This window comes from Gavia stellata, chromosome 4 (assembly GCF_030936135.1).
Source record: "Gavia stellata isolate bGavSte3 chromosome 4, bGavSte3.hap2, whole genome shotgun sequence".
NCBI lineage: Eukaryota > Metazoa > Chordata > Aves > Gaviiformes > Gaviidae > Gavia > Gavia stellata.
In genome coordinates, this window is record NC_082597.1 from 79,250,786 (window position 1) to 79,394,964 (window position 144,179).

The 144,179-nt window shown below is 43.5% G+C and overlaps 1 protein-coding gene across 2 annotated transcripts; it reads right to left on the reverse strand.

Annotated features, from left to right (window-relative positions):
* Positions 1 to 16,722: 16,722 nt before the first annotated feature.
* On the reverse strand, positions 16,723 to 111,230 carry WNT7B (Wnt family member 7B). Of its 2 annotated transcripts, none has more exons than XM_059816362.1 (4): positions 111,160 to 111,230; positions 56,528 to 56,754; positions 28,696 to 28,967; positions 16,723 to 17,202 (listed from the first exon to the last, which is right to left on the reverse strand). In XM_059816362.1, the coding sequence occupies exons 1-4, from the start codon at positions 111,228 to 111,230 to the stop codon at positions 16,723 to 16,725; spliced, it is 1,050 nt and encodes a 349-aa protein (XP_059672345.1). The 2 variants fall into 2 exon arrangements, with proteins under 2 accessions (XP_059672345.1, XP_059672344.1); XM_059816361.1 differs by lacking the exon at positions 111,160 to 111,230 and adding an exon at positions 103,970 to 104,052.
* Between the last annotated feature and the right edge of the window lie 32,949 nt (positions 111,231 to 144,179).

The window sequence follows — 144,179 nt, forward strand, 5'->3', positions numbered from 1 at the left end:
TAAAAATGTTAATGTCTTACCAAAGTGTGCTTCATTATTTTTGAATAAGCCAGTGATTTTACGCCGTTTAACTAAAATCAAAGATGCTGCTCCCCAATTTATTTTTAAATGCTCCGGCTTTTCAAATCTTTTGCTCTGATATATGGAAAGAAAACTAATCTGAGGTTCTCCTTGTAGAATTTAAGTTGCAATTTGTTTTTTGGCTATTCAGTCACTGTTTATATAAGGATGTATTGGGGTAGGGCTGTCTGCCACGATATGGTAAAAAAAAATAACATCTTTTCTAATAAAAATAAGATGCTATTTAAGCAAGAAGTTAAAGGAAATCTATTCTCTCCATTGACCTTTCAGACTGCGGTATGCATAGAACATATAGTGCCAATTTTATGACACAGTCGCGTCAAATAGATTGTGTATGATATATTTTAGTTGCGATTTCAAAGAAGGTTTCGATCGTGCGAGTTAGAAGGAAAAACTCATTCAAATGTGTTCTTGTTACTTTTTGTACAGTAACTTCATGGACCAGCTTCTTAACACCTAAGACATGCCATGTGCAAGAACATTCCCTTAACCACGGGGTTTTCTGGTTCATTTGCTTGAAGTACTCTAAATTTTTCCTGTCGTTTCCCCGAGAAGTTCCAAGCAAATCTGATGGCGATGTTGAAGTCTTAGAGGTGTCTGGCATTTGTTTGGATACTGGCCTGGCAATTTTGTCTTTTGTGTTTTTCCTTTCTCTCCCCCTTTTGTAGGCTTTATCTACTTAGGTGATGAGCTAGTTGCGGTGATTTCTCGTACCTATGTATATTAGGGTCCTTGCAGCAAAAGGGCTTAAATTTTGGAGGTGGCCTGTGTACATTAAAGCCCTGTAAATTTGGATTGTTACAGTGTTCAGTAAATAAGCAGTGAAGGAATCACTTCAGATTCATTAGAAGGATCTGTACCACAGTTGCAGTTGCTGACTTCTGTGGCAGAAATATTTCAAATACCTGGCTATAGACCAAGGAAATGCAAGCTTCAAAAGTGGCTCGTCACTGTGCGTGAAAACCCAGTCCTTGCAAAGCGTAAGAATCTTTAGTTGCTTTAGCCTGGAATTAACATGACTCCTTTTCTGCTAAAATTTCTTCCCTGCAGTTGCTGTGGTCTCTCTGTGCATATAGAGGAAAAGCATTGCTAGTGCCATCATTAGCGTACGGCGTCTTTCCTTTCTTTTTAACGTGGGCTTCTATTTGCTGCAGAGGTGAAAGCTGCGGAAGCCTTCTGCCTTTGAAGAACTACTTAAGATGAAATGGTTCTGAAGTGCATTTAAGGGCGTTTACTTTAGGCACTTTATTTTTTTCTTTATTTTTATTCCTATTGGAATTGGCTAATGTTATTCATTAAACTAACAATTTCTCCCCTGCCTGTTCTTAAGTGTGACTTGTGACCTTGCAATCTGTGTATTTTGTCATCACAATGTGTTACCATGGAACTGATTTTGATGTCATGAATAAGGGCATTGTGAGTTTCCACGTTCCCAAGCATATTTGAGACACAGGTTTGGAAACAAAAATGACTTCACCAGTTAAATATTATTAGATCCTATAGTATATCAAAGGTAAGAACACTTGTGCCCTATATTCCTTTACATAGAAGAATCTCAGGTTAGGAATTTCAAAGCAGGCATATACAAGAATGACACTACAAATAACATTTCACAAGATTAAATATTTTGTGAGAGCATTGAACTCTAACCCCTTTATGTTACTGTAGACAAAAATCTTTCATATTGTTCGTGGAGACGTCTCAGACTGTCTAATACGGAGCCTATATAAAGAGGAAGAAACGCAGTGTGCATAACAGCACTGGGATGCTGCTGGGACTTAACTCCTTCAAGACAAGAGCGGCCGAAGGGAATTTTCCGCCTGAGATCGCTCACAGGCAGGCAGAGGGCAATGTAACATTGCTGGTTTTGAAGCTGAGAGTAATATTTGGGCATTTTTCAGAAGAGAGCCTTACACAATGCACAAAGGAAAAATATACTTTCCTTGTGCAGCAGAGCGCGTGTATTGCGTGCCTTAAATTAAAAAGCAAGCAAGTTCCCTTGGTGATCTACCTACCAACATGAGGTTAAAAGAGTTCAATTGAATCTCTTGTCAAGCTGTTCCCCAGGGTGTTTAATTCATCACAGTTAAAGGGTTGATAGGATTCTGTAATAATGAAAAAGTTTGAAAAGCCTCAAGTGAGGTTAAAATCCCGGGCTGTGTAAAAAGTGCCAGTGTATCGGTGACCTCAGAGACATTTCTGTTTATTTGCTCTGCTATTTTTTTTTCCAGATGAGACTTACCCATCCTTTGCATTTTACACTCTAGCTCAGTACCATTTTGCTCCTGGCACCAGGCAAATATGTCCTCATTAAGTAAAATTTATGCTAATACCATTCTGATTAGCCAGCAGTCATTGATATTCACTCTCATTAACTAAATTGGTTCACTGGAAGACATCCCACTGAGGATTTTTTTTTTTCTGTTTTAAGTGGAATATAAAATGTATGGATTCGCAGAGATGACAGATGATGATAATTATACCCTGTGTTTCCTCGAGCAGTATTTTTTGTCCTAAAGGCTCCCAAAGTAGTTTGCAGCATTTACATCTGCAAGGAGAGAGAAGACTCTTTTTTTCCCCTTCTGAGAAAGAGCCTCTGTCAGAAATATAGAAGCCATTCTGGTTTCACTGTTATTAGAACAGATTGCACAAAGGAATCTTCCATTCTGAATTCAGGAGCACGTTTTAAATGAGGCAGAACGCAGGTCAGTTCATAGGAAATCTAGCTGGGGAATAAACTTAATTCATGCAGTAATGGGACTTTCTACGTACAATCTTTTTGGAGTAACCTTGCAACTCTGACTTAACATCTCTGGGAGTTTTGCCTGCAGTAATATTGCAAAATTAGCCTCGGTGTGAACCTTTCATCAACATTACAAGGATTCTGTCAGCTCACTTTTACACATCTTGGTTGAAAGGACTGATAATTTCAGCTGAGAATTTTTTTTTTCTTGTGTTAAAACATATATGATTAATGCAAGCCATGGCTTAATACAGTCTGGTGTGATGCTGTGACGAATTATCATCCATTTTCTGCCAGCTCTCTTAAAGGGCTCTTGTTATGCAGGGATGACCAAGTAGGAAGCTGTCATCGCCAAGGTGTGATAATCTTGTCATTAACACTCTTAGGGCTAAGAATGTGTTTCTTTGTATCATAGCCTCCATTTCAAGTGCCAGATGGAAAGCAGTGATCTTAATGCCTTGCATTCCTAGTTATATTTAAAAAAAAAAGTCTCAGTAGATATCTATCTCTATATGCAGGCATATCTGTCCTTTAGAAACTCTGCCCCTATATTCATCTGATAAAGCTCTTTTTACCCTTAAATATTGATACTGCATATACTCCGTTTTCTTTAACGAGGGAAAAAAATTTCTCTGGTCCATTCAATCCTTGACCTCTCTAGAAGAACTATAAACAAGGGTGTCTCTTCATACTAATTTTTTACCTTTTGTATCTGTAATCAATACTACTTCATTTAGGCTGCCAACCAACAAGCAGATGGCAGCAGCCATTGACCATTGGCAACGGCAAGATGGGAAACGCTGGCCTACAGTGACCTTCGACTGGGCTTGAAATTCCTCGGTTTGTCTTTGAATTCCCACCGCTGAATAGTTCACATTGCTCCTGTGCAATAATTGCAGTGTTTTCACATGCGCTCTTCTGTTTCAAATCGTCTCACTCTGATATTGATCTAATCTTTTCTTCAGTAATCAAAACTAATTTCACATCCAAAAGATGCTTTGGAGGGGAGATCTGTGACCACAAACAGTAATGCGAAACCACCCAGATGCAGATAAATTGCCATCCTCCCTCACTGCGCAGAGAAATTGCATCCTAATAGTATGGCAATTACGTTGTTTCCATGGTGATGTGTGTGTGAGAGAGAACGCTATAAATTACGTTTGATGTTTATAAACAATTCCGCTTATACTGAATTATACGTACTATTTGTATGCTAATATCTGAGATGCACATCCAGTTATCTCACAGCAATGGAACAGCAAACAGAAAGCTGAAAGTTTTGGGAGCACTGCAGTGAACCCTGTGATTATTTTATTTTTTTCCGCATTTACGTCCAAAGGAAAAACTACATGAGCTGAATCTATTTCCTTATCTTATGGTATACGCTTAATAACTGAAAACAAAATACTAGAAAGAAGAACTCACAGAATTAACAGATTTTTTTGCTACTCATCATCATTACTCTACCGGGGTCTTGTCCCAGAAGGTACGAAATATTTTGGTTACAATTCAGCAAACCATTTCTGTGCATGCTCATTTTTAAGCCTGTAAACTATAAAATATCTTAGTTCAATGTTTTAAAATTCCTTTTTTTCCCTGTTGTTGTGTAACAGCAAAATATTTTCTGTGTTTTCTTTTTGGCACTGAATTTTCATGAATACTGCAAAACCAACAAAGAGCCATCAGCATTTGCTCGAATGAGGTAATAAATTCACTTCAGTAGAAGCTTGTTTGCTAGTCGCAAATAATTGTCAGGGGAAAAATGGGGCTATTACTACTATTTAATATGGTCGCAAGAAGAGTTGGGGTGAAGGTAAATTTTAAGAATACGCATGTGAACATCCACCGGCAGGTAGAAAGGCGCAGACGAGGGCCCAGCTCTAAAATGAAGGAGCGCTGTCGATAGCAGCACATTAGAGGCACGAAGGGAATTCCTGCTCCTTCCTGCTCCGTGGCTGGGGAAGCACAGTTCACTTCTGCAGCTCCTTGGCCACCGGCCAGCGCGATGAAAACGCTGCACCCTACCTCGACGTGCTTTAATTGCTGCCTGCGCACTTCGCGAGTGGTGTTTGTACTTGTTTAGCTTGGGAGCTTTGATAGGCTTAGCAGCCAGGCTGGAAGAGGGAAGCAAACACAAGCGAACAAATTTATGTTAACAGACGGTAAGTGTTCGTACTGCATAACACCTGTGGGCAGACACGTAGACAGCGGTGGGTATGCCGTTTAAACAGCAAGAGAGTGCCTTTTACCCATTGTTTAGGAGTAAAAGCAATACATTGCATTAAATTTGTTCCTTGGCAGCCATCCCAGTCAAACTGCCATGCTGGTTAGCCGTGGACGCCCCTGTATTTACATTAAAATAGTTTGGAAAATTTCGCCTTTATTCATGCTCTGAGTATGCAAACACGATCTCCTCAGCGCGAGCTGCAGGCGAGGCAGTGAGGTGTTGCTGAAGGCTGAGCTTACGCCTCTCCGGCTCCTCCGTCCGCGCCGTGCCTCGTTGCTGGCGGCAGGGCAGTCTCCCAAGGGCAGCAATCCCACTCCGGTCCCCTGAGCGGATGGGGTCCCCTGTGCCTTCGATTTCCTGACACATGCCACTGCCAAAACAACACGGATGGAATATTTACTTTATCGGCTGGGGGGGGTTGTTTGTTTGTTTGCCTCGTCCACACTTGGAGCGAGTGGGCAACCTGTGCTGAAGACGTGTAACAACACGCCGCTGTGGCAGCATGTTTATTTTGCACTGATTTGTCGCTGGTCTTGAAAAGAAAGACACTTGCCGCCGGCTTTTGGGAAAGCACCGAGAAAACAAATATGACCCCAGGCTTTCCCATTAATAGAGGCCAAATATTGTGGGATTCGGTAGGGAGCTGTTAGCGTTATGACAGGGCTGCAGCGTCACTCAAGAAGAGCTCTGTGCTTGGGCACTGACTGCATCTCGCTCTTCTCTCTTAAGTATTTTCTCCATCTTCGGCCACCGAGCGTTTTCCTGAGACAGCACTGTGATAAGCAGAAATGACCGCACCGATGCCAGAGCACCGGTGTTCCGGCAGTTCGCCTGTAGCTCCCAAACCCAAGCCTTTTAGACTGGCTTTCCGCCCTCTTCTCCCCCAGAGGATGCAGAAGCAGTCACCACCCCACGGTGCGGAGAAGTTGAGCGCTTTTCATGGCTGAAAATAACTCCAGCCATGAATTGCCTATGGTGTGGCTGTTGGTATGAGTATTTTTGTGTTTCGTGAATGGCTGGGGGACGTTAAAAAAGCCGTGCTAGGCTGCGGATTGCCAGACCTGGCGTGTGCTCCATGGCTTCCCAGGTTTGATTTGGTCTCCCTGAAGTGTCCTTTGCTACACCTGACCTCAGGATCGAGTTCTACCAGGGTTTTCTGAATGAAGGAGAAGGGGAAACTATCTAGCCATTGGGCAATATTTCACAAACGGGATCTCAAGTCTGGTTAGTAAGCTCTTGTTTAGTCACTTGTGTTTATTTTGAAACTGTGAGGGAATATGACAACCTGGCTTTGTTTTAATATTAGGCTTCTACTCTTTAAACGTTGTTTTCTGTGCTTTGGGGTTTTTTTCATTATATTCCCACTACCTTTAAAAAAATACTCTTAACACCTTTTGGCTTTATATATTTATCTAAGATGAAGGTGACGGTATATTCCAGTTTTGTTTGTTTTGGGGTGTCTGCACTTGGAAGAATGACATCTTATAATATATAGTATATAACTGAGAAGGCTGAGAGAGAAGAAAAAGAAGGAGCTGTCTTCTTTTGAACTGAAATATGAAACTCCACCACTGTCACATGGTCGGTCTTTTTACCAAAGTAGGAGGGGAAGGAAGATTATGGGCTCTATTTGAACAGAAATGTTCAAAAAGATAACATACCCCTTAAGCTAGGAGTAAAATAATTTTTTACACACACAGAAAAACCACGCACACGCACAAAAAAAAGAATCCTGAAAAATACTGCCTTTCCAAGGGAGCACAAAATTTATAGTTCTGGGATTTCTTGGATCTAAGATAGGGTCTGGTTTGGACCAGCCAACTTATTTCATTCTGATAGTTGTGAAATCTTTTTGTTTCTTTCCCTTTTTTGAGCTTTTAGCTTAAATATATTAAAATATGTAATTAAAATTAAATAAAAATGAAGACATTGAGGAAGCCTACTCTAAAAAGTTTTCTCACTTACTAGTGTCCCATTTTTAGGACCAATTTGAGAGATTCATCCCAACTCTACCTTATTTTGGTCTTGATTAACCTCTCTTTTTTCACCAAAGAAAATTTTTGCAAAGCTCTCTCACAGGTTTGGGGTTTTTTCCAACGAAGGTAAGTGTGTGAACCTGTTACAGGACAGATGAACGTGTGCGACCCTGCCAGCCTCATAGCTGTTGCAATTATATACTGAGTAGGATCTGTGCTAACATTACTGTTCTGCACAGACTCCGTCTTTTTGGTGTTTTAATTTTTTAAGCTTCATGTGACTGCTTGGATGACTTTTTTTTCTTTCTGGTGCTTCCATTGAGTGTGTGAGCTACATTATCATTTTGAGACTAATCCTGAAAATCCTTTATTGAGAGGTCTTTTTTTCAATAGCTGAATTACTGAAAGGTAGTAAAACATGGGAATTATGCTAAACACAAAGCTTTTAAACAAAAATTGTTTCAAAATTTTCAAAACTGAAATGGGATATTTAGGATGAGGTGTTCCAATGTCAGAGTCAGAGGGATTTAATCACTTTTGAAGCCGGACTTAGAAAACCCTCTCATCTGGGTCATGGCATCCTCTAGTTCAGCCCCGCTTGGATGTAGAGTCGGAGCTGAATTTGATGATAACCGTCACCTTTGACCAGTCTCAGGTCAGGAGCCTGAGCAGGGCCTGATTTGATCTATTGCTTCTTATTGATGCAGCTTACCTTGCAGTCATCCACAGTTGAAGGGTAAGCTCAGTTCCCTCCCCTTTCAGCTGGAGACGATGGGAGCAGGCAAACACTTCACTGCTCTGAAGTGCCAACAGAAAGGCTTTCGGGACTGTGGCCAACACCCTCTACAAGTACTTTTTGGATCTGTCTCAGCTTGAGTAGAGACATTTGAACAGGCATCAGATTGTGAGGGAGTGTAGCTGACTAAAAAGCTGAAGTGGAGAAAGAAGCTCAAGTGAACCCATCTAGGGAAAAGAGGCGTCTCTTGAATGCAAAAGGTTTTAAACAAAAATCTGAGAGTACTGTTTTTAAAGGAAAGCAAATGGAGGTCCTCAGAAAAGCATCCATTTTGCTGCTTTTTAAAAAAATTGATTTCTGTTTGTTCTCTTTGCTGGTGGGTAGTTAGGGATGGGGAAAAAAATTCAGGAATACCTGGAAAAAAAAATTGTCAGTGCTGGTACTTTCACTAAACGTGTATTACGTATACCTGAGTTGCTCATACAGAGTTGAAGACTAGGAAAATGGTTCAAATACTAGTAGAGGGCATCGGACATTAAATCTTAATTTCCGCTTCAGGCAACTGTCACCAAAGGGGTGTATGACCTCTTACTATCTGCTTGTAAAAGTGTACTGAATGAAAATGAGTACTGCTCCTCATTTTAAAAAGTAATATGATTTGAAAAATATGCACTGATTAAAAATAAACATTTTCCATACCTACATTATCATTTTAATATTAAGGTTGCAAATACAGTCAGATCATACAGTAGCACTACCAGGGAGCGTTTATGGCTCATTGCTTCCTACTTCAGATCTTTGGAACTGAAAGTTGGCATTTACACGTACCTCTAAAATGGTGATACCTCTAGATGAGCTAATGGGAGCATTTTGTGCACTCAGGAGTTGCTGTTTAATGAACCTGAAGACTAGAGAAGCTGAGAATGAGTAAAGTCCTTGGGAACAAGGATATTTGATGTTCTGGCCTGATGCCTGTATCCTTTTGCTATTACTTTTTCCTTTTATAAAATGAATTTGATAATTTTATTGGATATCACATTCTATTTCATGGAAACTTTTCAGTACAGAATATATGGACTGTTGCAAAGGGTTTGGAGATGAAGTGTGCTGGGGGTATAATTAGTCAAAAATTAGTGTGGGTGAAAAAAATCCAGGATATTCAACTTCTGTAAAGAGACCTTCAACCAGAATAAAAGAATCTTGTTCAGAGGCTTATACTAAGAATAAAATGTATTATTAATGCTTAGGAGTGGCTCTGTTTGACTAAGAAAATACCATTAGAACCAAGTATTTATGACTAAACACACTTGAATAGAAAACATGCAGAGAAAACTCTTGGTAGCTCATTTGTCAAAAGCTGGCTGAACTGTAGCCCTGTAATAATTATGTACTGGATATCACAGGCAGAGAAGCTGGTGACCGCAAACTGACTTCCTCATTCCTTCGCCTTCCTCCAGGAGTGGTTTGGATTAGGTAGTCAGCTGAAACTTCCAAAGCACATATTTTCTTACCATGCTGCTGCGACCCATCTCCAGGTACTTCTTGCTTAGATTCCCACTGAATGCTTTTTTTTTTTCCCCCTCCCTTTTGTCCATTAAATGAAAAGTTTAGTAGAGCATTGACTTAAATGCTTCCCAAGTCCCCCTCTATGCTTGTGCACACACGCACACAAATGCACAGAGAGGAAAGCAACCTGTGCACTGAAAAAAGACAACTGGGCATTGCTGAATATAGTCCGACAACTCTCTGGTTCCTTGTCCTGAACAACAGATATTCTGTATCACCTAATATTAACAAACAAAAGACTTTTTCCCACGCCATTATATGTTTACATTAGCCTACTGTTCAAGCTTGGCATGTTGGCTTCCTAAGACTATTTGATCCCAGATGCAGCTCTGTGCCAGAATTGCTGGAACAAAATGCAGTGGGTGGACAAACCTGTCCTGCTGCATTGCTTCTAGCCTTTTAAAAACAGAAAGCATTTATCTGACTCATTACTGTAAATGTACTAACTGAGCATACCGGTGATGATTTTCTGACTGAAAGTGCCTGCATCTGCTCAAAAGGTTAACACGGGTGCAAAGTAAGTGCATATCATGACACATTTGTTGATACCAGCCAGGGGCAAATATTAAGTAGCTTATCTTTTAAAGAGAGAGATAAGGAAGAAGGGTTGTGAGGTGCTTGCCAATAAATGTATATTCATCACAACTGATGCTCCCGTGCATTGCAGTAACCACGGCGCATAGGGCTGGTAGTCGGAGCCCCGGACCGAAAACCAGGATATCTGAGTTGTAGCCCTAACTCTTGACTTCTGGTGGGGCCTTTGGCAAGTGGTTTAGAGCTAAATTAGGCTGCCTCCTCTTCCTGAGTAGGTGAAGGGGAGGGAGGTTTCACACATCTCCGCTTTCTCCAACTGCAAAATGAAAGCCTTTTTGCTTTTCTTTGAGACCTACAAACAAAAAGACCTACAAATGAAAGAAAGAAGTGTTATCAGGTGTGATTATGGTGCTGATGACACAGTACATCTGGAAGGAAACGTGGAAAATCTGTATCCCTGTATTTCAGTAAGAGGCCACAAAATCCACTCCCCTTGAAAAGGGAAAAATTGAGGAAGGATATTAGAGAAATTGCTCTGAATATCTGCAGTGTGCATTTTTCAAATATGCACACACATGTATTTATATATTTTTATATGTTTTTTTAATATATTTACATATATTTGTATGTGTGTGTATGGAATACATGTAAGGTGTGTGTGCATATTAGGCTTTTTATTTGGGATATACGATGCAATTTGAGGAGTGCCTTTTTTCTTCTCTCTGGGTAGGTTAATGTTTTTTAAGTAGTTATGTATATATTTCTTTGCCTTTAAAAGATATAATACTTACGTCAGAAAGGTGTTGAGACAAGCAAGGGTATTCTGTGTGATGGCTAGCATTACCGAGAATAGGTGACTGTTACGTTTCACTGCCTTTTTAACAAACCTAACCTGTAGGCTGAACTCGGTTTCAATGGCAGGGTGCAATCCATGCAGGTAATCGGGATGCAGCTGCTGCAAGAGCCTTTCGGTGTAGCCTGATGTGCTCAAAAATAGCAGCCTGGATGCGCTCTGATGAAATAACAAGGAGAGCATTGCAACGCATACTCACAACCAGTATCATAATACTAGTAAACATTCACCCCTTGGATTCAAGTTCTCTGCACAGCACGTATCTTAAGAGGAAGTCAAAATCGTATATAAGCTGCTTTGTAGGAAACGGCTTCATCATATCACTGGATAATAGTCCAGCGTTTAAAATTCTCTTTGAAATCATTTCTGCAGGGAAATAGTTCATGCATAAAATCAGGAGTCAGAGATAGGTTGGAAGAGACGAGAACAGGGTGGCAGTAAAAAGGAAAAGCAAAGCCAATTTCACTGACATAATAGAGTATCTATTCCACAACATGTAAAATAATGAAGCTTGCAGTTAAAAAAAAAACCTAAGGAAAATATAATTAGTGCCCAAGAGCAGCTGAGGCAAATGATAGAGGGGAAATGGGAGTTCATTCACACAACACAATTTTTGGTGCTTAATTTCAGCAGATGAATTATCTGGCGTGTCTCCCTGGGGTTTTTCTCCGATTGAGAAGGAGGAGAGGGTCTGTCTAACACTTCCCCCAGAGCAAGTTAGCAAGTTCGCTCTCCCTATTGTGGAGGGACTCCAGAGAGGCTGTCAGCTCACTTAGCCCGTCTTTTAGTCCTTTAAGTTGAGTGGTGTGAATAGTCTTCAAAATGCCTTTGGGTTTCCCTTTACCCAAAGATTGAGGGAATGCTCCTTTTCATTCTCAGCCACAGGAATTAAACAATAAGATCAAAATCTTGTAATCTCCTTGGGAATTCCTTTTAGCTCTATGGGATCTAAAATGCTGGGTTTCCCCTAAATTGCTGGGCAAATGAAGGCAGAGGTTAATCATACAGCTGCCTTTCGATGCAAACATTTCCCATGTCTGGTGCAGTGACATTTGTTTGGGATCGCCTATGAAACAAATATCTCAGTCGTTTTTAATACCTATGCACAAGTTTAAATGTCGTTAAGCTGGTTCCTCACTGGTCTTATGGTCTGTTTACAGGGAGAGTAAGAGGATCCGGAACCAAAGGAAACTTTATCATTCCTATTTTTTTGGCCTTTCATAGTACCAATTTCTGAAAAGGACCATCCTATAAAATAGAATCACACTAGGATCTCCAAACAGGTAATATTTAGTGTATTGCTTTCAGTAAAAACAGCATGACTGACGAGTTTGGATTTACAGCAGTATTATTCCCTCTGCCTCAGCACTCTGTGGAACACATTACAAACAACAAACATGTATTAACGTGAAAACCGCCGTCTTTATTCTTCACCAAACAAATCTTTTAAAGCACATATATCTGTACTGCAGGAATGTGCAGGGAAAAAAAAATCCTAGATCTTCATTTAAAAAATGAGATGCAGGTTTTAAATTTGCAACTCCATCTCCCTTCTCAGAAAATGATCCGATAGAATTTCCTAATAGCAGCTAAGACACCAAAAGGAAAATACTTGCCAGCCTTTGGGCCTGCTTGTTCTCCAAGGAAACGGTCTGAATGTGCAGAGATGCAGACAAGGACTTTAGATTCAAGGGGAAAAAAGTTTGTGGGTGAAGTTCAGCCTACAATGTGGTTTGTTTTGCATGCAGGAGGTTTCTTCAATATCAGTATCACAAAATGAAATCGCTTACAACTTCCCCTGGCTTTCCAACTTTGATGTTATTTTCCCTTAGACTTAGTTTTAGTTGTGAATATCCCACATCTCCTTGTGGCCGTCACTCGGAGAGAAGAATTTGGGGTCTTTACTGTACCGCTTACTGTACCACCTTCGCTGTGGGAACTGTCACTGCAACAAAAGGTCTGAAGGATTGGAAAGGAAATGTGCAGTCATTCTGTCCTGTTATGAAAACTGCTATGAATGCAAATTATCTCTAGCTTTATAGAAAGCATTTTCTGTTGAACACCAGTAGTGCCTTCAGTAGTGAAAGGCATATCGAGTTATTCGCGTGGGAAAGCTGGTATAAGGGATGGTCTTGATTTCTTACATTCAGTATCACTATTGGGTTTTAACCTTAAACTAAGAAAGAAATCCATGGGAATATGTTTGAAACTTTAAGTGACCTACTCGCAACATGCTTTAGATTTGTTAAAAGATGTGCAAACCTTTTGATGAGTTTCATCTACTTTCCAGATGTCATCGTAGAAATGAATGTAATATTACCATTTGCTATAAAAGCTTCCTGCAGCTCTATTAACAAGTTTCCCATGATGTAATTAGAAAGAAGGTGCAGCGTTTTCTTTGGCAGCCGTGGGTAAAATGCTGTGCATACTTATACTTCTATAAACCCAGGGCAACCCTGTTCATTTTAATGAAGTTATTTTGGACTTAGTTCATGTGGAATTTGGCTATACCTTTATCTATAGCTGGATATCTTCCCCGAGGAGCAAATACAACAAAGGTTGTGCATTTTCTTTAGATATCGTATAGGAAGAGACTATTCTCAGGATCAAGGAGGTTGCTACTATTCTGACCAAGGTAGATGCTGTAAAACCTTTTAGGTCCAGATTCAGGTAGGTTTTCAGATGTGTCCATAACTTGCTTGAATAAGCTGGAGCATGTGCAAGTGCTGAAGTCAGGGCCTTCAAGCCTTTCCTCTACGCCTTTTATTCCTCTCTCTTCGCTGCTCTGTTACGTGAGGTTCGTGGTCGAGAAGCATTTTGGAGTCTGATGCTATATTTCTATCACAAAATATTTATCTCCTCCTCATTTGAGCCACCCAAAGTCTCTGGTAGGGGCAAGGTTGATGCTAGTGCCAGTTCCTCTGTACCACTGCTGTAGGTGGATGACTTTGGACTTTGATACGGGCACATTCATTACAGTTTCTCACAAAACACAAAAACTGCTTTGGACTTGGAATTTGCCTATCATTTCTCATGCAGAGAAACCTGTGCTCAAATGGCCTTTGCATAAGGCCTTGTTGCCCTCTTTCTTTTTTCTAAATAAATAACAAACAAAAAGAAAGGGAACTAGAAGGGGAAAAAAATAAGTTTTAATGGAAAAACATTTTATCTTTTGTTTTCTGCTTGCCATAAAACATTAACATAGTAAACAAATTGATCTTTGCTCTCAAATTCTTTAATAACATACAATGTTTTGAGTTTTATCATGGGCAAGGTATGGTTAAACCACATTGTGTTGCTGGTCACATTCAAACCTCTATTGTCACAGTTCTTTGACATCAAACTACATTTTTTTAAAATCAAAGTTGTGTGTAACCCACTTCTGTTCATAGACACCTTCGTTAAAAGGTCACCATGTTTGGGGGATGTTTCGGTACATTAGTGGTAATGGTGTTTTCTGACCAAAACTGCTTTTTCTTGGGACATAGTTCGAAGTCCATGCATTTTTGTGGTCAGTCCCTGCTTTGTGCCATACAGTACCTTTCTGAATGCTGCCCCCCCACATGAGCAAAGCTTTTATAGGATGTTCTGAAACGTTACATTCTAGACAGCTAATCCAATCGTAGGACTGTTACAACGGTGTTACGGTAGCTGACAGAGCTATTTGAAATAGGGGTATGTAAAAAAAAAAAGAAAGTGTCACTTTGGTCCACTTTGCAGAGTGGTTGGTGTTATAATATATAACCTTTTTTTTCTTTTTTTAACGCAGTGTAGTTCACAATAATTTAAAATACTCTATAGACATTTAAACGATATACAATAATATAACTTAATTGGATTCCTCAATTGTACTTAACAAATACTATTCTAATATATTTACAGTATCTAGTACCATAAGACTGTGCATTACTGTGCTTGGGAGCTTTATTTGCTTCCTGTCAAGAATGTAGTGAAAGTACAGTATATCACTATTAGTCAACAACAATACCCATGGATCAAAGGGACTTTAAATTATACGGAGTGACTCTAGCATTTTTGGGGGCCCCTGTTGACTTCTGTGGAGTTGCACTCGTTCACACCAAGGCTGCTATTTAGAAACCAGCAGCAACAATTAAAAAAATGAGCTCTTCAGTTCTGGATTGCTCCGTGAGAGACTCATCAAAGGGGTTTGATTTTCAAAGAGGTCAGAAAGGCAGGTCTTCATGAGTGTTCGAACGAAGACCCCCGCGTGATGAGTTACTTTTGATAACACAGATCCATAAATTAGGGAGGTAATCCTGGCTCATTCACATATCCAGCACGGGAGCTGGCAGAGCAGTAGCTCCACCAGCCCCTTGCCCCAAGAGCACCGTGTGGTATGGCAAGTGCTCCCATGTCAGGTGGGGAGGGTTCATGGCTGTGCAGCCCCTCAGTAAAAGTAATAAAATGAAACAAAAGCTAGAAATGCAGATATGCAGATGTTAGGAAATTTTTAATCCAAGTTTTCAGAAAATCAGGTAGGGACCCTTGCTACAAGCAAACATTTTTGTGATTAAATGTGCTGCGTTATAAGTGGGCATATCTGGCTCTTGGGGTTAAAACCACTAGATTTTACAGTAGTAAAACATCTGAGCATTTTTTTTTAAATCTCTCATAGGCAAAAGGTGTGTGAATTATAATTGAGTGCTGGGGTAAAAAGTCAGCTTCTTTCTTAACATTCATCTATTTACTGGGGGTACGTTATTGCCAACTTTAGAATAACGATGACACAGACTAACCCAAATTTTAGCTTTCTTATGCTTGTGAAGCCACCACAGCTCACAGGTTGCAGCAACCTAGAGCTCAGCTACCATATTTTTATTAACTTCTCAGTTCATACTGAGCATAAATTATTGAAAATTATTGGTAATATTAACTTTCAACCGTTAAAGGCAAAACGCAATGCTTGGAAAATCCTGCCAGTGCATTTGACAGCAAAGCAAAACCTTTGATATTTGGCGAAGCATGTCTTTGTATCCTAAAACTCCCTACAAGGAGCTGAGGGCAGGTGCTCCACACCTCAAGCCTGAGTCTAAAAAGAGTCATTCTTATTCAGGAGGCAAGCGGGGAAAGTCTTTATCAAGCATTTGTAACCACAGTTTCGCGTGATCTTTTTGCTCAGTTCTGGTAATCGCTTAAGGCCTACAGTAATTGAACTCTCTAATAGTGGAGTGACAACAGATCAGTAGCATTGAAGAACTTAGGGAGAACCAAATACAAAAATCATAAAGTCAGAGTTCCAATAAGTTTACATTTAGTACAGAATTAAGACATAGCTACCCGTTAGTGCTTAGAATTTTTTGATACTATTAAAAACATAAATAATTATTTTTAATGTTCATTCAAAGAGTTCCAGTGTCACTGGCAGCTGATGTAATTTTGTGAATGTTTTTTTCCAAACCGATAGTGGAGTATTTCCGCCATAGATTTTGTCTCCCTACCAGTTGTTTTCTCTCTACCTGCTTTCTTAGAAATTTAGGTTTTTGCAGCAAGACTGCTGTGTTCTAGTCAGTGAAGATTTCGTTTCCTTAAAAAAAAGTCTTTATTTGCACAGGGCTCGGTGTTTTTGTCGTTGTAAAATAGGAGAAAGTGTCTTTTTCTTTTCAATTTCATGGGAGCTGCAATGCAATCAGCTTCTCTGATATGTATAACTTAAAACACTTACTAGGAGAACTCTACAACACCCAGATTGTAGTTTAAAAAAAAAAAAAAACCAAAAGAGAGAGAACGTATCATGTGGTTGTCAACATCACCTTAATCCTGTTGCCCTTGTTTCCAAAGCAGTTACAACAGCCAGCCAGCCAAAATGCACCATCCTTAGAAGTGTAAGTAGTGGGGAGGGATTGGTCGTTGTGGTGTTGGTTGTTGTTTTTTTCTTTTTTTTTTTTTTCCCAAAGATTAGATGTGCAAAATGATGCTGTCGTCGTTTGTTGTACTCCACTTTCTTCACTCGTGGTGATTCGTTCTGTTCATTTGCATGTGATGCCGTTATTTGCAGGTGAACACCTCTGTCCGCTCGCTACACGTGTTGCACTTCACAAAGCAGCACCAGTGGAATTTGCAATTACATTGCCACACCTTGGTGTACTGGTGTGTGTTGTACCCTCTTCCACAGCACATCATGTCGCACCCATCCGCGTTGGGAGAGGTACGGTTGCAGAGTCGTCCCTGGGTACCGACGCTCCCTGTGGAAGCATCTTCCTCACAGTAGTTGGGTGACTTTTCGATATACACTAAATCCGTTTCCATGGGTTTCTGGTAACTCTTAATCTGCTTGATCTTCAGGAAGGTTGGCTGTCTTAGTCTACTGGCTCGTACCACCTCCACCTGTACTGCAGCATTGTATTTCTCTTTCAAAATATATCCAATCTCTCTGAATTTAGGAAGCGTGGTCCAACAGGTCTTAGTTGTACAGGAACCTGAAACTCCATGGCACTTGCACTCCAATTTCATTCTCTCTTCGAGAACCTATGTGTACAGACATTTGCATATTGTTACTGCAGGAAAACGGTATTGCAACTCTGCCTAAGTCTCGGTCTGTTTAGTTCATATGACTATTCATTACTGCTGGTTGAAATTTTTCAAATGCATGCTCATAAGTCTTCTCACCACCCAGCAGAATGCTTGTAACACATTTTGTTTTGCATGGCGCTTGGTTGGAAACACAGTGTTTTGTCATTTTATTAGAAAACATTTGCATTCTGTTTCCAAATACTGGAGAATTTTTACATAAATTTCAGAAGAGATGTCTTTAGAGCCAAAGAAATTCATGAGACTCCAGTGACTTAAAAAAACTTTTTCAAACCATTTTCATTTTGAAAACAGAAAAAAAAAGGTGTTTTAAGATTCAGAATATTCTTAATTGCTTTAGGAATGGTCAAAGAATGTTTAAAAAATTTTGACCAGCTTTAATATCACAGAACAATATATACTGTGTGGCTGAATAGGCATTCATGTTCACTGCATAATTAAAAATTTTGCCTATACCGGCAGTGGTAATACCAGCATACCTATTAACTATTCCACAGAGCACACCATCCCCTTTACAAGCACTCCCTGCAGTATCTAGCCCAAACATCAAGCAAGTACAAATACATTTTTTGCACTAGGACAACAATTGCGCAATGTTAGAGGAAATAAAATCCACTGAAGGGTCCTGCTAAGCTGTGAGCCAGAGAAGTAGGAGTATTTATTATCGCTATTGCTAGAGGACGTTAACCTGGAGGAGGTTAATCCAGCATCAGATGGTCGCTAGAAGGGACCCAAACATGGATGAGTGCTTGGACTCACGCTCCGCTCCCGTCCTCCCGCTTCCCCTGCAGCTGAGCCGCACCACGGCTGGCACATCCCTCCTTCCCCGGGCAGGGGCATATGCCCGGGGGGACAGCAAGCAGATGCCTACTCGCTCCACGTGCGCGGTGGAGGGGAAGCCAGTCTCACGGAAGCGCCTCTCTGTTTTTCTACCCTCACGCTACCACTTAAGCCTGACCACAATTACACCCACAGTCATCATTAGCTTATGAAAATCAAGGCCTAAGAACAAAGCAAACTGATCTTTCCCCTGCGCAATGGGATGCTAACAAAGAAATATGAGCTACCGAGCTTGTCTTAAAGCATTACTGATGCTGCAGACCATCTCCTGTAGCGGTTTCATTGCAGATCCCAGAACATGACTGAAATGGGCAAAGGATAAAAGGGCCGAAATCTGAGTACAATGGCATAATGAAGTAGAAGGGAAGTAAAAAATGCTTACTGCTTAAGAAACTGGCCTTAAAATAAAAGCTGTACAGATCTGGTTATCCCTGCAAATAGAGGGCACCCTCCTGAGTTGTTCGAGTTTCACTTAAATTGTATGTTTTGTTTTTTCCCAAATTTCTGGGGTTTCAATATTAAAGAGAATATTTGGGTTTGATTCTCCCTTGCCAACATACAGTAGCAAGTACAAGATAGCTGAGCATCCTACTCAAAAATACCTTAGACCTTCTGGAACCCCAGGCTTTTCCCAGGTCAAGGTCAAGTTAGCCTTTCAGAGGCAAAAAAGGTGATTTCCAGGAAGGTTTACTGGATTAGGGAAGAAGCTACTATAGCAACTACTCTAAAAAGAAAAGCAGCAAGGCTATGATGAGCTGCTTTTTGTGGACACTGGAAAGGCCACTGCTCTCCAACAAACTGTATCACCTTCCTGTCTTCCCTACGGAAAAAAAGGAAGCTGGAAAACTTGATGCCTTCTGCTGTGGCAGCTGCATTTCAGTAGCAGTGAGTAGAGGGATGCCTTAGGAAATACTCCAGGGTCTTTCAGGATTTCTCTGTCTCTACTTCACGCTTGTGCAGAAGGATGTGTTTTTTCAAAAACCCCCAAAGAAGATGCTAATCCTGTTCCACAAATCTGGGTTAAAATAATCTATCGATATTTAGATGTGCATGTATATGTACATATAAATGTCTATGTAGATATACACCCATACATATATATATATAAATTGCTTATAAGTGTTGCTTGATATTGCTGAAATACTTTTTTTTTTAAACTAGCCTGTATTTACAGCGCTCATTCAAGCACTGATCAGCATACAGTTGCAGCCACAAGCAAAGCAGCAAAATCTATGACAAAAGGTGGATAGAGGCAACCTTCTTTACGCCTTCACCACAAAGCACTATAGGATCTAAGGACCTCCAGGAAAGCATTACCAATGGGATGGATCTGCTCCTCTTCTCCCTAAACGGTAAATCTTGGTGAAGAGCAGGCTTGTGGTTTAGCACGCGTTTTGTCAGGTTCTGCATGTGTTTGTGATGTCTCTTTTTTTGGTTGAAAAGGTCAAGTCAGTAACTTGCTCAGAGTGGGAGGAGGTGAAGCTTGTGAGGCTCCTTATCCTTGTGTGGGCTCAACACTCTGGACACTGTTCCAAGGAGCCTCCGTCTCAGTCATGGTAGCAGTGCTTCCCTGCTACAACAGGAAGTCTCATTTTTCCTGAAAGACAAAGATATCACCCATTCTGGTGCCCTAGGTGATACCTTTGTATATGTACATTTATATGTGGATGGGTGCGTGTCTAAGTTTGCCTCTGTGTGTGCCTTTGGTTGAGATGATGCCATTTATATCCAGCACTGCCTGGCACCCTCTGCAGTACAATATCCAGCAACTTTATCCTAAGTCTTGATTTCTTTTTTTCTTTGTTGTTGTCTTTCTGAAGACCCAGTTTTGTGAGTCATTTTGCTGTACAGAAATCTGATTTCACTGCTGTATTTTTTTCAAAGGTTCCCACTGTTTATGGTGGTGGAAGAACTTGCAAAGGCAAGCCCCGCAGGCTCAAAAAAGCAGAAGTTTCAAAAAGTATTAATTCATGATCCTGAAGCCAATCTCACAGGTTTTTTTATTTTTTTGGAGGCTTCTCTCATGAATGTGGAATGCTTGGGGTTACAACACTGAGCGCAGGCCCAATCATCAGGTAGTTAAATTCCTGAATGCTATAATTTGTGTGCCCACAGTCAGCTGTGGGTATAGAATTGTGCCCAAAAACTTGGAGGTCAGGGAATACAAGGCCCAAACTAAGCAGATTCTAAGCGAGATTTTTTTTTTTTCCCTCTTTCCACCCAGATGCTGCAGAGTGTTCCCCTTTGCTGACAAGCCAGCATGCTCCGGCTTTCCCAGAGGTATGTCTGTAGAGCCCCATGAGGTGCCGTGCAGAGGTCCCCACGTACGCCCTGGTGCTGCTGCTTCGCAGTTTACCGTGTAGACGGCAAGCCGCACCTTGCTGTGTATCTTGAGCAGCTTTCCACTTGCCAGCAAGGTGCCACTGGACCTGGCAAAGGTGGCAGGATTTGACCCTGTTCACGCAGTGCTGTGAATGAAGAGCAACTAATGTTTTTCTTCCTAAATGCCCCTCCAGCTCCATATTCCTCAGCAAAATTCCCATCAAAGCTTTGACCCTGAGCCTTAAAGGTACTTATTTACTCAAATCTAATACATTATGCCAAGCTAGGTGCCTGATTAAAGATTGAAAATCATTAGCTCATATGACCCACTCTCTCAGTAGTTTCATTTGTCATATGTCAGTGCCTCGTATCTAATCTTGAATGGTTTACAGCAAGATCTACCCCCCAAAGCAAATTCCCATCGTTGGACTGTGCTGCCTCAGACTAATCGTAGGAACATTCCTTAGGTCCCTTTTCCACATATGGGCCCACTCCCACCCCAGTGTCATCTTGCCAAGTAAAATTTTCTAACTACTGCTAGTTTGTTAAATGAATTGTGAAATATAATGTTAAAGCTTTCTTATCCCACATATTTTTATACCTATATAAATTATACACTGAAAATGCAATTTAAGGGTTGTCCACTGCCAGTTAAGTAGAAAAAGACTTGTGAAGACTAAAATAAAACAAAATGATACGCATGAAAAGAAATTCATTTTTTCAAGTTCCATATCTAGACCCAACTGCATAACATCAGATACAGTTTCTGTACATATTAAAAATCCTATCTGGATAAAATATGTAAAAACAATAGTAACATTTTGTGTGTGTTTGTTTTGGCTTGCCTTTTCTGGTTTGTGTTTTCCTTAGTGGAAATGCACATTTTTGGACCAGATGTTGAATGTAACAAAATCCATATTACTTTTCGACTGCAGTATCAAAAAGAAATAGAAGACTTTAGGAGTTTTCCCCCGTCAAATATGCAAGTGATCAACTTTTGTTTTGGGTAATACCAGTACCAAAAGAGAGGGATCCTGGTCACAAGATTCCACCACCCGCTCACCACTCGAGCAGCCGCAGGCACGCAAGCCGACGGCGTGCGGGCACTGCCTAACCTTAGTCTCAGTGCAGCCTGGGGTCCACCGCTGCCGACAAAGTGCTGATCTCATGGACCCATCTGGGAAACAAAGTTGGGGGTTTTTTGGGGTTTGGCTTTTTAACTTGGATAGCCAGGGGTGCAACTAACATTAGTAGGGTGTAATGCTACTCCTCTAATACAAATGTCCTGAAAATATTCTTCATTAATAGCAGATCATAGAGCCCAAAATTGAGCAGTTCATGTCATGCCTCCTTGGGTTGTGCCCAGCCCCGTGAAGAGAAGACATTGAGCCAGCAGGAGAGCAGTACGGGTGCTTCAGCTGCGTATTTTTCTTTCTGCTCTTCTGTGAGGCTGCTCCATCGAGCATCAAAGCAGTGGTTATACTCTGTGGGAGGGGAGATGAGGAACTGAATTACTGTGCTTACTCCCTTTCTTGTCACATCCCTATTTTACTCATTATTTAGTTTGACGGGAGCAGGGAGCCTCTGCTTTGCAGCGGGTCCCTATCCAGCCACAGCACGAGACGGCTTTACCCTGGCACCGGCCAGAGCTCAGCAGGACTGGGGACCCTGTGGCGTACCGAGAGGCATCAATTCACCTCCTCCTACCCTTCACCTGCCTCCCTAGGTAAGGCACCCACTCGCGTAGTATTCCCACTGAATGCATTAAAAAAACTGAAGGCCCACTGCTCTCTTTACCCAAGTTCTCCTCTTGGCTAGCGGGAAAATAAGCCTGGGATTTTGAGACTGCTGCCCGTCAGATAAAAGTCCCTACTGTTATGAGGATGGGCTATAGAGCCTAACCCATCTGTGCCTCTTCCCTACCTTCTACAAGATGGGAAAATAGCTTCTAAGTTTGAGCAATAAACTGCTGCAATTGGTTAAAACTTCCTGAATTTTATTTTTACAGTGAAATGTTGCAAAAAGCAAAAACCTTGAGAAGCAGCCTTTAAATCATTCCCCAACTGGTGCAATTGCAGTATTTCACTCTCATTTCTACAGAATTTGCTGTAAGGCTTGACAGTGAAATTTTACATATCCTCTTGAAGGGTTAAAAATATTTCATTGCTGGTTTTATTCTGTTAGGCACTATAGAGTTGTCAGGTTTGAGGGGGTGCAGTAATATTTTGCTAGATGGATGTTACCTGTCTTGCATACATTGCATGGTATGCATGGGCATGTACATTTCTAGAATGAAACCATTTAGCAAGTCCTAAAATATTTGGCTATTCCCCCCCTCTAATTTTAAAGCAAAATATTAAAAAGTAGGATAGTACCAGATGTAGCTTCTGGCAGTCAACGTTAAGGGTGTGTTTCTGGAAGAAAAAGATAGGCTAGTAAATCCAGCCCAACTGGAAGCAGGAGAACTATCCTCATGAGATTTTGAGCCAAAGCTTGCATATTCGGGACATATGGATAAGCATTAGTTATCCATCCAACCCACCCAAGCTGTAACACCAAACTTTTTGAAATTGGATTTATATCTGTCTGCAAATCAATTTAAGTGGGAAAGTGGAAAGTGCGCCATGAAGCACAACTATCGAAAGCTTTTCTTTCATGACTGTTCTCATGAGGGATGTGCAGTGAAATAGTTTGTCTCTTTTAGAGAAAGAAACTTTCAGCAAATGATGGACTCAGGGCTGTAAAACCTGGAAAGTCACATTCTTTACATCGCTGAAATGACTTAGGAAACAAAGTCACATTTTGAAGAATATTTTAGGCTTGTAGGAGTGTAAAATTACTTGGCTTTCAGTTTTGAAACTGGGATTCATCCTCCGCTGCGACTTTGGAGCATTTCATCCAGAGTCATCTTCTAGGGATTGCTTTTAGTTTTTATGTCCTGTTAGGTGATGGTAAGGGCAGTTTGCAACATATTAGGGCATGCTGTGCATCTTGCAGAAGTGAGCTTGTTAATTTAAATATTTCATGTGGGGTGAGGTGAGCTAATGTTTTCTTACATATTTTATGCACAAAGAGACAACACATAAATATGTATAAATATGCGTAATTATGTACACATACCCTACATATATATGTCTGTGTGCATGGATTCATAATGTGAATGGTGACCAACCAATCTCCTCATTAGCTGTTCTACCGCCAAAGCATGTCAGCAAAAAAACCCTTCCCAGTACCACAGTCCTGTGGCGCCAGGAACTGTGAGAACGAGCCATGGCTTAGACGGAAATGTTGTCCCAAGTAATTGAATAATCTCTTCTAAAGAGAGTCTGAATTTTATTTTTTTTTGTCCCCACACTCTTATTGTTTCAAATGTAAAATAAGATGTTGTCATCTTCCAGGCATTCAAAAAAAACACCAAGAAAAACCCATCGACATTACAAAGGAATAAATATTGGGATGGTACTAGGCTGAGCTGCTGGCAGTCAGTGTGATGGGTGTGTTTCTGGAAGGGAAAGAAATAGGCCAGCTCTTTCTCCACATAACCACAGTCATTGTCTATCGTAAGAGCCTAATTGATTGATAAACTGTTAGAAACGTTTCTTTTCTTCTTTTTGGTAAAAGCCGTGATCTGCTACCAATTTGTCAGCTTGTTCTTTTAGCTCCCCCCTTAAAAACAAACAAATAGAAAAACCCATTTTTATAATTGAGAGTCCCCATGAGAGCCGGTCATTGTTTTGAAGCTTTCAACAAAAAGTTAAGATTAATGGCATGCGTTCCCAGATGTTACTCTTTCTAAGTTCATTTATCCCAGAATAAAGATACTTGTTTCTAAAAATACATGGTAGAAAGCTGTCTCATAAAACAGCATCAAAGCTTACTTGGTTTTGTTGGTATTTAATTTCTCATTACTCTATCAAAGTTTTGCCCACAGATCTCTCTGTAATCATTCCGATTTGCAACAAGCCATTCTTCCAGCAACATTTGCGTTAGACTTACACTAGTCTTCCTTTGGGCGCTTGTTTTCATTTACCACACTTGTACTTTCCATCCTGAAGCATAGTGGCCATTTAAAAACTGATGGCGAAGTAAGCTACTTCGCTCTTTCACACAGCATGGCACTGTTTTGCTGCAAAGCATAGATCTTCCATCGGTAGTGCCTCATGTCACCAGGAATCGCTAAGCATTTATTTCTTCAAAATGGCACCAATGGCAAGTTTATTATTTTGTCACTGGTGCTATTCACCACAAGTTTACTAGAAACTTCACAAATTTGCCATTAGCTGAAATAATTCTTAGAAATGCAATGCAGAGCACTTAGGGGATGCAATGCAGGGCAATTAGGGGCTTCGTTCTTTCCAGAGTCGTCAGAAATTCCTTGAAAAGCCTAAATATCATCTGTTTTCAAGGAGGTACTTTATCAGAGTGTTGTGCTGAGCATCTCAGCCCCCAACTCAAGTTAAAGAGCCCTCAGAACTATTTCCCCCCATCTGTTTGCGAAGTTTGTGTAATTATTTATACAGCGTGCTGTTTTTTCCTCAAAGAGAAATTCCTCAGGACTCTATTTTTAACAACAGTGAAATACCAGCAGGCCGGCTTTTGGGAACATCCCTATGAAAGCAAAACATTATAGTCACTGCTATAGTTACAAATGCCTCTGACTCCCAGGCAAGTCTGGGACAAGTGCTGGGAGAGGTTGAGGATGGGCAAAATTCCTGCCCCAGGGCATGAAAAATTCCATGCAATGGTATAAGAGAGCATCCAAATAATTGCTCTGGGGGCAAAACTGCTGGTCAGAGTCCTGGATAATGATCCCAGCAATGATCTTCTGGGAACCTGGTAGAGGTCTAGTGAGGTCATCAAGGGCCTTCCACTGACTTCAGAGCAAGCTGGAAATAACTGTAGGTGGGGTTGGGAGCTCTTTGCATCCTTTTTTCCTCATGTTTCTGTATTAGGAGGCTCTGGGATTTAAAGAGAAGACTAAAATAAAGATAGCAGATTTATTGGCTAAATATTGTTGTTCTTATCTAACTTAAAAAGCCAATTCAGTAAGAACTAAGCCGCGACTGGATAAGAACTGTGAGCCTTACCATTAGAGATGTAAAGGCCGGGGGGGGGGAGCTTAATAGTGAAAGTGCTGTGAAATATAAGACCTTGGGAAATGGACCAACGTTCATATAATCAAGTTGTTGGAATTTTTTTCCCTGTACCAGTTTTGATAAGATTGAACGGTAACTAAGAAAAATTTTAATGGTTGGCAGAATCTCTCTGGGAAGCTACAAAAGCATATATTTCCTTTACTGTCTTGGCATTCCCACCCTATGGTTGAAAAGGTTATTTGAGAACTTCTGAAGCAACAAAGAATTAAAAAATAATCTGAGTTGCCTGTGGTCTCCTTCTTACCTTTTATTCCTAATCATAACAAGGGAAAAATATCCTTACTTTGGTGCTTAATAATAATAGGCATGAACCAGAAGCTTGGCTCCAAACTGCAAATTTTAAGACCAGTCTTATGCAGATCAACAGGAGGGTACTGACAGAGTCTTACTCAGAGAGGTACGAGCTTTTCCCAGTTGTGTGGTGAGATTTTGGAAGGGGAAAGGAGGAAGATGGAGGTTCAGTGTTGTGAGTCAGCAAGTGGCCAGACATAAATGCAGTATTTCTGACTTGAGTGTGAATAAGGACTATGTGGAGTACGTCAGAATGACATCCACACATCAGCAAAATTTCCTGGTTTCGGATTTTGTTTCAGGCTCACAATCCAAGTTTACACAGGATCCCCAGAACTGCTCAATTTCAGGTGGGTGTAGGTCAGATTTCAGGTTTGCCTGGATTCTCAGAGGGGACTTGCGATTTCACGTTGAAATTGCACAAAACTCTGGGGCTGCTTTCTTAAAGGTCCAACCCAGGGAACAAAGAACACGTATTCTTGTTTCCAGAGTTTTGTTCTAACCTTAAGTTTCAGTCAGTCTCAAATTCAGAATGTCTAATTTATACAAATAGCAGATGATCTCAGATGAACCAAAATCACTAAGTATTGCATACTGTACAACTTTGCATATTCATTTCATGGGAATGTATGTCATAACACCAACATTATTTCTAAACATGACCCCCAAACCATCTTTTATATGAGCGCATTCCTCGGGATTTGATGGATTGTACTTAAAAACAAAAACAAAAAGCTGCACCAAATCCTTTCAGTCATCCTTAGCTTTTGAAAGTGATATGATGCATTAATGAGCTCAATGAAAATATATGGGTACAAATAACTACTGAAAACTGCCAACAACAAAAAAAATGGGTAAATTCCAAAATACTATTTATAAAAAAGTGTACTTGGGGGAAAAAAACCACCCTATGTTGTCAGTATTTACAAGCCTTTTTATTCCTGTCTCAAAAACATGGAAGTGAGTGTTATCATTTGTTTTTGCAAGAACATTTGCAAAAAATTACGTTTTTAGAAATGTTAAAAGAAATGCATTTGCATGAATGCTGCTACCAGAAATATCTGTAAAAACACACATTGCTTTGGTTTGCTTATGTCCCCCTGCTTATGAAATTCTGATGAAGAGTAAAAATATAATTTGCTTAATAAGAATCAGCAGTGTGGTCTAGTGGTTACTGGACTATATTTAGAACTGGGGGACCTGGGATCAGTGCCTGGCTCAGATACTGAGCCACTTTCTGGCCTTGGGCAAGGGACTTCACTGCTCTCCATCTATGCATCCGCTTTTGCTCTTTTGTCTCTCTTTCACATCTAGACTGTAACATGTTCAAAACAGGACATGCATCAGCATCTCTGTGGGGGTGGCACAGTGCCCACCACAGTGGGTTGCCAGTTTGAGCAGGGATCATAATGCATCTAGCAGTGATAAATGTTCTGTTGCAAGTTTAGCATGTGACTTCCATCTTACTTTGCATCCAAACGCAATGCATGACGCTGAGGTGAAACGCCCAGGGTAAGAGAAGTGGTCAGACCTGGAGCTGGTCTTCCAAGCTGTAATACAGCAGTCTGAGGTGTTCTTACCCCCTAAACGGAGCAAGTCTTGGGAAAAAGGATTGTGCCCCTCTTAAGGATGCTTTTCTGTCTGGCTCTCCAGTCAGCTGTCTCCTTCACATCTGGAGACCTCAGTATTGAGCATCAATTGAGTATCGATCCTGTCTCTACACTTGAGATTATGCCCCAGAACTGGCCTCCCACCACGTTGAATTGCTGTAACACTTCCATCCCAATGGATAACTGCCCACACACCACCTTCAGTTTCAGTGCACAACCAGCTGCAATCCCCAGGAGGTTTTGTGGCATGGGCTGGGTGTTAATCAGCATTCTCCAAAATACAGGCAGTGAGATAATTGTACTGCTTCTGCCACCAACAATTCAACCACCTCAGCAGCTAGTGCTCGGTGTAGGACTGAAAGCACACACTGTTTTGGAGGAGAAAATTTCAGTCCAACTTTGGGGGCCAGGTGGGGAGGAGTGGTGTATTGGACTCTCCTACAACACTGGAGGGTAGAAGCAGCATTTTTTACCTGGGGGAAAACACTTTGAAGGGTATAGTAAAATCCCTCCTGAGGTAGGTGTATATTATGCAGAAAGATTTGTTATACTTTTTAAAGGGCAAACTCTGAGACCTATGAGGATTGTCATTTGATGGACATAAATTGGCGTAGCTCCATGATGTTTATTGTTTCCATTGCAAGCAACTCAGTCATGGTTGTAGGTGTGAAACTGTTTCTTCTTGCAAAGTGACACCCATGCAGCCGTTTGTAGCCTGCCAGTGAGAAACGGACAGTTGTGCATTTGCTATGAAGTGTGTATTTCATTGGAGCTGTAGTCAAAGAAGTGTTTTGGGTTTGGGTGGAATAAATATCTGCAAGTGCTGTGGGAGTTCAGCAATGCAGAAACTCAGTCCTGTCCCATCACAAGCCCCAACATCTCTTCCTAGATTTTTGCACAGGACATGAAAAGCAAAGATTTATCGTTACACCAAACAGCTCCAGCAAAGTCCTCTCTGTTATCAGTGGGACTGGAAAGAAGGCTTAAGAAGCAGAAACATTTAGACGAGCATCTATAAGACATGGCCAGGGCTGAATAAAAAGAAACAGCAACAAAATGTAAACATTAGGTGCCATCAGGTAACTTGATGTGGGTGTGGGATAACAGCAGAGAGAGGGGTAAGTTCTCGGGGAATGCCTCCTGCCACCAAGCCAGCCTCCCCCCGTCCGCCAGCACACACATTTCCCCATCCCTCATCCTTTCTGGAATACCTTTCTTCCAGCCTCATTGTTGTGCAAGTTCATCAGCCTCCGTGCATTCTTTTTGATTTCTCGGGCATCAACAAACCTCCGGGAGAACTCAATGCCGTATCTGATATCCGCAGAGCAGCCTCCCCACTTCCAGCCCTCCTCCTGGTTGTAGTAGCCCTGTTTCTCTCGGTCACAGCCACAATTGCTGAGGTTGCCCTGGCTGCAGGCGGCCGTGACAGCGTGTGCAACCCCGGCAGCAGTAATGGCATAGGTGAACGCAGCTTCCCTGCTTCCTGTGGAGAGAAGCCAAAAGCTGATGGGTTGGCAGAAAGGCAGCACTTACTAAAGAAAGTACACACATTATCTACAGTAACGGTGTCAGGCAGGAATGCGAGGAGGGCATTACTTCTGGTGGGTAATTCTCATTCTTACAGAATTACATACATATTTAAAATGCTCAGCTCAACTGGGGCATATTACCCCAGGTAAGCATCAGCCATATGACAGTCCCACCTAACCCCCTTCACCAGAGGGGAATTTGGCAATGAGCCTTGGCAGTGGTGAGGAGAGGCTACACGATTTGTTTTTACACTGCCTAATCAGTTTTGCAAGCTGAACTTCATCTGTATCAGATGAATAATAACTGGCAGCAATGCTCACTGGAAAACAATAGTTACCTCTAACCCTTGGCACTGCATGGAAAAAGACAAGTGTTTGGGCAATGAAGAAATACCAGACCCTTTCAGATGCACAAGAGAGCTAGGACACAAATGGGAAAGATTATTAATCCACCTTTATAAATGCTCCGGTAACAGCCATTAGTGATGCTGAATGTAAAGTATTGCAAGAGAAGCCTATAGATACAAGAGCTGGGTAGGTTTTGTTTTCTTTCAAGGTAAAGTAGAGGCTACCCCTTTCCCTTGATGACTTCTCTTGTGTATTAGTTTTGCTGTAACGACCCTTTTCCACCCCCACTCTTACTCAAACCTCTGCTCTACCTTGGCTGTTGAGCACACAGCAGCTATGAAAGTGCTGTGGCAGCATTATTTCCTCTCCAAAAGAGGTGAGATACTGTCATGGAAGCACAGTCTAGTTTAGAAAAAAGTTTTTTTAGAAATAAGTTCTTTTTTTTTCTATGATGCCTGTAGTTGACAAGGTTCCTCATTCCCAATTCCACGTTACAGCTGTTGATATTGAGTATATGAAGAGAGGCAAGTAAACCCCCTTTCTTTACTAGGCACCGGTTGGCTGAGTTGGCTGTGGGATGCACATAAGCAAGGAGATACAGAGGCAGAACTATCGAAAGGGATTCTACAGCCCATTCCTGCTCTCACGTGAGACCACACTCTGTCAGTGATTTCCTTAACGTAGGGCTGAATCATGGCCCTTGGTGTTTTGCTGTTCATATTTATAACGTTTCCCTACAAGTTCCCTTCTCAGCGCTATCACCATTTTCCTCTGTGTGTTTATCTGGTGATAAACAGACAATCTTGTAATACCGCAGTCAAAGAATAACTGTAAAGAATTTGCAGAAAGTTGCTGAAATGCTTTAATGACCACACACAGAGCTTTAACATTGTTAATGGATTTGGGAAGGAAAAAAAAGAACAAATTTTCCAGAGGAGAAATAAACCCAAAAAGCTTAGAAGCTATTTTTAATTTTTTATTTTAGGATTCACAGATATCGTAACTATTCTGGAATGACCAGTGCCCAGTGTGGGGGGTTTTATGTTTTATATTTCTTATTTTCATAGATAGCTTCCTGAAAGTTTACACCGCTGCCGGATACAAGAAAGATCCTACAAGAAACAATCATAAACTGATTTTTGGCACCATTAACTTGTTTCTCCAAAGCAATAAAAAAGAAACTTAAGGTAAGAGAAAAATAAAAGGGTGCTGTGTTCTTCAAGTACCAAGAAAGTTAAACTGACTTGTGTATTATTTGAGCACATCGTGCAATAGAAGGACTGACTTTGCTTTCAGACACAGAAGTGTTTTGTTGGGGCATACGATGTGTGTAGTCTGGTTCAGTGGTTCCCAAACCGTGGTCTGCAGAACACTGGTGGTCCAGGAGGCCACGGTAAAGGGTTCACAGCTAATCCACAGAGCCATATTAAACACTGTTTTTAATAGTGTTTTCAATTAAAAGTTTGATGATAACGATGCCTGGTGGTCCGCAAGAAATTCTGAGGGTTGATAGCAATCCAAAAAAGTTTGGGAACCTCTGTTCTAGTTCCTAGTGTGTTCTCTAAAAACGCATATCAATATTCACTCCTCTCTTCTTCACCCGCCAGCTGAAGTCAAAGCTGAGATCCGTGTTTTAAAAGGTATCCTGTTGACTTGCACGATTTATTTCTTCATCTCCTTTCCAAACAATCTATTCTTAATCTATAAATTGAAAGATTGGAAATATGCAATATAATAGAAACTATGTATATAGATATATTTTCCTTCCTCTCCAGGATAAAAGTAAAAGAGAGTGCAAAATCAGACCCAGGAAAATTTTGAGTTCAAACACCTTTGAAACACATGTAGAAATGCTTTTAAACAAGCAGAAACATATTCCTGTCAGGGAACATAGCAGCTGTGAGCTACAGTTCAGTAGATTTACTCAGAGATTAACCAGAGAGAGGTTGCTTACATTTCATGTTTAAGCTCAATGTATTCCACATGTATCCAGAGTAGAAGGTAAGCCACTGTGGCTGTGGCCTGTCCCTGAGTCTTCACACGGTGCTTCCCTTGATCAGTTTTGTAAAACTGAAGACTATCCTGCCTTTATCTGCCTTTTGCTCCCCCTCATTCCCATTATACCCCTGATTACCTTCAGGAACAGAGGGAAGTATCTTTCCTTCACCCACCTGAGAGCTATAGCAGTGACAGAATTATCCCAAGTCACAGGATAATACAAAATGGAAACCATATTGACTCTCTGAAGAGATTACTCTTCCGTTTCAATGCAGTTCTAACATAAGAAGGGCTCAGAAATGAGATCCGGCTTGAAAATTAGATTCCTTTTGCAAGTTAAGTTGTCCTGCTAAGAATTGAGCTTTTGGGGTTTTAGCTTTTTTTAACTAAAGGATGTTCCAAAACTTCTCTTGAACTTCAGTGTAAGCATTACCTCAGCAGTTCTCTAAAGTCCTAGGATCAGTAGAGTCTATCAGAAAATGCTGATGGAGGAGGGAGGGGAACCTCTGTGCTCAAATAATGATGTGTCTGCTGTACACAAAGCTTTCCATTAGCATGTCATCACTTGGAATCAGTTCTAAGCAAGTCCTTGTTAGGCAGCTAAAAATATTTAAGTAATGATTGCTGTGATACCTGAATGGAGAACAATAATCTCATTTTATGGAATTTTCTGAGATTTCAAAAATATTCTTCTTCTGCAGCGAAACAGAGACAAGTCTTTCCAGAAATGTTCATGAAATGGAGAAAGTTTATAAATAGCAGAAGATTTGGGATTTGACCCAACTTTGGAGCTAGATTTTTCTTTTTCCAGTGAATATCCCGGTCACCTAGTTATTTGGCACTATGTATGCTCCCTATCTGTGTCTCGGATGAAAAATACTTGTTTGACTTTTTAATGTTTTCTGTCATGTAGACCAGAATAATTCTGTCGAGATTTTATTTTGGTGGAAAAGACATTTTTTGTGTGACCCTTGGATTCATCCATTTCCCTCTTAGAAATGCCTGCTTTGGTGCTAAAGAAGACAGTTACGATTTAATTCCCAAAACGTAGAATGAATGTTTTCATGAGTAACGTGAATGTTACTCTGTCTAATCTGATAACTGTCTAATCTAATAACTCCAACAGGAGATCACCACCAGGACTAATTGAAATGAAGCCTTTTGTCTTTGGCGAAGGTGCTGAAGGTCACTTCTTGCAATCTGCCAGGCCGTGAGAGAAGTCTTGCCTATGGTCTGCCGGTCTGAGTTGCTGCCATTTGCTTGAGCTCATTTGCATTCTAACTGAGGGCTGTATTTTACAAGTGCTCTAATACCCAGTAATGCAGGCAGTTGCTGCTCAGACAGACAGATACTGGATCATTGCTTCCTAAAATGAGTGATTTCTGGCAGATAGGGTGAGAGGAGCCTATTTATCCGTTGTTGGAGTCGTGGAGCAGCCTATACTTTACCCCTAATTTAGATGTCATCTCTGACTAAGTTTTAGACTGCTAACTGAGCACTAAACTTAGTATGGTCTGATGTGGAAATTATTACAAATTCCATAATTGCTATAGTTTACTACATTCTAACATGCATATATTCAGCAGCGTATTTTCAGCATGTAACCACAATCAGCTGAGAATCATATACACTAAATACATATTTTGATCATTCAGCTGTGAGTGCAGCATTAAAGATTTAACTGTTTCGTAGTTATTAGCAAGGCATCTATTTTTCTGAGCAACTAGATGAGAATATTGCTATTCCACACATCATTCTGAAATGTCTTATGTCAGCAGCTAGATGAATAAGACTGCCACTGAATGTCAGCTATTATAACTGTAATTTAACTTGAAATATTAAACTGTAGAATATACACTGTTTAGCCAGTAATTTGCTAAATCTTGGATCAACAATGATAGAAAAAAATGCTACATGCTGCTGTTAAACTAAACAAATTCCTCATGTACTTACACAAGACACCAGACTGATTATATGACACAATACAATATAGGTCAGTGGTAAGAAGAAATGAACCATGGCAGAAGTTTGATTTTTTTGCCAAACCTATCCTTTTCAACAAGTCTTCTTTTGCGAGTGAAAGCTGAGGACACATTGAGTCATTTTTTTATGGGCAAAAGACAATAGATACATCTAGATGAGTAAACTAACTCAGACAACGGCACCCTAAGTAGGGTTGGATGAAGACTTTTACGGACAAGCTTAGTTCCTTTGTAATTTTGTATTTTATTCAACACGCTCATTAACAATTCTCAAGGAAAATAGTACAGGCTCTTCTCTTTGGGTTCAATCCAAGGGCAATACAAGTCAGTGAGAGTTTTCTTTCAGTCAGTCAGAGATCCTTTCAGTCAGTGAGAGATCCTTTCTCTATTTGCATTTTCAGTGTAATTAATTTTGGGCTTCTTGGTTTATGATCTGAAAACAGGGATTGGTTTAATTTCTCTGTCCCTCTAATTTACTATACCCAGTGCCACACATCAGAACTATAGACCACTGAAATCACTTTGTACAAGCAGAAAAAACACTGAGGAAAGCAGGGCTGCAGGAACCTCAGGAGGGTCTCTAGTCCATCCCTCAACCCTAACGTAGGCTAATAACACACGTGTCCTTCACAACAGCTTTTTGTTTATCCTGTTCTTAAAGATCTTCAGTGGTGAGGATTCCACAGTCTATTCCAGTGCCTCGGGACCCCATTGGTACACATTTTACTAACCTGAAACTGTCTTTCTGAATGCAAACCTGCTGCTTCTTTCTCTACAGATGCTAAGAACCGATTGCTCCCTTCTTCTAGCGGCAGGCTTTCACTATTTAAAGACGTGTTCCATTGTCAGTCCTTGCAGAGCAGTTTCAGGAGCTCCGATCATTCCCCCTGCTCTCCATGGGGTCTCCCAAAGGACTGGCCTGTGCCTTGCGGTGCGGTGCCGGAGATGCGACAGGGAGCTCTAGCTGAGGCCTTGCCTGCTCGGGGCTAGAGCAGAAGGAGCATTTCATGTGTCTTGCATGCTACACTCCTGTTTACTCATGCCAGCATGGTGCTTTCACAGCAGCAGGACATTTTTGACTTTTACTCAGTTTGCAGTCGTCTTCTGTGCAGCTGCTATCACACCAGATGTTTCTCATCTTGCATTTGTGCAGCTGATTATTCTCACTTGTAGATCCCCATGTATTTGTCTTTCTGATTTGCGTCCTCTTACTTTTTTTTTTTTCTTCTTTTCTAGACCATTTCTCCATGATCATTTTCAATTTTGACCCAAACTTCCTCCAACTTCCTTACAGTCCATCCCAGCCTGACATCATTTGTAAATGCAATGTGCACAGGTTATTCCCTTGGTCAAGCCAAGAGTATAATACTGACTGGTACCAGATCCAGCACAGATCACAAAGGAAACCCAGTTAGTACATCCTTCCATTTTGACAACTACCCTCCAGGTATGATTTCCAGATAGTATGTACTCATTTGGTTAGCTTTTCCTTAGTTTTCTTATGAGACTGTCATATAAAGCAGTGTCAAAAGCTTCATTTAAGTCCAAGATATATGGTATAAACTGCTTCTTCTCTGCCTCTGAGGCCCTGGGTGGCAAAAGAAGGAAATTAGATCTGTTTAACATGATTCGTTCTTGACAGATCCTTGTTGACTGTTACTCATCTCCTTGTTCTCAGTTATGAGCTTACAAATGGGTTTTTGTTCCCATATTTTTTCATTTACTGAAGTTAAAATGATTGGGCCTATAATTCCTTTCTTTTAGACAAAGGCAATAACGTTTCTCTTTTCAATTCTTCTTAATTAGAGTTCTCCGTAACTTTTCAGCACTAATGGCTGTCAGGACTAATGGCTCTAAATGGCTTCATTAAATGTTCTGAGATGAGGGACCGCTAACTGGAAAGCATTCAACCTGGACAAATACTTCCCTCTGTCTTATGCTGAGATGGTATTCCTCTGTCAATGGTGGTAGTTCTATAACCGTCTGCTCACCATTGACCTTTTTAGCGAAGGCTGATGCAAGAAGTGCTTGGCCTTCTTGGCATTATCCTTCGTTTACACTCTCCTTGGGGTCCACTCCACTGAGTGGTGGACCAGCTTTTTTTCTTCATCTTCCACTCACTGACAAAGTACCGACTGAACGATTACTGTGTAGCCTGTTGTCAAAAAACAGACATAGTCATCAGTGGTTGTGAGGTTCCTCTTGTAGCACTTGTGCTCAGAAGAGCTTCTGAAAGATGATGAACCTGGCGTAGGTAGAATATCTGTTACTCTGGCAGGACTTTCTGGTCAAATCTGATGGAGTCTTCTGATGGTCACTCTGGGTAATGTTCTCTTTACAATATTTATTTGTTTCCCATTTCCTCCCTAAAACCTTTTTTTTTTCTGCTACAGCCTAATTAAAATAGTCTGGTTTAATTTTGCTTCATCCAGATAGAGCTAGAGCAGGAGTTGCACATGATTTCAGCAGCTTCTTCCTAGACTGCTCGTTATGTCTATTTCTGATTACACGGGGTTGGGACAGAGGACACTGCAGATTTCAAAGCTGAGAATGTGTAGTGCTATGACATAACGGTTTGTTTACAGATTCTTCTCTTACTCAGCATTTTTCATCTCTAGACTCCCACTAAGTTTTTATGGTTGGAGGTGCCAGAATTTTGGCCATCAGTCTAGAATCACTTTGTCAACTGGATTGTTTTCTGTTGCTTATGTGGGTTTGTCAAATTTTCTTTTAGAATGGGCTGTACATGAGCCAGATTTATTTCACACTTGCCTTTTTGCAGCTCCTTGCTGTCACTATTTATACACTTTTGGAAGCATGTCTATTAAAACGAGCTGTTTACTATGCCTCTGCTTTTCACATTTTTTCAAGCATTTTTTCCAATTTCATGGTTATTTTCTAAAGACTTGGTGGTACTTTCCACAGTGGTTTCTGTAATGAGGCTTCCAACAATTTACAGGGTTTTTTTGCTTAATTTACCCCCTAAACATATTCAGTTAACTCCTGGCAACCATAAACAATAGTCAGCATTTCTGTTCCAAAGTGAGCATAATTCTGTTGTGTTTTTGACTGTCTTTTGGCAGCATGTCCCTTGGTGGAGTTTTCTGGGACAGCTCCTGTGAGGTTAGTAAGTTAGCTGTGATCTTTGAAAGGATGTTTAGAAGTGCCCAGAGAAATATGACATTTTAGGGCTCTCCCCTGTAAAACTATATTTGTTGTAACAAATATTTCTTACTATCTCAGCCCTAACGAACAATCTGTATCTCATTCTTACAGAAAACGGGGAAATTAAGTTTTGATCCAAAAGCACCACTGCTTGTTTTTGTCAAGGTTTAATCAGAACATGGTGCTAAGCACTCATTTAAAGAATGCACAAGAGCATGGCTTGAGAAATACACAGTGCACAAAGCATGAGGGGGTATTTTCCCAGATACACTGTACCATTGAGAAAAGCCTGTGCAGTGTCACAGCCGGCTGTGTTTTCACAATGCTACTGCTAATACTGTCAAAGTAGTATGTGGGAAGCAATAGCTGGAGCAGAGAGATCGTCTGCTGCCTGTGTTCTCCTCTGGACCTACTGACGTCCCGTTGTGGGGCTTAATGATTCCCTGCTGAATGTTTGGTGCTTTTTCTTTTCAGTGATGACTGGTGATTTGATGTATCATAATGTGTGAAAGCTCAGCTGGAGACATCTTGCAGCGTATTGGGGTTTTAAAAAGTTCTTTGCACCCCTTGTCCGAAAGCATGGACTCCTTAAGGCATCTCAGAGAAACTGGGTCCTAAAGTATGTTAACATCCTAATATTAAATGGGGCTGTGAGGAACCAGGTGTCGTTATAATAATTCAATCACTTCAATCTATTCATGGGAACAGATCTTATGTGTAGGATTTGCCTATGCATTATGGTCCCTTTTTTAAGGGCATTTCACAGGGAGGAGTAAAAACAATATTTAAGAAAAAGGGAAGGGAAGCTTTAGTATGTGGGCACATATTTTTTCTTTTTTTTAGGTTTGTTCTTGATAGTGCTGTTGCACTACACTATGGCCTGTTTAAGGTTTCTGAGAGATCTGTGTGGTGCTCAGAAAGGGACATATTGTCCATGCTAAGTTAAGAAATAGAAAATATGCTTGCCACATCATTTAAAAAAAGAAGAAAACAGCAAAAAATAAACCTCCACTCTGAACCTGTCAGGGAATTGGAGGACAATACTACCATATTTTTAAAGTAAATTTGTTTCCAAGTCAACTTCACGCTCCAATTTAATAGGATGCAACAGCAGGGTAGGTTGCTGCCAAACCGTTGTAGTCACTCAGATTTTCATGTGTGTGAATCTTATAGACTTGAGTCTGTAGTGAGTGAGTCAGTTCAGAATGGATATTCTCCTTGGCTGTCAGTAGAGTATCCTTCTAACCTAAATTATTCTGTGATTATATTTGACTTTGCTATCGTCCCAATTTCACAAATACTCTGTCATCCCTACTGCCATGCCCATGAATATTAGGAAGTCAATGCCTTGCTTCTGCACCTTCTCAGTGGACTCTCTGCTGGGTCAGTATTTTAATTAACTCATTTCAATCATTTCAGTGGCCTGACATAAATATACTGTGTTGAAGAACATTTCTTTAAAAATAAATCTGCACTGCCATTTGCATGAAGTCATCTTTTCCTGTATTATCTTATGTCACTTCTAACCTAGATAACAAATCCCTGAGGAGATGTCTGTATTCTTTTGTAAATCACTGTGCACACCTGTGCTTTGCTGTAGAAACATGTTAAATAATAACACCTTTTAAAGGGTTCACTGAGTTATGAGTAGTTGTAAGCACTAAGCTCCTATACCTGGGCATGCCAGAGTGTCTGAGGGTGGGTGTCTGTGGGTGCGAATGTCTGCGTACATTGCAGATGAAATTTCAGCTCTTGCTTCAGAATTTCTTCAGGCGGTTTAGTTAAATCATGAATGTTACCTCAATAACTTGTGCAGAGCCTATTAGTGGGCCAGTACCACTTTGCCATAATTCTTGAATTACAGACATACTCAGTGATACCCAGCTGAAATTGCTGTTAGACACAAATCTGTTTATGCAAGAGGTGGTCCTCGCCTTAGGAAGCTGCATCTTTCAGCTGGAGCGGGCAACAGAAAAGAGATACTATTACCTCTCTTTCACAGGGACACAAAGAAGTTCAGGCATTTATCCGTACGGCAGAAGGACCCATAACAGAACAAGCTGTCCTCTTGTTGGATTCTCTTTGTGGGGAGGCCACAGAGGCATTTAGCTGTAGACCTTTCAGCCGACAACTGAAGCACAAATTCAACCCTGTTTTCAGGAAGGATGTCCATGCAGCTGCATGGTGGGACAGGAGAGCTCCAAGAAAGAAGCAGCAGCTGCTGGACTGGGACTTCTCTGCTCTGCTCTTCCACATACCATTCTAGCATAGTATTGAATTAGTCATCTACTGCCAGAGTCATAAAGGGATTTGGACACACGTATGCTCAGCATCACCATGCCTGCCAGTAATGAAAGAGAAGTACAGGGCACTCCTCACATGCCGTGTACCTGCATAGCATTAGATCCACATCCTTCCTTTACTTCTAATTTGAAAAAAGAACTAATTTAAGTGTCTTGCCAGAGGTTTTGCTGAGGTTGCATTTGCTTCTGTTTGAGAGAGATGCTATACGTTTTCATTTCCACATTTGGAGATGATGACATTTCTTGACTACTGGTAAGACATGTGCAGCTTTAAGCAGGATCTTAATATCTGGCTTCTTCTATGTGTCAGCGTAGACTTTTTGCTTGTACTCACTTCTTATAGTTCCATGTTAACCAACACAACTGTTTGATATATAGAGGTATTAATCTAGAAACCCCCTTTTGGAAATACATATAAAGCAAGAGCAGTAGCAAGCAAGCCTAGCCCAAGACATTTTGCAGGTATGAGGTACTGTTTTCAGATGAGATGCCAATGTTTACAGTATACAAAATTGATTACATCTATAGGGCAAGAGCTAGACACCTAGAGCTAAATCTGCAACGGGACGTTGTCTCTAAAGCCTGTCTGTTAGACGTTCTGCCATCTAGTGTGGCCGGGATAGGAATCCAGCCTTACCAAGCACTGAGAGAGTTAGACACCAAAAAAGCAAGACTTCCAGAAGCTATCAAGCTGCATGGGGAAGACCCAAAACTGGGAGCAGAAAATGCAAAGAAAGGGAGAGAGCCTAAACTTATCCCATCAGGGAGTTAAGCCAGATTTCCCTGCACAGTGAGCCTTTCCAACTATGCTGGCAGCAGTCATCTAAGTGTAATTGCTGAGGGTACATGGTGGTTTTAGAAAAGGAGATCCCACCCTTAAAATATTCCACTATCAGTCCATTATCCTGGTTTATATTCTGACTGGGGAAAAAAGATTTCATTACATTAAAAGCCAGAAGATGACTTTGTTGGTTTCACTGATGAGGATAAAGATATTCTACTGAACACAATATAATTTCTTCTAGTGTATTTTTCTAGGCTTTTTCAGAGTATCATTTAACTTGATTCTATCAAGTACAGAATTAGAATGATTTTATGTAAAATAAAGTACTAATTCTACCTAGTCATGACATTGGTAAAATAAGGTTTGTGAAGAGCAGCAGTATCTTTTCTTAAACTGAATTGCATACACTAGGCATCTTACTTGTTGTAGACAGGATCTAATAAATAAATATTTATTTAAAGTATTTGCCAGATTCCCAGTCGAAATCCAGAGAAATATCATAAAATGGCATAACCGTCCGTCACATTGTAGCTTTCACTGCAACAGCAATACAAGAGGAGTATTATGTCAAATAACGATGAAACAATGACATCTAGAAATACCTTGATCTACACACCCTTTTGTGGTAATAGCAATGAATATGGAGGAAGTACTGCCCAACCTCAGAAACGGTGGCAGCCAGGCTGGGGGCTCTGAAAAGCATTTCAGACTACTGGTCATGGAGAAATAGCTCCTGTGTGCCTGGGGTAGCACTTTCCAGGCACAGAAATTGTTGTGCTTTCATCTTGTCCCGTGACTCTGCTCTTCAAGGTGGCCTCAAGATAGTCTTCAAAACTGTCTAGAAATAGACAAAAGACTATTTCCTATGCTTGACAAAGAAGGAAAAATAATTTGTATCAAATAGTGCACCAGAATGTTGCCTTTTTCTGTAAAATTCTGCACAGGGACATAGCAGATGGGTTCTTGTTGCATTTGCTGGGAATTGTTGTTGGATGGTCTCCTGGAGGATAAGTCTGCATATTGTTCATTAACGTCTTACAAGTCTGCTGCTCACATAGATTCCTGGCATGGTTTCTGATGCCTGGCAGGACACCTTAGAGGACCAACTCAATATGCCAAATTTCACAAGCAAATCTATAACGTGAGCGCTATCGCTGGTGACTTACCACTCAGCCTTTAGGTGTGTGGGCTTTAATGTGTTTCTCTGGTACATTCGGGGCAAGGTAAGGTTTGACAGGTGAGACGTGGTGAGTCTTGACGGGGCTGTTTAAGGTGTTACCACTCCCTTGACATCTCCCATGGTAGCAGAAGGACTATGCCTCACATGCTTTCACTTACAGTCCAGCCCAAACCAGCCCTTCCTTGGTGGCTGCGGCGGAGAGGCTGGGTTTGCAGATCGTCAGTATGAGCCTGCGTTCTGCTCTGCTAATTCTGCTGCAGAGATCACATCTTCCCGGCGTAGGGTAAACAGCTGGGCAGTAACTCCAGAAGTCACTGGTGTCCCCTGTCAGAGCTCAGATTTTGTGGAAAGCAAATGAGAAAGTTCTGGTGAAATGGCTGGGTTGAAAGTTGCTTTCGAATTTGCTTAAATGGTTTCAAATGCTCTTACACTGCTTGTGTGGCTGCATTCACATTTCTGATACATTTGACTTGCCTGAAAATCTTTCTGGGAGGAGAAATAGTTCAAGTAATGGTGTCTATGCTTCTTGGTGTTTAAAGGGTCTTTGCCTGGTAGTCAAGTTTGTAACCCCAGTGAACAAGACACGGCACAAATCACACATATGAAAGAGATTTAAAAGAGTAAAGAGCTCAGAGGGTTTTGGATAAATACACAAAGTTTAGATTCTGGTCCAAACCTCTCTGGTTTGCAAAATGAGTCTGGAAGCATCACAAGAGCAAAGTCTTTTTTTTCAGCTCTGGAGTTTCTGGTCCTGACAGGAGTTGGGAAGTGACAAGATTCACATAAACAAGGAAGAATTCTATGAATCTTCTCAGGACTCATGAAAGATCCTGAATCAGTGTTTAATCTGAACCTGTCCAGCTAACCCTACCAGTCAGGTTATCTTATCTAGTAGACCAGTGGTTGTTACGTGTTATTTGTTGTGCTAAGCTTGTGTTTTGCCAGGTACTGAGCAAGCTCACCCTAAGATGCTGATCCACACCTGCAAGAGTCTGACTAATGGGTGGGTGCCGGCCCTGTGAGTTAGCTGCCCTTTCAGCAAAAAAACCTAAATGTTACAAGGATAAAAAGATCAACTTTCTAGCCCGCAAAGAGCTTCCATTGTTTTTAAGTGCGATACCCTAGAACTGAAGGATGAATTTTAAACAGAAATCAGAAGCAAAAACTGTAGGTTTTCAAGGTACTCCAGCTTTAGAGCAGGATCCAGGCTTCGTGACCAGGAAAGGAGGGACAGGTCCCTCTCTGCAGTACAAATACAAGACTATTTTAATAGGCAGATTGGTATTAACACCAGTCTTTGAGATGCTGCTCATGTAAAAGTACTTTTAAAAAACACTAGCAAGTGTCTCTACTGCAAATCCACCATTAAAACGAGATACCGGTCTCATTAAATAAACTTTTCAGCCCCCCGCTTTGTAGCAGCCCGTTTCCAGATCTGAACTTTGAAGCTGACCCCTGTCTTTGTGATGGGCCAAACCAAAAGCCAGATCTGAACACCACTGAACTCTGGGAAAGTTCAAATCTATCGTTTGTGGTTCAGGTTGAGCTCTAATTAAAACAGACCAGTCAGAAAGGCAAATGTCTTAAAACCAAAACAAAACAAACGTTTCACGTGAAAAGTCTTGGATTAGGCTATATGGTACCAAGTAGAGTTTTTGTCTATCACATGATGTAATGTTCCTCTGGCTAACACAAACTGATGGCACGCACATGCTGCTATATGAGATATTCCATGCAGACACTTTGAATTTAACTTAGAGCAGGACACAATAATCATGGAAATACTTCATGCTGTATAAAAACCCATCAACAACCTTATTGCTCCTCAGATTTGAGGGTAGTCTGCTGCCTTTCAAACTTTCTATGCCCATCCCTAGTAGCACAGTAGTCCAGGGTCTTTGAAAAATCAGTGTCTTGCCTTCTTTGAGGAAAGCTTATGCCTCATTATGTCAGCAGTATGTGGAATATTGCCACTAATCCCTGAAAACAAACAAGAAAGTGGCATTGCAGAAACTTCGGTTGTGTAAGAGGGCAGGGAAATCCCAGCTAACTCTCCTGCTAAGAGCTTCTGTTTATACCGTAGTTAATACTACAGTGTCTGTAATAAAGCAACCTGGTTGATCAATGGACAAGGGAAAAGCAAACAAAAGGGAAGAGAACTTGGTTTCAGCATTACTGAACTGCTGAAGCAAAAGAAAATGGGAGACAGCAAGGAGAAAAAGAAAGGGAAGGAGAGAAAAAGTGTTCAAGCCCCATCGCTGGTGTCAGGATACGACTGTGCACCAGTAGCTAGAAGAAGAGGGCCTTGGGCAGGAAGATTTACTGGAAAAATCACAGCACACAGACAGCAAGCGCGCAGTAAGTAACCAGCAGTTACTCTCCCTTCGCCCTTCTCTCTTTTATGTTACATGTAAGCACTGAACATGTAAGCTTTTTCTCTTTGCGAAATTTGAGTTTAGGCTCTTTGTAGACAACTACCTAAAGTTTCCAAACTTCCTTATTATGCAAACTCAGTTAATAATCTTACCAGGCCTATTCTATTGAGATTTTTCCGTGTGGTCTTTTTTCAGGCCTGACTCGCTCTCTGGAAGACCAAATCCCTCCGCGACATTTCTGTCCTTTGCTTCCTGTTTGGATAAGAAGACTTTAACACCGACCATTTTTGTTTGAGGATCCCAGAGTATTTCACAAATGTTTAAGTGGAGGTTAGTCCACATTAATTAAGCCTTTAAATTCCCCACTGAAATTTGTCATCTTTAGTCTCCAGACAGTAAGGTATGAAGTGACTTGCCCAAGGTCACAAGAAAAGTATATGGCACAGCTGGGAACAGAGTCCAAGTCCATTATCTCCTGGTCCATGCTTTAACCATAAAATGATAGTTCTCACATTGAACTAGGAGCCACAGAGTATGTGAAAAATGATAGGAAGGGAATTGTCTTGAGCTTCTTGAGGTGACGCCTTCCTCTCAGCTTGGACAAAGAGAACGAAAAATTATTTTATCCATTCTGAAGGAGTACTTCTCGGGTTAAAGAATATTCAAAAGTTGTCAATTTTTGCTCAGAGGAAATTTTCAGTTCAGACATTTCATTATTGGTCAAGTTGTAATTAAAAGAACAACCTTTCTAATTAATCATTCTCTAGCAATATATTCGATTCTATTTATGGTATCCTTTAAAACATACCAAAACAATAGAAAGCAGTGAAAGACACACCTATGCAAAGGAATGAGAGACTCACAATATTTTCTTCTGCATCAATTTTGTAATGTTCGTGAAAAAGGATTGCCAGGAACCTAGATATTACTTTAGAATTTTCTTTAAGGCAAGAAGTAGAGTAGAATGGGAAGAGAGACCTACTCGTGTCCTACACATGATAATGTATTGATTTACAGCAAAACTAGTTGAAAGAATCACATTGCCTTGTGACATTGTGAGAAATATGGCAGAAAATACATGTTTATCGACTTGTGCTAGTCTTTCTCTGAGTGTGGAGTACCACAAGTGCTTAGGAATGAGAAGCAATTAGAGAATAAAAACCCACTTCACTGTTCAGGAAAGTTCACCACCTTTGCCATACAGTTAATGAAATATCCCATGTGTTTTCACCCAGGATGCTGGCATTGGCGGTTTTCCAAAATACTGACTTATACATCAAGACTATCCTTCAGAAGTGCCCTGACCTCAACCTTCTCCCAGCTACCTACCTTTAATAGCCAGAATGAGCCCAACTTAATGAAACGGCAATGCACAGATATTCTATGCTGACCACTTCTGATGTTGGAGCCTGCTCTTTGCCATTCACCATTACTGATTTTTCCTGCTCCCAGCCCATCTCTTTCCCTTTCCTTCTCCCTTTACATGCATTCATAGATCTGTTACGCTCTTTCCCACTTCCTTATGTCCCTAGCCAGGCAGTTGAAAGGCTTCCATCACAGAGATTGAAAACATACTCCATATTAAATGTAACGGAATAGTATGACCAGCAGGTCCATGTTTCAAAAACATTCAATTTATATCACAGCTGAGAATATCACAGCAGGGGAAGCAACTTGATGGGTTGCTGGAGGCTGTGGCTACCCTTTCTTGTGGAACATATCTCTGTCACTTGCTAAATAGGTGCACCATCTGGTGGTAATTTTGGACTCCCACTTGTTCTTAAATTTCCAAATAGCAGTGGCGGAGTTATGCCTGTGGTTGCAACATTATTTTTTTTTGCTGGTATCTGTCTGAAAGTCATCAGCTAAGACAACTTTTGCAGGTACTAGGGGTGAATGAGTACCAAGAATAGCTAGGACTTTAAATGAAGGTCTTGTTTCCATGTCTGCTATGTGGGGCAAGCAGGTATATTAGAGAACCACATGCTCCCCTGAGAAACATACATGGAGAGGAGGAAAAATTTCACAGACAAATCAAAATTAGACATTAACAGGCTTGATACCTAATTAGGGAGTCTAAGCTCCTAGGATAGTCAACAGGGACCTCCAGATAGTCATGCAGTCGAATTAAGATCCAAGTCGCCCTCTGGAAGTACTTCTCTCTTTGACCATACAAGGAATACAGGCTGACTAGGTTCCTATCTTAGACATCTTGTGCAAATGCCCGGAGCTATGTGGTATGAAACTGGGCCAAAGGAAAGAAGTGAGGAAGGGGCTCCCCATTTTTCTGCCTTTGTTGTCTGAAGCCCTTTGGTTCAGCAAGAGAGACGGAAACTACTGCTACCTCTTGTGCCATTCCCCTCAGAAACTGCAAGGTTGCATTGACCATGTCAGATGGGACATTGCATGGAGATCTCTTCTGAACAGGATGGGTGGAGGCTGAATCAGACAAAAAACCAAGTTTCCATGTTGTCATGAAGAAATGAGTGAACAGGTATAAATAAATCATGATCCATGAGTAAACTTTTTTCATTTTAGCAACTTGAACAGAGCTTTCCAGTCTACAGCAATTCAGTCCATGTCTGTTGAGCTTCTATCTAGAGACAGAATTGTCTTCTCCCAGTGCACCAGTGAGCTTTCTGGGGTGAGAGCAGTCTATTTACAGACTCCTCAGCCATCTGAGCCCACTTTTTATACTGACACTGGTTAAGTCTTAGGAATCATCTTTCTTTCATAGTTCCAGAAATTGGAGGTTGAACCTCTGCAGTGGAGAAAACAATATAGATTGCAACAGATTACACTTGTGGCTAAAAGTTGTCTCCCCGATCCACTTAAATCCTAAGGCCAAATCTGATCAAAATTGGATCGGTGAGACTCTTTTTACTAGCTGAAGGACACATCATCAGCTTAATCTTGCATGCTGGCTTTCACTAGGACTTCTGTATTCTGCAAACCACTTGGGCATGCTTTTAAAGTGAAACACTTTCAAACCATCTTTTACTTTGACAGGACTTAAAACAGAGGGTTTAAAGTTAAGCATATGTTGGGTAAACAGAGTACAACTAAAGTTGTTGGCCAATTTGAATCTTGAGAGAACAGCTACCTTAGCACTACCATCATAGATTCATTTTTTCAAGCCTCCAAATATAGGTGATATATTCTCTTTCCTGCTTACTTGCTTTCATTTTAATTTGACTCTTGTATCAGTTACAGTAATATTATACTTCACAGTTATGGACATAGAATACATCAGTAAGAAATAAACTACAGTCATGGGTAATTTAATCCAATGTTAAAAAGTCATGCACAATACTCAAGAAGGAAATTTTGTCAATTAGAAAATAAGGTATTTGTCAGACGTAATATTTTGGAATATGCCAGCCACTTCATTAGAAAAAGAAATTGCTCATGACTAGAGGCAAGACTGCATGGATCGGCAATCTAAGCCTGAATGCTAAAACATTTGTTTGCAAACCAAAATGTACAGATCAACAAATGCTGTGTTTTTTGTAATGTTTGTAAATGCCTCTCTGTGCATTTCAAGCTTTCCAATTTAGAAACAGATGGTTTACCAAACAGAACGTATCCCAAAGAACAGAGAAGGAAAGGGAGGGATGCTGCGACATATGTAACTCTGAAGTCTAATGTTATGTTTAGCCTGTTCTGCTTGATGTAGAGGTTGAACTAGATGACCAAACCTATCATCTGTAATTCTAGGGAAGAGATTTTGACAACATAGTTAACCGCAGTAGTAAAGCTCAAGGAATCTCCGAAGTCATTAGAACCCCAAGTTATTACAGGATCGCATACCGGCAGGTTAGCGGCAGTCCTGCGCTACCTCTCATCTTACGTAAAGAACTTTCCTTGCCGTGGCAAGATTTGGCAACACCTGCCTGTTTGCAAAGTTGCTCTGTACTTAAAAAATCAAATGTTGTATAGTTGATTTCCATTTAACTAATTAGGTTTTAGCTGAGTCCCTGCTATGAAATTCAGCTCCAGTTTGAACTTCTGCTTGTACCCAAAAGCCAGGAGCCTTTTTAGTGGCTGTAAAATCCTGGCTCTGGTGAAAGCAGTGGCAAAATTTCTACTGACAGCAATAGGACCAGAATTTGGCCCCTGTCATTTTGGATTAAGCCCAGTGCCACTTTATTTAACTTTAAATGTTATTTGCCTTCCTGTTTTAAGCGTGCATTACGTTGCAAGTCATTGACTAATAGGGCTGGGACACTGGAAGTAGCTAATTGAGTCAGCATGCTATGGATCATTTGTAGCCAGCAATTTTATTACAAAGTGACATGAAAAAAAAGTGATGTTAAAGGATCATTAACGTTCCAAGTGAGGCACTTGGAAGTAAGGAAATGCCAAACTTATTGTTGCTACGCAAGGTTAGCCCTGTTGTGTCCACATTATGGTACAGTATTCAATTAAATAATAGCCTAGAATTTGCATACTATCTTTTCCACAGGACCTCTGACTCACTCATCCCAAGGCAGACCAGTAAAGTAACATGGAAAATTTTATCCTGAGTAGCTAAAGACAAAGTTGAAAGCAAGAGAAAAGAAGGATTTTTGTTCTGACCAGTGCTGAGCAGGAGATGATCAGAGTTACAGGTCATTACAGACTCTGCCTGTAAAGCCACATTATACATAACGGTATGCTTTTCCACTACAGCTAATTACACATTTATTAGGATGATTGCAGAATGCCAAAAACCATAAGTACTCGCCTCTTTCCAAAAAATGTTTTCTTTTCCATACCAACACTTAAATGAAGCTATTCCATTTAATACAAAACAGGTCCATTCAGTTTTGAACCATTGAAACAAAGTATTAAACTGCATCCCCACGTCAGTCCATTGTTTTTTGAGAGCACAATGGCCTTTTTTTAACCTGAGGTTTAAGGTCACAGGAAGGCAGTGTGTCATGCTACGTGATGTCTCCTATCAAGCTGTGTGGTATGTTAGGGAACCATATAGCTTCGCATACATATGGAAGCATGCGAGAGCAGACCTCATGAGACACAGAGACTTGAGTCTCCCCAGTTACTTCCCTGCATCAATTTCCATCAATGCGCTTAATTAATTTAAAATTAAGTGCACTAACAGACCAAAATGGAGTTGTTCAGAGTCAGGTATATCAGTGTATTCTATTTTGAAAATGTCTACAGAAAAACATCTGTTCCAAGAAAATCTGCATTTTAATATGTAAAAATGGAATGAAACAGAAGTTTAAGAAGTTAGCACTTCCCTCAGGATGGAAAATCCAGATTTCATGCAGGTCAGCACCTACCATTTCTCATCCAGCTGCAAGCCACGTGGAGTTCATGAAGTAATTGTATTAACATATTAGCGCTATGTTTAGAATAAGGATGTCTGCCTTTTAAAGCAAGCGTGCTGCCAAAGAGGTAAATATTTAAATGGCACCAATAACATTTTAATTTAAGAAAATTATACTTTTCTTCAAACTCATGACCCTTGAGGAGAAAAAAAAAACACGATTGAGTTACACTTGGACTAGACAGTAGTACCTTACAAAAAAAACAAGGAGTAGAGAATATAAATTTGGGAATATAAAAATTTGTCTATTCATGGTTGGAAATGAGTGTATATGCTAGACATTTCTTTTATAGGGAGACAAAGAAAAAGAGATAGAGATGATAAAATTAATGTAGCAAAGCAGTCAAACAAAATTTATTACTGTCAACTCGTAATTTACAAATGGTACTGTCCATTCACATTTGTATTTTCTTCTATGATTTGCAGTGTGTTTTGAAAACATTAATTAAGCCTCACCAGATCATTATGAGGTCCTGGCATCTAAAGAAATTTTTAAAGCACAGAGAAATTATCACCCACAAATTTTCAGATTGATTCACTAAGCTGGAAATCCTCCATCCTCTCAAAATAGGATGTTTCTTTAATATGACAGTACTTCCTTAGAATAGAAAGATATTTTTATTTTTCTAAAAACCTCCAAGTGACAGAAACCTACTAAAATGAAGAGTCTGAACCTACCGCTCTAACAATAGGCTGTCTCCTCAGCTAAAATAATATAAATTCTTAGCACAGTAGTTGTTTCATAACTTCTTTACCAGTCCTTCCCAACCTCAGCTGCTTCCAGCTGGGAGGTTTATTTTCTTATTCTGGTTTGGGTTACTGTCTTGCTTTGCTACTTGTGATAGTAAAAAGCTTTTCCACCCTTCTACAGCCAGAAAGTATGAACTGTTTGAATCAATTCTTTAATTTCCTCCAAAGATGATAATGCAAATTAAACTAGCCCTCTCACTTAATTTACCTTGTAACAACTAGATTATCACAGCTTTTTTTCCACTCTTTCGCTTTCCATCAAAATGAATTGCACTGGAAAAACTGTCCTTGTAAGGCAGCTTGCATACCTTAGAGTACCTACTTTACTGCCTGTAGGGTAACTAGTAGAAGTGCGCAGGGCTTTACATGGAATAGCCCAGCTTTGTTCCAGCATGGCTTTTCTACCTTTGTAAGGCAACTTGTGGGATAGTCACTGACATCATAACTGAAATCTTTCTGCAATAATATATATCTAATAAGCTAGAACAAATATACTGGATTTCCTTAAGGTTAAGGATATTTTTGTTTCTCCTTCCAGCAACAACATGTCAGTTGTGAAAAGAAATGCACTGTTTGAGACATTTTAAGAAAAGGCTTTGCAGTGAGTGTTTGCAGTTTGATAAATCTTTCCTGCAAAATGAGCACACTGAGGACGTCCTCAGATTTGGGGTTTTTTTCCCTTTACCAGCTGCCTCTGCCTGCCTGTCAGTTACCCAGCTGGTGTGGGTGGTGGTTGACTATGCATGTCATCTTGTGGGTTTTTTTAGTTCAGCCTAATAATGAGAAAATTCTCTCTCTAAATAACCAAGAATTATACATCTTGTTATACACCACTGTGCTTCTATTAAAAACTACCCTTGCATAAGCCAGAGCTCATTAAATTTGCCATGGTATTTATAGCATCTACTAGGTTTACTAAATCACACTTGCAAATGCAATGGCTCCACATGACGTTTTGCGAAACGGACATCATCAGTCACTCCAAGGTAGCCACGTGAGTAATAAAGACCCAGTTTGTATCGGTCCTACATGTTCTTCTGGAAGTCGTACACAGTCCTAGTACAGATTTCAGCTGATTGAATGCATCCTGTGCACGTCTCTCCTGGCGTCCCAGGCAGCCTGCTGCACTACGAGTTGAAAGCTGATGCCATCCCCTCTCACACTGGAATGTTTTTGACCATATCCTAGCACCAATGCAGACATCCAGTTCAAATGACTGCAAACAAGTTTCTTTCTGATCAGTTGCTTGAACACTCAAAGGACATTGTTGTCTGGGACCATTGTCATGGGACAATAACAAAAAACAGAAATTTTTCCACATTAAGTCCAAAAGCCACTGTGCAATTGAGGTTCACAATAACTGACAAATGCCTAAACCAATCGTAGCACCTACTGCTATGACAAAGATAATTACTGCCTTTCCTTCGGTGAAGTGTGTACCCTGCTCTGTATCATATTTAAAATAATCTAATTCCAACTCATTTTCCCCCTCCAAATTGTTTCCAGCTGTACGATTCCTTTCTTTCCCCCATATTGTTTTTATTGGATATAACGCAAGTCCGTAAAGATAGATTTTCCCATAATAAATACACAGATGTTAGAATAATAAACATACAGTCAACCTGATATATGAATATTACTAAGCATTAATAAATATATAACTAACAACATAAATCGATTAAAAAATTGGAAAATGAGAACATAAAGTAACAGAGAAGGAAATGGCAGGAGGAAAGAAAGGCAAAAAGTGAGATAGAAATGTACTTACTTTAGGCAAACTATCTGGATTCATTTATGGTTCCCTTTATTGATTTGCTGATAGCATTAAAGCACAAGTATGGTTGTAAAGCACTCCTAAGAATGCCGCCTGTCTTCATGTATTGGAAGTTTTCTGCTTGTACTGAAAGTCAAGCTTTCCAAGTTGGCCAAGTCATACCATACTGGACAATACTGTGCTAGATTAATGTATCTGCTTGGACACGAATTTCCATTTTTGGAGAATAATGAGCTTCTCTACTCCTCCCATTTTTGGTAGGAAGTTTTTATGAACATTTGGCATCTCGGTTGAACCACCATCGTAGCCCAGAATAAAAATGACTGGATTCATATGTGAGTCTGAATCCAAATTTAATTAGGCCTATATATGGTCTGAACCAAGAATAATTTACTGACTGACATGCCCACAGCATGTATGATAAGATGCCAACCATTTCTCCCTGACGCCATCACTTCCATATCTTTCATGCCCAATTCCCATGTTCTTTCAGGCCTGCAGCTACAACACTGGGATCCAACGTGGACTGAGTTACCTGTTTCCAGTACAAGTATAGAAAGAATCACTTTTTTTATGAGTATCTTTCCTTCAGAAGATGTTTCGCTCCCTTTCTTAATCTTCTGTTTGAAACTATGCTGTCTGCTTAGCCATTTATGTGTGCATGTATACGAGTACATGCTTGTATATAACCATGACTTTCAACTTTATTTTCTGATTGAGTTTCTCAAAATAACTTGTAAAGTCTCCTTCACCTGTGAGTTGATAAAATCCATGCACAGATTTTGTTAGTCTTTAAAACTGTAGTTTTCTCTCCCATCCCTCACCCTTTCTGCCTGAAGGGTGGATCAAAAGTTGAGCAAATGCGTGGCAACGGGAAGCTGCTTAAGATGTTGTTCTTCTCCTAAACCTCCCACAGCAAGCAGGGCTTTAACCTCACTTCAGATGCATCCTTTCAACGTGCCAGAAAACTACAGATCAATACAAAAGGTTAGAGATTTTTTTAAAGAAACTTCAGAACTCCCTTGTTTTTTGCCTATTTGTTGATTCTTCCTTGTCAGGTGTCCAGTTCAACGATTTGCCAAATCTTTGTATCAATGACACAGCCAAATGAATATTACTAAATCATGATCATTTTCCACATCATGAGTCTGACAAAGGAAACATCTACAGATTACTTTTGGTATCTTGACAGCTGTATTTTTCAAAACACCTCATTTTTGCCCTGAATTTAGCACTGGTAAAAGCAGACTGTTTATAAGCACTTCAGTTTGGAGAATTCCAGCAGAAATGGTCAATGCACAAATAATTAGCCGGAATAATCCACTGTCAAAGAACAACAGTAGGTTTCACTTCCGTTATTGATTCTGACTCCATTACTTCAGAGGCTGCACTGCTTACTTTTTTGCATGGAGTTATTTGCTTCCAACTGTTATTAATGATCAGTAACTTTTACAGGTACCTACATGATAGATTGCTCCAACCATCACTGGGGGAACAGAGACCAGTCCCTAGTCCTGGAGCTCTTTTGCATCAATAACCTGGTAGGACCAGAGGCTTTACTCTTCCAGATCAGGGTCCTTGCCTTCAATAATTTAGAAGGACAATTATCTTTCAACAGTGGTTATCAATAATAACAATTGATACATCATTAACCAATTAATTTTTGAATCAATTTGTTAAAGAGGTAAACTTTAAAGAGATAATTTGTTAAAGAGGCTTACAGCAAAAGGAATGAGTGGAGAGTGCAAAAGATGACTTTATGTGAGAAGCTGGCATGAAAACTAGAGATGAGTGCAGGAAGGTGAGAACTACATGTACAGGGACAGGATGAGTAAAGTGAGTATAGTAGTGACTTTTCTCTGGGGATGGCATGACTATGGAAAAGTTCCCAGCTATAAATATGCCAAAAAAAGTTATACACAATGCTTGGTTAATTTGCCCCATACCACATCCTTTGTTCATGCTACTAATTTGGATCTCTCTGTCACTTTTTATCTCTGGCTGCTATAAATCCTTCACACCAACACGAATGCCCCATGCCTAGCATAATTTCTACAGTTGTTATTCCGTCCTCTGAACTATTTCAATTGTTTTTAATACAGACTCCCATGTATTATATAGGTGGTATTATATAGCCCTCATTCACTGAAGTACCTCTTTGAAAAAACAGCTCAGCACCAACCCAGCTTAGCTAACTTACTGGGGATTTTCCTGGCACAGTAGGATCCCCAAAAGTCGTGAGGGTGGACATTTGCTCCTGTGTCATGCCTTCTGGCTGCTGCTTGGTTGAGGCGGGAAGACATGCATAGTTGGAGCGCAATGGCATCCAAGAGGTGGTGTTGGCAACAGATGCAAAGCTGTTGGAGAAACCTCATGTTGGGTGAGGCTGGGAGTTTGCTTTGAATTCAGGGTGAGGAGTGTTGCATGGGGATATGAATTAGAATAACCCCAAATCTGCACTTGTCAGTGCTCATGGTAGAGCCTTGGCTCCGTGGCTAAAGAGTAGGTCCTCTCTTTCCCATACAGATAGAGAGCAATTAATATCATGCTGTCATAGCTTACTCGCCCTCTCCTCCCTACGACCTGAATAATTTGCCTTGATTGTTCATCTCCCTAAGTGATTCTGGGAAAAAGCTAGATGAGCTTTCCTTTGGGGTGAAGTACTTAAGTACTTAACACTTTTTTAGTCTTAATCCTTTCTTCAGTCTGTTCAGGCAGAACCAAATGTCTGGTTTCATGTTTCTGTATGTGTCAGACATGGATGTGTTTTGTTACACGTAAATATTTAAGTTTACGAGTATTTTGTACCTTTAAAGTATGGGGGTTTTTTTAGCTTTGTCCTTTTTTTACTTTTTTCCCCTCACTACTGTAATAACACCACTTCCTAAACCCTGTCCTTTTCCTAGATACTGACCACATCGTCTCTGGGTGCTACCCCACTAATAAAACAAATAAAGATGTGAATTATGGGATCCTTTATTGACCTGCATGGAACTCATCTGGTTCAGCTGGTAGGGGTCATGTAAACCTTCTCCATCCGTTACAGTTTGTGTGGTTTCACACCCAACAAATGTCAAAGCAGAACTCAGCTACAACTGCCAAGTTTCATCTGTGTTTAGGTTAAGCCATAAAAGAACCCACCAAATTCCACATCAGTCATTTCAAAGTTGCAAGAAACCACCCAGGTTCGGTGAAGAGGTCAAAAATCTGGTGAACATTTTGGCAAATATGGCCTGAACAGTGCTTCAGAAAAACCCTGTTTTTTTCAAACTTTGTATAGTCTGACCAACCTGATAGCTGGTCCATCCTGATGCCAAACAATTTTTGTTCCCTGTAGCTCTTATTTTGTATAGAAACGTTCAGAATGAAAGCACAGGCATGACTTGTAGTCCTCTTCAGGCATTTGGACTGCACTCACTTGCAAGGTTTCTGAGGATGAAAGGAGTCTCTCAGTGGTGAAGAGGATTAACACTCGTGAGTACAAGGACAGAGCTGATGAGGTGTTACAAGATTCCTGGCTTGAAGAGGAAAGCAGAAGTGGCGAAAGCCTTTTCACCAGGAAGCTCAGTGATGACACCAACTCTGATACTCCAGAGTGTGCCCCTTCAAGGACATAAGTGATCCCACAGAAGTTAAGAGGACTTGCTTGTCTAAGGGTCAGAGCATGCCTGCAAGCTTTGGCAGATCAAGAGAACACAGCATGAGGAAGTACAACAGTAGTGTGCTTGGCAGCTGTATAGTTTCTGACAGCAACGTCGTTTTGGACATCAGCTTAAGACAAACAAGCATAAGACCAACCAAGGAGGACCAGACCTGTGCTTTTAATAGTCAAGACAAGTGACTAGATGTTTTTCTGGTTCATTTAAAGTTGAAGGTAAAAGTAAAATGTTAGGGTATTTCCTGTATATAGTGTCTTGAGGATCTTTAATGCCTTCCACTTACTTACACTCTTTTTAAGAAACAAAAAAGTTAGGCAAGACATATTATCTAAACAGAATTAGAAATATCTTAGGACAAATGTGGGAAGAGACACTGATGAGCAAATTCCTCACCACCAGCTTTTCATCATCAAAACCAAATTCTACTGAACTTTTTTCTGAAGTTCAAAAAGTTCATACTTTTCTTTTGCCATTTATTTGGTTTACTGGTTCTTTTTATTATTAGTTTTAGCCCTCTCCAATTCTGTGATTTGGTGTGGAGTAATGCTCACAGAATATGACAGATTCTTTGTGGGTGTAAGTCAGTTCCTCTGATGCCAATGGATTTCTTCAATTACAACACTTTACAGCTGGGCCACTGTGCCCTTAAAAAGCCCAGACCTCAGCCAGACTCTCAAACTTGCATATTCTTTGAAAAAATATTCAGTTCTGTCATTGACTTAAGCATACCTCAGCTCTTGGCATCCATTTCACAAAGGTGTTGCAAAAAAAACCCCAAAGCCTTGATCTCCAGTAACAACCAAAGCACCATGTAAGTTGTTTCCTCTTTGCACAGATGGGATGAAATATTATGCCTTTTTTTCACACAGTTTTGATGAGATCTTATGTCTGACCACATTTGGTTGTGTTGGAGGCACAAGACTCACCTGAACCATTGAATTCAAGAAAGAGGTGTCACCCAAAGAAGAATCAGACACAAGAAGAATAGGCTACAAGCCCACTGAGAAGCTGAATGGCCCGTGTGAGAGCCGCACACCACAAAATGTTATCCCAACACTGAGCAGCAGAAAGCATGGAGGATGGTAAGTGGGCAGCCCTTGGAGGAGAGAGGGAAGGTCGGGAATAGGCTAAGGATACGCAGCTGGGTGATGAGGAAAACAATGATCACAGTGCTGGAAAAAAATTGCATAATCTCCCTTATGAAATAGCATCAGACATAGGGTGAATGGAAAGTGATCAGTTTAACTTCTGCCAGCGAACAGTTTGTCAGGCCAAGGTCCTGTATTATTTTCTTTGAATAGGTTTTCTGCCTCAAATCACTTGCAGTATTTTCTTTACAATATGATAGCAACACTAAAATGGATATGTATCACTGCTGTATACTGGAAGGCCAGTGTCCTATGCACTGTACTTCCATCAGTTAATTGGGACTCTCCCATTACTTATGTTTTTGAGAAGTCTGCAGAGGTTTTTTTGGAGCTGATTTTAGTTCCCTTTTGATTGGTCATAATACGCACCATGGTTATCATGGCAACTTCTAACAGGATGCAATTGGAAATGTTTCTTCATGGGGTGTGATGACTGTGTCCTGGGATGCCTGTGCAGGCATCTCCGTCCTTGCTGTGTATGAAGTTGCACAGATACAAATGACTTCATCTAGACATCACTAGAGATCTCCTGTCTCTTGACAGTTACTTTTCAATGAGCGCAAACATACAGACCACAGTTCTGGGAGCATCACTGTTCAACTCCAGCAGGCAAATACCAGAGGGTTATAAACCTTTGCAGGACCGCAGTGAGAAAGCTAAAAGAAAACCAGCCCCAACATATCACTTCAGCACTGTATTAGAGACGCCCTTACCTACTCGAAGCTCTTGTCCAAAGACTGTTTTCTCTCCCAGAGCGGAGCAGTTCCACCTCCCATACCGAAACTGGTACTGGCACTCATTGATTCCCATTTGTGCCCCTTCCCCAATCACAATGATGGCATCAGGGCGGCTCTGGCAGATCGCTCGCTGCCGAGGGGCCAGGCCTGGGATTTTGTTGCAGATGATATTAGCTCCTAAAGCCACCACGGACGACAAAGCTCTGAAGAAAAAAAAAAGCAGAAAGACATGTTATAACCAAATTGAGGCCATTAATTGCTTTTGCCATGTGCTGCCATGTGGCAGGCAAGGCACTGGGCAAAAGGGGAAGGGTTGGAAGTTGGGTTCCTATAATTAAGCAGACTTATCCCAACCTCTCTGGTCTGGCAAATGAGGTTGGAAATCTTGCAGTAATTCCTGACCTGATTTGTGCCAGAAACAACAAACAAATGGAATTTTGGCACTTTTGCTTCCAGTCCTACATGCAGCAATCAGCTGATGAGATGTGGAAAGCAAGACATTTAAAAGCAAAAAATAGTGATAATCGATTGTCCTCAAATCTTTGGAACACATGTCTGCTTTCAATGGCCTACATAGAGGCAGGCTCAGCATTTTAGTTACTGCAGCCAGTTCATCCATCCCTCATTTGAAACCGTTGAGCACGATTTAGAGAATGACTTCACGCTACCAGCCCTCTTGCCCTTTATTACACTGAGGGTATTGAGTGATTAATGAAAGTTCACCAGCATGACCGTACTTTTAGACCTGGCAAATATCATGGAGCACATACGAGTGATCATTAATATGTACCATCCAGACTAGAAACATTTGTAGTTCTCATTCTTCAAATATATTTTCAGAATTCATTATAAGTTTGCATATAAATTGCACCTGCCATATGTTTTCACTTTAGTGCATTTATTTTTCATTTTTCAGCTCACTTTTCAACATTTTTACAGGCTCATTTTTCAACAGCTTTACAGGCTACATTTTAAGTCGTAGTATTTTGAAAAATAAGACAACATGGGTACACAGTCAGTGATGCCTCAAGTCGCATCTACCGCGTACCAGCCAGGCCCATGCCGGGATGCTTCAACTGGCTCTGGACAAGTCAGCAGGAGCAAAGAGAGCAGTATAGCTGCATTAGCGAAACAAGACTTGCTCAGGATGGTGTGATGGGCCCTGAGACAGCTACACAACCAAAGCCTGGAAAAGCCCCTGCTACGCTGCCCAGATGGCTGTCCTGCTCCTCGGCTGGCAAACCCAGGTGCCGAGAGCATCGCTGCTTCTTGGCACCTGCAAGGAAGTACCACCACAAAACCTCTCCTCTCTTTAGCTTGTCCCAGCCTGGTATTGGATCATATGGGTAATTTCATCTTCCCGTCAAACGCTGTTGTTGACTGCCTCTGTAATGTAAAGATGCTTGCCCAGATCATGCTGCAGGACCTTGGGTTTAAGTGGAGTTTCACAGTAATAGAAGTCACCATGTATAAATAACTAAAACTTCCCCATTACCTTCCTCTCCATCTTGAGCACTGACTTAACCCTTTCTTCTTAGTGTTAAAAATTTCCCACTGGAAATGCTCCTTTTGGAAAATGATGACTAAACAAAATTGCAGAATTTTATAGGAATTTATCAACTTTATTGCAAAGGTAACTGAAATTACATAAATGTTGCATTTCAATGGAATCAGAGTGTTTCATTATGCCATTTCAATAAACCACAGTAAAGCCAGAGCAAAAATGGTGAAATGGAGAGCTCTTCCCTGGCCAAAACGAAATACTGCTTTTACTCTGGAATGGAAATTCCATGATGATTCATTCTGCCTTTAATAGGTATTTGTGCATCTTTTCCAAAGGTAACAATCCATGAGAAATTCACCAGTTGTGGTTTTTCATTTATGGCTTGGGGGGGGGGTTATAGCTATAGAGACAAGGTATTGCAAACGCAGAGCATGCATGCCATGTGGTACTACCTACTAAACAAAAATAAGAACAAAATGTAGTTGCAGCTCTGACCACTCACAGTGTTTGGAGCAGGAGTGCTCAGACCTGTAGCTTTAATTCGTGTTCCTCTGGGCACTGGGCAACAAAGCTGGAGCATCGATTGGAACCAGCGAGTCCCCAGGATTCATGCAGGTTTTGAGCTAAGGTTTTGCTTCTGGCCCACCTCTTCTTAAACAACTGAATAAAATATTTAAATGATGATGTCTTTAAATCAGGACTTTCCAAGAGATATGATAATCTTCAAAAAAACATTGTGAGTTTGATGTAGAGATAATAAGATTCTCTGACCTTTACAATGGCATTTTATATATTAACTTATGGCTTCAAAAGTTAATGAAAATCACAGGGGAAAGTATCAATATTTAATTTTTTAAAAAACAGGCTCTTCTCAGTACTGAAAAGTAAAAGCGTTGTTTTCTTTGATAGCTCATGGAGCTTTTATCTCTCCAACTTCAGTGACTTTCCACATCAAGTGGGATGTTGCAGTAAAACGCAAAGAAAAGTATTTTTCCTTTATGGCTGATGTGTTTTATTCAGAAACATATACTCTTTGACAACTCTAAAACGCCGCGACCCTTTCCCAAATCATGTTAGGATCCCGGTCTGGGCCTTCCACGGTTTTAAAGTTATGACAAAGGAAAGAAATCTTGTACAGAGTAAGTAACCTGAAGATGCTGGGGGCCTGACCCTTCTAGGAAAACCTAATCCTGAAGCAATCCGGGGTCGGGTCCTAAGAAACAGACATGCACAAGGATTCAAAATTTACGTTGATGCTCAATACAAGACATGCAGTTCTGGTCCCCTGGCTGCCCGACGGTCATTGACTTACTGAGGCCACGCAACCAACTTACTGATAAAAACTATATATGAAAAGTATTTGTAGACGATATACATATTTTTCAAAAAATAAAAAATAGAAGTACTGATAAAAGCTATGAGGTACCTTTCTGACATTATTTTTTTCAAAGTACTGAGCCCCCCCCAGTTTCCACTATTATCTCAGGTTGAGCAGCAAAAACTTATGACTTTCAAAACAAAGGAAAGCAAGAAGGAGTTGGCTACAGTATCTACGCCACATATAATTTTCAGTTTAGTTGCTTCCTCCATACACATTGCTACTGTCTCACAATTAGATTAAAGAGTGTATTCTTTGGTCTCCCACTGTTTTTGGAGCAGGCCTTGGTCAAAGTATTTTAATACAGTGGGTCAGTTTATTCATCCAGAAAATAAGCGTGATCATATCTGCCTCAGAAGGTATTGTGAGGATATCGTAATTATTATGTGTTTGTAAAGTGCTTTAAGACATTCCTCATTAAAAGAATTAAACTGCAATTATTGGGGGGAAAAGAGGGTCTTAGGTTTTTTTATTATTACTTCCAGGGACTTCCCCCTCTCTGGCCTGAACTTACCAGCATATTCCCTCAGACTTGTTTAGCCTACTTTTAAATTGTTACTATAATTTCAGTGCCAAAAGAAATGCTGAATCATGAAACTGAGGTTTTGGAAAACTTTATTTATATTAAAGAAATGCACCCAACAGCATTTCAAGCTTCCTCTCCACTATTTCTTGCGGCAACCCTCAGTTTGTGCATCCGTCACACATTCAGGAGGGTTGTGCGGTGCTCCTGCCCCTTGGCAGGTTGAAGGCTACATTTATATTTTTTTTTAATAGATGGAGAATGTTTCACTTTATAACTGTCAAAAGGCAGAGCCCCATGCCACATTTTGGCATCTTTTCCCATCTAATCTTTCTCTGCGATGCACACTTCCTTGATTCTTATCACAAGGAAATCCTGAGTGCAGCGTTTTGTTAAGATTTCTGGTGCAGTTTACGGTAATTGTAACCATCCCGCACCACGCCAGCCAGTGCACGCTTCAGAGCTTTATGTTGGGTCATCCACATGGGTTATTCCCTTGAACATCATCCACATGGGTTATCCAACTGAACAGCGTTAGAGGAATAACGTCACATTTCCTAAGCAATTAACAGTAGCGGCTGGCATATGGAGAGTCTTCACCTTTCTTCATCACTTAGTCATTAATCCAAGGGAAACACCAGCACTGAAATTGAGCAATAGTTACAGACAGAGTTACATCCAAATTAGAAAAACCACTGATCTGGGCTTGCATAGGAACTTGCAGTTCAAAATTCCAAAAAACTAAACCTGAGGAGCGATGTTTTGGAAGGCCTGGTTTGTGCATCAGAATCCTGAAACATCAAGTTTTTCATGCTTTGAAAAAATAACTATGATGACTGCAGTCACAGCAAGCAAAAGTTCATGACAGGGGGAGACAAGTTTCAGCTTATTTTCTGAAATAATGCTTGTTTAATTATGCAAAGACCGATGACTACTGTCACAAAAAATAAAAATTCTCCCTCAAAATGTATTTCCTATTATGGTTGTGTCTTCTCTCTGGGACCTAAGCAACTACAGCTTTCCCTTTCCACAAAGTTATGTGGAAAAATTGAAAGATCACAACCATGAAAATTATTATATATTCCAAGCAATTCATAGAAGTAAAGGTCTTTGAAAGTGCTTCAGAAATTAAACACTAAGGCCTAAAATCATGTGAGTTTTAAGAACATAAAATTTAATGCAGTATTGCTTGTCAGAAGAGAAAGGTACTCCTCATTCCTAATTGCCTTTCTTGAGTCTCCATTTCATGTTTGCAAATGTGGGCATTTGCTTAACTTGAGCACATTAGTCATTTCCTTGATTTCAACTGTTATTATGTTCTTAAAACTTCAGATGAATTTCACATATAGGAAGGTCATCACTTGAACTTCAGTGTTTAGAGGGTCTTAAAGTCTTTACAAGTGGAAAAGATATAAATATAGAGTAAATCCTTGTAACAGACAGTTGTACAACCACATGCGCTACGTGAGGAAAATTCTAATTTTTACTGGTATTAGAAGAATGTGAATTTTGACAAAATTATTAAATAGAACTGTCTATGTATAGACTAACGGCAGTAACTAACCAGTCTTCAGAGTCAACCCCAAGCTCCTGTACAGGCACAGATGTGTACTGAGATTTCTCCAAGGAGCTTAAAATTCAGTTCCAGCAAATGTATAACAAAACAAGACGTAAAACAGAGAGATTAAACCAACAACAAATTTCATACAGACGAAGCACTTAACCAAGTTGATTTTAACCTTTTGATGAAAGGTTAAAGCCCTAAAAAGTCTTCTCTAGCAATCCTTGCTCCCTGGGCAAATAACATTTTATTGCAGGCCAGGGATGGCTTCAGGAGCTGCACCTTCTCCTCCGACACCCTCACCCTTTTGTATTCCTGGCTGCACGGCAGCACAGTGCACATTTCCCCCCAAGCCAGCCTTACTGCAAGCCCTTTGAATAGGCGCCCGTAGGGTCACCGTCATCTCACCCCTAACCCTGCTACTCGATATTCACCTGAAGCTGCTGTTGGGCAGGGGGTTCATTTTCAGCAAGGAATGAAGGGATTTAGCCGCACGAATCTCATTAACAGCAGAGGAGCTGCATGGCTTAAACCTCGGCGCACTGTACCGAAAACTTACCCCACCGTCTCTGATAAAAATCCCCATAATGGATTCTTTGTTAGAAGGAACCACCAAGATATTTTGTGGTGACACTGCGACTCATCTGAAACACTACACCACTACCGAATGGTTTACTTAATTAAGAATTCCTAAGTAAATATTTTGAGCGTGCATCAGCTGCAGAAATTGGCAGAAGCGTCCCAGGCTCTGAATGCCATCTGCATATATTTAGGCTTTCAATTTTGTTTTCCACCACTGGCTTTGGGAAATCATTGTTTGGCACATGTGTTATTGAAATGGAAATCAAATAGGGCTGCACGGTACTGTCCTGCGGTGCACTCGTCTCTGCTGGAGCTCTAAGGCGAGCCTTCGGGCCGGGGGCACATGGACAGCAGCGTGTTCGCTCCCATTAAATGAAAGGCAGTGATTTCTCTGAGGAGGTCACCCAAAAAAAAGAGCCCGCTAGATTATATAGTGCTATTGCTGGCATGGTCAAGAATAAAAGTGGTGGGATAGGTAAGCTTGAGGGGTGACTCACAGAAGGGCAGAGCATGCCTTGGGCTGAATGTCTGCTTTAGAGAGGAGTGGGAACAAGGACCCCATCCCCGTGTGCAATAGTGATGGAGGAACATCAGCAAAGCCGTGGATTCACACCCGCCCCCACCGGCCAGCCAGGAGGCACAGGGCGGCTGCTATGAAGCTGGCAGTGAACGATTAGGCTGGAGAAGGAAGGAGGGGAGACATTGCCTAGCAGGGAGATGTCCCCAGGTCACAGCGCCGGTGTGGCGGTGGCCCGCGTGCTGCCCCTAGCACCCACGCTCACAGGCTGCACCGTGGCAGCAAGCATCGGCTCTGACAAGGGCTGTCCTCAGGGCCCACGCATTTTCAGCTCCTTGGAGATGACACTTTTATGCAATCCCTGCTGATGTGGCATCTACCCCACTAGTTTTAAGCCCGAAATGGAAGGTAGCTGGGGAGCGGTACTCGCTTTGGCTTCCTAATGCAAGAAACTCCAACTGAAGGCCCAGGAGCCTCATCTAGATAGCATTATGGCAGGGTAGGAGGGCTGGGAGTGGGTAGAGACAAAATTTGACTCTCCAACTCACCAGCTGCCGCAGATCCCATCAGTGCTTGGTACTGGCCTTTTGCTGATTCTTGCTGCTCATGCCAGAGCAAGAGATGGGGAAAGCATCTAAGGAGTATTCAGGAAAGCATTCAGGAGTATTTCTGGCATGATATCTTCTGAGAATTATCCTCAAACTGACAATCCAATCTGAATGTAAGTTGACCCATAGCTTATTTGGTCCATGGCTAGTCCACTGTAATAATTTTTATTCATCAGTCAGTGAGGCCACACTTGATATGCAACAGGATAACCTGAAGATCTGTTACATCTCTAGTTTATCTGTATTAAATTTTTTTACCCCAAGGGAAGACTCGTGGAAGACAGAAATGCCTCATATGCCTCATACGTCCTATTGTATGGATCACACTGGCAAATTGGACATTTACATTTACATTGGACATATACTGTCTTACAGCAGGCATTCGGAATTTGCACAGCAAACTACTGTATACCAGCTTTTTCTTTCTTGTCTCCAATCCCATTATTCTAGGGGCATCTTGATATATGGTAGAAAACATTCACATCTTGTATATATAAAAATCAATAAAAGTAAAATAGGATGTTAAAATATCTGAAGTGTGGGAAACATTGATTCCGAAGCAATCTGGGTTTCAAGAAGCATTTAGTTTGCTAAACCAGAGTAAACTGATAGCCCTGTGTTGGAAGCTGCAGGAAGGCAACAGCTCTCCTGGCATGGACAGGGCAATTCCTGAAAGGCTGGAATATTCCTGCTTTGCTCTTGCCAGCTATGAGGGTGGTGATATACATGACATAACTGAACTTACCTGAGTAAGTTTAATGAAAAATGGTACTGACATAAAATTATTTGATTCCTTTTAAAAACCCAGGACCTTATCAGATTTAGAAATCAAACTGAAACACTTCTGTTTCATACTTTTTTTTTTCTTGTGGCTATACAAGCACAGTTAACAGGACATACCATTTCAGTTCTGCAAGCACCCACACACCTGTGTTAATGCCCTGCAAAGTACCAAGCAACTTCCACCATCAGTAACAAAAACATCCATTCCTGAATGCCAAGATGCCTGCTGAGCACTTGCAGTTGCTATTGATGTCTAGTGCTCTTATTTGCCTCCCACCCCATTTCTGTTTTCCCTTAGCACTAGAAAGAGTCATGCTGATATCTAACAGAGAGTTACAGAGTTGTTTGCTGAATAGTGATCCACCACAGTGGAAAGCAAAATGACCTTGCAGAATAGCTGTGGTGGGATATTGCAGTTCCTCTGTGGGGGAATACAGCTTTGAAATACCAAAACGGCTGGAAGAGATAAGCCACAGATTTTCTGTGTCTACACAAAAACAATTCAATATTATGGAGAAATAAAAATTTCACACTTCAAGATGTAAAATCCATGCTTTTGTTATGTTTCTCATATAGCAAATAAGAATGAATAAACTCTCTCCATCGCACATGACACACGCACAGATACAGGCATTTTCCAAACTTTATCAATTCCAAGCCTTAATTAAGCATAACTGGAGTGCATATTTTGGCTTTGCCCAAAGCTTACCAGTCTGCTCTCTCCTGTGAAATGGTTAAAAGGGAAAGAGAAAGATGAAGTCCTTCAGGCAAAGTCCAAGACTTGGCAAGACCATACCCTGCTTAATTTGTGAGATCTGATGAAAGTGTGTCACAGTCATGGCATGGCTCTGAAACCGTGGTAGAACGGTTCTCATGCACAGAAGCATATATTCCTTGGTTAGTTCGCTCTAAAATGTCATTCAGTTAATAGCAGGTATGCATTGTGGGTTTAAAATCTTAAAGATGGACTGTTGGTGAAAACTATTTTAAAATATATGCTTTGTTATATTTTCCATTTAACATTTAAGTATATGATACATCTTAATTTTTTGGCTTTGCATGCACAGGGCTTCCATGGATATAATACAAAACTTGAAAGAGGAAAGCATGTTATAGTGGGTCTACAGGAAAGGAAGATACGTGCTTCCCAAAAGGAAATCATCTGGCTTTACTGCTATGGTGATTCAGGTAGGAACTCATTTTTGTTAGCCAAGATCTGAGCAGTCAATGAGAATAAATTCTGAAAGTCTACTAATGAGCCATTATGTTGGAAAATTTAGCCTTTTGTGTTAATTTTAAGATTACGCTGCAGTGGCTGTTAATCACGAGGATGAAAGCATGTATGTGGCTTTAAGCTACACGTGACAAGCCATACAAAGTAGTCTCAGAGGTCCTTTTAAGTGAAGAAGGTTGGAGAGGCCATATTGACCCCACACACAATGTGCAATTTGGACTGAATGACCACTGGAGGTTGCTATTTGTGCATAGATATATGACCACAAATCAAGCTGTCTGACTGGTTTTGAATCAGCAGCAGAAGAGAAAAAATTAAATTTACTTTGTCAGTGACGTTGAATTTTTATACACTGAATACACCAGTATACTCTGAGTGATGATTTAGTTCTTTTCCCTTCCTCACCACTATTTTCATGGTGGTAAATCCTTGCTAAGGCCACGAGATATCAGGATATGAAATTAAATAACATCTGCAAACAAAATTAAACCCAAAAGCCCATAGGCTTGATGCTGTCAGGTTTACTTACTGGCCTGTTTCTACATCTGGAATGGGTGCATTGCTCAAACCAGTGGCAGCATTTGTTGTTCCCATCTGCTCTAGTTGTCCCAATTAAGGCAAGACCGTTGTCTGCCAACACAGAGGGTGCAGAGTGTAAGGTCTTCTCTTGATTTTTCCCTACAATTGATGAAGCTTTGGGATGACATACCATCAGGGGAAGGGCAGCCCCTCCTGCGCAGGCGTGCAGGAGGTAAGGAAGCGAGTGTGAGGACTGGGCGCATCCTTGACAGCGCCCAAGGGCACCAAGCAGATCGTTGGCTCCTTGCCATACTCCCAATTTGGTTGCAGAGCTCTGAGCCCTAGACTTTTTCCTCCTCAATGGCCCGATTTTACCTTTCCCTCAAATCACACTAGTTGGTGTACACTCATTTCTAGTGAACACACTTGCATTGTTTCCAAGATGTGGGAAAAACTGGGAAAGAAACACAAAGTCCCAAAAGCAGAAACCACTGACGTCTCCAGGTTTGGCATGAAGGCAGGTATTCTTTGCCCTTTTTCAGTGCAGCTAATTACATCACAGTTTCTCTCTGCTTTTGGAATCAAGATATTTTGTCTCTTCTAATATTTTCTATTGATTTAGAGGCCCCACACCCATTCTATGGTTAGTACATCATGTTGCTACCAGTAAGCAAAATGCCATGTCACATCATTATTCAGTGGTAGGTTGGCACAACCAGAGAGTCCACAGAAAATGACACAGACACAAGCTAATGGAAGCAGCAGAGAATTCAATTTTAGGTGACATGGCAGATACAGCTTCCCTCCTGACCTTGGTGTTGGAGATGCAGAGTAGTTGCACAGCCAACCCACCTCTCAGACCAGAGTACTTCTGCACCATCACCCTGCCATGAGCTCAGCCTCACGTAGACATATCCAGACTAGCTTTAGGTGACCTATGCATGCAAAGCTTTAGAAGTTGCAGTGTAACCACCATAGACCTGAGATTGGCATGGGCTGATTGCCTGGGTAGTTGTCCGGCTCCTGGGACAGGTTTGGCAACCAGAAGGTTGTGCTATGGCTAGAGAGGGAGCTTTAAACGAGCTCACTAGGCTGGCTGCGAGCTGAGCATGTTCCTCAAACAGAGGTGCCCTGAAAGTCCCCTTCAGCCTGCACAGCTCAGATAAGATCTTGCAAAGCCTTGATTTAAAGAAGGACAATGCTGTTAGGACCAATATATTAAATACAAGAGATCTATCACAGATTTCAATATGCCAGATGCATAGTTGACACCCTTCATGCTTTCCTGGTCATGTAGTCCTATTTGCTCCAGCAGGAAATTTGCTATTAAGCTGCAGGTCAGCGTAAGTAAATGTATCAGAATACATCCCTGCGTACAGACTTCATAGCAAACGCCAAATCCCAAAATGAACCGAAGAGGTAGAAGCTTTGCACTAAGGCCGATGCCTAAGAAATAATACAGAGTGCAGAAACACTGCATTCAGTAGGGTTTTTTATACTTTTAATAAATATTTGTCTAAAAACAAAAGAAGCGTATTTTTGAACAAACACCAAGCTGCATTGTCCTTGTAAAAATATTTTTTTTAATAGCCTGTTAGTGCATTAACTAATCTTGCCTTGTCTCTTCAGAGTCTGTTTGGTGGCCTTTATTTCCCAGTGACAAAATTATTTGCAGCCTTTCTGCACCATCATAACTAACTGTAAGCAAAACTACTTGCCATTTTTATGGAGCAGGCCTGCATTCCTTGCACCCAGCGAAACTCCCACTGGCTCTTGATAATCACGCAAAGAGAAAATCTGATCCATCGGATAGATAATTTATGCTTAACTTCCTTACATGAATTACCCCATTGAAGTTGTGAGGCAGTTTGTGTACATGAGGTTATTCACGTTAGTAAGAGAACGAAAGAGGGTTTGGTTGTGAGCACACTATGAGACTCATCAGATCTTCAGATCTGTTCCCAGAACTTGGTTGTTACTAGAAAATGGCTGCAGTCTGAGAAAGCCTTGCGGGTAAAAAAAAGGGGGGGACCCCCCCCGAAACTGTAGAGTATAAAAAATATATTTCCTATGCAGATTTCCAAACATTCAAAACGTTACTGTATTCAGCATGTGGGCTTTCTGCGAACAGAAACCCTGTGTTTTATAATCTGAACTGTCAACACTGGCGCAAAACAATGTAACACCCAACAGGGCTATCCATGAATTTTTAAGGCTTCTTTCAGCTGCTTATTTCAAAATTTTAAGTTTGAGTGATGGAAGAGCCATGGCAAACCCCACAGTAACTTTTCTAGTTCCCTGGTTTGTTGAGCTTATTCCAGGTGTTCAGAAGGATTAGCAAAAGGCATTTTGAGTTGGTTTTCCAGAGGGAGTTTCTAAATTTGGTAGGCAGCCATAAAAATGGTGCATCTGTGTTATTATCCCAGGGGCCTGTGTTGGGTGTGTCCCTGGCTTTTTGCAAATCGCTGTGAGCTTGTGAAAGCAGCTGAATGAAATACTTCTCCTTCTAAAATCTTCTCTCAAAAGATCACACACATGCTGACAATCATACATATGCAAGCATTTACCTGCATCTTTGTTATGGTGTATATTGACCCCAGTTAAGCTTCTTCCTGCCTTCAGACTGAAGATGCTGTTGGCTATGGGCATCTTGCATGCCCTCCTCCAATTCTCTTTCTAAATCCAATAATTTGAAGAAGTCCCCTTATGGCCGTGTAATCCATAGAGTGAACATATTTAAAGAGGTAAGTGATAATAAACATTTGGGATTCACAGCTGAGCCAGCAGTGGTGGTACTAAAGCAGCTACATAAAAATGAAGCATATGAAATCTATAGGGTGTATAGGCAGATGGTGTGGCACACACAGTGTCAGTCAGCGAGCACCCAGAGCAGGTTAAGCATGGCTTAACAGCTACATCTGAGTCACACTCTGGTCTTCATCTTCTGCCAGCCTCACACTCTTAGATAAATCTTCCTTCACTGCTAACAAATACGTACTCTGGGTTTTTTTCCCAATTATGTCACTCTTTTGCTGCTGGTTTTTTTAATCTTTTTACCCTTAAGTGCAATAGAAATTGATAGAGAAGTGTAATCTTGCTGTCTGAATTACATTTAGCCATTCTAGGGAAGAAAAACTTAACCTAACAATAACATCATAGACTATAACTTGAAACTAGTCTTGAAACTATTGAATTTTCCTACAAGCCTACAAATTAAATATCATTAAGCCCTATGGCACTTACCCACTACTCAGAAGGTGAGGTTAGTTAAAAAGGGTTGTGATTATAGCCAAGGATAGTCATGGACATGCTCTAAGATGTGAAATCTGCAACCTGCATTCTCAGTTTCTCTCAGTGGGTACCCAGATGACGTGACATGCCTTTGTATACCGTGTCAAACCAACCCTGGCAAAACAAAGCGCACACTTATCTTTAAGCGTACCAGCAGAACACAAGCATCAAAGGATCTACAAGCACATGCCAAAGCACTCTGTTGGACTGGCATATGTACGCACAGCAGTGTGCAGAGCTGGCCACTGTATGCTTACATTGAAAGGCTCCCGTTAGGATATTACCAGACCACAAACACTGGAGACTGAATGAGCTGCATTCCCCAGAGAGTCTTGTGAGAAAGCAATGTGGTAATCACTTCTGTCTGAATGGTGATGGGAAGGCACAGTATTAGCCACAGAAGGGAGTAAATAGGATAGAAAGTGACCTTAAGGAGACAGTAGTCCATCCACCTTCCCTGAGGCAGCATCAGCTACACAGTTCTCACCCCTGACAGACACTTAGTAGTATTTATAAAAACACTCTAACTTAATTTTCCCTAAATTTCAACAATTAAAGCTCAGTGTCTCTTATCTGATGCCCCATGGAAACAGAGAATATTTTGTCCCCAGATGTCTTGCACCATCTTTTACATTTTTTTATAAACCTTCTGCAGAGCAAAACAGTCCACATTCAACTTTTCCTCCCAGGCATGAGACCTGCAATCATTTGTAACGCTCTCTTCAATGTTCCCTCCCACTGGCACATGTTTTTCTGCACAAGAAGCTGCTAAACTGAATATGACTGGCACTAAAGGAAAGACACTCTTCTCTCCTCCTCACAGGGATACAATAATAAGATAACTGGGTTTGCTACCCCACACATCTCATGCCATTCTGGATGCTGCCTGCTACCCACTGATCCTGGGCTTAGCTCTAATTCGGGCAATACCCCAATGCAGCTGTGATCAGTGGGTATCTTCTGTATCACGCTCTTACCCTTCCTTGCTCACCAACATCACATCCCAAACCAAACCCCAAAGTGTCCCTCCTTCCTTCATACCACAGTCTGAAAAAGCACGTAGCAGAAAGGGCAGGACCGCTGCTTCTCTCAGGTTTGATCAAGTGGGGAGCTGCCCTATACGAGGGGAACAACCGACGCCACGGACTTAATTAAGGACCAGAGACCTCAGGCCACCTGCAATACTGAGGCTCCCTGACTGCCCGTGCTAGATTAACCACCACACGCTGGGATAGCTGTAGGTGAGGAGGAATGAGCTGATTTGAGAAGTCATTGGTATCACATCGAGAGTGAAACAATATATTGAGTGTATCGAAACCAATACTGGCTCAACACTGAGGTCTTCCTTTGTATCCTTCACAGCAGCGTAGGAGGAAAATGAAGCAAAACACTGACAAATCTGAAAATAGGTATATGTGGAGGGAGGAGAGAAACAGAGAGACCTGAAGTAAAGTGACTATTTAGTCTTCATTTTACAGTGGGAGTTTCCATTGCTTCTGACTTCTTCAGTTCCTGCATGGACCCAGTGTTAAGGCTGTCTCGCAGCTGTGTTAAACGGGCCCTGCAAAAATATTTTGACTCCTTGAACTTGTGTCTCACCCCCTCATTAGTGGAACAGAAGCAGTTGTGCAATTAGCGTCCCGTTATCAGCACTCCTTTGATTTGCAAATAAGGGGAGTTGCAGCATCTGACTTTGAAAACATGGGGCAGATGGAGGGGAAGTATGGTAAAAAGTGTAGAAACACAATTTGCATAGATCGTGCTTGATATTTACATTAAAGCTTTTAGTCTCCCAGACAGGGTAAACTCTGCAAGTAAAAGTATCCTCACTAAATACTTAAAATACAGAAAGGTCATGTTTTAAAAAGTCTATTTTAAGAGTCTTAGAAATACTGCATATGTTGGCTCCCACCAATACACAGCCTGAATAAATCTAAACCAAGTTTTGATGCAGTATTGAGTGGAACTACAGCAGAGGAAACTAGTTTCCCAGTAAGTGATGGCCAAAGTCGGCTTGATGCATTTTCGTTTCATTGCACTTCTGAGAATCAGAACAACTGCGCAGGAGAATTTCTCTAATCAGAGATCTGTGAACTGGTTAAGAGAAATGAGGTGGCATCACTTTCGACTTTAGTGCGTCATTCTCTCATGTCTCAAAACAAAGTTGAAGAAGTTTTTGTTGTAAGGAATGACATGTGTTGGTGAAAAAGTGTCTTTCAGTTGCAGGCTGAAACGCAGTCTCTCTTTGTTTAATTTCTAGGCCAGTCTAAATGCTCAAGGGGCCCTAGGAGTTAAGATTAAGAGTCCAAATCATTAGATGCTTCTGAATTTGCTGTAATTCATGGATTTTCTATAGAATGTGGTATAAAACTTTCTATCCAATACCACTTTAAATAAACAGCTCTAGAATTAAGCTAGCATTTACATTTTTTTATTCAGCTTCTGAGCATTTCATCCTAGTAAAAATCAAAGTGCCTTATTTTATTGGATTACCATTACGTTATTCCATCAAAGTGAATCCTTAAACTCCAGATTCTCTAGCTCACACACAAAGGACTTGTACCGTATCCTCAAGCTTTCCTAGTTTAGCCTATAGGATCCCGGATGAAAGTGTACTGTCATGGCAAAACAAACATGTAGCACGGGAAAGACATCACTGTAATACAAAATTGTGTGGAAGCTGAAAGCCCAAAGTAACTTTGAGAGCTGGGATCTTTGGATCTTTAATCCCCAGAATGGCTCAATTTTTTTGTCCAAACTGTTCACCCAGGTCTAATGACCATTGAACAGTCTAGCAGGCACTACACATGAGATAGGATTAGGAGGTCATGGGTTCAGTCCGTAAGCAGGACCACTCACCCCTGTCACAAATCTACTCAGTTGACAGACAATTCTTTGTGATGAGTTGGCCACCCATTTGGAGGGTCAACAGAAATCTCGCTTATTTTGAAAATTTGACCATGAGACACAAACTGCCTTTCTGTGTGGGGAAGCCCACCCCACAGACACCCAGGAAAAAAAAAAAAAATCACAGTTCATGCTGTTCAAAATCCATCCTCCCAAGTGGTGGCTAGTGTTTTCCAAGCTGAGTGCTTTTATTCTGACTTCCGGTGTGTTCTAAAAAATACTTACAGAATGCTTTATTATTTTAAAGGAAAAACTAGTTGCAGTAGGTGAACACCATACGTATTTCTTCAGTAACTTTATTAAAGACAATGCTTTGAATGCTTTCACAAAAAAGGTATTATAAAATAATACCTTTATGCCATGTCTTAAAGTATATTTTAGATCTCACTTAAGCATCTTGTTTGTTATGCTTCAAAACTTCCTGTCACCCAGACAGAAAAAAAAAAAATCCACAGCATTCTTTCTGTCTTACAGAAGTACAAGAGTAAGAAAATCGGCCCTTTGGGGTTTTTTGTTTAGTGCTTGGAAAACTATAGCTTCATGAAGGATCTGATAACTAACCCATATGGTGCATGATCCTGATAATGCAATCCAAACATCACAAACCAACTCCCAAAAGCTAACAAGAATCAGTGTCTTTGTTGTAGAACAAAACAATGCGATCTCATGCTAACCCAAAATCCAGTTCCTCTGGAGATACCAAATGCCTAATTCACAGTGAAAATAGATGGTGATAGACAATGACGTATGTCCTACAGTTTGATGTTGCCTCCCAGAGATGAAACAGAGGGCTTGATCTCTTGTGGTGTTAAAAAACCTCTGGCATTTTTTGGAGTCAGAGAACTGATGGAAAATCAGATAATTATACTTGCCTGTGTAAAATTCCTGTAAGTATTAACTACATATTGTATTCTCCTTTTTCGGTTTAAACAGTTCTTCTGCATTTGGTCTGCACAACGACCATCCTAGCTTCTTTCTGGTAAAGCTGCAGGCAAGAAACCTGCTGATTACTTGAGTAAATGTGATACTGTTTCCCGCTGAACGGTTGATATTTTCCAGTTCTGAATTGAACGATTCTACCTAGGAATTTAGGCATGGTTTGGCATTTAACTCTATGGCGCCATGGGACAACCCTGTGAATGTAGAATTGAGCACACGTGTCAGAGGCCTGCAACTGTTTTGGGACTCCTTCAGAAGGGACAGAAAGATCGTATAGTCATCATTTAGTTATATACAACGCATACAAAGTGTAGGTGGATGTGTCTCTAACTCCGAAAGAAAAGGTGTACAATTCTGTGTGTTTGTTAGGATGCTCTCTGACCGGAGAAGTGAAGTGATGCCACGACGGATTTTGGCCATAACCTACCATAGAAGAATTGTGGGTGGCAAAAGAGCTGGCTTACAGTATGTCCAGACTTATGAAATAGTCTTACTACTTTTGAACTTAAATAATGTACTTTGAGGATCTCGGGGCTTTCTAGAAACGGCAGTTAATTAATCCAGACTGCACAGAAGAGGATGATCACCCTTCTTGTTTTGCTAATAGAGGAAAATGTGATTCACAGAACTGGAGACTTCAAATAGGAAGCTTGACTTTATAATCATTTTTATACCATTTTGAACCACAAATGTCATGATGAGTCCTCTAGCCAGTTTGGTTATTTAGCTCAAAACCACCCTGGTGCTGTTTCAGTGAAAGACATACACAATGACAGTCAGTTTCTTGGTGAAAGGATTATTCTCAGTTCTGCCAAATGTTCAGCACAGTGTATTCTCCAACTCTACACAATATCACTGCATAAAACTCTAACACAGAGAAAAGTTCATCAAGAATAAGAAGTGTTTCCCATGACAAAAAAATCAGTCACTTAGAAGGAAAACTTATACCCAAAAAAGAAACAAAACAGTTTGTGGTATAAGGTCCTAACACATTGCAGCCCACTAAAGTCACTTTTACTGGCTGAAGTCTACAGCAAGACATGGGTGAAATGCTAACAACTTCCAGGAATGAGATAGGAAACACCAGAGAAAACGGGAAAACGTTGGGAGAAGAGACCTCATAGATCAAACCTGCTGCCCTCCATTGTTAGGGCATCACCTATGTCCATAATGTGGTCACAGCTGTGACAGCAGCATGGGAAGATCTATGCAAGAGACCAAGCAACGTAAAGTAGGCAGAAGGGAATGCAGTCTGGTCTGTAGAAGCTGTGCTTGGTAGGGCTGCTAGTCCATGCCAAGCACCATACTGCGCTGCTAGTGGTACCCAAGCTAAACAGGGTCTGGTGATACCAACAGCTGCAAAATGCAAACATGGCAATAGTGAGCCCAGGAAAGATGTGCACTACAGCACAGATGGTTGAGCGGCTCAGCCTTAGATGACTCAGTGTGACAAATACAGGGATTGCAAAGGAACATAAAATTCTACATAGCCAAGATAAAAAAGTGATAGTCCAATAGTGGGTGTTTGCCTGAGCACTTTTGTCCAGTTATAGAAGAAATTCTCCTCCAGCTCTTCCAAGATATAGTTTGTGTATTTTTTGATTTGAGAATGAGAAGACAAAAAAAAATTTTGGCACATTTCTTTTGGTAAGTTTCTAGAAACAGATATTATCCCTGCCTGATTTCCCAATGACTGCAGTATTTGGTCCTGAACTGGAAAAATCTCTGAGGGTGAAAAGGTAGGTCCTTTTCTGTAACCATTCAGTCCTTGAATTCTGTGTAGATACCGTCAAAGAGGTAACGGCAGATAATGGCAGCTGTGGTGTTCTGGGCTGCTGGAAATTCTCCCAAGAATTCAAACACGTCATTCAAAACTACTAGTTTCATCGTGATCTGAATCAATGGTGTGAAAATAAAAAGTTATATTATATTTACCTACAGCAACTTGTCTCCTTGGTCACCGATTCTTTGCAATGGCCTTATGTCTTCATGGGTTCAGAATTCTGCACCAAATACTGCAGATTCCGCTAATATCGTCCACACTTCACTTAATTGTGTGAACTCACAGAGAAGTAAGCTAATATTTTCAAACTGTTGTTACTTCAAGCTAGAGGGGATGGAATTAAATATCGCTTACTCTGAAGCATGGTAAACTGTTGGGTGGTTGTATTTTTGTCTTATTGACAGACTGTCTTCCTAGTGCCTGAGATCCTTGGGTTTGATTGCAAGTTGTTGACTTTCAAGCTTATAGCTGTCCTGGCCTGTGTTAAGTCATAAGGAAGGTTGTGTAGAAAGCAGCCAAATTGTAACCTGACCCTCGTATATATGACTAAAAAGAGAACATGAAGAAGTAGGTCCCTGTGAAGACCTTGTGAGTTACTGCAGCCAGGAATCGAAGCTGGGCTTCTGCGATTTCTGTACAGCAACTTTATCAAGGAATTAAGTGTTGCTGCAGCAACTCTACATTTATCCTTGCTACAATGCGTTAGTTTCCATTATTTTTTCTTAATTGGCATCAGCTGTCAGTGGGATCCAACCGTTCTGAACCTTCCTCTGAGCATGGTGAGACACGGTACAGGCAAACCAAATCATTTTCAAACCTGTCCTGTGTGAAATACAGAAAAGCCTAGGGTCTTAAAAAATCAGGGATTAAAAATTCCTAGCAATAGCAATAGATGAGAAGTGGTACTGTTAGAAATATAAATACTGAGACACAGAACTATGCAAAAAATTGTTTGGTTTTAATTTGAATGCAGCAATTAATCCGAAACAACTCCTGCTTCACAAAGCTTTTTAATGGAATTGTTCATATGCACTATCTTTGCCAAGCAAACTCTTACTCAACTCCTCAGTGCTTATTGAAACTTGCAGAATTACCCGTTCCCTTTTGGGGTTGAGTGATTCCAACTATTATAGCACAGTGTAAGGAAGGGATAAAAACCCCACACAGGAGTTCGTAGAAAATTGTTAGCTATAGTTTCCAATAGATGTACACCTTTAGGTAGGATCAAAACCAAGCAGTTGCTGGACACTATATTAAGTTTCGCTGGTTTTAGATGTATGCCTCAATATTCCCCACATTTTAGAGGCTTACAGCTTCTAAATGGCATGGGAAGCCTCCCTGGCATATACTTAGTGCAGTATTTTACCACATTTAGCTTCCTATTGTCTTTCTGAATGAGAAACCTTAGCACTATAATGTCAAATCAGGGAGATGATAGGCCAGATCATCCCATATGTTTAAGATTTGAAATGGAAATCGGAGAGATTGTCCTCTGGAGTCAGAGACTCATAGAAAATCAGGCAACCTGACTCAGGTCTCACACTGCTCTGTTCACATCTAGGGTATCAGCTCACTTCCCATGTTCACAACCTGAGTCAGGTTGTGTGAGGAACTCATCAAATAGGTGCAGACTATCAAAAGCCTCCTGGTGCTGAAGAGCAGCCTACACGTGCTCTCCTTGTTTACCTATTCTTCCAGGAGGTCCACAGACCAGAGGTGGAGAGGCACTTCTCCAGTGCCTCAGATACTGGACCAAAATAACAAGATCTGGTCCTAGTCTTGGCTCTGATTTTCTACGTATCTTTGGACAAGCCACTTCATGGCCTTGTGCTTCTTTTCTGCTTCCTTGCATTCATCTGTTTTACCTTCCTAGATGGTATGTGGGCCAGGACAGTGACTTGCCCGTTCTTGTAATCTCTTCCACGGTATGGACTCAGTGCTAGGCATTAATTTAGTTGAAAAATTAATTAGAAGGTACATACCAACTGACTCCCACATAGGTACCACCAGTAACAAACAAGCTGACAGCAAAGAAGGGAGGCAGTAAAAATGTAGAGTACCATCATTTTTAGTGCTTCCCTCTGCCATCCAAATTATTCTTTTCAAACTCTTTTAAATGATCCTGATCATTTTTGCTGTAGTTGCTGTTATTCATTTGCATGGAAGAAAGATGTTGGGTTGGGATTTTGTTTTGCCTTTCTAGTTGCCCATAGGTTTTTTTCCTAGCTGAGCATATGTTGTTGCCAAAGTAGTAATTCTAAAACAAACCATCCTCTTCACTTTCGTCAAACATATGTCAGTGTTTTCCAGCTCCAGAGACAGTACATGAGTGTAGGTATAACAAATCTTAAACGTCTCTTTCAGGTGGCTCAGCAGTACATTCTTAAGGACCATTTTCAAATTCAGCTATCTTAAACAGACTAACATTAACTAACGTTAGTTACATGCCTAAGATGTTAATGTTAGTTTGTGTATCAATTATCTACTACTAAAAGGAGGATCACTGGAAGTGTTCAAGGAACATGTGGATGTGGCACTGCGGGACATGGTTTAATGGGCATGGTGGCGTTGGGTTGATGGTTGGACTTGATGATCTTACAGGTCTTTTCCAACCTTAATGATTCTGTGATTCTGTGACCTACTGAATACATTATATCACAAATTCTTATCATAGATGCAGCCCAAGTATAGATGCAGCCCAAGTATAAATGCAGCAGAAGTTTTGTGAATTTATAAATGCTACGTTGACTCCCCACTTGGCAATAACACACCTCTTCTCTGCTTCACTGTCCTTTCCTTCGTTGCTTGCTGCACATCCCCCTTGGTCTGGAGGAGCTGAGCTCCCACCCACAAACTGAAGCTACCGTGCTGTGCCTTGGCTAGTGCAATCACAGGACAGCCATACCTGGGCTGCCTCTCACTCCTCCAGCTTGGAGGAACCAAGTGGTTCCACACTGCCATCTAAAACTTTGTAACATCACCTAAATCCTCTTTTGACCCCTAAAGAGGTCACAAATTACTCATCTGAGAAACCCAGAACTAAAGCACATACCGGAAAGGATCCAGACCACATCAGCGCTTCCCAATCTGAATAGCCCATCACTCCCCTTAGTGGTTTGCTTCAGTGACTCCTGCTGTAACGTTTGCTGTCATAAAAATGTGAATGTTTCTGTTTTCAGCTTCCAGTCATTGATTCAGACACTAATGTTTGTCACAGAAGAGCAAACGACAGCCAAAAAGAAAACTGAAACCTCTCCAGTGTGAAATTTAGTTCCACCCTGTGACGCTGACAGTAGCATCCCAAGATATAGTTGCTTTCTCTTTGTTCACTAACCAATCTCACTGCTTTTGATCAGGGTAGTTAAATGGTGAGACAGTAAATTTAACCCATTGCTTCCCATGGCTTAGGTTCTTCCCAGCTGCCCACTCTCTTTGGGTGTTCAAAGGCCGGAGGGAACTACAGTGCTCACTCTAGAAGTTTAGCCACAACCTGGGGGCCTCTCAGAGGGAGAACTCTCACCTTCCCAGGCCTGCCTCTTGGCCTTGGAGCTAACACTGGAAATAGGGGTGTTAATTACTGCTAGTTACAGAAGTGGCTTCGTGGGACCCATGGGGGAGCTGCTGTCAAGCCACAACATCCATTTTCTCCTCAACCACCCAGCAGCCATGGTGTGGTGATGTCTTCCAACTAATGCTGCTCTAGGCAGAATCTGGGCTGATCACCGTGAAGCTAGGAGATTTCTGTTCCATAAGCTTTGGTCAACCTCAGGCCACCACTCTTCTGTTCAGAAGTATTCCACAATATCCTGCTTCTACTACCACCCTTCTTCATTTACCCTGGCCTAACACAGCCAAGCTGGTTTTCAGGCTGCACTTTTTACCAGTTTTTTTCTTTAAAAAAAACCAAAGCAAAACCAGAAATTGCCGGGGTTGATTTTTTCTTTCAAATAATAGTTAACTCCACCTTTGTTACAGGTACCGGTGCGCACACACACACATATACACGTACCTATGCTCACACACCCCCAGCCATTCACCTTGCTTTCCTTCTCTTGCAAAGTGTAATCAGTTCTAGAAATTACAGTGTGTTCTAACGTCTTTACCTAAAAAACCACCTTGTTTTAATAAGACCAACAGTTTAAGAGTTAGGATGGATTTAACCAAGAGCTTATAAGCAGGGTACAGTCTTCTGCAAACTGCCATGTGAAATTATCACTCTGGTTTTCCATCAGCTATGTGGCAAAGTCTTAATTTGCCCTGTAAATGCTTCTGTTTCTTTGGCAAGACACAAGCAGTTCTTTTTTTTGCCCTGCAAAGGCATCCAAATATGTCTCTTGGTTTATTGAGTTATTGACACAAAGGAGTCCAGTGTAATAGGCCAAGTCACTGTATCTCTTCATTGTGAGTAAGGCTAGCAGGATTAACCTTCCAAAATGAAAGGGGTGCAATGAGCCAAATACCAAAGTCATTAGAGTAATATGAGGGATGAATTTGGGCAGTGCCTCTAAAATCCCAAACTGTTAAATTCTAGGATTTAACAGGCTTCAATTAACTTGTTAATTTAAAAGTGAACCAATATATTATGATATGTCATAGAGGAAGCCTCAGAAAATCAAGTATGGAAAGAACTGTTCCCTAAAATACAAAATATAAAAAAAAAAACAAACCACAGTTTACATCAGGGTTTCATGTCCTAGTTCATTCTATCAGTCTTTCCATTTAAACCACTGTAAGCATACATAATATTAACTGATAGAAAGCAACTCTACACTAACATTTTAAGGTCATGAGGTCAAGCACTTGTAAGTTAGGAAATGCCAGAACGAGGACTGATAGTGAAACTTCAGTTCATCTGTGTTCTGTGTGTGCACAGCGATACAGCCTGCAGTTCAATGGCAACACAACCTTTTTTTCCACAGGACCCTCTCCTCCACTTAGCGCACAGGGCGGATGCAGTCCCTTGATGAGGAATTGCTCTGTCTTGTTTTCTCCTTGTTCACTGTGCACACCCCAGGCTTTACTGGCGCTTCAAACTCCAATTTATTGATGAATTCTGAGTTTGACCTTGGTTTTTGTATAGTGCTGATCAATACAATGTGTGAGAGAATCACAGAAAAATAATTTCATAATACCTCTTTGAGGAGAGCAGACATGATTACTCCCGCTGTAGAAATTTAGCAACATTTAGCTATGAACTATTCACCAATCCAAGGAGTTCAGTTTGACAGCTCTTAGGACACCAGCCTTCAAAACATTTTGGCTGAAACACTGATCCTTCTGACTTCTGCTGCAGCTGGGATTGCTCCCCACTTCAGCAAGTCATGCCCTGGGAACCCGAATCAAGCCATCAAATATAGGGAACAGCTACTACTAACTTAAAAAAAAAAAAAGTTTAAGTGACTGAGCTAGCAATAGACAGGCAGTCAGGCCAGGGGAAGGAACAGGACATAGTTCCTGATAGCAACACTCAAACACTTGACCCACAGGACCCTCCCACTGCCCTCCGGACAGCCTGTGCTCAATCACAGCCCTTGGAGGAAAGCCTGCCAACCCAAAGTCATTCTAAGTAAATGCCCCAGAGCGTGCGCTCCTGAGGCAGCAATCCTGGAGAAAAATGTGACCGTGAATTAAACACCACATACTAAAACATGCTTGGGCGGGAGCCACACTCAGGATCCATTGGCAGTTCTCAGGAAAAAAGAAATAACTACTAAACTGAAATTTTAACCCAGACTTGGAGCTTTCAAATGTCAAATTTGGACACAATTGGAAATTCCTGTTCAAGAGCACTCTAGAGATTATGAGAGAGACATGAAGGTCAGGGCATTATCCTCTTCTGTATCCTCTTTCTAAGAGTATTCTGAACTGTCTTGTCTGAAATTACCAAGGCAGTCACAGAACAGGAAAAGTGTCGACACCAAATTAAATGCATAACAAATCCTCTTACAATTGCAGTTAAAAATTATCCCTCCCTGTCTTGGCTTGGATGTATACTCCTAACTTATATCAGCTGTGGCCCAGTTTCTTGCCCTTATATCCATTCTGAATAGTGCTCTACATAACCTGTAGATGGAACCACCTGAGACAGTTTGGAGTCCAGCATTGACAATTATAGTTGAAATTCACTCCGATCTGTCCTCCAGAAAAGGAAAAAGAAAAAAAAATCACCTCTGCATGTTGGGAATGCCCAAAGTTTAGGTTTATTTTATAACGTTCTAAAAGAGTCAAAGAAAACTCTGTATTTTCCTAGGCATTGTACTGCTGCCTTACCTTCAAAGATGCATTTCTATCATTTTTTTTCACAATGCCTTTTTTGTTATTAAAATCAAAAAGCTATGTAAGAAGGTGGTTATAATGCTTATCATGTCCTTCACCCTCCAGTGCATTTTCTGAAGAAAGAAGTAAAACGAATCATTGACAGGCTATTGCACCCCACAGGGCAGGCCTGTGAAACGTTGTGAAGTAAAAGTAGTAAATGGTCATCTGGGCATTGACAGACCTCCCCAAATGCAACTTTCAGAGTTAAAAATATTTCTGCATAGATCGTAAGCCTCGCATTTCAGTGCCTTCTGAAAACCAAAGCAAGGAAGACACATAAAACTGAAATGAAGCAGCCCTTCAAAAAAAGAAAAAAAAAAAAAGACAAAAAAAGTATCTTGCGATGCTTTTTGTGCAAAACTTATGGAGTTATGGAACGAAAAGCCACTAGAATAAGAAGGGTTTTTCTTGTATTGTTCATGCATTCTAGCACCCTTTTAATAAGAGATTACCAGGAAAAACAACACAGCATCTTTCTGGAAAAGCTAATCTTCTGATCTTGTTGTCCATGCCACGTAATTGCTGCTAATCCATATTCCATTATGTCATATTCCGCAATACCCCTTCCCTTGTGTTCACAGTCCTGTTATCTCTTTTTCCTCCATTCACATCTTCTTCTCTGGTCCTTCTAACCACAGGAAACAGTTTTCATTTACTACTTTCTGAGAGTTTGTGGTTGCTAAAACCTCTTTGGTATTTATGATAAATATTAGTATCTATAGGATTCAATTGACTCACACAGCAGCCCTCTGCTCTTTCATGGTATTTGCCTTCCACCCACACTCTCTACCTTCCCAGATTTGAGCTCGCTTCTCTTTCTCTCTCTCTCTGTCCCTCCCTGTGACTCACTCTTGCTGCCTGGAAATCCCAAGCGCACTTCGGCAGCTCTAGAGATTGTGTTACCTCTCCCCAAACTGCTGCTGAACCCCTTACCTGAATTAGAAAATAGGTTTGCTCTGCCTCCTCCTCAACTGTACAGTGACCATGGTGCTGATAACCTGTACAAAGGCTGAGAAGTTGTTTTTCTTCAGGAACAGCGGTGTGTTGGTGTAAGTGGGTCTTCACTATCCCTCCTTCAAAGAAATGTTGCTATCTATCAGTGCCATCACCCTACTCGGTCCAACAGCCTAAAGAAGGATGCCACTGCTGCAGCACCTCAGGACTATTTTAATTTATGAGGGGCTTTTACAGCTCCCCTTCATCAGTCTGAAAATCCATGTAGCACAAAGACTGCCAGTGCTGCATTTTTCCTTACGCTACTTGTGACCGACGCGTATCATGGGATCACGGGCACAAAGCAGAGTTTGGTCCCCTGCCTTTTGAGCATCCATCCCATTTGCTCCCTTCTAACTCTCCTGCATCTCAGCCTTCAGGCAGCCAGGCTAGGTCTAATTCATTTTAGTGGGAATTAAACAAAGATGTTTGGTAGCCTTCTCCACTGGGCCCCATTTTCTGTGCCATTCACAGTGCTGCCAGAGGTGCCTGAGTTAGGCAACCAGGCGCTCCAGGTTCCTTCTACCATCAAGGAAAGAGCCAGCCACCTCCCAGGATGATTCAGAACGGAGGTGGATTGTATTACCCCATGGACCTGCCTGTTTCTCCATTAACTATAGGAGGCACCCAGGGAGACCAGACTCCTCTCTTGAGAGCCTCTCCTCATTGCCTAAATTTGGTTGTATGAATCCACCTCTGCATGTTGCTGCAGAAAAACATTCAAATGGATTGCAACACGCCGCTGCCTTTCACAGCTCCTTTTGTTCTTCTCTTTGTTTACCTCTTATCATGGAGCAATTGTGGTTTCCGCATATTGAAGTTTTCAAAGGAAAAAATCCCTCGCATAAATATGTATTCCAGTTGACTTTGAAAACAACTCTGGGTATTAACACCGAGGCCCATTTTCTGCCACTTCGCAGCGAGTCGTCTCTGAGGAGCCACTCTGGTATGCCTTGGCTTTAACAGGAGCTACCAAATATGAGCAGAAGCTGCGATATCTACCGTCCTTCTGGGCCACATGTTATTGCTCTGTGTGCATTATCAGCCACTCCTGGGCTTGATCCAAAGCCTATTGAATACAGCAGGAGTCTTTTCACTAGATTAATTGGACTGGGAAGTCACTTCTCGTATCAAAAAGAGTACTTTGCATGTTCATCGGTACGTGACAGACAGGTGGGTTTCGGTTGTTTCATGAGAAAGGGGTCTGAGCTTCGACTGGATTGCGGTGTTAGTTCTCCAAAGATCAGGGGCCATTCGGGTGCACTATTACAGTTTCTAGTATCTATACATTTTAATGCTGCTGGTGGTGCAGTAATCTTCATTTGTTAAGCTGGGGATGACTTGTCATAACACATGAGTGGTTTAACAAGTGAAGATAAGAGCCTTTTTCCAACACTAAGCTCTTCTGTATCTGCTTCATACAGCATTCTGCATTTGAATAACAGGGCTGTCGAGTAATCTCAGACTTGCACTACCATTTATGGCTTAGCTTTTGACTTTTATGCAATTAGCAGAAGTGGTAGCATTTATTTGCTTTCAAAGGAGACTATTCCCTCTTTCTCCCTCCCACTGCAACCTCCACACCCTCCCCTTCAATCAGCTGTGTCTCAAACTGGGAGGGAACTGGAGTAATTTGACTCACCCCATTAAAGCAAATGATTGTATCAAACAAAGGTGGCCTGAGCCAAAGTCCGCTTAAGTCTACAAGAGTCTCTAGGGACTCCAAAGAAATGACTGCCCTCACTGGCAATAGGTGTATAGGAAACCAGGGTCAGTATCAGCGCTCATTATTGTCACCTCAGTGTTCCTGTCCTGCACAGGACCTTGCCTGTGCAGATGTTTTTCCCTTTCCTTCCCTGCTAGACCAGGGAACGGGTGGTAGATGATGAACTCCACCAGTGCTGGTGATTGGTGTGCTAGAAGCAACTTTGTATGGGCAGCTCTAGAGCAAAGGTCCAGCTTAAAAATAAATAAATAGCAAATGCTAGAATGGCAATGAACGGGAAAGGGCAATGCTGGGGGAGGAGAGACCATCCCTAGAGCAGAGCTGGAGAGGACTGAAAATTCAGGGTCATGCCACGTCTCTGCTTGTGGGGTGGTGAGGCAGCTGAGGGTGCAGCTCTGTGAGAAGAGGCACCGGGAAGGAAGCCAGTGCTATATGCACAGCTGGGGAATGCGTGCATCTTCAGCTGGATGTATGGACAATAGCACATGCGTGTGAGTGAATGAATGTTCTCCAGGCTTTCAGGGAAGGTGATTACCTTCAGTAAGCTTTTAACAGTGCTAGGGATGACAGCGGAGACAGATAATTAAAAGGAAATCTGTCCAGCACCCAGACTTTCCAAAGAGCTGAAAGCCAGATTTCCAGCACAGGAGCAGTGTGATTTCCTAAAGAGCTCATATCTCCTTTAGGCATCTACGTGACGTTACACATGCAGCATGTTCCACATGCAGATTGTCCCTTTCGATTTTGATGATTGCAGGCAGATTTCCCAAAGAGGTCTGAGCTCCTGCGTTAAAGGCAGCTCTTAAAAAGCGACGCAAACTGTCCAAGCAAAGGCCTGAGAGCAAAGGGACAAACTAAACAACCCTGGTCAGGAAAAAAATGTAACTGAAAACAGTCTGGTGAAGCAACCGCCCACCCGAGGGAGCACGCTGTGACTGAAGCACACGCGTCACCAGTGGCTGCTGCTGAGACTCAGCCTTTCGGTGTTCGTCCCATGGAGCACGCTGGGCATGGGCTTTAGGCATGCTCTTAGGAGCATGTGGAAAGTTTTAAACATGCATATGTTCCCATTGAGTTCGAACCAGAGCCAGTGGGATACTCCCAGGCTTAAGTACTTTGGTGAAATTAGGCCACAAAACGTCAGCCTCTTGCTGAACTGAGCTAGGCGGGAACCCAATACAACAGATTGCTTTGTTCAGCACATACATTGATATCACTTACATTGTGGTGATATCAGCTGGCAAGCTGCGGAAATGCCTCCTACGTTACTTATCCTGCACCTCTCGTACTCCCAATCTATTAACCCAGGCTTGCTGGAGCCACTTCTGAAGCTCCAAACCTAAGCAGCAGTTATAAAACCACTGGCGCATAAATAAACATATTTCCCCCCAGAATCAGTATTTCCAACGTCAAAGATGCAACAGTCAGCCTTGGATGACTGACAGGCTTCATGTGTAATATCTTATAAGTCATTACCGTTGGAAAGGAGCGTGCTGTACCACTGAGGAGCTAGGAACGTCCATTTCTAGGCCTTATACCATCATACTTATTGACTCTGGGGCAATCAGCACTTTCATGTAGGCAGTGGCCTCAAGTTGTCTTAAAAGTGCTCCTGTTATGATACGTTCTTGTTCGCCCTGTGGCCTGTGAAGTAGGAGGCTTTTTACACTCACAGAAATAGAATTGCGTTTTCTCCTGGTTGCAAATAACTACACTAGATAACAAAATATCCCATCCAGCACCGGGACCAAAGTGAGAGGACATGATGCTGAACCTCGGTTTCCAGATCTACACCAACTGCCAAGTCATTAGGGCAGTGTCAGCTGAAGGGATTTTGCACAGCTGGACAATTGCACAGCTGGACACTTGCACAACTGGGCACTTGCACCACTCCACAGTGCTGGTGCTGTATTACAGACAAGTCCCTGAACTCTCGGTATTAAAAACACCTGGCTTTACAGGGAGATGGGCGTGACGGGTAGTAAAAATAATATGTTTTATAACTCTCTCAGGTATTTCTAGGATAAATCTTTTTTCTGTACAGGGCATCGCACAGGAAGGTTGAAGGCAGGCACCGCCACGCAGCACTCTGGGCGCTGTCTGGCTGCAATCACATCCCAGCATACAGGAGCACCCACAGGGTCTGCTTGTGCCATGTGTGGGGCTTCAGGAAAGCCATCCCTGGAATACATGATGACAGAGGCAACAAGGCTTTGCTGGCAGAATTTTACACACACCCAGCAACACTTCGCACATCTACTGACAGGCTCTCACACAGACAGTAATTGGGGCCAACTACATTAACATGTCCTCACTCACTATTTGGAAGCTGCAGCACCATTCTGATCCTGAGTATTTTCTTAACTAGTTCATTAGCCCTTCAACGTACAAACTACCGTAACCTTGCTTTTCCCCTCAGCCTGCAAGGAGTCTGAAACAATAGCTCTGAGAGAAATGCGAGCTGCACAGTTCATGCTACAAATCTGCTTTTCCTGAAATCTGGCGAAAATGGCAATTAGTGTGCTTAACCATTTCACTCCTAGTAATGTAACCCAAAGCTTTTAGGCAATGTGCTCATGGATCACTTTTGGTTGAAGTAGCAGCTAAAAGGCATGAGGCATGGAGAAGGTTCCTCAGAGCCGTTGTTGGTTGTGGGACTTCAGGAATTCAAGCTCTGCACCTTTGTAACAGCCCTCCTCCACCTCCTGTCTAGAAGATATCCCAAGGGTTCAAGCCACCAAAAACCCTTCCTGTGGAAGTTTCCCAAGCTCCAGAAGTGCCAACTCACAGATCCTTGTGTCCAAATCTCTACTTCTCCTCTTGACAACCTCTTGCATTAAGGAGGCATGGGGAAAGGATTAATATTGCATAATTAAAATCTGGAGCAATGCAAAATGCCACGTATTTTATATGCCATGCATTTTATATCAGAATATATAAATGCCCAAAATAAGTCTTCTAACAGCACAAGAGGCCATGCCCAACCTGATGTCTTATGTGACTTCAGAGGTATAATTTAACTGCAGTGTAACTGTGACACATTTTGCTGGTGCAGGTATAGGCCAGATGAGCACAGCTTCATTTATTTTCTCTCTCATAAAATTCAAACTTGTTTCCAATGTCAGAGCTCTAGAGAGATTGGAGGTTTTCATGAAGAATAGTGTTCAAGTTAGTCCTTGGAGCTAGTCCAGCTCCAGAGGTGGTGCAATACAGAGGAGGAGAGCAAGCAGACATAAAAATACTAATGAGAATGCCTGTAGGATCTTAAAGGAAGAGGTGTAGACGAGTATCATTCTGATATTCGTTTTCGCCCTGGGCCCTGCAGGATGGTTAGCAGCAAAGTCCAGCATTTTTCTATCATCTGGTCTGAAACGTGCCAGCATACTGCCAGACAATTTTTGAGAATTCCCTGCTCCTCAGTAGTTAAATTTTCTCCTTTGCAATTTTCAGATTTCTGACAGAACTGCTGGTGACAGTTGTAATAATATTCTGTAAAATGTTGTGGTGGTGATTCTTTGAATGCCTTTGTGGTTTGCTGTCCAGAGTTATAATAACCTATGTTTGCCCAGATATGTGTTCTCAACTTGGAAGCACTGGAGCTAGCATTTACTCTTCTGCCTGGGTGACTGCGCATGTATGCCAGCGTGTGTTGCTGAACATGTGAGGGAGTCTCTCTCCAGGTATTTGCCAGGTGCTTCCTGGTCCCTGGAAAGCATATTTTTGGATTCACATCTCAGGGAAAGCGGGTGACGAGGTTTATTCCAAAGAGCAGAATCCACCGATGGGGATCATAGGTGGTTTCTGAGCCTCCTTTCAGTTTAATGTGTTTCTCTATCAGTTATCTCCTTCCTTAATAATTTTATTTTAGAAACAATAATGGAGGGAATAGAGGAGAGGGAGAAAAAGAAAAATATAGCTCTGGCTCTGTGATTGTATGACAAGACTGAAACTGGCATAGCTACACTGAGATTAGTTTTGATAAAATAGTTTACTTCAGATTACAGTCTTGCTCTGTTCGTCTCAAGGAGTTTAATTTGAGCTGCTCGGAAGGATGAGATACAATAGCCAGCTTACATTAACATTTGCCTGGTCTTAAGTCTATGCATATATGTCCTTAGTGAAAACTGCTGAGTGAAACTTTGAGAATCAGGCTTGTGAGACATAGATTGAAATCATATATGTGTGTATGAGGCACCATTTTCAACCAAAACTCTGTGCAACTTTGGAAAGAGAACTCTAAACAAAGCTAAAGAGAAGATTCCAAAACCACTCACAGTCAGTCATAAAAGACCTTCTCTGGAGTCATTCTATATCTTATAAACCCTTTATATATATTTGTGCCCATGAAGAAAACAACAGAAAAGAAGAGAGAGATGTGAAATATGCATGGTACTGGACTTAGTTTTATATAAACAAAGATATATCCCAAAAATACTTTACAAAGTAATAAACTAGACCGTGGTAGTGCATGCATGCTATGAAAGCCAAGGTCTTTGTTCTGTGCCAAGCAATAGTTCCTATATATATTTTAAAAACTGGATCCCAGTCAGCTGAAATATTGAAAAGAGTTAGCTCTAGAGATGGGAAGAAAAGAGCTGAATTTAATTTGAGAAGAAAATCCTTCATGGTTTGGCTGCACACAAACAATGCTGTACCCCCTGAAAGCCTGGCTTTTGAAATGAATTCATGCTCTAGAGGAAGGAAAAGCTGAGCATCCCTTCGGTAGTGACTGTCCCAGTTCAGCCTTGCACACTGGTATTACACAGCATTTACTGTGACTGAAGAATTGTAATACTGCGTATTGCCGTTACGCACTCCAGTCGTGAACTCTCAGGCCAAAGAGTACTTTTACCCCAATACTCACAAATGAAATCCTGTAAAGAGAGCCTTTAATCCATGTCCTTTTTAACCATTAGTATTACAGCATTTCTGAATCTCTAAACTTAAAAGTGCACCCGCGTAAGGCTTTAGGTTTCATGAATGGTAGCATATTGGGATGCTAAACAGTAAAATTGTCCCTAGGAGCTCAAGAGCCTCATCAGAGACCCCAAAATCCTGCAACTATAGAGCTAAGCACAATTTATGTGGAGCAGCCATGCAGAAAATCTTCTTCCAAAGCTAAATTCTCTTATTGATGTAAACTGCGCTTTGTCTCTTACTTCTTTTACATTCCCTCTCCTGCACCTCTCCCCTTGCCCCCTCTTCAAAAGGAGGATCATCCTCTGCTAGCTGAAATTAGCCAGCTATGAGTTGTGCTCTGTCCTTTGTTGTCTCTCCTCCTGACCAGTGATGGTCAGTCACATCCTTTCTGGGGACAAATAAGCCTCTGCAGCACAGCGGGTGTCTCTGGGCTGAGGTCGGTTTCCTGAGCTGCTCCGCTCCGCTTTCTGATCATACTTCCTAACTCCGCGCTTGCCTCCTGCTTCCAGGCTGTGCTCCTCTCCAGACTGTGGTCCTCATGGCGAGTTGCAAAAAAGCTGCTCTCAGGTGATTCAATTTCCCACCAACTGACGGGGCCATGACTTGGACCAACAAGACAGGTCGAACGATGATTTGGCTAAACGCTGAACCTCCCAAGAACCGCCTCCCTCTCTGGCAACCATCCTAAAGCCTGTTTTGTTCTCCAGCTCCGTCTTTTCTGTTTTCCAAGCTTCCCTGAATTCTCACTTTCCGGGCTCCTTCCCCTTTTCTCTTCCCAGTTTGCTCACTCTCCTTCCTGTTGGGTTTTCCACCCCACACTTCTCTCCGTTCCCTTCTCCCTGGGGAACACGCAGGCCCTGCCCTGGCTGTCCCTCCCTTGCTACCCATCACTCCCCATCACCTTTCATCTCAAAACTCCTGAGACATAAGTTTGGTCCTCACGCACAGTTCTATAAACTTGTACATCCCAAGCTGAGATTTCACTGACACGCTGACATTGTACATTTTCAGCTCACTTTCCATGGGTTTGCTAGTGAAAAAGTAAAATTGAGAGCTATCACCCAAATTTAGAATTTGGTTTAGGAAAGTGTTAAGCATGCATTGGAATCCCTTTGTACTCGGGGAACATGCAAGGGTGCTAGGCACTGTATATGTCCTGTGTTTTCTATGTTTGGGCTGTGGTCTGCTGAAATACATGCATGTAACTACAAGCTCTTTTAAGCCAGTATGCTTATATTTCTCCGTGTGTTTTCTTGAATTTAAGCCTCGGCTGCTATTGAAAGGGAAGTTTCTATTCTGGAAAGAGAAACTATACATAAAAGGGCTCCATATAAGCTGAGAAACTTAAAAAAAGAGAGCTTTGTAGAGACGCATTTATTTTTTTAAGAATTAAAGAATTATGATTTCTATACATATCTATATGACAGCATATAATCTTTCAAACATCATTTTTCCCTACTTTTTCCATCTTCTATTTCTTTTAACAGAAACAATTTTTCACAGTGGAAGGATACATTGAATAAAATAATTTTTTGTGTATTATTTTAGACAAAATAAAAGGAAATAAAAAATATATGTTTCACAGCCTAATACCAACAAACCACTGTGAGATATCTACTGGTAAGATGCTCCTGACACTTTTCTTGTGTGATAGAAAGCAGATTCTACCACAGCTGCACAATACTATCAACTCAATACCATCATTTTTTCCTCTACCTGTGGCTTCTGAACATCCACAGCTGTAATAGATCTGCTCAGAATTTTCTATCATCTTAACTGTCACTCCTTTGATATCACAGCACGCTTCACTTCCACGTGTAATAGACACGAAGAAGGTAGGTGACTCACTGTTCCGAAGAACTAAGCAAAGTAGTGCCTTCACGCTAGCGTAAATGTAAATTACCCCCAGGAAAGAAAAACCCAGTCACCTCTTAGGATTTGCTTCAGCTCAAGGGAGAGCTGGTGCCAGTATTGTGCAGCTTTGTATTACCAAAGAAAGGCCAGAAAGACATTCCTTCAGCATGCTGACAATGTGCTTCTCACCCTAGGCATTCCCTGAGACTGGATCTTTTCTGGGCAAGACACATGGCCACGGCCCTACCTCCGCTCTCAGGTGTGCTGAAGAGAAGGACTGCTAATGGTCTGAGGGCTAGGCTGAGATCAGGAAAACTCCACTCCAGTTCTCTGCCCTGCTGGGCTGTGCGATTTGAGCCAAATGATTTAGTCCCTGCCCCTGCAGCTCTGCAGCATCTGTGAAATAAGTCATCCCCCGACAACGTGGGGTGCTAGCAGGCATACAGGAAAGTTTGTGGTGGGTGCAGCAGGGACCACTGACCATAAAATTAGCTGCTGGAAGAGCTACCAGCAAAGCTGGTTGATGCCACAGATCTGACACAGACATCTAGGTATCTCTGAAAGAACAAAAGCAAAGGAAGCAATGTGGTCGTCTTCAATTTAATGGCAGTTTCCCTGCTGAGGGACTGTGTGATAAGTTTGAAGGTGTAAGATCAGTTTTAGGTCCAAATATAATGCCCACTGAGGTGGCAGCGTGTATAACCACTATCTCCGAGAGCTCCTTTTTGGATCACATCACATGGACCTGCCACCTGCCATCTTCCAAAATCTTTCCCAGCATCTGAACCCTTGACAATCAAGAAATGAAAATTATGCACCTTAGAGGGCCAATAGGCACACTGAAAATCAGCAGATCAAAGTAGAATCTAGGACAATAAATAATGTTTTCCTTCTTTAAAAAAATTATTCCGGGAAACCGTATGGCTCAGGGGATTGGTATTGGGATATGGAGCCTTTCATCGCTGATCCAAACATGACCCAAGTCAGTAGTGACCAAAAAAATGGTTACCGTTTGGCAGATGCTTTGTGGCCTAGAGTATTTGAAATGAGTTGATGGTCTTAATCCAGTTCCCAGTGGACGACTATCCACATCACAGTAACCACCACCACAATTGGCACCCTTATTGGCAGCCTTAGCAGGTTGGCCAAGGATTAAATAAGTACAGAGACTGAGCCACCCGCTTACGCCTAGCTAGAGGTTGCCCCTCTAGGTCATGGATGAGACACAAGGATGGGGTGGAGTGGGGAAGCTCACACACCCTCTGCTTGTGCTGTACTGGTTTTGTGGGTAAGGAGAGGAATTCATTTTCCAGGGCTGTGATTCAGGCACCCTTCATAAGAAGTATATTCATGTACATGTGCTTAACCATGAATTTAAAAAGTAGTCAGAAACTGAGAGAATTTCAGGATTTGCTCTGAAAAAACAAGGCACCAGATTCGTTTCTGGGGAATTCATCAAAGTCAGGGTAGTTATACCAGGGCTGCATTTAACAAAATGCAAACAAGCAACCTGTAAAGCGGCTCTACTTGGAGAAACATTCCTTTTGCTGTGCTATGTTGTCAGTCATCGCTTTAATTATCTCACAAGATGTCTTAGAGTGAACATAATCCGTGCCAGCTATTGTCAGAAAGCTAAAGCTGATTTCTAATGAGGTTCTAATGGCAACCATCATGTAAGCAAAGATCTGATACACCTCAAAAAACATATCTGTGCGATATGAAGAAAAGCAGGACTTTTGTTAGCACTGAAAATGTTCTTCAATTTCGGACAGGTAAAATACACCAGTCCCTCCGATTTATCTTTACCCAATGTAGGAGATCTTCCTCAGTGAGTTGACAGATTTTACCATTTCTTTACAATAAACAGCACCGTCCTAACAAAATACTGTGAGCTAGCTCCTGAAGTTATTCAGGGAATGTTTGGATGGAGCCAAAACTTAAACTTTAAACTAGGCAGCACCTAGGCTGGCTGAGTGAAGGGCAAATAGCACAAGTTTTGCACATGCTTCCCTGTGTGAAGGCACAGAGAGCTCTTCCCGTGCTTGCAGCCCAAGCAGACAATGCTGGAAGAGGAACTGCAGCACACAGGCAGGAAAGGCTTCCCCAAAGTCCCACCAAGACCTTGGCAGCGCTTGAAGCCACTTCTGCGGTGTTTCATTTTCTACCTCTTACAGTATTGCAGCAGACATGGCAAGCAGTGACAGCTCTGCCCAGGTAAAGACAGGGGGAACGAATTCTGCAAGCAGCTGGAGGCCCCCCTATCCTATTCACCTCTGTGATAGCCAGAGTGCCTCATTGTCTGTTGAACCTTATTACACCGAGTCTTTAATAAGAAGGTAGGAACCTATGTGAGTATCTGACTGGTATTTTTCACTACCAGACTGATTTAACACCTAGCTTCCACACCTATAGTAAGACTGAAATGCAAGCCAGCCTGTGAAAGCAAGGCATTTTCTACCTACAAGGAGGAACCGTCATTTGATCTTTGCTGCAGTATGGCCCTCATATGTTTTAGTTTTTAAAGCACTTCTTGCAAAACAGAAATCCCAGGAAGCGGAAGTGGCAAACTCTTAAAAGGTTCCTTGGCTGTGACACATATGAAATGGAGTGTCTTGTCCCAGGGAGACCTTTCCATTTGGTTTTATTTGCTCAGATTAGTGGGTCTTCGCGAAGGGAAGGTCCAGATTCGGAAATAAGCAGAGCGCAAAGTGGTGAGAAATAGGATCTCTCCCCTGTTAGTTGCAGGAACGCCACTCAGCACGGTGCGTTGCCTGACCCTGGACGTCCACATGCTCCTGCCATGCCAACACATGTTAGATGTGAAGAGCACCCTAATAGAAGTACTTGACCTAAACTGAACAAATTTCCTAATTGCAGTAAGACAACACTTGAGGGTGTGGTTACCACAGAAAATCACACCCATGGACAGATTAGGAGCACCTGGCTGCACCTCATGCCTCCTAATGTCCCAGGGGCATGATTATCTCATCAGGTGCCACCTGCCAAGTTTTGTTGCCGAGGAGCTGGCTTTGGCACGCTGCGTAGCTGGGGTGGGGAGAGGAGCACACAAGGGCAGGCACACATGCTTGTCTCAAGTGCATTCCTTAAAATTGAGTATTTACACTGAGACGATGCCTTGGTTCTGCTCAGAAGCACATCTGCACTTGGGGGTTACAAAGGAGCAAGCTGTTGTTTCTAAATCCTCTCCGGCACCTCTCACATCCTCAGCACGCTTGCGTTGTGTGTTACTAGTTAATGGACATCCCTGAACTTGCCACTCTGCAGCCACAGCTTTTCCAACCCCTCAGTGCAGCCTACAAGAGACCCAAACAGACGGATGAGCCTGAAAAATTGCCCTGCTGGCAATTTTCAAAATATTTTGCCCTTTTCTCCCCAAAGAGGACAAAGCCAAAGTGAGGCACAGGCTTTATGACTTCCAAAGTGCTCTGACCATGAAAACAGTATGCCGGCTTCAAAGGAGATAGTGCGTGTCCAGGTGAGGTTACGCTGTGCATATTGCCTCTGCATGCAAGTCCTTCTCATCTCTCCTATTCTCTTTCATCCCCAGTTCAAGGTATGAAGCCTAACCTCCACACAGCAATTAGTGGATCATGGCCCAGCAAGAGAAGACAGACCAAACCTCTGCCAGGCTTGTTGAGCTCCTCTGGAGCAATGAAGATCGTAAAACACAAGACAAAGCTCTGAGCCCAGAGGTAAGTTACTCTCGGTCGAAAGGATCTGTCTGGGGAACAAACTTTCAGAGATTAGACTAATCCAGAGTCTGATGACCTTTAGGTCATAGTGCAAGAACTTCCTCTTTGATATACCTTTTACAACATAACCAGAGTGACATTAACAACAATAACCTGACCCCATCCCTCCCCTCAGAAGCACCTACCCTGGGCAGAGGTCCCCAGAGACAGAGAAGGGAGAAGAACAAAAGGCTCAGGGAAGTCTACCAGGGATGTGCCAATCTAATTGTTATGGGCGGTGCTCGGATACCGTGATGAGAGGTGCCAATAAAAGAAAACAACCCAAAACTGTAAAGTTAGATGATGTACCCTTTAGGCCATGGGAGTGGAGAAAAAGGAATTTACTATGAATCAGGTGAAGCCATATTTATTTGCACTCCCACCTTTGGCCCTTTTGACAGCATCAAAGTCCACTGGATTTGAAGCTACTCTGACAGACTTAGCTGTAGCCCACAGCAGTAGGGAATAGATTTAAGCCCCGTCCTTTGCTCCTTGCTCACCGTGCCATACAGCAGTGCTGTTCTCCGTCCAGCAAAATCCTCCTCTCCTTTAAGGCTCAGCACAACAGGTCTGATTCAGAAATGTTCCCCTTCCTCTTCATTCCCCTTGAATTTCTCACCCTGAGTCATCAGACTACAATCTAACATTAATGTGGAAAGTTTTGTGGGTACGTTTTGTTTTCTTTTAAGTTCAGAAAAGAAAAGGTACAACCAGAGGGGGGAAAAAAAAAAGTGTCTCATGGTTGAGAGGACTCTTTTAACCAAGGAGTCACATGGCTCTGTGGCGAGCAGCCAAAGGAGTCATGAGAGATGCTGCCATTCCCCTCAGCACTCCCTTAACCATGTCCTGCCTGCTACCCAGCCTGCCACCAGCCGCCTGGCACCCGAGGGACAGCAGCTCTCCTCAGCCAAGCCTTGCTCGGCTGCGCCCAGGGGTGGCTGGCTGGCTCCCATGGAAGGAGGAGGCACTGTCGGAAATGATGCTCGCGACTTGGGTAAGTGGCGCTTTCCCGCTGCCCTCTCCCCAAGGCCACACCGGACATGGTGGTGAAGTAGGCGATAGCGATGTCATGTTTCAGATGAGACGCGATCATGCCGTCTCCTCTGCTTGTGGTCGGAAAAGAGTCCCTGAAAGTAATGACATGGCACTTACGCCGCGTTTTTCAAAGTGCTGTGGCAGCTTTCGCTCTCCTGCCCCTCCCCTACCTCCAAGCTGTGCCAGCGTTGTTATTGCCCTATTAAAGCTGTGCGAAACTGAGGCAGGCAGAAGTCAGGATACTGCTATTCAGCATCATCTCAGGCATCGGTCCAGATCGGACCTTGCCTGTCTTCACTGCAGAGCAAATCCCACCATGGAAAAGCATACTCTTTAGAGGACCTATCCCGCTGCCCTGGCCGGGGTCCGGATTAATTAGAGATGCACTTGGGCTTTTTCAGACGCTTTCTTGCCTTGCTGCTGGGGATGTTGGGACCGGTGCTGGTCCTGCACGTCCACACAGCTCTGCTGGGTGCTACCTAGCAGCTGCTGCATTCCACCCCAGCAGCGAGTGAAATGATCCTTGCCCAGTTCACTTGAATACTGGGAGGATTAATTCACTTACAGTCCTTGAATGAAAGAAACTATTATTAAATAGTAGTCACATTTCATAAATATGTCTCACTTCAGCCAGATTAGGAGGGTGGATAGGATATCCAGTCCCAGTACTGCAGCACTTAAACAATTTTGAATAAAATACACTTCAAATTGTCTTCCAGGCCCTACTTGCAGGCAGACAGTGGTTTATATCTTTATGGCTTATGCTTACTTCCAGCTTTGAAAGCTGGGCTGCCCCATTATGCCTTGCACATAACGAGCAAATGCCGCAGTGCTTTTGAAGTGCTTCTCCCCTCAAAAAATAAATAACTTTTTGTTTTTATGTCAGCTCTTACTGGCACCAGAGGCCATAATGATTCTTTCAATAGCCCATAGAACTGATTTTGGGTTTTGTCTGACATGGCCTCCTATTAATATTGCTTTTGCTGTATGTTCTTGGGAAATATGGCCACATTCCCTTTAAATTGCGTAATATGGCAGCCTGTGCCAAGGCTGTACTCGAATGGATACTAGAAGAACAAGGCTTGTGCTGACTTTCTGTTTGGTTCTCCTCTCACTTGCACCAGAGTCACTCCGTTGACTCCGGCAGGGTTGCTCCTGCTGTATTAACTTGCAAGCTGTGGACATGACCCCAGGGGAGAGAAGCCTTGGGCCCTCAGGGCTGAAAAGACAAGATATAAGAGCTTCCCCAAATGCTGCACAGATCTATAGCAATGGCCATCCAGAAGAAAGTATTTCTGAATGCCTCTGTTGTGCATTCCAGGTACGTGCTGGTGGAAGAAAGAACTCATCAGCATTATCTTTGCGCCACAAATCTGCCAGTAAAGTCCCTGGAGTTCAAGCAGTTTTGAAAGTGGTGCCACTGATTGGCAACAGGGTGGCTCTACTTCAAATAAAAAATTTGGGACACGCAGTACGGTGACCAGTGGACTTGGTGCCACTTCACAGGGGAAAATTCTTCTGCCACATGTTAAACATCTGAGGCTAGCTTTCGCCCTCATTTGCACACTTGCTATACCACTGGATGTCCTTTTTTTCTTATTACTTAGGAACTCAGGGTGAAATTTGACCTTGGACAAAGAGCTGGAACAAAGACTATGTCACCATGATGATTAAGTGGGATTTTTGCAAAAACGTGAATTTTATCCTTTGTGGGTTCCTGCCACGAGGGAAATCTGATCCACAAGCATAGGCTGAAAAGAAAATAAATGTTCAAAACTGTAACTACAACGTGGGTACAAACTGTATGCACTATTAAAATTATTTCCAGAAAAAGATACAAAACCTCTCCAATTTAGCCTGTCTTCAGATTTTCTAAAGAAGGTATGATTTGCTGTAAAATAATTAATAGGTGATAATCATCTTGCTGTCAGATCCTAGTGGAAGAAAGATTTTTTTATGATGAGAGCAACTATTTGGCCTTAACTACCTTAACTTTAGAAAAGCTGCCTATACTCCACTAGAACTGAACGAGGCAGCTAACTTTCAGCTCCATCGCACTGTCAAGAAAACTGTCTGTTAGAAAGAAAGCCCAAGAGGAAAGCGTGGAAAAGGCAACTCAGTGCTTTACCTAAAGGTTTGTCCTAACAACGTTTAGGCAGTAACAGAAGAGAGAAGTCATAGAAATATATTGCATATGGACAGAAAAACCTAGTGAGAAAATACTTTGAGTCTCTGTATCTGTAATTTCTTCACATTTGCTCTAGTTGAAGTATTTGCAATGCTCCTTACGCATGTCTTGTAGCAAAAGCACATACATAGGAGTTGTCTTGACAAGAAGTAGCCAAAAAGTCCTATGCAGCTCTCCACAATGGAGGGAAAATGTACCCTTTTACCTTCGGGGGAGGACTGAAGGGAAAGTAAAAGAGAAGGAGAGGGTGCTAATGACCCTTAAAGGACTGAAAGACATTCTCCAGGAACCTGCCTTCCTTGGCTTTTCTTCCAGAGCACTCCTGTGTCCGAGCTCCCGGTCTCTCTTAGCCTCTCAAGTAATTCTGGGCTTGTAAATCTCAAGCTTTTGGTGACAAGTTTGTTCAGCTCATTGCCAGGGTATTCACATGTGCATGGCACAACCCCAGAACCCAGAAGTCATGGAGATTTTGCTTTCGTGCGTAGATATCTTGGTCACGGTTCTCGTGACTAGAGGCCTGGCTGATTCTCATACAACTCTTCCATGTAGAGCGCTACTGTAATACCATGTAAGTTATATACCTGGGGCAGGTTGGGGTAATGCTGTACAGGAGGGCAGTGAAACATCAAGGAGGAAAGAGCAAAAATAATGAGAAGAATCAAGCAGACAGCTGAACCTGGAGTTGCAAAAAGCTACCTATCTGGTAGTTAGCAGGTAGAGGTGTTTTGCCAGCTTGCATGAAAGACACCGGTGAGAGTCCACCGAGGCTAAAATGACATGGAAAATTTATGGGCTGAAGAAATCGGGCTTGCAACATGAACCAGTTCTGTAACGCGTGGTGTCAGCACGTCTGCAGAACTCCTTTGATCTGTAGCTGGTCCCAGCTTTCTGTTGCTTGTGGTAACTTGGGAGGACTAGAAGGTTAGACTGTATTTTGGGGGTTAGGAATCTCTCTGACAGTATTTCAGTCCAAATTACGCAGTCCCATGCACTGAGAAAACACTTGGCACCGTTCTACCTTTAGCATGCCATATTGCCAGGTACACTTCCTGCATTTTTTCCATTGCATAAAATGTGTTTGTCAGTCTAACTGTATAATTGCAGCTCACTTTGTTTAGCTCTTTAACACCTCCTTTGAAAGATTGTCTTCTGAGGGATTAGCCTTGTTCTTTGTTTAATATGCGAGCATATCTGCATTTAATCTTACCTACTCATCTGAATATTTCATGTTACTTTATACCCGCTTGTTACATTATGTTAGTAACGCAGCATATGTAATAATTCCACGCTGTCATCCTACAAATTCTGGATGCTGCCACCTTTCCTTATAATTAGTTAAGTCATTACTTTTTTTTCAATTTTAAGACAGGCTAGACATCTAATTCTCAGAACCTGCTTGCCACAAAGGATTGAGAGAGGTGTCTACATCCAAATGCATTTGGACTCAAGGATATTCAGAACTTGGGTGCCTGGCCTAGACCATGGCAGGGAGAGAGATGGCCAGTCACAGATTTACCAAAGTTCTGCGGTTGTAGACAGGGAATTTTAGTCTGGGTCTCTCAGAGAAATGGTGGACTTCATCTTCTAGAGGTACCAAGAAGTCACATCACAATCACTCTCCCATCTTTGTGTGGTAGCTTCAGTACATGGAAGTAGCCTGTATCAAGCAGGTAAGCCAAGCTCACAGCGATTATGGCAGCCCAGCATGCAAATATTCTTTATCTTTCTTGTTTCTGCTAAGCAAAAGCATTAGCTTTAGGTGATCCTGAAAATAGCTGATACCTTTTGGAGGTTCACCTGTTCTGTCTCTAAGCCAACACATCTCTGGGGGATGGTAAAGTTGAAGTCCTCTTTCAAATCCTCTTATAGATGACTATTATTACAGCACCGTGTAAAAGATGCAGCTAAGGATCTCAACAGAGCTCTCCTCGGGAACAGGACACTGCACAAATAGAGGCCGAGAGAGCGAGCTTGCCCTAAAGAGTGCACGGTCTCAGTTATAACATGAGTAAGGTGCAAAAGCAGGGAAATGACAGATTTACACCGCAGTCCAGTGACTGAGCCAGGGACAATCCTGTTCCCATAAGAGCCGGTTTTGTCACAGAGGTCGATACAGCCCTGGTCTAAGTCTAACCGGGTGATGGGAAGAGTGAGACAGACTGTGTAGCCCTGATGGTATCAGCCAATGTGGGAGCATCAGTCACCCCAGTCGATATTAGTGGGGAAGCCGTGCCCACCGTCCCCGTGAAGGCTCTGCACCACAGAGCAGGCTGGCTGTTCTCTGCTTCCGTAGCTCCCTCCCGCACTGCACAGACTAAGACACAAGCTTCAGGGACTGTCTCCAGCAGTCCTAATCTTTAGTCATGAGTACTTTCCTGGAGGCATATGAAAAATACGCGTTCCTTCTAATCCCCTTCCCATGAGTGTGGAGAAACCCTGTTGTAAAGGATGTGGAATTGTAAGGACATGGGAGCATCAGCAGAAGAGATGCAAAACATGCAGAAGATTTTTCTCCCTCTACATTTCCTAACCAGCCAGTAATATCTGCTCACTAATATAAATTATTTGCTGTATTATGGTGTTAGAATACGTAGCCGCTTTGAAGATTTATGCTGCTATTACTACATATGCACACTCTCTCTTACGAGTTATTCCCAATCGCTTTATAGCAAACAAGTGAATTAACTCTGCCTGTGTACCAGCAGATAATCCCCAAAATAAGCTTCTTAAGAACCAGCTCTCATGTTGCTGGTGAATGCATCCAACCCTGAAGAAGATGAACAGTGAAAGGAGTACACAAATGGAAAGTTAGACTAGCACCACCTTCTTTAGAAGACCCTAAATATGTATATGTGTACAGACACATGCACACTCAAACATGCACTGCAAGAAACGGTGCCAGACAGTATTATGTATAATCCTGGTTTTTAGACATTTGTACTAATTACATCGATATTATTAAATGTCAGTTTTATACTTTAAATATGTAATTGGATTACCAAAATATGTCCAGAGCATTAAAAGGCATCAATCATCCTACTACCAGCTATTCCAGCTGCAGTCAGTTTTCTTTTTCGAAAAGTCAGACATTAATTACTTCTGGTTGTAAATATGTTTACAGTGTCTCAGAGGGCCAAGGTTAGTAGACAAGCACGCCAAAGAAGATGACTTTATCAGTTAGCATACTTACAATATAGAAATCAATTTTATAAAGGATTTGGTTCTTTAAACTAGTTTTGGATGTAGTCTACTGTAACTTAACTTTTTTCCCAGCTAGTGCACACAAAATGCTGAGGCCCCGGTGCTTTTTTCATTCTGAAAATGAAATTTCATTTCATCATTGCCCTTTTCGTTCTGAAAATCCCATTTCACCAGGATGGGATTTTTGCTTTACAGCTTTTCTAGCAGCATAAAGGAGCTGCATCGTGTCCCGCCCCGCCTCGATTCACTCGCACCAAGAGAGACGGAGCACGGACACCCCGTGCTCGGTTTGCTCGTCCACTGCATATCGCTCTTGGTAGGTTCGTCTTTATCCCTGAAGGACCAGCAACTCCGAGGCCGAGGAGTTGTTCCCATAGCCAAGAGATGATAGAGATCTCGGGCAAAATTAACGTAACCCTTGACAGTGCGTGAGAGCTCGCTAAATAGCAGCTTGGGAAGCATCCTCCCCTCCAGAGAGCGAGGGTAGCAGAAACAGGCACCAGAAGATAATGCTCGAACAGGCTCTACTATGCTTTAATCTTCACAAGCTACCATTAGTAAGCCAGAGAAGTATATTTACCCACAAGATAAACACCACAAGTTCGCTCGGCTACTATCCATTAAGCACTGAAATAACTCCTCTTCCTTTTAACTTTCAAAGGCGAGCGAGGCGAAGCATCGCAGCGTGCCCGGCTCTCCCCGCCGCGGCTCCCCGCTTACTGGGGGCCGGGGGGGGACGCAGCTGGGAAGCAGCAAGGCCGGCCGGGGGCCGGGGTGGCACGGAGGGGGAGCGGGGAGCAGCGGGGAGCAGCGGGGAGCAGCGGGGAGCAGCGGGGAGCAGCGGGGAGCAGCGGGGGGGGGCGCGGGCGGCCTCTCGCCGCCGGCCCCGGGCGCGCTACTCTCTCCCCGGGGAGGCAGCCGGCTCCCTCCCGCTGGAGTGATGGATGGAGGGAAGTGCGCGGTGGTTTGGGGCTCCGCTTTGTTGGGTGTCACCTCCTGATCCCTTTCCCTTCTGCTCTGCTGGGCGGCAATAGCCGCCTCGGCTCCGGCTCCGCGGGTCCGGCTCCGAGTGACCCGCCGCCGAGGGGGTGAGCGGGGGGCGGCCCCGGAGAGGCGAGGGAGCATCATTCCCCCGCTGCAAGTTCTCACTGTCGCGGGGCAGCGCTCGAAAGATCCCCAAGCAGTCCGCTCTAAATAAAGCAGGCATCGCTTCCCTTGTATTTCCCCTCAGCAGTCGCCTTAGTATTATTATTATACTTCTATAGCTTTTGCTTTCGGACCTTATAATTATGTCACACAGCAAGGGAAACCGCTAGCATCCCAGCATCTGGTGTGCGGTTTAAAACTTTTGTTTCAAGATTTGGACTATTTATAGAAGGAAAACTTTGTAGGATAGTAATTTCCTACGGTTTTGAGAAAAATATGGCTACGCTTATATTAAAAGGGTGTATTTATTTATTTATTACGACTCCTTCCTCCTGTTAAAAGGAAAAAAAAAAAAGAGAGAGAGAGAGAGATAGCACTGCAATTTTTTTTACAAGCTATTGGTCACCTACCAGCAGACATATCCCGCCTGTGAATAGAAACAGGCAGCTCTGGCTATCTGCTTTAATCGATAGCATCCAACCGAATTAAACCTAACATGCTTCCATAAATCAAGAGCCTTTAAAAATCGGTAGCCAAGGCATGTGCATTTCATTAAGAATTAAGAATGCAGAAATAGGCGTTTAGTTTCTTTTTATGGGTGTGTTTATTCCTACTTTTCTTCCATAGCGGTGGGTTATAGATTTCCACAGCCCACAGAAAATACACACGCATAGAGAGAGAGAAGAGCACACGCACACGCACTTGTTTGCGTGCGTGTAGCCCCGTGCATGCACACAGAGGAAAAAATAAGACGTATAGATACATAAACCCACACACAGTTGTGCACCCGCCGGGGTGCAAAAAGGTCTGAGCTCGGCACGGGGGTGGCAGAGAAGGGGAATCCGCCCGGCCCCCGCCGCCGAGGTGAGTGCGAGGCCGGGGATACCGAGGCGGCTTTTCCCCATCACCGACCAGAGCCCCCCCGAGCCGAGGGGAGCCCCTCTGCCGCGGCCCCCGGCCGCCCGCTGCGCTTCCCGGAGCTCCCCCGGGCCCGATCCCCGGGTCCCGGCACGGAGAGCCACGCCGTGCCCCGGCGCCGGGGGGGGATGCTCGGGGGCGGGAGAGGGGTCCCGATTTTAAACCGGCTCCACCGGCCGGGGGACCTGCCGCCCCCCCCAGCGCCCTCCTCGCCCCACGGCTGCCCCGAAGCGCGGTCAGGGCTCGCCCGGCGTGCGGGAGAGCAGAAGCCCTTGACAGCCCCCCGGCAGCCCCTCCGGGCTCCGGCGGGCAGCCCCGGCCGGGGCCGGCGCCCCTCGGCACCGCGGCTGCCCGGCGCGGGGGCCCCGGCCCGCCACCCCCGACCCCCGAACGCGGCACCGGCGGGGACAGAGACCTGCCGGGGGACCTGCAGGAGCACGACGGCGGACACTCTCTCCGCAGCCCGCACGGACTAGCCCAGCCGCTACTTATCCACCGCAACGTTAGATACAGATATAGATATTAAAAAAAAGAGACCGAAACTCCTTGCAGTCCCACCCACCGACTCTCGTTTCCCCCACCCCTACCTCCACCCCCTTCCTCACAAGGAAAACGTCCTGGAGCCAGCTCTAACTGCGGGACTGGAGATCCCTCCGGAGCAAAAGCAGCCGGCCAGCAAGCGCCTCCGCGGCCGGGGGGCTCTCCCCGGGCTGCGGCGCCGGCCGCCGGCCGCAGCAGCCCCGCGCTCCTCGGGATCTCCGCGCGGAAACACACTTCCCCCGACGAGCGCGAAGCGATGCCCATCTCCGGTTTGGCAGGAGGAGGAGTCGGGGTCGGAGTCCCCAGGGGAGACGCCGGCCGCTCCGCGCCCCGTTGCCCCGCCGCCCGCCAAGGTGCGCCGCCCCCGCTGCGGGCACGCCGGGCCCCGGCCCCGCCGGCGGGGCAGCCCCGGCAGTTACCTGGCGGCGTGCACCTTCCCCCGGCGGGGTCCGACCGGCAGCGCCAGCACCGCCACCAGCGCAGCACCAGCGCAGCACCAGCACCTCCGCCGCCGCCGCCTCCGCCACCGCCACCACCACCGTCCTCACCACCACGCACCGCACGGAGCGGCCGCCCGTGCTGGCTTCTCCCGGCTCCCTCTGCTCGCTTTGCGCATTGCCCCTAGGTAGCTGCTAGCGGGGTCATTTCAAACAGTATTTGGAAAAAAAAAAAAAAAAAAAAAAATCTGGATCACTTACAGGTAACTCCCACTGGTAAGGATGAGGAAAATCTGAGGGTAATACACTGAGAGTAACACACTGCGAGATGAAAAAAGGATCATGGCTGAATCCCGTTTACACTCTTGGAGTTCGCTTCCTTGGTTATTCCTTTCTGGCCCCCCCTGGTCGTAATTCCCCACCCTTTTTGGTGTCAGCTGTGGCTTGAATCTGAGTTGGAATCCAGTCCCTTGGGCTTGGGGGGCTTTGTCTGTTTGTTTGTTTGTTTGTTTGTATTGTTGTGCCTAGTATTCCCCTGGTGCTAATGCTGCTCCCTGTGCAGAGTATGTGCTGCTGCTGCTGCTCTCGCTGCTGCTGCTGCCTCTGGGCTCCTGCCTGTCATGTCTCAGTGGTTGGAAGTTGTTACAGTGGGTTCTCGTGTTGGAATGAGGATGGTTTAAGGGATTTGGATGGCAGAAAGTGCCTCTCTCTCTCTCTCTCTCTCCCTCTCTCTGCAACTCTCCTGAGACTCGGGGCTGCCATTGGGCAGTCAGTCACTGCAATCCGCCTACTTTTTTCTTTCCCTCTCCCTTTTTTTTTTTTTTTTTTTTTTTTTTAAAGGGGAGGATGACAATGGAGAGACACTGATCTCGCCCGGGCTGCAACGAATCCCTGCTCCCTGGCTGAGCCCTCTCCGTACGCCTCGCTCCGCCACCGCTCCTCACCCGCTTCAGGGGGCATTTTTCAAGCTCTCCCTCGGTGCTCGGCGGGCTGCGGGCTCCCCGCCTCTGCCGTGGCACCCTTTCAGCTCGCCCTGGGAGAGGTCCTGAAGGAGCTGGCAGCTCCCAGCCCCGCTCTCGGTTAATTATTGCTTTATTATGGGCGGCTGCCCCAGTTCCCCCGAAGGGCTCCGCCGTCCCTCCAGCCTCCGCAGGGGTTTGGCTCTTCTTGTCCCCGGTGTTGAAAATTAAGCTCCGGCTTCAGAGGGATCTTAAAAAAAAAAAAAAAAAAAAAAAAAAGGCGTATATGTTGTCGTAGCCCGCCTGAGTGAGAAATAAAGACATGCACACTCGTAGCGTCCTGGCGAGACTGGATTTCGCGTGAGAGAAGGGGAGGGAGAGGACCGGGCTGAAGCAGCCGGTGTCGGGGGGCGAGCGGGGCGGCAGCGTCTGCCGGCGGCTCCCGGGTCCCCGCACCTCTCGCCGCTCGCTCGGGGAGAGCTGGCGTCTCCTCTCTTCCCTCTCTCCTTCCCGAGAAGATGCCAGTCCGAAGAGCCGTTTCCCGGCAGGTTAGTTGCCTCTCCCCCGCCTTCCCCCCGAGCCGGGCGGCTCCTGCCTCCTCGGCACCGCCGCGCCCCGGGGCGAGGGGATGCTCGACCCTTCCCCGCTCCGCCGGGCGGGAGCCCTTCGCCCCGTGTAGCCCCAACCGTGCAGGAGACAGTCGCTCTTCCTCTTTGCCTCGTTGGGCGGTTGTCCTTTTTTTCGGAGGAAAAAAAAAAAAAGGGGGAAAAAGACGTTTTAGTGGTGGGACTGATGGTGGAAAGACGTGCGCTGCGGGTGCCGGGGTTCGGGTTTGAAAACGAACCCCGAAAGAGAAACGTGCGCCGCAGATAATTTAACACAAATGCAGCCGAAATGAGCAAGAACCAGGCTCCGAGGTCTCCTCGGTCCGTAGGGTTTGTAGATGCTCGTCTCAGGTTAGTTGCCTAATGACTGAAGGAGTTTTCTTGGCCAAGAGCTCTTCCAAACACCCCGGGAACACCTCCTCCAGGTAACCGGTCCCGGCACATGGGTGCAGCTGTCTCGGCGGCACAACGAAATATTCCTTCAGACGGAATGGGAATTGCAGAATCGGTGCAAAAACGTTGTCTGCCGCCCAATACGCGATAAAAATCTTCCCGGGGTTTGGTTTCATTTAACCACTTTCATCTACAAGTTCAGTGCAGTCGCTGGGACAGTCAACGTCCTTTTGAGAAGCGCTAATCTCCATCAACAAGAGACAGAAGCTTAAGCCTTTCAACGATTATTTACATCCCAGAATCGTCTTATTTATAACTCTTTAAGATTCTAAACCCGTCGTATTTGTACTTCTGTAAGTGTGTGTGTGCGTATGTATATGGATAGATAGACATATAGCTCCTGTAATGCCCGTTCTCCCTCTCAGACACGCCGGCTGTGGTTGGGGCAGCTGTGCTGAACGTGAACTAGGAGAACGGGTAGCCACTTTTGTTGTTTTATTTCTAGCATTTGTTCGGCTTCGGATATATTTTTTAAATGTGCATCTGCTTTTAAAGATGTGCCTGGGGGAAAGAAGAAGGAAAAAAAAAAAAAAAGGTGGATTCTAAAAATGAAAAGTAAATGCTGGCGCTGGAAAACTTCGAACTGGTGCTGGCAGAGTTTGACCCCGTCCAGCTGAAAAGAAGAGGGTTTACCAATCTCCACAGTTTTCGGATCGAAGCTGGTTTTATCCACAGCTGAGCTGTGTAGGGGGAGGAAACTTGTATAAAGGAAACCCAAATCGTGCCGTTTCTTTTCGGGAAGTTAAATTTTAGTCTAAAACCACGGGTCGGTTATTACGTCGGAAAATTAATAATGATGATGATAAGAATAACCTGCTAAATTCCATCCAAATTGTTGCTATACGTATGTCTGCCTGGGATAGCGAGAAGTGCACTTGTTCTGTTGATTGAAGCCGAATATATTCTCTTCAATAAAATGATGTGGCGCTGGAGGAGAGGTTATGGTCGGTAACCCCCAATACGGGCATCCTAGCATCTGTCTTTCCTTCTTCCACAAACACGTGTATTTTGGACAAAACAGGGGCAGAACGGCACTGAAATGGTTGCCGACACCATAGTCGGGCAGATGAAGAAGAGCAGGCACGAATGAAGTCTTTCCCTTTTTTTGGTGGGGTTTTTTTTTCTTTTATCTGTCTATTCCCAGCTGCGGTTTGTTTCTTACCCCAAACCTGGGGAGCGTCCGGCACAAGAGCACGTCGAAAGCCGGTAAGATCTTTGAAGGTACGCCCGGTAAGCAACACACCGCACTCCTTTCGGGTGGGAACCGGCTATTTCTTGTAGCTCACCGACCTGCAAGTCTAGTGCCAGGGGAAAGAAGCGGGTGGGAATGACGCCTCTCTTAAAATTAGCGGTTGGCGAGGAACGGCGGCGGCGGCAGCACAACGGAGGGTGCCCGCGGAGCGGCCGGGGAGCGTGTCGTCCCGCCGGGGGGACGGTGCCAGGCAGCCCCGGTGCCGCAGCCGCACCGTCCGGGGCTCCGAGCGTCAATCCCGCGGGTCTCCTCCCGGCGGCCCCGCGGCCTCGCCGGGGCTCCCGGCGCTGCCACGTGGTGCCCGCCGTCGAGGCTGCGCCCCAGCCGCTGCCCGCCGAGGGTACCGAGCCGGGCCGAGCCGGGCGCCCGGGCTCCCCGCCGCCGGACAGCCCCGGGGATGGGCGAGGGGAGCGGGATTTCGTTGGCGTTTGCTGCAAACGCCGCAAAAGCAGGGCGAGCTTCGCCGTAGGGGCGGGGAGCGCGGTCGGCTGGCCCGTTCCTCGCCGCAGAGTCCCCGGGAAAGCCGAGAGGGAGCGGCGTGCTCCGGCCTCCTCGGGCCGGGCCGGGGTGCCCGGCGCCCCCAGCCCTGGGCGCCCCCGGGCCCGCTGGGCTTTGCCGCAGGGGCGCGGAGGAGGCGTCCCCGCCGCCCCCCGAAGGGGTGCCGGCGCCTTTCGTTGCTCCCTTGGGCAGCGGCAGCTCCCGCCGCCTGCATCCCTCGAACCGCACCTTGACCTCCTCCCCGCGGGAGGGGTGCCCTTGGCGCTGCCCGGCTGCCCCCCTTCTTCCCCTCCAGAAGAGATGAGGAGGAAAAGGGTGGGGGTTGCCCCAGGGCCCCGATCCGGGCACTGCCCGCGGCTCCGTCTTGCCGAAGGTCACATCGCTCATCCCCCAGAGCCCCCGCTGTGATTTGCATCTGCGGTACAGCTGTGATTGTTCACTTCCGACGTCTTTATTAATTAAACTGGAGCCGAGTGCTCTGCGATCTTCGCAGGAAGTGTTTCTGTTTCAATCCTGCTGCTAGCCGGGGTCAGTATTTGATGTGATCTCTTTTCGCGAGGGGATGCCTGGAGTCAGCAGGGTTGCAGCCGCTTTACGCCCCGGTGCCTGGCCGGAAACCTCATCGAGAGAAATACCAAGGGGTGCTTCACCTCACGCCCCTCTCTCCGGCAAACTCGGGGATCGGGAACAGAAACGGGAAGCAGGGGAATTCCCTGAGAAGGAGGACCACCTGAGCGGGATCTTGCTCTCTCCTCCTAACTGGACATAGCGGCTTCTTTACGGGACTCTGCCATGTCACCCCATGGGACACCCCCCGCCCCGTCCAACAGCTGGGTGAATGCTCGTGTGTTTATCGCGTTATTTTCTCTCCCCTCGGGCTCGCGTTTGCCACCGAAAGCGGAGCTTTTAGCACGTTTTATTAAGACATGAACACGTGCTCCGCAGCCCAAAAAAAAAAAAAAAAAAGCCTGCCAAGCCTAACCTCTTTGCTGTCGCTGACACAACGGCTCTCTCTTTCGCGCTGCAAAATAAACCTAATGCACTGGAAGACAAACTACGTTTTATCTGACTTCATCTCCCCCCCCCCCCCTTTTCTATGCAAAGAGCTCGCTAGAAAAGGTATCATTACACTCAAAGGATATGGTTTCAACAAAATGGTAGTTCCAGTGGCTGATGAAAGAGGCAATAATTGCATCCCACATGCCTAGCCTAGGAGTAGCCCTGGATCCCAGAGCAAATTTCTCTCCTATTGTTCAGGGAAAGTGAAGTATCCTCATCGCCTTACAGGCACGGTGATGGATCTGATGGGGTTTCTGCAAGGGCTTTGACTGTTCCTGCTGTCCGCTTGGGTTTACTGCCAGCCTCAGCCCAAGAGCATTCTTGTGATTTTTGCTCTGAATCCCCTTCCTTCTAAACCAGCCACAATCAATTTCGAAAAGAGATCTGCCTTCCAGACTGTAACATGTGCCCAATCTTCTGTTCCCTTTAAAAATAAAACCGCAGTGAAAGCGAATAGCAGTATCATTACCCTTATTTTGCAAAGCATTTTCTCGGAGCTCGCCTGCCTCTCTGTGCGGGATGTGTTGTACGAAGTCCTCCAGCTATTGAAGTAGATGGGGTCCCCCCGTCACCGCTTCGTTTGTGGATGCACAGCCTCACCCAATTCACTTCTCAACTAAACCCCTCTCAGTCTGAGCCTGGAGGACGACAGAGCCCATCGCTGCCGACCGCAGCTACGGCGAAGGGCGGCGCAGGTATGTAGCCCCGCGGGGGCTGGAGCACCGAAAACACCCTCCTGCCTCCAGCAAGGCAGGATTTGGGGCTACCCCCGGGCATGTGCGCCGGCCGGGGCAGGGAGCAGCGCGGGCTCCTCACCGGGGCAGGGCAGGGAGCAGCGCGGAGGGCGTGTCCCGTGCCCCCGCCGCGCCCGCGCATCCTCCGCGGGTCGCCTGCGGGACAGCGCCGTGCTCCGCCGGCCCCCGCGGCGGCACCTGCGGCTGTGGGGGCGGGCCGAGAGCCGTGCCAAAAATTAATACAAAAGCAAACACACAGGGATGCGATCCGGCGGGTGCCCGCCGAGCAACCTGCTGGGGACCCTCCGGAAGGCAGCCCGCGGCTTTCGCCCCGCAAACGAGGCAGCCCTGCCCTCGCTGCCCGCAGCTGGGGAGGGAGCGGGCAGGGGGAGCTCCCGGTGGGGGCACCGACCGTGCTTGGGCAGCGCCGCTCCCCTTCTCACCCCCGAGGAGCCTCATTTATTCCTCCCGCCCACCACCCCCCCCCCGGTGTAACCTTAATCCTCGGCTCTGGCATGCTCCCTCTGGCAGATTCCCTCCCTTCCCCCGCCAGCCCCCACCTCCCCGCCGCTGCCCGGGCTGCCGGCAGCGGGGACGGGGCTGTCCCCGCCGCGCATCGTGCCCGGAGCAGCGCCCGCGGCGGCGGCGGGGCCGGCGGCCTGCGCGGCCCCGGCAGGTCCCGGCGGCCGGGCGGGCAGGGCCGGGCAGCTCCCCGCTTGTCGCCGCGCCGCTGCCCTCCCGCTGCGGGACGGGACGGGACGGGACGGGGTGCTGCGCCGTGCTGCCGGCCGGCCTGCCCGTCCCTCCGGGGAATTACCCCCGCTCTCCCGCCTCTGGGGGCTGCCCTTCGGCTCCCCTCCTCTTCCCCGTATTGATTTCAAGGTGGGAAGCGAGCGTTTTTGGATTGCAACTCACCTTATGCATTCTTGATCATTAACAAAAAAAAAAAAAAAAAAAAATCCCGCAGCTATGCAAAGACAGGATCTTTAAAGAGTTTGTAGCTCGACAGGTAAGGACTCGGCTGGGGCTCAGGAATGTGGAAATTCAACTCAAGTCAGCCTACTGCGACGAGCAATATTAATAAGGGCATACAGGTACGGGGGGAGAGGCAGAGGGAGAGAGGGGGAAACTTGGCAACTAAAATAACAGCGTGATCTCGATGGCGGTGATCGAATACCGAGGAGCAAAGAGCGGGCTCGCCGGGAGCCCCGCTGCCAGCCGGCCTGCGGGCCCCCGAGCCGGTGCCGCCGGCGGAGCCCGCTCGGCTTCCCGGGCGCTTCAGCGCGGAGGTAGCCGGACCAGTTGTCAAGTTAATTTCAACACGTCCGTGTGATGGATAGAAAGGCAAATTGTGTCTAGGCCTGCATAAAACAAATCCCTGAGTGCAGGTTCAGAGCAGGGATTCCCCTCCTCCCGCCCCTTTCGCCTTTTTAATACTTAAGCTCTGCTCTATTGTCCCAGCAGCAGCGGTTGAGTTAACTCTGTCAGGCTGCCTTTTTCTTTTTTTTTTTTTTTTTTTTCTGAGGGTGCTGTACGCCAGAGATAATATTTAAGTTCGCTTAAGCAGTACAAAATAAAAGGATCCGTCATCACCCGCGACCGGGTCCCTGCAGGCTGGGCGCTGCGGGAGCGCCCCGTCGCTGGGCAGCCCCGCAGCCGGGCATCGCCCCGCCGCGCTGCCCCGGGAGCCGGGAGGAACACGGGCGTCTTCTGGGGGCTGCCACCGCTTGGGCACCCCGGGGAGCGGGGCGGGGAGAGAGAGAGAAAGAATCACCTCCGTTGGGTTTGGTGGTGGGTTTTGGTTTTTTTTTCTCCTGTGCAACATTTTGCTCACAACTCTGTACTAACGTGACCCAAAAGCCGAGGAGATTTGTCGTGCACGAGGACTTACCCTAATTTGACATAGATGACTCCAAAGCATAGAAACACGTAGAAAATCCACTTCCGAAAGTTTCTGTGCATGATCTAGAGAATGGACTGAGCCATAAAAATTGCACAAAAAGTCGAACTGATCTTGTCGATTAAATCCCAGTCAAGAGCATTGCTGAAGCTACCCAGGAGCAAAGCCGGCCGAACTGTAAAAAATCAACACCGTGCAGATAAGCAGCTCTTCCCAGAGCCATGGTGACCGAAACCGGCTCCGATATTACAGCTAAAGAGGGAGGAAAAAATAGAAAGAGCTGCTCAAAACGGTAAAACAAACACCCAAGACAGACAGTCTGAGGGAGAAAATGAGCAAGCACTGATCTTGATCAACTGCCTCATAGAGCCCTGAAGTTCAATGTGTTTTTACTTGTTCTGACTTCCCCAGGTAACACCACGTATCTTGCAATCTATGGCTCCAGGTAGGAGGATCTCTCTCTCTCTCTCTCCCTCTCTCTCTCTCTCTCTCCTGCTCTTCCCCCCACCCCGTATGTGTCAGGATCTAATACATATCTTATCTGTCTGTGTGCGTGTGCGCGTTATGCCTGTGTTTGTGTTTCAGAAGGCATGTCCTTAAGCCGGAGTGTTGGGGAAAACACACGAAACGTATCCAATCGGGGAAATAAAGGACTCGTCCTCTCAAACCGAAGCGTTTTTTTCATTTCCTCTAGTATGGAAACGCGGCTGGCTTTGCAATGTATGGACTTCGCAAAAGAGATTGTTAACACTTTTTTTTTTCCTTTTCTTTTTCTTTTTTTTTTTCTTGTCTTTCTCTTTTTTTTTTTTTCTTTCTAATCAAAAAGAGGCAGGCGGTAACCCCCGTTTGCTTACAGCTCCCTGTCCTAAAAGGCGATGTGTGTGCGTGCCTGTGTCCCCAGACTATTTCTCTGTGGCCATCCGACCCTGCTGTACACAAACGCCTGTCACTAAATCTGATTTCATTTTCCGCAGTAACAAAACATTCTTTCTCCTTTAAGGAACAGATATACGTGGCTTTTAACACGAGTTTAGGATACTCAGTTTGCCGCTCCTAGGGAGATTAATCGGTGAGACAAAAACTCACTTTGTGTTCAGACACTAACAGTCAAGCAAGGCTTCCTTTTCTTTCTGTCTTTTCTTTCTCTTTCTTTCTTTCTTTCTTTCTTTCTTTCTCTTTCTCTCTTTCCCTCTTTCCTGTTTTTCTTTTCTGTCTTTTTTTTTCCTGTCTTTTCTTTCTTTCTCTCTGTCTTTTCTTTCTTTCTCACTGATTTCTGAGCTGCTCGGTTTATTCCTGCATTCTGTGGAATTATCTATTCCAGTCTACTACACAATGTGTGCCTGTCTGGAGGCATATATCTGCATGCATATGCACGCTTAAATAGAACTCAAATACAAGTTTGTGGGCTGTGGTGTGTTGTATAGATAGGGATAAATCCGTGCACCTATGCCCACTTACACACATACATTTCTATACATGTAGTAACAGTAAACATAGACAGCTCTAGGCATCTCTCAAAGAGAAACGGCTAAACACACACCAGTGAAGGCTGAAAGGAAAGCAGGCAGTGACAAGCAAGCAAAAGAGGCTGAACACAGAACTTCATCGTAAAGTAGCTATCCTGACGGAGAAAACAAAGGATTTTTTCAAGCCCAGCCAGGCTGCCGTGGTCGAAGAGATGCAGTGTGAAATCGCGGGTCATTTTAAATGACTCCCACAGCCAACGCTGCCCGCACCTTGCCATCACCCACCCAGCTCCCGAAAACAGGGTCTCCTTGGGGCATCGCCCGGAAATCCCAAGCCGGTCCCTGGGAAGGGGAAGCAGAGGCGAAGCGGGCCAGGGAAGGGCCCTGCTGCGGGGCGGCTCACGCCGAGTCCCCCCGGGACGGACGGAGACGGCCGAGCCTGCCCGCCCCACCGCCGCCCTCCGCTATCTCTCCCTGCTGATCGGTTTCGCTCTGCCTTTCCCCCCGCATTCCTCACGTTTTATTCTTTAATAATCAACGCTCCGGCCCTTGTGGGCAGCCGGTCCTCCTCCAGACCGCTTCTGCTACATTTTTCCTAACACTTAACTATGAACAATTTGTCCTTTTAAAACGCTGAGTTTTCCCTTCATGCTCTTTCCTTTGTATTTAAATGTCCTTTACTCTTTCTTTCCCCTGACCCAATACCACTTTTTTTTTTTTTTTTTTTTTTTTTTTTTGCATCACCCCTATTTTTTTACGGATTTTTAGGGAAGACGAGGCCATGTTTCCCTTTTGCAAAACCATTTCTGGAAAAGCCTCACAACTTTACCCAGAGCTGCCATCCAAACTCTTCGACCAGCACCCAGAGGGCATTCAAGATGCACACGCACCACACCACCGCACCCCTCCCCCGCCCTTTCCCCCTGTTTTTTTCAAGTTTTTGAAGCCTTTTGCAGGCGAGGTCCCCCCCTCCGAGAGCCCGGGACGGGGGAGCCGAACCCCCGGGCACCCGCGGGGCGCGGAGCGGGCGCTGCCCGCGGCCGGGGCGGCCCCGGGAGGAGCGGGGGATGCAAAGGCCTTCCCTCCGGCCCGGGCGGGAGGAGGCGCGGCGGCAGAGCCGAGGCGGCAGCAGCGGGCAGTCGCGGGGAGCCTCTGCCCCAGGCCCCGCCAACGCCGCCGCGGAGAGCGGGGCCGGAGCGGCCCCGGCGCCGGGCGCGGCCGCGTCCCGCGGGGTAACACCGCCACCCAGGGGCGGCAGGCGGCGGCGCCGACGGGGGCGGCGGGGCCGGGGCGGGGCGAGGCGGGGCGGGGCGGGGCGGGGCGGGCCGGGGCGGCTGGGCAAGGGGCGGCTGCGGGGACTCGTGGGGGCGGAGGGCGCGGGGGGCTCCCTGTTCCCGCCGGGCTGTGATGGGATCGTAAGCCGCAGCTCCCCGGCCTCTGCCCTCCAGCCCGGGCCGAGCAGGCCGGCCGCCGCCGCTAGCTGTAGGAGCGCTAAATCCGGGTGTTGCCCGGGGGCTGCTGCCCTTTCCTCTGCACCCCCCCACCCGCGCTCGCACCCGGGCGTGGGTCTGAAACCCAGCGTGGAGGGGCAGGCTTCCTCTTGCTGTGAAGCTGTGCCGGTTTGTATACAGGAATTAGACTTTTGCTGGGCCAGGGAGATTAAGAAAGAGCGAGGGACTCGGCAACACAGCTATGAATTGCTATGTTACTTCTCTCAAGATTCCATATACAGGTTTGTCTGCTCTTTTCTCACAAAACCCGTGAAAGCAGGACTGCAGTTCCGATGACCTTCGTCTCCCCAGTGACTGCGTGCTAACCATCAGGCCACCACGTCCTGCTTGCTTCTTTGAAGTAGTAAGCCTTTTTCGTGTTTCCATGCAAACCCAAGAAGTTTCAGCAAAAAACCCTAAACTAGTTTGTGTCTAAACTAGCTTGGAGATAGCATCATTTTCAGGGCAAAATCTTTTCTTGTTTTTGACCTTTACTCCACTGGTAGTGTCAGCTAATTGATTTGAAGATGCGGGACTGGGGGTAAATGGTAGATTTTCTTTCCTTCAAATATTGGTTTAACTATTGCTGAGAACTTAGGCTGAGCATAAGAAGATTTCATGAAGCTTAATAATTCTGTGATTTAAAAAACCCCAAGCCTGTAGACTATTTAAATAGGTAATTCTTACATTAGTACTTAGAAATTCATATAGTTTCTTCAACTTTATAGGCAAAATATGTAAAGCTTGTTAAACTACTTTAAACAAACACCACCTTAGTAACGCTAAAAGACTTCCAGAAAGTAAGGCAATATTCATAAATACAAAAGCATTAGTAGATGTGGGTTGAAACCATTTGCTGAATGCTCTTCTTGTGCACAATCATTATTTCTTATTCATCCAAAACAATTGGTGTAGCAGGTGATCTAGTCGATTGAAAAATTCATTTTTCCACCCATTGACCACCTGCTGACAAAGCTTAACATTCACTTCTCCAAACTCGCAGAAGGAAAGGTCATCTATACCACACCGCTGCCTGGTCCCCATACCTCCCCCCAGCCTTTTGATAAAATGGTTCCTATGATAAAATATTTCAAAGGCCCATTGGACTTCAGCTCTCACAATCCATCAAAAATGCATTTATCTCCACTCCTTCAACTGGCGAAGCTTTTCCTGCATCTAGGGAGGAGAACCCAAGTGACCTTCAGAAGTCACCAGCTGGCTGTGAATTCGTCTGACAGCTTAGTCAACAGGAGGTAACTACTGGGTGTGCAGTTACTCAAGGGTGGGTGTCAGCCTCTTAAAAAAAGGAGATGACGGGAATGAGATTCACTGGCCGAGGCATGGGTTTCTTTTTATTCTAGGCTGCACATCACCCATACTGTGCTGGGACACAGTGCTGTTAGTTGGACCTGGGCTACTACGGCTTGCAGGGCCTTACAGCCAGGGGACTCTGTCCCAGCAGGAGGAGCAACCCTCACAGCATGAGTAAGGCTTTACAGCCCACTGTAAAGCTCTGTAAATGGAACGATGAGCAGTGCCAAAGGGGAAAGGAATTTTAAACTGTCGGTCACAGCTTACATCATCTTCCCTAGAGCTTATTTCCAAGCATAGTGTTCAAAATCAGAACAAATCCCATGACGTTTCTGGGGATTGCAGACAACAGGGATAACTCCCCTGCGACAGGCTGCTTTACGTGCCTTTCTCTTCTTTCTGTACTGCTCAGATCACTCACAGGTAACTAGTATGCTTGGTGCAGGTGCCAGAAGGCTTAACAACAGCGAAAATCCAGCTGCATTTATCCCAGCCAGCCACTGCCTGGCACTGTTGCTCCACACAATTGTAGATGAAGGCCCCATCTAACGCTAAGAAAATAAAAGCGCAAAAATGTTCCTCAGGGAAAATATACAGACTATATGTGGTTGAAAAAGAAAGAGAGGAAAAGAACTAAAAGAAGAAAAAATAAAATAAGAAGCATACAGGGAGAGGTATCTTATACCTGACCAGGATCTTACACACAATTTACACTTGTTCTTAACAAACGTGTATGTTAAGTATATGCACTTACTATTAGTCTTTAATATTTTGTACCTATGTTACCAGGCTTTTGCACATGAAGTCTGTTCTTAAATGACTCTCTCATTTACCCAACTGCTTTCTAGGTCTAAGATGTCCATTCTTTCTGAGAGACTACCAACCCCACTGCCTGCCTCTAGAGCTTTTTTTAAGACTCGGGATGTCCTTCAGTGAGCTTCTGATGCCGAGCCCTGTTCTCAGTCATCTGGTATTTGAGCTTTGATTCAGCAGAAGGGTATGAAACTCATCTGATGGTAGTGGGCAAATTACACGCTGTTTATGCTTTTGGGGCATACATCTGGCGAAGTGTCCATCACAGAGCCCATTCACGGCAGTAGGAAGTTTGCACCAAGGTCCAGGTTTGAATTTGGCCTTAGATAGTAACTAAACATTCCATTGCTACTCTTAGGTGTTCTCTCACTTGGTATTACACAAAACAGCTTTTGTCTACACCTTTGGTTGCCACTGGCTTTCATTTATCTTCCTTCCTGTTTTCCATTCCCTATTTCTCTTCCTCTTCTTCTTTCCTTTCTTGTACATCTCATTACCTAGAATATGTTCTACTTCTCTGGGTATCTGTCTTCCTGTAATTCCTAAGCCTGCTAGCATTTCATCAGTTTAGCAGACACCAAATTAGACTAATAAGTTACATAGGTGTCCATGCTCAGTTTCTTCACGTGTTTCACATTTTCAGGTTAATCCCGGTTTGAAAATTTTTGTTCACTTTTTGTTTCATCAAAGCTGAGAGGCATTGTTCAAACCACAGAAATTTATAATTAGATACAGTACATGTGTCTGAGGTACCAGCATGAAATGGAACTAACAGACTTTCTCACTAATTTCTCCCTTACTAAGTGGATCTTTACTGGCTTTGTTGCGCTGCACTTAATACAATTTTAGATCCTTTTTTCTCTTCTTCATGAACTGGCTTCTTACTCCATTGACTATGTTAGTCCAAAAGATTCTCTGAACAAGAAGGTTCAGCAGTTAAAATGGAACATAAGTCACCAATATCATACAGCTGCAAAAAAAGTTAAATACTCTGAATAAACTGGCATGTTGTATGTATATGTTGTATGTGAACTAATCTTTTTACTCTTTGCAGTAGTAGGAAGCCTAGACTGATGGACGAACTGTGTCTCCTGGGCAGCATACTTCAAGAAGGATATAGATGAAATCGAGGTGACCCAGAGGTGAACAATAGGAAGATGTGTAGAAGACGTGATCCACGAAGAAATGTTGAATCAGCTGTGTTTGTTTATTTTACAGAAATATGGACTGAGCAGAGAGAGGATAATAGTCTTCAAACGTGAAAAAATCACATTGCAAAGATGGCGAGATAAGAAATTCTTGTACACAGACGCAGGGGATAAATGGATTTGAGCAGCATTTGACAAAATTAGTTGAAGAATTAGGAAAAATCTTCCCGAGATTTAAGATCAGGTTAGGTAAAAATCTACAGAAATTGTTTAGTAGTGCAGGATCCTACCACAGGCTACAAGTATCAAGGTCCCTTTTAGCCACGGTAACTATGATTCTGTGACTCTGCTTTCAACCACTTTACTGTGAAAATTCTATTCTCCTTCATAAAGCATGGCAAGATATAAAATAAACCTTCCCGACTTATTCTGAAAGAATTTTGGAAAGCATCTAGCTTGACCAAAGGAGATGTAGTTTGTATCCAGGAATTCAAAGGAACACCCAAAGCAGTTGTCTCTAGGGAGTATTTCATGAAGTGAACTATTTCATCATAATCCTGCAGTAACAAGCGCTCTTACTGGTCCTCACAAAAAAAAATAGCTAATAAAAGGAGTCTTTGCACATTTCTAATTAGGTCAGCAATTCAGAGACTTCAGGTTTCAAACTTTAGGTTTTGAAACTCTGTGAACAACCTTCATTCCCTGCTTCAGGTAATGTATTAAAGTGAGACAACCTCATTGAACCCCGGTTGGCCATTTGCCTAAGGTAGCCCTACTAAGGCAGCCCAAATGAATGCAAACCAAATATTGAGTTCAGCAAGGTTTACACTGGAATCACGATAAAATAAATTTAGTCCTGTAATTTAATCTGTAATCGGTACAATTTTCTACTGTTGTTTTTATGTTATTTAAAGAGGAATCCCGTCTCTTCCCTTTTTCTAGGAGCCGTTGCAGGTCTCTGAGTCAACAACTACCTATGATGCAACAAAGGACAATCAGGACTCAGAAGTAATTTTTGTTGTGATTTACATGCTCCATTCCTGTTTTCTAATCATATTCTCAGACATGTCTAGGTTGTAAACATCTTTTTAGTTATCTGTGTTTACAAATTATGAGAACAAAAGATACTATGGTGGGTTTAGGTTACACTTACCCCTTAAAATCATCTTTTCAAAAGCTAGGTGACTGAATAGTTTTATGTGATACATTAATTTTTTTTGCCTGCCTATTGTGTGCTGGAATTTTTGTAATATTAAAAGGGAAGCTACACGTTGTTAAGCAGTCTATAGAGGAGTCTTTTTTCCTAATTGATGTTCTTCTATTGTAACCTTATGCCATCTGATGCAAAATTATTTTTGGCTTCTATGAGTTGCAAACCAATAAGCATTGATAATCAGCCTGCAAAGACTAAAGCTGTACCTACTCTGTGTATTTGGCCTGACGTTTTGTCCCAGTGAGATTGCTTGACTGTAGATTTCAAATACGACTTAGAAATTATTGTTTGCATCACAGGAACAAACTTTGAAATCTCGCTAAGGCAAAGAGCATCTTTGCCTTGGTTCAGATAGGGGGAGACGCATGCTGTGTTTATCACTGGGGCAGCATCCCAGTGTAGGTAAGGCCAGAGGGGCCACAGTGCCAAATTATGGGGTGAGGTTGTAGATAGGGAGCACGGCACTCTTCTAGCAATGCTGAGGGGAGATTGCTTCCTGGCAGAAATACAAGAGAAACATTCGTACCCTTTAATTACCAATCAGAAAACTCTACCAGGCCCTACTATAGCCTTTCCACCACTCCAACTGTTCCCTCATTTCATGTTAGCTTCATCCCTACTACATGTACCTAGATTGTGAGTCTAGAGTTGCAGGTCCTTTTGATTGCTTCTTCAGGTAACCCTCTGCAGAGGTACTTTTCATTGTAAGAAGCTGAGGCACCTTGGTAGGAACCATCAAAGGTATACAGTAGGAATACTCATTAAAAAAAAAGAAGTGGGAGAAATATAGGGGGAAAAAAAGCATTAGTGATAAATAAAATGGTACAATGGTGCTCTCCTCCAATTGAGTCTGGCGTCAACATTTGGAGCTCTAAGGTCTAGTGAGATTTCCACCTACCCTGCCTGATCTCCATCCATGCATGCCCCTGCCTCATTGCTAGGCAGTGAGAGAGGATGTACCCATTTCTAATTTGAGCAGTGTGGAGATTACTCATTTCTCATTGGCTTGAGCACAACATGGATGAGCTTACCTCTCTTTTCATTTATCAGTATATCACTGGTGATACAGCTTAATCACGTGAATCCTCTTTAGCAGTTCATCTTACTGCTTTCAAAGGTATTACCCATAATCTCTCAGATAAACTGTTAACTGTGTTTCTGTCATCAGAAGAAACACATGCCTTTGTGGGATTGCCACCAGACCAGTAAATCATCACTGCACTTAAGCATACAAAAATCTTGTCATTTCACTAATTGCAAATAGTCATATCAAAGCCTGCCTTTTTTTTTTTTTTTCCTTTTTGATTTCTAAACTACATTTCCCAGAAATCTCAGGTCTAGAGTCAAAGTACACATCTGTCTCTTGCTCTAACAGCTCTAGCTATCTGGTGCAGTCTCCTGTTAGGGAAACATCCTGAAAAGCGAACAGTAAGCGCAGAAAACCATATATTAGCATCTTTTTTCCTCTCATATCAATGAAATATTAAACAGATTTCAGCAACCAGTAAGAAACTTTATAACAGCAGCCATACGTTTGGGTCATATTTTATGTCTTGTAATTGAGCTTTTAATCATTCATTTTTCCCTAAGAATAACTCATTAAAGGACTTGATAACCACCTCTGCATAAAAATACAGGACTTTATAGGCTTTATTCATATTGAAATTATTAATTTGTTTTATTGTATCCTGCTTACTATTTTGAGATAAATCTGTATGAATGGGTGCCCTCCTGTTTGGAATAAAAGTATCATCTCTCAATTTTGTCTAGGTTGTTTTTAAAAATTACTCTGATGATCCATATTTATATACACTTGACAGTACATCATTGCCAGATTTCAAAAGCTAATCGCATGCCTTCCAATGCTTGATGTTTTTAAGTAACAGATGAGATGAGAACGTCTGGATTTTTTTCCCATACATGTGAGATGCCAAGAAAAACTCCTAAATGTGATTTTTTTTTTCCCCTCCTGCCAAAAACTATGGCCTTCTGAGAAAAGAAAACACATCTAGAATTGCTATTTTTAAAATTAACCTGATTTTTAAAGTAAATCTAATAATGGGAATGGGGGGAGGAGGAGTCCAGGCATTAGTTTTGAAAGCACAGGATTGATGATACTAATGTTGCCAACCTAAAGATGAGGACATTGGTTTGTTTAGCTTCCTGTCTCTTCCATCCAGCCATCACCAAGGTCCATCTACTGCTCTTACCTAGGGGGGACTGCATTGCATTTAAAGCTGCAGTAATGCCAATGCTGAGATATATGTCCATTCATTAGCCTACTTCTTAAGAGTTCCATCTATCTATTGTCTTAAATCTAAAAAACCTGCCCCATTAAAGAGGTTTTCAGGTGAAGATGAGGCCTAGCGAGTAGTTTTATAAGGCTGTGTCCAACCAAGTTTACCCTTCATTCACACTTCATCAGTTTTTCAAAACATTTTTCTCTCTTACACTGGTATTTTAATCTTTGCCTCTGTGTATCAGGTTTTGACTAACCCAGCTATGTTGTTGCACTGCAGTTCCATGATATAATTACATTGGATATATTAACTTAGCTATACAGAAATGGCCAGACTTTGGAAAGAATCTAGAAAGGTTTGCTTCTCTTTCCTTTAGAGTTTTCAATGATTCATCAAATAATGTTGTTTGTGTCATGTCCTCCCCCAGGTCACTGAATTATAATGATCACTTATCTACAAATCTTTCCTACATTTTCTTTCTATCACAATAAGCCTCTCTTTCATCAGGATTATCAGCAAAAGCTGCAGGATATTTTATCTGGCTGCAATTCAGCTTCATGTGGGGGTGCTCGCATGCACCCTGCGGTATTTTGTGCAGTTATAAGCAATTTATGAGATGGTTAAAAGTGCATACTTTACTTTTCAGATTTAACTCTTTGCTTGAATCTAGCGTCTGATTAATCTCAGTACAAGATTTCTATAGAGACCAGGTGGTGGTGGTGTTAAGTAGTGTTGACTGCCTCTACTCTTTCATCACCTTCATTGGAGTGGAAGGTTCTCAGCATTTTTTTGGATGCAGCACTAACATACCTTACATGCATTATAAAAGATGTTAAAAAAATTATTTCCAAACTAAGCACAGGCTTACTGGGCAGGGGTCCAAAAGGGCAGGGGTCCAAATGGGCAGTAGTTTCCCTATGATGCCTTCCTGGCGTGACACCTGCACTCCTGCACTATCTGAAATCATTGCATGGCTGCCATAGCCCCTGTCTCACCACCACCACCAATGTGCTACCTGAAAGCTGCAAAGTGTGAGGACAGGTTACCTAAGGAAGCATGCAAAACAAATCTTGTAAGAAAGACACAGGGCTGGCAGATGCTGGGCTCCTGTGATACCATCCATGATGGCAAAACATGTAAAGCACAGAGCAGAAATCAGTTAGTTATGGTCTTCGATTCTCTGTGGATTCTAGAATCAATTTATCTTTCTGCTTTTTTAAAAGAAGGGGGTAAATAAGTATAGGTACCACTGTGCTTGTACCTGTGCACCCATACCTGTGCTTGCAGAAAAGTGAAGAATTGGGGAATCTTTGGAGAAAGTATAAACAGTACCCATAGGACAGACAGGGTGCACACCAGGGTATAAACGAAATTCTTTCAGTCCTCTTTGGGTGCAGACAATGACTTTTTTCTACACATTCCTACAAGGGTTAGCAAATTGGACACTAACTTTGAGACCTTTACATGATACTGTTATATAAACATTAATAATGAATGCTGCTTGCGCTAGTAGAAAATGGTGGGCCAATATCATCTGTCCATGGAGATTCTTTATATAAAAAAGAGTAGCTGTAAAGTATCTATGTTCACTCATAGGGTTCTAAACACAGAAAATGCATAATATAAATGTAATGTAATTAACACCAGGAAATGTTTTGAAATGGTCTCTGTATATATGACAATGCATGTAAGCCAATTATAGTTCTTCCTTTTTTAATGGTTGCCTATTGTCTGGTCTAGCTAGAGAACAAATGCAGTCAAGAATCTAGGAATCCTGAAGGCTAGATTGTCTCTTGTTTCCTCTGTTAACTTATTAGACATCCTCTTCCTCCTCCCCAAGCTGGCACTGCAACACAGAATTGCTGATTACCAACCTTAAATGATTAGCCCCCAACATCCTTCCAAATGCAGAGTAGAGCCCTGAAATCTGCTACCACTTTGTGGGACATTCCTCATCATTTCAAGTTTTGTCTGCAGGGTCTCTGGATGCAGGAGAGTTTTAGGCTGAGTAAATTATTCCCTCTAAAGTAACATAAAGCTTTACTCACAGAATCATTATGGTCTTGTTTGTGTGCATGCCAGAGCTAATATGGTCTTTTGCCTTTTGGTCTTTGATTGGTATAACAGGGATCTTTCATACAACAGTTGATTGTTACGCTATTGTCTACTAGAGTCTCCATGAGCTGTAAACTGAGAACGTGCTTATTGCCTTTACCAAACACAGTCTCTTGGCTAAATCTCCTTATTTGATTTTTTCCCTCCCTTTTTTCTTCTTTTAGAAAGTCATAATTTGGTTTGATTCCAAAAGCAGTGTCCCATTTTGTCCACAGACAATGTCTCTCACAATCAATGGAGCATAAAGGTAAGGGGGAAAACCCCTCTTTTGGCTGACAGCAGTAGGTGCCCATTTACTTTTGGCAATTAAAAAAAAAAGACATGCAATTTTCTGGAAATTTCTTTGCAACTTTCATATTGTTGTATGTGTACTTTTCCTTTGTAATGTGGAAACCAAATCTTAATTGTCTGTCATTCCTTAGAACTGCATTGTGTCAGCTCTTGTAGAGATTGCCCTATTAATAAATCTTATTTTTTGGTGTCATAATACAGAGCAATCTGTTTTCTATACGTAGCATAAGGATATGCTTTGGAAGAATTCAATACAGTACAATAAGTATTCAAAGGCCTTTAAGGGTGGCTATTATACCTACTTACACGTTGACAAAAAAGACTATAAGAGAACAGAAAATGTAAGGCAGTAATTTCCAGAGAAATTGGGACAGAACAGTAATACAAGAGAAAAACAGCGTGCAGAAGAGAGTCAGCTGACAGTGAAAAGAGAAGAGATGTGTTAATCGGAATAGGACTGAAGAAAGATTTAGGAACCAAACGAAAGAGAAGCACTTTGGTAAAATGAAACATTGTGTTAAAAATATACAGGAAATACAGCATTTCTTTGGTATTTCTAAGAATTTGTTTGTAACTCAAAAACTGTATTTTGAAAATAAAAATGAAAGCTGGGTTCAAGAGTGTAATCTCACAGCATATGTAATATTTCTGGAATCCACAAGAGCCTGGTTCTGCTAATAATTTCCATGGCTGTAGCTCACTTCTTGAAATCAGAATCTGTTACCTCTCCTTCAGACTGGTGTGGCTTTTCTGATGGTCTTCCTTGTAGATGCTGACAGACCAACTCAGTTCCAGTAGTTTTAAGTGTATTACATTGTTTGTCTGTCAAGGCATCCTGTTGATAATGTAGTGAAATAATGCAAACCTTACCCATAGAAATCTAACAATTGGCAAGTGGGCACCTTCTGCCTTTTGATTCTTTGTCACAGGTTACTTCAGCTAGTCATTGCTTATGTAGCCTGTCACAACATTAAGGAAATTTGAGTATATTGAATTTGACACACCTAGTGCTAGTCTTCACTGAAACACTGGCCTACTGAATGACTTTGTGCGAGTCATTTCCATCACTGTGCCTCCTGCCTCAGTGAGGAGATGGGGCCATTCCTGCTAGTTCCTCCTCTATGTGCGTTGCTAACTGCTCATAGTGCTATAAAATACAGCGGTGGTATCATTAGCGACGCAAAAGCTAAACGGATCACAGTAGATTTGGCTGATACAAAAGAAGCAAAAACAAAGCCAAAGGATATAAATATACCACCTTCTTGGGATATTTGAGTCAGTTTTGCTGAATGGGAAATGCCAAAACTGTGAGCCAGACCTTTCTCTTCATGGCTTGCAAAAAGCAACGGGGATGTTTTGATGTTATTACTGACAAGATTGTTAACAGTTTCTTACATAAAGGGCAGGGTATTGGCCACTCCTGCACAATTTGTAATGAAAGTCCTTCTGAAGAAGTCATCTGTAGATGCTAGTGACCGCATCAGTTGTTGCTCCTGCTATAGGGAATATTGCTGTTGGTGTTCTCACCTGAGAGGCCTTCCTTTCTCTATCTGTTTGACTACTGATATGGGTGAAACAGGGAAAAATTACCATTTCCTCCCAGGGACAGAAACAAGTAAGGAGAACAGGCTTATCTTACTGAAGACACCACATGTATCTTGTGAGATATACTGATATTCCCTGAATCACTCTTGGCTTGTTCAAGGAATTTTGTGGAAGTACAAGGCCTCTGCTTTCAGTAGCCATTTCTACTCCCTTCATAAACACTGATTACTAAAATAATGATTTACCTATCTTTCCTAAGAGCACTGAAGTTTCCAGAGACACTGGAAAAGGCTTCCCAGAGAGGTGGTTGATGCCCCGAGCCTGCCAGTGTTTAAGAGGCATTTGGACAATGCCCTTAATAATACGCTTTAACTTTTCATCAGCTCTGAAGTGGTCAGGCAGTTGGACTAGATGTTCGCTGTAGGCCCCTTCCAACTGAAATACTCTACTCTACTCTACTCTACTCTACTCTACTCTACTCTATTCTATTCTATTTCTATTCTATTTCTCAGTATGCAAACAGTTTGTATGAAAAAATACTTTGTTTTTCCAGTTACTTAGAGAAAATGGAAGAATCAGATTCAATTCAGGCAAGATAACGGCGATACTGGTATGTAGACATATCTAAGAGGAAACGATTCAGGATGATAAAGGCATACTGTTGATGCAGAAACAATTTTCACACAGCGTCTCTATTGCGCTAAGCAGAAAATACTAAAAAAAGTATATACTAAACAAGTTTCCTTGGACCTTAAGATATACAGAATGTCCCTCATTTTACACAGGGCTCAACTCCAAATCACTGCTTTAAGAGTAAATCATTACTCAGAGGTAAGAGCATGAGAACGGACATACCATGTCAAAACACATTCCGGTTTATGCACTATTCTTGGTTTTGGTGTTGTTTCTTTCTTTTTTTTTTCTTTTTCATTTAAGCATGATACATTAAATAACAACTTCACACACAGAGAGAATTCTCATGGCATAAGACAAATCTCCAGCTATGTAAACCTCAAGTACTCATTTAAAGGCGCTCACTTGTATTTCTTTTGATAGGTTTACAACTTTCCATTTCTCTTCCTCCAGTTGTTATTGTTTTACCACTCTCTATGTTCTGCATCTGGGTTTACAAGATGCTACTGACCACACAAACCAATTTAATATCCTCTATTTGGATTCCTACCAAACCACAAGACCATATATTCTATTATTTTTTTGCTAATTTTTTCTGTCTCTCGTTTTTTCTTTTACGTAATTCTCAGTCTCTTAAGAACAAGCCCAACTCTTTCTGTGGTGCTGCAGTAATGTAACTGAAACTCAGATTTACCCCTTAGAAATTGAAACTCAGTTTCTTCTGTTGATACCAATAATACTTTTTCCATAGACTTCCTCATTCTCCCACTATTGTTTTATGTTACAGCAGAATATTACTCTAATTCAATCATTTTTCAACCAATCTAATACAGCCCCAAAGTGGATTAGCCAGCAGGCACTGGTAGACTACACATCCATCAGTTGACAGCTACAAAATCACTGGATAATTAAATCCAGAGAGAGATCCAGAAAGGGACGGGAAGGAACAATTCATTTGCCTCTTACTTCTCCATCTGTTGCTGTTCACGCCATACAATTGAAGATCAGCTCCTTGGCCTTTCTTCTTCCAGCCACCCAAAGCTGGAAGTGGCTTCCACCCCTGGGGCAGGAGAAACAATGCTTTGAGAAACTGAATGCGACATAAGGGAGAAGAGAAGATGTCTGATCCCCCACCCCCTTTTGTCCCTAGGCAGGAAGTTTCTTCAGAAGTCACACCAATACTACAGTATCTACAAAGGGTTTTGCACGGTGATGGCGAAGTTGATGTAACTACAGCACAGCATGGCACCCTATGGCTTGCAAGTCCTGAGTGTGGGCATACTGTAAACCATCTGTAAACTATCCTCAAAGCAGGACAATATATCATACCTTACTGTTACAGTGAAGTAAATGGAATGTCATAATTCCATTCTAAGTGCTGATGGTTTTCTCCTTCGTGTGCGTTTTTATGATGGGCTTTTTTTTTCTTCTTCACATTCCATCATGTTTTGACAAAATAAGGGGTGAATCAGATTTTTTTTGAGCTTAATTTCTCTCTTTCTCTCTCCCCTCCTTTCCTATCTCATGTAAATGTCACCAGAAGATGCAGGCTTGCAGGTTCTCTAGTCATGATTTCTTTTAATCACGTTCCTTTTCTAAGCAGCTTTTCTTAGATTGCAGAAGTTGTCTTCAGAACAAAGAATGAGCTTCAACTTGTATGTTCTGTTCATAACAGGATGCCTTCCTTCAAGCTGGCTGAAAAACACCATGCCGGTACTAATGCTCATGCTGATTAGTATTACTATTTCTATTTTTTGAGAAGGCTCTTTACTATTTGTAAATAGTAAATTTATATTTACTATAAATATTTTCTGTATAATTTTCTATATAATTAATTGCATTATGATATTCATCTAACTGAATGTGACTGGCTATAAAATGTGTAGACTTTTTCCCTGCTGTACCAGTATCCCCCATGCCGTCTTTTCCTTCTAAAATTGTCAGAACTGCCACACTGTAAATGCTGCTTAATCACCAGTCCCATCAGTGAGTTAAAAAAATAAAATTTCAATGAAAGTAAGAGGTCCGTTTCTCCTTTTGGATATCTGCCAGCAGATTAGTTGGCAGGGGGGAAAGGTGGTTAGGGTTTGGGTTTTCCTTTTCCTGCTTTAAGGAGTGGCTGTTGAGGGAGGCTTGAGGAAGCTGCTTCGGTAGGAAGAAGCTAAAAGGTTTTGTTAGTTGCTGTGTGTGCATGAGACAGACGCTGTAGCGCATTTTTGTCAGTCTGAAATAAAAGAGCTTTTTTAATGGCGTGGACCCCTCCCTGCTGCCCAGAGGGTGCCTCGAACAATTGGAGTGGAGGGGGAATTCCGGCAGGGAGGAAGATGAAAGAGCCACGAGGCCTACAAAGGACTCTGGCTGCCCATTCCACAGACCTCTAGCTCTTCTCCCAACATTTTAAAATAATCCTCTGGCATTTAAAGTAAACCTAATTCTCCTCTCCTTGGACCGTGAATAAAGTAACGTTACTCCTTAACTCTTCAGGTCCAGCTCTTTTGACAGAGGCATACAACAACTCCCTTTCTCCAACTCCAAAAAGGCGTTTTGTAGGGTACAGCTTTATTTCTTTAACTTATCAAAGGGACTCGTGATTAAGCAGTACCCAAAACAGGACAATCCAGACATCCTGACGCTGTAACTCGCCGTACCTTACAGCCAGAAGCACCGAAGCGATCAACAGCTCGCGAGCAACCCCCAAAACAGGCGCTGGCCACCTCCCCGCCGCCTCACACAAGACATCTCCGCAGATGGCCCAGGGCTGGATGGCGGCAGGCTGCGCCGCCGCCGCGGCCTGCCAGGGTTCCACCGCTCCCTGCCCTGAGCCTCGCTATTTTTAGGGACTTAAGCTCAGCTCTGCGTTGAAACATATTAGTCTGAAGAGTCAGGAGAAGGTCTTTCGTCACGAACGATAGTTCTACTGGAATAGACACAATGACACTCTTGTATCTGGAAACTACGCAAGTATAACCATCCGCTTTAAATAAGGGATTGCTAATTGAAGCACCTAAGCGTGATTACGGCTGCAAACATGCTCAATGTTGGTGTTATCTTGTGGGACTTCTGACAGCATCATTTATTAAATGATACCGCGCAGCGTTTATGTACAGAAGTTTTGCTTCTCCGCGTTACGGCCTGCCACCGCTAGATTTGTGTGCTTCGGCACCCAAGCCGAGACACTGAGCGCCATTTTGGCGTCCAAGCGCTCGCAAAGCAAGTGGGAACAGGGCAGCTAAGATAAAGTGCCATGACACCGTGTAATGAGTGCAGCACCTTCCTGGAGGAGGCAGACCGCTGAGGGCACCGGGCGGCACTCACTCCCTGACAGAGGCCAGCTCAGCTTTACAAATGGTGGAATTACAGGTCCTCCTCCTGCTTCTCACTCCCAAGCTCACTCTTCCCAATCCAAAAGAGTCTCCGACCTCCCCACTCCTTCACGGCACACGCTGCAGTACACCTTTTTGTACGCATCACTGCAAAAGGAAGGGGACTATGAGTGCTCCATCCTGATGGAGGACAGTGATGGACGTCCTTCTCTTTTGCAGGACAGTGAGTGGTGCCAGCTGGCCGTAGCCGTGCTGCAATGAATTGCATACCCGCCTTTACATCGGGCACAGATTCATCCGTACCCCTTTTTACTTCCACGAAATCCCAGACCATTACCACACCTTAAAATTGTATTGCAGTCCAGGAACACAGCGTCAGCAACGCTGGACAGCGTATCGGATAATATTTGCTTTTTAAAACTTAACTCAGAATAAAACCTTGATTAGGTGCATAATTAATCCCCATTCACAGGAATTTGCATGCCTGAATAATTAAAGAATTAGGGCCTAAAAATGAAAAGCGAGCAAAGCCTGCATTTTTGTACTTGAAAAGCTTCAGCGGCAATCATGATAGTTTGCAGCACATAAATAATTCAAACCCAGCTTCCTCGCTTTTTTTTCCTTCCAGAAATCCTCTTAGTGCTTCCTAATTAAATGAAAATATTTTATAAGCCATCATTTTGTGACATCACAAGAGTATTTTAAACTCTGGATTAGACAAGCCGGATTTACATTTTCGGTATTTGTGATCTGCTATTCGGAGACATTTAATGCAACTATCAACCACCATAAAGCGGTGATAAAATGGGCACGTACTTTTAAAATGAATGAAAAAAATCTATCTTGTGCCGGTCAGCTGAGTTTAACTCAACTTCTAGTTTTACTCGGCACTTTTGCCTTGAAACGCTCAAGCTGTAAATGAAAGAAATTTGACAAAATCCTGACAAAAATTACACAAACAGTAGGTGGTGGTGGGGGAATATATACTGTAGGACGCCAAATCATCTTTAAAACATTATTTTTTCCTCACAAAATTATTAATTTTCCCATTTTCCACTGCCACCGCCTCCCTCCGCCTGCCCGGTGCCCCTGAGGGGCGGTCCCGGCCCGGGAGGCGACCCCGGCAGCGGGGCGGGGCGATACGGGGGCGGGCGGGGCGGCGTGCTCCCTGGGCGGCAGTAGAGGGCGCTCTCCGCTCGCCGCAGGTAGTGCCGGCCTGTCAGTCAGCGCGCGGAGAACGTTCTGGAAAGGGCTGTTTACGTCCTCCGCTCGGCGGCCCGTTACCCTCCGTGAGGGGCCGAGCCGCGGCGGGCGGGCATCGGCGCGGCCCTGCCGACCGGGTGGCCGTGTCGCCCGGCACGGCCTTGGGCGACTCACCCCGTCCTCAGCGGGTTCTGAGCGAGCACCGGCTGCTCAGAGCCGGCGCGGCGCAGGGCGGGGGGGGGGCAACCACCCGTGGCCATCCGTTACCGCGACACACAGGCCCCCCCGGTGCTGCCGCCGCTGCTTGTCGACTTGCAGCGGCCCTGACGGGACGCGGAGGCGGGACAGACACGGGCCTGGGGCGGCTTGGAGCGGCGGGGGGGTACGGCAAGGCTGCGTCTGGTTGCGGTTTCCCGGTTAAGCGTAGGCAAGCGGCACGGGAGGCGGGCGGGGCGGGAGACTCGCTCGCTCCTCCCTTGGCACGAAGCTCGGGTTGTCCCGCTGCCCGCCCGGCCCCCGGTCCGCCTTCGGAGGCGGAAAAGAAACGCCGCGCCCCTCCGCGCAGCTCCTCTCGCCCGGGTCCCCGCTCCGAGGCAGCCCGCCCCGCCTGCCGCCATGCAGCTGCCGAGCGCTGGCGCAGCCGCCTCGGCTCGGCCCGGCGCCGGTGGCAGCCGGCCCGGATCCCGCCTTCCCCTCGCCTTCCTCCATTTTCTCTCTCCGCCCTTTGCCGCTCTGGGCTTTCCTCGCTGTCCCCGGCCCCCCCTCCGCGCTGTGCGTGCCGGGGAGCGCAGCCGCCCGGAGGCAGATGTCCCCGTCCCCCCCCCCGGCCGCACGCACGCACTGACAGGAGGCGGCCGCCCCCAGCCCGCCCTTTTCCTGAGGGCCGGCGGGGGGAGCGTGCGGCCTGTCACGGCCCCGCGGTGCCGCGGGAGGGCGACGGGGCCCGCTAGGTGCCGGCCGGCGGGACCCCGGGCTTGCGAGGCGGGGGCTCGTCGTCCCGCTGCCCCCCGCGCCGTCGGAGCGGGAGCAGGACCCGGCGGCAGCACGCAGACATCTTTATTTTCGGTCCTCCCCCCTCCGCCGGGCTGGGTGACGGGCTTACTTTCTTGCCGGGCCCTGCCTGGAAATAGAGACTCGAAGGGGTTGCCGTTCTCCTCCTTCATTACTATTATTTTTTGTAACTTTTCGGTTCTCTGAAACAGCAGCGCTCTCGCTGAATGGGCGCGGTGCGGCGGGGCGCAGGGCTGTGGCTGCCTGTCCGTCCGTCCGTCTGTGCGGGAGCCCAACGGCCGTGCCGCCATCCGAAAGACGGTCATACTCCGCTTCTCTCCCCCGTCTCCCATCGCCGAGCCTCTGCGGGAACCCCGCTGGCAGGACCGGCCCCCCGGGCACACCCGGGACCGGGCCGGGCCGCGCTCCGCAGCCGGGCGGGGGGTAGCGCGGAATAGATCACCTCGCCCCCTGAGCAGTTACTCGGCTTCTTCGCCGTCCCCAAGTTTATGCTTTTATTACTCTTTGATGTAATCCTACCCTCCACTGTCCTTTTCAATGCGCAGGAACCGGGGCCTTCGTTGTGACTGTTTAAAATGGCGAGGATGTCTGCGTGCCGCTTGTGTGGAGTGACCGTCTGTTCCTGCCTCCGGTCTCCTTTCGTTTTGTACTGCCTTATTCCTAAAATAGTTACCAGAATGCCAACATCCAGAGTCCCCCGGTCTGCCCAAGTCATCGGAACACGTAATACTCAGCGGCCCCGAAGTGTATTTTTAAAACGAGGTTGCTGAAATCATACCAATTCTTTTAAAATAAGCACACGGATTATTTAAAAATACATGCATTGCTCCCGTGTCACATTTTTTTAATGGGAGTTTATCGCTACACCTCCTGAACTGTGCGGTTTTTACTGTTTGTGAAGAGGAAGGTCAGTCCTGGGATTTAAAACTTTCCCCGGGTTAGATTATGCATTTTAATTCTGGCAGCCGACCCCGCGGTCGTTAGTCATGAGCAGAGGTAATAACCGGGGAATGTACCATTATAAAATAATCCGGAGGTATTATGTAGAGAATGGTACCGTCATATTTTATCACTGTGGTTTATCATACTGCTTAGATTCACCGAGGGATCGTTCTGTTTAATCCATTTTACTAAGCAGACATAAAGACAATGCCTGGCTAGAAAAGCTGCTTCTGTCACTGACTTTGCATTACCTCGGGTCTAATTTGTTCCCGCTATATTTAAAGACGCAGGTTTTTTATAAAATAAATGTCAGTCACAGTATCTCGGTTATGGGCATACCCCTATTTAACACTGCACTGTTTTAGGAGGTTGCACAAGGCCTAGCGCAGAGAGGTGGGACTGCTGCCTCGTGCAGAAAATTATGATAAGAGACATTGCAGGGAAAAAAAGGTTCATTCCCTCCGTGGAGGGGGCGGCGTGGAGGAAAATCCCAGCGACAGTGCGGTCACTAGGAACACGTCGTGCTCTGCTGCTGACTGTCCGTCCTAAGCTTTTATTTTGGGGCTTTTTTGTTGTTTAGGGTTTGGGGGTTTTTTCCCTTTGCTTTACTGAGATTCCCAACAACGTTTTCAGTTTGGGTCTGCAGTAATTCTTTTAACTATTTCTGTTGCTGACTTAACGATCAGGGAGCGAAGCGGGCGGGCCCGATCCTGCAGCCCTGCCTAGCCCCGCCGGTGGAGAGTCCCGACTGCCACCCTGTTCGTGCCGTGGTTTCCTCGCTTCCCGCGTGGGCTTAATCTGTTCCACCCCACCTGCAGCCTGCAAGCTGGGCGCAGAGCTGGGTTTCAGACACAGCACGGTTAAGTTTTAGGGGACTGGGGGGGGTGGTGTGCCCCCGCCTCGGAGCAAAAATCTGATGGGTTGCCAAGGCCGGAGCCGGCCGGACGGACAGAAATCGTGGGTGTCGGGCGGCATCGCGCTGTTCTCGTCCCCCGGCAGTTTTGCTGCGGGGTTATGCCTTGGTGTCCCTGTTCCCTAAACGCCCTCTCCGGGGGTCGGTGCCGGTGCTGTGGGGGTTTACAGACCAGGCTAACACTGCCGACACTCTTATGAGGACGGCGGTAGGAACGGACCGGCTGTGTTCCCAGAGGGAATGAATGAGTTTGCAGACCGTGCTCTGAAGTGCGGCTGTCACTGTGCTAACAGCCCCTAAAATAATTTTTCGTTTATGATAGCCTTTTTTTTTTTTTTTGGCTTTAACTTTGGCACACTGTTTCTACACTACTGACATCTGTTTAGGTCATCTTTGGAGCGTGGTACAGTGAACTGGGGATTGAAATGAAGTCGTAGGGCTTGTTGTTTGTTAATGTAGGCGCTTAAAGTTAGGCTGTTTAACTCCATAGTTAGGCCTTTACTGAAAGCTGGCCTGTTTTCTCCTAAGGCTTCAGTACCCAACACCTTCCCGGGAGATCAACAGGAATAGTGAGTGCTTAGCAAGGGGAAAATACTGTTAGTTGTATTAAAAATGGAACCAGGAGCCTAAGTGTGGTGTTCGTCTTGCACTATGCGGGATGAACTCTGTGTTTTTCTATTTGAGAGCCCTCTCGTTTTCGTCTTATAGTGCATAATATACCCACGGTAAGTGGAGAATGACTGGAAATTGCAATGAAGTTTCAAATAAATAGTAACTTTCCTGGCGCATTGGTGATTAAATAACATGGGTCATTAAAACAGTTAATGGGCCGTTAATAAAATAATTGATTTGAAACGTGAATGAAAGCAGAATATTTCGGGGTACTTGGTAATTCAGTTCAAGCCCCTTTCACTCCGCCTTGGAAGGAATATCCGCAAAGCCGCCGGCTCGTTGCTGCTGCGTGGGAGTGCTCGCTTACCGAGAAACCAGCGAGCACGCCGTCTGTCAGTCGGTCTGGCTGTCCGCAGGTCCTGCTCCGGCTCCCTGCGAACTGAGGCGGCAACCGCTGGCAGCGGGCAGCTGCCACGCGTGTCCCCTTTCCTCTCCCCGCGGCCGCGCGAGGCGGGGATGCTGGGGAGAGGTGCCGGTGAGCTGGGGAGCGGATCCCCGCCGCTCGGGCAGGGGGGCGAGCAGCGCTCCGCCCCGGCGGAACAGCCCTTCCCCGGGCGGGGGCGGCTCCGAGCCCTGGGAGAGGCACGTCCCATGTTTTGGGGGCCGTGTCCCTCTCTTCTCTCAGGGCTGAAGGGGTAAAGGGAAGTAAACCTGGCTCCTGCACAGGGGACACCCCGCAGTCACTCTCGGAGGGCCTCATTCTGCTCCCACGTCAGGCAGCAGAAGTTTTGTCTTTCCCTTCATTAAAGAAGCACGGTCAGGCCCTCCTCATCGCCTCCGTATTTTTTTTTTTTTCCCTTCTGGAAACTCTTATTAATGGTAATAAACATGGACACAAAGTGGGCAATAAAAAACCCCACCAAACAACAATCGCCCGAATTAAAAAAAAAAACAACTCAACCTACAAGGAAAAATATTGAAATCTTGTTTTGTGAAGTCTCTGTTGTAAAAAGCATCCATCAAAAATCAATTATTTCTAATTAGGGAAAATGAACAGCTATCGTAGCTGAAATGCTCACTTCTTAAACTGTTGAGGCCATATTTTAAATGTTCTATACCTCTGCAATAGGGTGTTACTAAAAGATCTTTAACATCTACGGTTTCAGCCAACATTTTAACTACAAAAATTACAATTAGGTGATCGGGATTTTTAGAAACGTATTGTGTGTTGCCTTCTAAAGACGGGGACAGTGTTTTCTCCCCCCCATTTTTTTGGCCGCCGACTATCAATTCTTCAGCATCAACAGGCTTCCCTGGAAGGTACTGACAGTTTTCGGGAATGGTCTGTTACTTTCCAGTCATTTCCAGATAAACTCCGATGCGGTCTCACAATTAGTTCCTGTATTTATATGTTTATGATTTAAAACTAATTGCGGCAAAGCAGCCCTTGATAGTTGAACGTTTATAATCTATAATGTTGATTAGTTTCCCAACGGGGAGCTGTCGTCTGTATTCTTTTTTTTTCCCCCTCCATTTTACTACTGCTTCCAAATAATCCCGCATCCTTCCAGCAGAAAAGCCGGGGGAGCTGCTTCTAAAATGTTATTTAACGCGAAATAACAACGCGTTTGAGCATCCACGAAGCAGTGATTTCCAGTGTCTGCCCTTAATCTACTACCCCAAATCACATCCCACGTTCTCTTCAGGGCAACGTTTTTGCTCTCCCCGCTCTGTCTCCTATTAACAGAACAAATCCGCCTGCTCATCACCCTTCCTACATCGCTTCGGCCACAGTTTGCTTTTTGCTGGTTGCAAAATGGGTCCTTCAATTAAAAAAAAAAATAAATCAGTATCTCTTTTTCCCTTTTAAAGCACTTCGATGGGGAACTTGGGGTGGAAGAGTCGCATGCGTCTGTGTCTACAAACCAGGTTAGGTGCGGAGCCTCGCCCGCACCTTGTCAACAGAAATCTACTGGCTTTTATTAAATAACCTGTGTTTAGTTTTGTATTTTATCCCCCCCCCCCCCCAAGGAAACGTGTTTTGATCGGTACGCAAAACGCAGAGCAGCCGTCAGGGATTTGCCGCTTATTTCCCCAAACTTCCCAGGGCGGGAGGTGAAAGCACTTATTTAAAAAGCCTCCTTTTAAACAAAAAACCCTCCTTTTTTCAAAATCCTCCTTAAGAAAAAAAAAAATAAACCTTCTTTCTTTTTTTTTTTTTTTTTTTTTATTTAAAGGTAAACTTGTCCTCAGCTGAGGGAGAAACCCAGCGCCTGCTACCCCCGTGGAAAGGATGCCGAGAGGAAGAGATGCGGGCACAGGCGAGCTAAAAAATAACCCCGTTAGTAGCATCGTTGTAACCAGGTATGGACGAGGACCATTGCCCAAACCGTCTGGGCAGCACCACGGGGGGGGGGACCCTGCAGCCGGGGCCCCCCACCGCAGCTTAGCTGCGGTGGGGGGCCCCGGCTGCAGGGTCCCCCCCCTAAAAAGCGGTACCTGTTTTTTATCAGGTCTCCTGAAAGGGGTTGGAGGATGCATTTGCTGGCAAGATGGGCCATTTTGGGAAGTATTAGGAATGAAGGAGAAACAGCTGGTAAAGATGAGCTGGGAAGCTGCCTCCACCCCCCCACCCCCCCACCCTTTTTTTTTTTTAGGGTTTAAAACCAGAGTGTATTTCCCCAGCAGGTACCTAAAGGCATAACCCTGCGGTTTGCTCTCCCGTTTTCAGCCTTTTCGTTTATAGGTAGGTTTTTGCGTGTGCCCTTGTGCGTTCTCTTTCTCAAAAGTAGCTACAAATTACTCGTTATTTATTGTAAAGACATTAAAAAAAAAAACAAAAAACTGAATTCGCAGCCGGGGAGCAGAGAGGGCTTCTCATTCTCCTGGCAATTAAAATAAGGGTGTCGACTGCAGTGTCTTCAATTTTAAGGGAGAGGTGTTTGAAATCATGAATGCCTTTTTTTTTTCCTTTTTTTTTTTTCTTTTTTTTGAGGCTTTTCCCGCTTAGTATTTAAGTCATGTAGGAAGAAGACATTTCTCCTCCGTGCTCGTTCAGGCTAGCCCTTCCTTGGAAACTCCAGACCGGAGGGAAACAGGCGTGCATGGGGTTTGGTTTAGTTTTTTTTTTTTTTTTCCTTATGTGTTGGTTTTCTTTATTTATTTTTTTAAAGATGTTTGTCACGCTCCAACCATTATTCCGAGGAGGCTGCGATGTTTTTATTCACCGCCCCGTTTTCAAGGCTCCTTTCTTCATATCGCAGCCGGCTCAACTTGAGAGCAGAAATAAGGAGGGGGGGGGGGGGAATGGAGAGAAAATAATCAAAAAGAAAGCAAGCTTCCCCCTCCCCTCCCCATCACCCCCAAAGTGGGCTGCCCCCCCGCCCCAGGCAGGCTGCCCTTGTCCCGCCCCGTGGCTGGGGCACTCGCCCCCGGAGCAGAGCCCTCTGCCTCGGGCTGAACTCCGGGACAAAGCTGCTTTCCAGAGGAAATTTCCACTGCCGCGGCCGCTCGCGCCAGAGGGCGCCGGGAACCCGCCCCGCCCGCGGGCGGCTCTTCCCGCTCCCCCCTCCAGGCCCTGTTACCCTCTTCCTTTGAAAGCACCCGGCCTTATCCCAACTATTTTTGCCTCTAACATGCCGCTGGGTTGGTTCTGTTTTGGGGTTGGTTCTGTTTTGGGGTTGGTTCTGTTTTGGGGTTGGTTCTGTTTTGGGGTTGGTTCTGTTTTGGGGGTGGTTCTGTTTTGGGGTTGGTTCTGTTTTGGGGTGGTGGGGTTGGGTGTTTTTTCCGCCCTTGTATTGCCCTTTCCCAGCGTTGCGAGGGCTTCACCCTCCCGCAGCAGCCCCCCGAGGAGTCTCGGGAGATTTACGGCTTCTCTCCGGCTCTGCTAACTTGGTTCTAATTAAGTCCCTGGATCACGTTTGCGTGACATTACCGTGTTTTCCCTGGTAATTGTCTGGGATAAAAGTTTGCCTGGCTGTGTTTAAGCTTAAAGGGTCACTTAGGGCTCTTCAAACAGAACAACCCCAAAGCACGACACCAGAGGCAAAGAAGCGAGGAAACCGCTCAAAACGGTATCGCTTTCTCACCTGTAGTGTCCGGCTTTGTGCCTAAAGGGTGCGAAGCCAGCCCCCTGTATTAACGCTACTCGGTCAAAGCCTTTGTTTTACACTGAGACCTAAGGAAACTCAAAGTTAGGTTCCCCACGGCAGCTGGCACGGGGGCACGTTGCGTGTATGTGCCCCATGTATTTCTGTGCCTTAATGACCGTGGCGGGTGCTGGGTTGCTATATCCTTACTTTCTGGACCTATAGGCTGGCATAGGCACAACCACGCACATACAGGATTGCGTTGTGTCGGGTGCTGAGTGCCTGCCTGCCTTTAAACCGCTGGCAGGGAACTATCCCGCTGGAGGAGTTTGCCACAGTCCAAAGACTACTACAAGAATAAGTAACCTCGGCCCAAACAGCAGATACTTCAGGAAATTATAGAAGACTTTACCAGTAACAGGGGATTATAAACACTAAACTTCAGCAAGAGCTTTTCTGGTGTTTATCTGCATATGTAAATATTGTTGCTCACCCACTGAGACACGGTTTTTGTGGCAACGTAGGTTGATTATTCACTGAAAGAAAAAAAAAAGGTAGGAAGGCAATCTGGAAGGTTTTTTTCAGTGTAACTTGTTTTATTCATACATGGTGGGTGGGGGTGTATGTACAGATATATATAAGTACTGAAAAAAACAAAGAGCAGGTGGGTAAAACTTTATTACTCCTTAATTTATTTATTATAGCAGTCTGTTTCCAAACATCATACTCCAGATTCTGGTGAGCAGTTGACTCCTCGAGTATTCATTCTTGCTTGAATATTTAGGAAGCAATTTAGCTGCTTACTCTGTACACCTCCCCCTTATTCGCTGAAATGTGCTCAGCTGAAAACTACAATGCAAGTATTTCAGAAACTACTCGCTTCTTACGTATTGAAAAGAAGACACAGGCCTGAGTGTTGATATCGGGTGACTCTCGTTCTAATACGATGCACACTACCACGTTGAAAAATGCTCAGACTTTTTTTTTAATATAACTTTTAGGAAGCACATAAACATGTTTTCTTCATGACCAGTGTATTTGTGCTACATTTAGCAATACCAAACTAGATCAAGAACCTATCAATGTGGGGTCTGGACATATGCACAGTAGGTAGTTTCCAGTGGAGCTTATAATTCTAAATAAATGGTCAGAACAAAAAGGAAGAGAAAGTATTATTATTATTATTCCCATCTGAGATTTGGGGGAAATAAATTTCTTACTAGCCAATGCTTAAGCTTCTGCAAAAATCTTTGATCAAACCAGCAACTAAAAAAAAAAAAACAAAACACCTTTGTCCCGGCTCAGCAGCTTCAGTGCAAGTTTAGTTTTCTTTAAATATATGAAACCATACAGCCAACTGAGAAATATTATTTTTCATTCCTGTGGGGTTTTTTTCTTCATTTCAGCTTTCAGATGTGCCAATTGAAAACCAGCTGTTTGAGATAAATGTCTGTGGTCAGATAAATCCAGTGGATGCAGTTAAAAAGACAGGCAGACACACAGTTTGCCTGGGTTATAATTGTTCACTTTGTGAGGACTGGTGTCCTGATGCAGCTGATATTTTAAGGGATGTCAAACAAGGTTTTGGAAAATACACCGCCGAGAAATGCAGTGGAGGATACTTCAGAGAAAACCTGCTGTTACACTCATATTTAGGGCACTATAGCAGAGCAATATCTAAAAGACAGGAGAGGAAAAAAATAAAACACCCAAACCAAAAACCAGAAGAAGGAAGAATAAACTAAATATTAGGATGTGTCATTTCCATGTTTCCTGTAAACTTTTATCAGGAAGCTAAGTATGCTTTTGCTATTCACATATCACTTAAGGCTCAATAGAAATGCAAAATGCATGATCTAAAAAATTATTAAAAAAAAACCCCAGCATAAAACATAAAAACCAACAAAGAAAAACATCTTAATACTGGAGGCTGGTGGAAAAACTCAGCTGAAGAGAAATGGTGTTTGTCTTTGCATTATTTAAATTGAAACATGGATTTTAAAACTTTATGTGACTGTTTCTTTCTTTATCTCATTTAATTTGGCATCTGTCAATCATAAAAAAAAAAGGGATCAAAGGCTGCTGAGTTTACTCAAACTCAAATCCCTTTAAAAGATCAGATTTTATCACTTACTAGTTCATGTTGAATTTTATCTTTGAAGGGTGTGTGTAAGGTGAGAATTTTTGTCTCGGAGCAAATAAGACGGTGTGTTGGATATTGTGAGAAAGGATCCTAAAAGGTCACAGAAGCTTTCCAATAATAAACTTAGAAGTACACTGTGTTTCTCTGTGCCCCATGTGCTGTGCGTGGTGGACCTCTGATATTCAGAGCCCACTTACTGTTACCTGCGCAGAGGTCTCAATGGACGTTTATGTCGGGCCATGACAGTGACTGATGCTTGATAACTTGCTTGAAATTTTTTTTTTTTGGGGGGGGGGGGGGGGGCTTTGGAGAAACTTCTTGACTGTTAGAACAAAATAGGAAAAAAAAAAAATCATGTTAAAATGCTTCTTGGCCCTTATGCCATTTCCGTTGAAGCTGACGGTAAAAATCCTCTTTGACTTTACTGGGAACAGGACTGAGCCATTTTACATGCTATGGTGTAATAGAAATCTTTTAAGTCTTAAATATTTCCATACAGTGGAGCAAAGAAGTCTCAAACGTCATCAGAAAGACTGCTTCTTGTTAGGCTGTTACAATGTGCTATTTCTGTTCAAATAACGTTTACTAATATGAGCGACAAATAGATTTATACAATTTGGAAGTCTGACACTACAGTTGGGTGTTCACAGCTTTTATACATTATGGTATTTATGAAAATAATTTTAACTCTTCGGTTGCATAAAACAAAGCACAGATGTTTCCCAGCAGCATTTCCTCATCAGGCCTTTTAGCTTACTTAGCCTTACTGGAGTGTAGTGTAGGATTCGGTTACCGTTAAGCTCAAATCAAAATATTCCGGGAGTGCGGAGGCACTACGTGGCAAGGCAGGGGCGAGAAGAGGGAGGAGGGACAGAGAAGGAGGAAACAATCTCCTTCTCCAGCTGTCCCAAGTTTTCCACCTGTGGGACCTCAGAGAACTGCAAGGTCTTGTCTTTGGATCTTTTTCCCTCCTTGGTGGTGGCTTTAGAAAGGTTTAAGTGAGAGGACAGCAGCAGAAAAAGCCCTCAAAATACTGTACTCTGGGAAGGTCAGGGAGGTTTCCTTCTCCAGATATACAGGGGCTCTAGGGTTGAAAACTGAATCTCTCTGTGCTCCTGAGTTGCTGTGATGTCCTGCCCGGCACCCTGTCTCTCACCCAGGGACACCTTGAGGGAAACAGGATTTCCATGAATTAGTTGGTTGGTTGTTTTCCCCTGGAGTTAGTTTGGCTGGGTAGGCACAACTGAGCAGCATTCACGCACTCATTCAGGTCTTATTGGTGATCTTTTAACGGGGGAGTATTGCCCAAGTGACAATTTACCTGGTCTCTTAGCAAATACCACTACAGGTCTCTCTTTTTGTGTGTGTATGTATTGTGTTCAGCTGTAGTCTCTTGTCAGACACTTAATTGTAAGCTCTTCAGGAGAGAAACTGTCTTTATAGTTGGTGTCTTTACAGCATCTTTTGTAGTGGCCCAGGATTACAAATATTGGTGATAAGCTGCCCTCATCTGAAGAAAGACAGGCCAGTCTTTCCAAATCCATATTTCCAAGCAGATGATGATTAGCAAAGAGAGAGAGGAAAAATAATAATAATTAAAAAAAAAACCCAAAAGGACCCAAAGAAGAAAAGTGAGAGGGGCAGTATACATCTTGGTGAGGAAGGAGACTTTCATTGTGTCTGCACTTTCATTGCCTCAGGAAATACCTGCTGCTCCTTGTATGAAGTGTATGTCCTAAAAATGTTTAAAAGTGTACTACAAGGGAAACCAAAGCCAAAAATGTCAAGCTATAAAACTGTATGAAGGAAAGAGATCTTTCTGTGAGAGGGTTTAAACTGTGGCCTTTTCAGAGGAAAAAGAGATACTACCAACAGTGCCACGATGAAAGCAGAGGAAATGGAAAATACTTCTATAATGGTACTTGTACATTTAATAGCAGTTGAGTAACCTTTCCTTGTGCTTTGGGCCTGATGGTGAAGAACATCTTAACCAGGTATCTCTTAGGACCATAGCGGTACCGTATAGATCACTGTTTCACATGGTGTGGGTCAAAAGCAGTACCAACTACCAGCAGAAGCTCAAACCCCTTTAAGTCAATGGCAGCTTGCATCCTCCAGTAAGAGGAGTGAAAATGCTCTATAATTGCGTCCTGAAAGTGTTTACTGATATCCACCTTTAAGGACTGAAAGCAGTTCAGTCCCCCTTTGGGAGAGGACTGAGCTTAAACACTTAGAGTTAGTGATTAGAGCCAGTTGTTCCTTCCGTACCTTCAGGACCTGAACTGCTGCTGCTTCAGAGACTTGCATGAAGATGCAAAAACTGAGCTTCATACCACAACACTGGGAAAACACAGAGATGGATATGATGAATACCAAAATAGCTCATAGGATTATAGATCTGCACATAAGTGCAAGCATAAAAATGACCAGATTTTTACCAACAGAGCTCTTTGGGCATACTCTAACTGCATTAGGAGGAAATACTGTATTTATTGTTCAAATTAGTGCGACATAGTCCATTTTGACTCCAATCTTTTCCTTGAAAGAAAGAGGGATTCTCTCTGTGGATATTAGATTGAGTGGGATGGAAGTAGAAATCTCGGTGGGATTTTCAGCTAGGGAAGCAACGCAAGACTGGGCATCAGCAGTGTCTCCGGACTCTTTTGTTGTTGCTTTTGTTTAGTACCTCACCTAACCATGTTCATATCTGCGACTGGAACCCTGAAGCACTGTCAAGTGACACCAACGCAATAGGAGAATCAACGCAAAAAACTTTACACATTACTTGTTTTTCACCTAATATACGACTGAAGCCAAAGCTGCTAAAATATTCCTCTTTTCCTTACTTCACTGTGGCAAATTCCACTCCTTTACCTTAATGTCAGCCTTATATTACATTTTATTGTTGGTTTACAGCAACTTTATTTTAGATTGAATTTATGAGCGCAAATACAACCCTTTAACAATGCCCCTCTGTCCACGTTTGTGATACTTTCCAGTGCACTCCAGTGGAGCAAAAGGAAAAAAAATATGGTAAAACAGCCTCCTGTTTTGATGAAAAATTGCTAGCAGTTATAACGTAATTAACTTAACCAACAAGGCAATAAAAATTAAGTGCCCTGTTCATGAGTGATGCATATCCCACATTAAGACTAAATTTCCTAGAAGTTGTACACTGAAACATTTTCCAACAGGCCTTTACAGTATAACATTCATAAAATTTTGTATTCAACAACATTGTTTCCTTGGGCCTTTTGGAATGCAACAAAAGGACTGCAACTGAGAGAGAAGCAGTGATATACATGACCAAAAAGTTGTGTTTCATCAGTGGGAAAGCTTAGGGAAAATGTTAAGAGTTATACATTATATTTTTCTCTGACCAGACTTCACTTGAATGATCAAACCATAAAGTCATTCTTTTTTGTATTACTGAGGAAGTAATACTTTTGCTATTTGTAAGTGACTATTTCTAAGTTTTGCTGTAGTAGTAACTACCTAGCCAATCAATATCAATTTTTAAATCTCTCTTAATCTCTTGAACAAATATGTTTACAAGAAAAATTCCAGTTTGTTTAGAATCATGGCATGGTTTAGGTTGGAAGGGACTTCGAAGGTCATCTGGTCCAATCTCCTTCTCAAAGCAGACCTAACCTACTAAGCTGGGTTTGGGTTTTTTTGGTGTGGGTGTTTTTTTATTTTATTTCAGTAGCAGTATTTTATGGTAACAGCTCTTGCTGAAGAGCTTGTTCCAAACCAACTCCCATTTACTAGATTTCCCTTTTTATCTTCCCTGCTGTGAATCTACCCAGTAGTTACCTTTGGAATCAACAATCCCTGCTCTTCTTTTAACAGTTCAAGTCCACAATTTATTCTGCTCTTGCCTCTTGCATTGAAAATGGAAAAGAATGGAGACTAACCTGAAGATACAGGGTAAAATGCAGTTTGTAAAAGGTTGCTTTCTCCTGTGTCAGAGGGTTTATAACACCATATTCTAAAGTGCAACCATATCGTCAAGTCAAAATTATTGCTTTGAAGCTAAAGGTAATTAAACCATTCTGCCATCTTTAAGCCCAGAAGAAAATGACTTAGTTTTCCGTATACTTCCAGACACGATAAGCTGCTGATTTATGATTCTACTCAAGTTATAGGAGAGCTGAACAAAATGTAAAACTAAAGGCCTAGCTTTGCTCTCAGCTGTTCTGGTATAATTCCAGCTCAGCTCCTCTGGCATTGATGAATTTATTCCAGTTTTACACTGCTGTGACCAAACCAGGATTTATTTTATAGTCTGCATCAAAGAATTGGACCATTTCCTTCTATTTTCAGAAGATGAGCTTTCTCTTAGTTGGTCTGTAGTCTCTCTCTCCCACGCTTTTCCTATTTTATAATTCTTTTAAAAAGTGTATATTTAAAAGAACAACAACAAAACTCTCTACCTGAAAAAACTGTGTTATATACAAAGTCTTGCAAACTCTCGTTTTTTTAAAGAGAAGTCCCCTGCAGACCATGAA

Coding starts and splice junctions, on each gene's coding strand:
- WNT7B (XM_059816361.1), bottom strand. CDS start 104,052: ATGATCCTTTTTTCATCTCGCAGTGTGTTACTCTCAGTGTATTACCCT. Junction 28,968..56,527: donor TGGACAAGAGCTTCGAGTAG/GTAAGGGCGTCT, acceptor TTCTCTCCACAG/GAAGCAGGGAAGCTGCGTTC. Junction 17,203..28,695: donor ACAATGAGGCTGGAAGAAAG/GTATTCCAGAAA, acceptor CTGTACACATAG/GTTCTCGAAGAGAGAATGAA.